This window comes from Capra hircus, chromosome 10 (assembly GCF_001704415.2).
Source record: "Capra hircus breed San Clemente chromosome 10, ASM170441v1, whole genome shotgun sequence".
Classification (NCBI taxonomy): Eukaryota; Metazoa; Chordata; class Mammalia; order Artiodactyla; family Bovidae; genus Capra; species Capra hircus.
This window is the reverse complement of record NC_030817.1, coordinates 96445127-96589305: the sequence shown is the minus strand read 5'-3', so window position 1 is coordinate 96589305 and position 144179 is coordinate 96445127. Positions and strand designations below refer to the sequence as shown.

General features: G+C 40.1%; 3 protein-coding genes and 1 non-coding gene across 5 annotated transcripts; 1 reads left to right on the top strand and 3 right to left on the bottom strand.

The window, feature by feature from the left end:
• On the bottom strand, window positions 26475–37745 carry CDO1 (cysteine dioxygenase type 1). Its single transcript, XM_005685043.3, has 5 exons — window positions 37333–37745; window positions 34583–34660; window positions 32895–33049; window positions 28021–28190; window positions 26475–27178 (listed from the first exon to the last, which is right to left on the bottom strand). The coding sequence occupies exons 1-5, from the start codon at window positions 37500–37502 to the stop codon at window positions 27149–27151; spliced, it is 603 nt and encodes a 200-aa protein (XP_005685100.1). The 5' UTR covers window positions 37503–37745; the 3' UTR covers window positions 26475–27148.
• On the bottom strand, window positions 46180–66521 carry ATG12 (autophagy related 12). The gene is made up of 4 exons (XM_005685044.3): window positions 66072–66521; window positions 56793–56929; window positions 48600–48662; window positions 46180–47950 (listed from the first exon to the last, which is right to left on the bottom strand). Exons 1-4 carry the CDS (start codon window positions 66232–66234, stop codon window positions 47891–47893), a joined length of 423 nt encoding a protein of 140 aa, XP_005685101.1. The 5' UTR covers window positions 66235–66521; the 3' UTR covers window positions 46180–47890.
• AP3S1 (adaptor related protein complex 3 sigma 1 subunit) lies at window positions 66470–138646 on the top strand. 2 transcript variants are annotated; one of them, XM_018053721.1, is made up of 6 exons: window positions 66470–66790; window positions 95865–95956; window positions 99302–99413; window positions 111009–111080; window positions 128658–128765; window positions 137930–138646. In XM_018053721.1, the coding sequence occupies exons 1-6, from the start codon at window positions 66722–66724 to the stop codon at window positions 138056–138058; spliced, it is 582 nt and encodes a 193-aa protein (XP_017909210.1). In that variant the 5' UTR covers window positions 66470–66721; the 3' UTR covers window positions 138059–138646. The 2 variants fall into 2 exon arrangements, with proteins under 2 accessions (XP_017909210.1, XP_017909211.1); XM_018053722.1 differs by lacking the exon at window positions 137930–138646 and adding an exon at window positions 131866–132137.
• TRNAW-CCA lies at window positions 127562–127633 on the bottom strand. Its single transcript has one exon. It is a non-coding gene; the product is annotated as a tRNA-Trp (tRNA).

Genomic DNA, 144179 nt, shown 5'->3' with positions numbered 1-144179 from the left:
CCTTATATATACATGTATCCATTCTCCCTAAACTCCCTTCCCATCCAGGCTGTCACATAACATTGATCACAGTTCTCTCTGCTATATAGTAAGACTTTTCTGGTTATCCATTTTTTTTTTTCCCTGTGCTATACAGCTAGTCCTTGTCATTTTTTTTTTTTTTTAATCTTTAATTCTTACATGCGTTCCCAAACATGAACCCCCCTCCCACCTCCCTCCCCATAATATCTCTCTGGGTCATCCCCATGCACCAGCTCCAAGCATGCTGTATCCTTCATCAGACATAGACTGGCGATTCAATTCTTACATGATAGTATACATGTTAGAATGTCATTCTCCCAAATCATCCCACCCTCTCCCTCCCTCTGAGTCCAAAAGTCCATTATACACATCTGTGTCTCTTTCCCTGTCTTGCATACAGGGTCGTCATTGCCATCTTCCTAAATTCCATATATATGTGTTAGTATACTGTATTGGTGTTTTTCTTTCTGGCTTACTTCACTCTGTATAATTGGCTCCAGTTTCATCCATCTCATCAGAACTGATTCAAATGTATTCTTTTTTACGGCTGAGTAATACTCCATTGTGTATATGTACCACAGCTTTCTTATCCATTCATCTGCTGATGGACATCTAGGTTGTTTCCATGTCCTAGCTATTATAAACAGTGCTGCGATGAACATTGGGGTACATGTGTCTCTTTCAATTCTGGTTTCCTCGGTGTGTATGCCCAGAAGTGGGATTGCTGGGTCATAAGGTAGTTCTATTTGCAATTTTTTAAGGAATCTCCACACTGTTCTCCATAGTGGCTGTACTAGTTTGCATTCCCACCAACAGTGTAGGAGGGTTCCCTTTTCTCCACACCCTCTCCAGCATTTATTGCTTGCAGATTTTTGGATCACATCCATTCTGACTGGTGTGAAGTGGTACCTCATTGTGGTTTTGATTTGCATTTCTCTAATAATGAGTGATGTTGAGCATCTTTTCATGTGTTTGTTAGCCATCCGTATGTCTTCTTTGGAGAAATGTCTATTTAGTTCTTTGGCCCATTTTTTGATTGGGTCGTTTATTTTTCTGGAATTGAGCTGCAGAAGTTGTTTGTATATTTTTGAGATTAGTTGTTTGTCAGTTGCTTCATTTGCTATTATTTTCTCCCATTCAGAAGGCTGTCTTTTCACCTTGCTTATATTTAAAGATACTCGGGTCAATAATGATAAATTTTTTTTAATTTTAGAAAGCAAATCTTTTTACTATTATGTAAAATGTTTAATGTTAGAATATTATAGTAAACAGGGTTGTCAGGCATCCTATATATATGGCACAAGCTCTGTATTTAATGATGGCCTACACCCTGTATAGACTTTGTTAGAACCCATTAAATGCCTTGTAGTCAGCTTTTTTTTTTTTTTGAGAAATTACAAATATTTATCAGTTAGAGCTATTTTTCTGTCACAATGATTGTTGCTTAAATCACTTAAATGGCAATCTTAGGCATTGCTATATAGAGGCATAGAAAACCATACCTCTATAAACAAACATCTGGGCAATCTCTTACTGTTGCTCCTACAGGTTTGGTTGAGGGGAGAGAAAAAGGGGAAACTGAGAATTAAAAATATTTACTTTTCTTATTCAAGAAAAGAGAACATTCTTCTTTGGCCAAACTGCCAAGCTGTGAACAAGTAATCACTGTTAATTCACGATCATTTGGTACCAGTTTATATGCTCTGAATATCAGCCAAATAGCTATTGCCTCACTCCCATAGCCCTACTTCTGGAAACTGGCCAGTCAACAGCCTCACTGCAAGCATCTAAAAGCAGGCAAATCAGTAACAGCCCTGGTTTCTGAAGGCCAGCCGATCGGTGACAAATCCCCAGTCCTGAAGGTCAGTGCTCTGTGCTAACCTGCGCTTGTCAGCAGTAGCCTCGCTCCTGGAGGCCACGGTCAGCTGACCGACCGCCACTTTCTTCCAGTGACCGTACCAGCGCAGCTGGAAGCCCTTCAGTCTCTGTACACTCTTGCTTCTGAAAGTTTTGGTCTCTGAATGTCAAGTTTCCCAAGACCTTATGTAAGGTCAGCTCTGGTTTTGCTCATGGAAACTGTCTTACAAGTGTAGCTCTCCCTTGCAGGCAAGCAGAACGATTATCTACTTTGCATCAGATATGGAGTTCAGTGTATTGCTGGTCAGCAACCTTGCAACCCTTTTCGTAGCTCCTTATGATTTCAGATTTGCGAGTGACCAATGGAATTGATGTGGTCATAAGATTATCAAGTTCAATTGTCTCAAGTTTTCCAGTGATTGATAATAACAAATCAATAATTTCTTAATTTGTGTATACTGGAAACTTCAAATGCCAAAACACAGAGTAATTTTCTGATGAATTTCCAAAATTCATGTGGACATGTATTAAATGAGAAAAAATTTCATTTGAAACCTTTGTTTAATACACAACAGTTTATTCAATATAAAAACTGTCAGGTATAAACCAGCATATAATAACAGCTGAGCATAAGAGATGTATGATTTCTTCATCTAGTACTAAAGAAAATGATAAAATATTAAAATTTTTTGATCAAGAGAAATTCACATGAAGATATAATAATCATAGCAGAAGTTATAATGGCCTTCACATTCTATACCATCAGCTGCATTTTAGCTTGAATGTTTACATGTACTGCTACCAGGAGGATTTTCTGATTCCAACACTGCCAGTACATACTCAAGGGCTGGGACAAAATCTATGGCCATAATAAAGTGTTACTGCATTTACTACCACAGGTTATCAGCAATCTAAATGTTTCCTCATCTTTTTGCAGCATAGCCACAAATAACCATAACCAGAACAATTTTTTTCCTGTTTCTCCTTTATGTGAAAAAGACTTGCTCCCAAGGTCATTGTGAATGAAATCTCTTCCAGATAAGACTTCGGAATTCTCCAGGCCAAAATACTCGAGTGGGTAGCCTTTCCCTTCTCCAGCTCCAGGGGATCTTCCCAATCCAGGGATTGAACCCAGGTCTCCCACATTGCAGGAGGATTCTTTGCCAGCTGAGCCACAAAGAAAGCCCAAGAATACTGGGATGAGTAACCTAGTTCTTCTCCAGGGGATCTTCCCAACCCAGGAATCAAACTGGGGTCTCCTGCATTGCAGGTGGATTCTTTACCAACTGGGCTAAAGGGGGATTTTAATCAAGACATGTGTTAAAACAAAGAACAAAAATTCTGGTTTAAATAAAGACTGAAGCCATCACCTTGAAAAAGTTTACTGAGTTCTGGGCAGGTTGAGAAAAATAAATAATATATCTATTCCTGGAAATATCCTGGTGAACTTTTTCAAGTGCAAGGGCAAACAGAAAATCTTACTTGCTTCCAGACAAAAGACAAAGTAACAACAGCAGCTGTGGAAGCCAGGAGATGATAGAATAATAACTACAGGGCATGGGAAGAAAGGAAGGCAGTTTCAAAAGCCAGCTCTCAGCTAAGATGCCATCCACCTGCCAGAGTAAAATGAAACCTGTTGGTGAATATAGGAAGATTTACATATCCCTTGTGTATCCTCAGCTGAGGAAAATGCTAAGAAAGACTGTTTCAAGCTAAAGGAAGCTCAAGAGAAGATTTAAGAGTGATGAGCAATGAACCTTGACATACATATTGTTATATTTTATTTATTTGTTTTGGCCTTGCCTTGCAGCATGCAGAATTTTAGTTCCCAAACCAGGGATTGAACCTGTGCCCCCTGCACAGGAAGGGCAGAGTCTTACCCACTGGACTGCTAGAAAAGTCTCATATTGTTATATTTTAAATAAATAGTGGCACAAAGTTTACAAATGTAAGTGGCAAATACAGAGTCTCAAAACTGAAGACATTGAAGACACATATGGCAAGTGAAAAATCTAAAAATGATTTAGAATTAAAATAGCAAAGGATCTCGGCCAATAGGAATTAGGCAAAAGGGCCAAGTAAGGGAATTATTTGCATCCTAAAGTTCTCCTTTAGTGAATGAGGAAGCAAAACCATGAGGATGAGTAGAAATGCAATGCAACTCTTTAGCATCTTGTTTTTATATAAAGTAGAATATATATAGAAAACTATATATTTTATGAGTAGGAGAAATTAGCAAACAACGTTCAGTGAAATGGAAACGTAAGTAAGAACTAAAATGAGGGCCATTTGCCAGGAGAATTTGGACAGAGTCTCAGTTTTATGCCCAAAGGCTCAGTTTCTTGGCTCTCAGCATATGAATGGCTCAGCCTGAAGCCAGGACGCTCATCTGGCCTCCAGCTCAAGAGTGTGAGAAAAACCTGCTGGCAAGGCAGAGCGGCAGGATACATGCAGCATGAACTTTGGAGGCAGCCAGAACTTGATCCCGTTCAGAAGTCTGTCACTATATAGCTTGTCCTTATCTGTAAAGGGAGGATAAAACCGCCCTTCACAAGGCTGTTGTGAAATGGGGTGAAGTTACATGTGGATACGCATGCAGTGCCTACTATAAGTAGCTACGCTGCAGTAGTGATTTTTACTTTTTATTATTGTTCTCATTTTTTGAAGGGATTAGCTCAGCCTGTGCAGATGCTCTGGAGGCCAGGGGCCAGCTGGACTCAGCTGGTTACAGACATCAGTTTCAACACCCTGACCCCCATTTTAGCTCTTTCTCGTGTGACTTTGCTTTGTAATTTCAAAACCACCCTCTCATGCTGAGACCCAGGACATTTTCCGGATTAAACCTACCGCCTGGAGGTAGACTGGACTGGCTTTTTGGACCTCTGTTAACTTGACTCTTTGAATTATTATCTTTAGATGATTTTGATCAGTTTCTTTAAATTTTGTGAAGCAAGGATAGGGTTGTTGTTTAGTCGCTAAATCGTGTCTGACTCTTCTGCAACCCTATGGACTATAGCCTGTCAGGTTCCTCTGTCCATGGGATTTCTCAGGCGAGAATACTGGAGTGGGTTGCCATTTCCTTCTCCAGGAAATATTCTTGACCCAGGGATCAAACCCATGTCGACTGAGCTGCCTGGCAAACCCAAGGATGGAGTAAAGGGAGTCAAAAGACATCATTTTGTAACCGTTCAGAATAGTCTATGCAGATATAAAAATATCTGAAAATTTTAAAGTAGAAGAGTTCTATATTTCCAACCATCTTGGATTTTGAAGTTAAAAATAAAAAAACACAAAGTTGGATTTGACCTGCCCACACTAAAAGTAAAACCCACAAATTAGTGTCAAAATTTTTCCGTGTTAGGACCACTGGAAATTCCTGCCAATATTTGGTCTGGATAAAGAAAGAATGCGTCAGATTCAAAACTGGACTTAAAATATTGCAGATGGGGAAAAAAACTTGATGGTCTGGCAAACAAGGTATGAATTAACGCATGCAGAGAAGTTTGTATCTTGGAGAACTATAAATCATAGAAAGTTAAGTAGAGTTAGCTTTTCAGGCAGCCTTAAAAGTGCCTTTTATGACTTGCATAGGAATTTTTTTTCCGAAAGAAATTAGTTTGACAATTCTTTCCATCACCTGCCTAAGAATTAGACTCGGTTATATTTAGTGCAATAACCTATTTACCCAAGTAAATTAAGTGAATCTTATATGTGGAATTTTTTAAGTTGAACTCATAGAAACAGTGTAGAAAAGTGGTTGCCAAGGGCTGGGGGTGGGAGAAATAGAAAAAGGCTGGTAAAAGGATACAAACTTTCACTTGTAAGATGAATAATATCTGAGGATCTAATGCATAACATGGTGATTATCGCTAAGAACACTGGATTATACAACTGCAATTTGCTAGGAGAGTAGAACTGAGTTGTTCTTACCTCCATGCCACCTCCACCAAAAGAAAAGGCAAATAAGTGAGATGATGGATGTGTTAACTCAATGGTGGGAATTCTTTCACAGTGTTCAGATATATCAAATCATCACGTGCTACGTATTAAATATGTTATGATTTTACTTCCATAAAGTTGCAAAGTCATTGATAAAATGAAATGAAGTGAACCTACATGCTGAATTCTTGGTGATTCACACAGAATTGGCTGTCCCCGTAAAGCATCTTCACTGACTTCATTCATTTTCCTTCCTCTACCTCACTCATGTTTCTCTGCAGATTCTGCTGATGGCAGTACAAGTCAACTTGATAAGAGAATTAATATAAAGCAGATCAGCTCTAATTCTGTCTCCGTATGAAAATACCCAAAATTAAACAATTAAACAATTTTATCTTTACAGGATATATTTCTTCCTGACTTGTCTATGGTAAATATGAATTATTTCTCCTCCCTGGAGCCTGGTGGAGATGTCAAGGTCATCTTTGATTCCTTCTCCGTCCAGCCAGTCCATGGAGGATTCAGTCTGGCCAACAGCTCCTCTCTTCCTTAGCTTCTGTCTTTTCAAACGTCAACTCCTAGTCCAGATCTCCGTGTCAAGACTCCTGCGGAGGCCTCTAAAATGACCTCCCTGTCTTTACTTCTCTCCTTCCCCAGCCCGACTCACACCAAAAACTGGGTAAACCATCCTAAAACCTAGTTCTGATGACGCGACTCTTTTGTTTGGCTCACTCTCCATTGCTTTCTCCCATGACTGAACATGCTCTAACTGGGGGTTGCCTCCCTTGTTTGCAGCCAGTCCCGGGGGATTTCTGCTGGGGTGATATCATTCTGTCCTTGAACAGAGAGAAGGAACTCAGAGGAAGCATGTTATCTCATCTTGCGACGACGTGATGTCTCTCCGAGTGGAACTGTGCCTTTTGAGTGTTCTGAGTGCCCTCTGGACAGTCTCTGTCACTGTCCGCATGACTTGTAGACAGCTTATCAGGGGCATCACTGTGAAGGGGGCAACATGGAGGGAAGCAGTGACTCTGAAAAGCAGGAGTGGGCGGGGCACTGTCCTTCTCTGGTGATCAGGCTTGGTGACCCTTGAGTTGACCCCGGTAAGCACCGGCTGTCACAATGCCAGTGTCGCCTACTTCCACCTCCAGCTCTTACTACAGCGTGCTTCCCGGGAGTGAATCCTGTCTCCCCACGCTAATAAAGCTAGCCACCACCGAAGGAACATGAGATGGGACAAATAATTCCACGAGGAAGGGTTTGTGCTAGGTATTTCAGCCAGGATTTTCTGGTATCACAGACACTAGAGATTAAGGGAATCTTTAAAGATCTCTTTAAATCCTGCAGATAAAAACAAATTCAAAATCAGTAGCGAGGTCTCTCCTCTGGTGAAACAAAACTATTATTGGAATTTCAAGTTATAAAGTAAAAATTCAAAACCTAGCTGGTTTGGTTGCTGAAGGAGTTGGGGGTTGAGGGGTGGTGGCTTAATCCCAGACTATTAGTCTATCCTTTATCCTTCATTAAATCTTTGGGTCTGGGGAAAAAACCCAAGTATTCCAGGGTTTAATGGAACTCAGCATTTAAAAATTCTTCTAACTGAAAGATGAAGAAACCAGGGCCCAAAGAAGTTAAAAGCCCAGTACAAGCTGGTAACAGAACAAGGTCAGAAGCCCGTATCTCTTGATTGAGTATTCTTTCTAATCCTCCTAGCACAGGGCTGTGACAGGAAAACAAAGTCAAATGAGAAACAGACTAAACTTCAGAAGAGCTATTAAGAAATAGTTTCGGTGTATCAACCTAGAGGGTGGGCTAGGGAGGCAGGGGAGGGAGGCTCCAGAGGGAGGGGACCTATGCATACCTATGGCTGCTTCGCATTGACACTTGACAGAAAACAACACAATTCTGTAAAGCAATTATCCTTCAGTTAAAAAAAGAAATAGTTTAGGCATATGCGTCATAGCTGAAGACAGTCGCAACAGTGGTAACAAGACTGGTGTTTCTTCAAGTGTGCTCTGTAGACATTGTGCATCAGAATGCTCTGGGTTTCTGGGGAAAGCTGTTACGTGTAGATTTCTGTGTAAATCAGTACAGCCTCTGTCGAGAAAGGTATGGAAGTTCCTTTAAAAACGTCAAAGTAGAGCAATCTACAATATATGTGATGCAGCAATCTCACTCCTGGGCATATATCCAGAAAAGAGGGAACTCTAACTTGAAAAGATGCATACACCCCAGTGTTGATTGCAGCACTATTTACTATAGCCACAATATAGAATTTTGAGCATTACTTTACTAGCGTATGAAATGAATGCAATTGTGCAGTAGTTTGAGCATTCTTTGGCATTGCCTTTCTTTGAGATTGGAATGAAAACTGACCTTGTCCAGTCCTATGGCCACTGCTGAGTTTTCCAAATTTGCTGGCATATTGAGTGCAGCACTTTCACAGCATCATCTTTGAGGATTTGAAACAGCTCAACTGGAATTCCATCACCTTCACTAGCTCTGTTTGTAGTGATGCTTCCTAAGGCCCACTTGACTTCACATTCCAGGATGTCTGGCTCTAGATGAGTGATCACACCATTGTGATTATCTTGGTCGTGAAGATCTTTTTTGTACAGTTCTCCTGTGTATTCTTGCCACCTCTTCTTAATGTCTTCTGCTTCTGTTAGGTCCATACCATTTCTGTCCTTTATCGAGCCCATCTTTGCATGAAATGTTCCCTTGGTATCTCTAATTTTCTTGAAGAGATCTCTAGTCTTTCCCCTTCTGTTGTTTTCCTCTATTTCTTTGCACTGATCGCTGAGGAAGGCTTTCTTATCTCTCCTTGCTATTCTTTGGAACTCTGCATTCAGATGTTTATATCTTTCCTTTCCTCCTTTGCTTTTCGTTTCTCTTCTTTTCATAGCTATTTGTAAGGCCTCCCCAGACAGCCATTTTGCCTTTATGCATTTCTTTTCCACAGGGATGGTCTTGATCCCTGTTTCCTGTACAATGTCACAAACCTCCGTCCATAGTTCATCAGGCACTCTATCAGATCTAGTCCCTTAAATCTATTTCTCACTTCCACTGAAGCCAGGCTTCAGCGGTACGTGAACCGTGAACTTACAGATGTTCAAACTGACTTTAGAAAAGGCAGAGGAACCAGAGATCAAATTGCCAACATCTGCTGGATCATCAAAAAAGCAAGAGAGTTCCAGAAAAACATCTATTTCTGTTTTATTAACTATGCCAAAGCCTTTGACTGTGTGGATCACAATAAACTGTGGAAAATTCTTCAAGAGATGGGAATACCAGACCACCTGACCTGCCTCTTGAGAAACCTATATGCAGGTCAGGAAGCAACAGTTAGAACTGGACATGGAACAACAGACTGGTTCCAAATAGGAAAAGGAGTACATCAAGGCTGTATATTGTCGCCCTGCTTGTTTAACTTATATGCAGAGTACATCATGAGAAACGCTGGGCTGGAAGAAGCACAAGCTGGAATCAAGATTGCTGGGAGAAATGTCAATAACCTCAGATATGCAGATGACACCACCCTTATGGCAGAAAGTGAAGAAAAACTAAAAAGCCTTTTGATGAAAGAGAAAGAGGAGAGTGGAAAAAGTTGGCTTAAAGCTCAACATTCAGAAAACTAAGATCATGGCATCTGGTCCATCACTTCATGGGAAATAGATGGGGAAACAGTGGAAACAGTGTCAGACTTTATTTTTTTGGGCTCCAAAATCACTGCAGATGGTGATTGCAGCCATGAAATTAAAAGACGCTTACTCCTTGGAAGAAAAGTTATGACCAACCTAGATAGCATATTGAAAAGCAGAGACATTACTTTGCCAACAAGGGTCCGTCTAGTCAATGCTATGGTTTTTCCTGCGGTCATGTATGGATGTGAGAGTTGGACTGTGAAGAAAGCCGAGCACTGAAGAATTGATGCGTTTGAACTGTGGTGTTCGAGAAGACTCTTGAGAGTCCCTTGGACTGCAAGGAGATCCAACCAGTCCATTCTGAGGGATTTCTTTGGAAGGACTGATGCTAAAGCTGAAACTCCAGTACTTTGGCCACCTCACGCGAACAGTTGACTCATTGGAAAAGACTCTGATGCTGGGAGGGATTGGGGGCAGGAGGAGAAGGGGACGACCGAGGATGAGATGGCAGGATGGCATCACAGACTCGATGGACCTGAGTCTGAGTGAACTCCGGGAGTTGGTGATGGACAGGGAGGCCTGGCGTGCGGTGATTCATGGGGTCACAAAGAGTCGGACACGACTGAGCGACTGAACTGAACTGAACTGAACTGAATGATATCGAAGCAACCTGAGTGTCCATAGACAGATGAATGGATAAAGGTGATGTATATATATTTTCATATGTATGTACACACACACACACAAGGAATATTACTCTGTCATAAGAAAGAATGCAATTTTGCCATTTGCAGCAGCACAGATGAACTCGGAGGGTATTATACTAAGTGAACTAAGTCAGACAGAGAAAAACAAATACTATATCATATCATTACATGGGGAAATCTGAAAAATACAGCTGACTAGTGAATATAACACAGAAATAGACTCACACATATAGAAAACAATGATTACCAGTGGGGAGAGGGAAGGGGAGGAAGAAGATAGGGGGTAGGGGATTAAGAGGTAAGAACAGCTATGTATAAAATAAATAAGCCATAAGGATATACTGTACAGCACAGGGAATATAGCCCACATTTTATAAATGTGATTGGAGTATGACCTTTAAAATCTGTGAATCACTGTCTGCACCTGAAACTCATATAACAGTGTCCATCACCTGTGCGGCTGCGCTGGGTTCTCAGTTGTGTCTGACTCTTTGCAAACCCATGGACTGTAGCCCGCCAGGCTCCTCTGTCCATGGGGATTCTCCAGGCAAGAATACTGGAGTGGGGAGCTTATCCCTTCTCCAGGGGATCTTCCCCATCCAGGAATCGAACCGGGGTCTCCTGCATTACGGATGGATTCTTTACCAGCAGAGCCACCAGGGAAGGCCCACAGCACTTATTCCTCAATTTTTAAAGCTTACTTTGAGATCATACATGGAGGCAGCCCTAAAAGACCACAGTTAGACACCAAGAGCGCGATAATTCCCACCCCGCTGCAGTTCCATGCCAGCACACTAGGCTGGCACCCGCCCCTCACTTATCTGAAGTGGTTTTCGGGAGCAAGAAAAGGAAGAACTAGGGGAGAGAGAAATGGAGCAACAGCCTCTGTCACCAAAGCTGAGGACATGCAAGGCGACAAAACTTTGCTTCAAAGGCTCAGAGAAGGGCAGTTGGGAAACGCACTAAGATTCAGAATCAAGAACAACACAATCATCCTGAATCATGTCCACAGTGCTAGAATTATTGGAAAAATCAGGAGACTTCATTATAATGTCATACGATTTCTAGTTCCGGTATCATGAATCTTTTAGCATTCCAGAAACATCCAAGGATTATACCGCAGAAAAGAAACAGCAAAATGTGATCTTTAACTTTTTCTTCATTTAATATCGATTTTCATGGCTTATATTTGCTTTTGACCAAACATGGAATGGTTTATGTGCTGAGGTGGACCTTACTCCTTTTGTGCGGTGACATCAATCAATATCTCATAGCATAATTTCCCCAAGTGTGATTTACATCCACTGATGCATGTGCAATTATTTAAAATGGCACACTGACCAACAACTTTTAATAGTTGATTAAAACAGTACTTATTTTCATGTATAGCAGAAAAATGTATAATTAGTTAATCAAATCCCCAGTTTCATGAGAATTTTTGCTTAGGACAAGGTTAAAACAGAAAAAAGTTGAAGAAACATAATAAATCTTTAATAATAATGCGGTGGGAGGTATGACATTCCTGTTTCCTGGCGGAAGTCGCTCAGCAGCACTAACACTGTGCATGCCTTTTCCAGGCCCTCATTCTGTTTGAAGGAGGAGGGAGTCGGGATTAGCGGTTGGGAGAAGCAGCTGAGCATGCGCACTTAGCTCCATCCGCCGCGTTACAGACTGGCCCCCACTTCTCTGCTCCTGGGGAAAGGTGGGCGAAGGGAAGGGAGTTAGGGAGGAGGCCTGAAGTTTTCCAGCTGGGCCAGCGCCTGGATGAGTGACTAAACCTAATCTAGGAGTGAGATATTAGCAAACGCACTTGGCTACAGCCCTGAAGCCTCAGGCACAGGATAGGATCAGTAACAAAGTTGATATTTTCGGCTCTATAAATCTGACTCCCAAGTATATCTCTAAACTTGTTCACACTCAGGCCTCCCCAAACTCCCACAGTGTGTGCAGCTGTGAAAGGAATCTCAGAAATATGAGTATAAATTCCATGAAGACAGCGATCATGATTCATTTGATATCTGTATCTCTAATCTCCCACCACACTCCGTTTATTCTGGGTAACAAATTACCCGCCTAATATAATGGTGCAAAGCATCTATTTGTTATGCTCATAACTTTGAGGGTTATGAATTCAAACAGGGCCGAGAGGAGATGGTTTTTCTCTGCACTGTGATATCTGGGATCCTCTGAAAGCTCATTTACTCACATGGCTGGCAGTTTAGGCTGGATGTTGGCTGAAGACCTCATTCGCTGTTCTCATGGGCCTCTCCATGTGATCTTTCTGCATGAGCTGGTTTGGGCTTCTTGAAGCATTGTGGCTGGGTTCCAAGAGTAAGCATGCTGAGAGAGAGTTGAGAGAGTGAGATTAAGAACAGGTAGAAAATGATAGTCTAGTCTTTGACACCAGGCAACATTAATACTTCTGCCACATTCTATTCACTGAACCAGGTTTGGGGAGAGGAAACAGGTAGTGTCTGGAAGAGCGTGTGGGCCCAGAGGTACTGTTGGAACCATTTTAGAAAATATAAGCTGCCACACAGAGACGCAGGGTGCAAGAGAAGTTGTCTCCTTCTTACTAAATTTGCACAGTTGCTGTTGTAAGAATATGCCACAGTTAGGTCATTGCTTATGATATGTGGGTCTACACAGCCATCCCTCTGAATTGTTCATCAACTCTGAAGAAGTTCTGTTTTTTTAACACATAAATAAGGAAGGGGTTGGGGTGGGCACTGTGGATGACTAGGATGAGAAAGAGAATAAACCTTTCAGAACACCACTGCCCTGTGGTAGAGAATATGATGGTATTTGGCCTGTGGGAACAAGCTGGAATGTAGAAAAGAAAAATTCAGAGATGTCAGTGAGATTGCACTTGCATGATTGTGAAGTTATTGTAGGATTTGTATCTTCATACTCAAAAACTGCACTGCGTGCAATGCTGATTCTAATAAAGTATTTTTGGCTGATATTTTATTATGAATAATTACAAATACATAATCTAAAATAATTTTTAATTATTTATCTGTCATTTGTAATTAATTAGAATTCAATATTTGCTTACAGATATTCTTTGAGGTAAAAATTTTAATGTATTTATTTTAGTATGAGTTAATTTATCTGGCACTGAAATATTAATAGCACCATATTCAAGAAATTTGAGCTTTATATCCTTGCTCAGGCCAAAGTGTTGAAGAGGGAGCAGCATTCCTAGGGACCAAGCTGGGTGGCAGCAGCAGAAGCTGGAACGGAAGCATCTCACAGAAAGGCAAGACTTGAGGGCACAGAAGACCTTACTTGGCCTGCTGCCCTGCCTCTCCTGGGATGCTGCCCATGCATTAGGTCCAAAATAAACCTCTCACCAGTCTGCAGCTGTAACCTTAGATCACCACATTCTGTAACATGTATTCATGATGAGGCTTCCAGACCCTACTAGCACGATATTGGACCCTAACTCTTGCAAAATGACACCTGGGTATTTCTGAGAACGTGCAAGATGCTTTCTTGTGTGTGTGCAATGAATTGCTTTTATTTCTCTTTGCTGCCTCACCAACTGATGCTGCCGATGATTCTTGAAGTTTACTGAGCTCTGGGCCCATTGCTGCACCCCCAGCTGTGGCCTCAGGGAGAGGCTGCCAGAGACTCTTTGCAGATCCAACCCAAATCTTCCTTCGATCTCTCATGGCACAGCAAAAGCTAAGTCGAAATGGATAAGACATGACTGAGGGCTTGGGCACAGGGAAATGGACTGCGAGCAGCACAGAGCCTCATAGCCCTGAGGGATGTGGTTTCCTGAGCCCTCAGGCTCAGATCTGCCCTGAGGTCCCCTGAAGAGCTGCCTCCCGCCTCTACCTGGAAGGAACAGACTTGCCCTCCTACAAAAATCCCCAGACTCGTGCCACACTTTACATTGTTTGACTGGGGAAAAGGAATTTTTCACCCCCTTTTAGTCTGAGGTCTCTTTCTTTCAGCCAAAATTTACCTCTCCCCAAAATGACTGAGGAAAAACAGACACTCCCTTCAGGAAAAGCCTGCCCCACCCTGTTCTCACCCCTGTCTCCAGATATGACCCGGCCCTCTGGCTTCAGCTGGATACCCACAACAGCAAACAGTCCCACCGAAATACCTTGCCAAAGTCTGGTGCCGTCCATCTGGAGAGGAATGCCTGCAGAGTGACTCCCAGCCAGTCCAGTCCTTTCCACCATCCCCCGCAGAGGGCAGTGACCACGACCGTGTGGCTGTCCTGTTTCTCCTGTAGGTCTCTGCAGGGAGTTTCTGGCAGGCTCAGCCAGACCGCACATGTTATAGAGACCAAAGACCCATTTACTCCAGAGTAACAGCAAAGTCCGTCTAGTCAAGGCTATGGTTTTTCCACTGGTCATGCATGGATGTGAGAGTTGGACTGTGAAGAAAGCAGAGCACTGAAGAATTGACGCTTTTGAACTGTGGTGTTGGGGAAGACTCTTGAGAGTCCCTTGGACTGCAAGGAGATCCAACCAGTCCATCCTAAAGAAGATCGGTCCTGGGTGTCCATTGGAAGGACTGATGCTAAAGCTGAAACTCCAGTACTTTGGCCACCTCATGCGAAGAGCTGACTCATTGAAAAAGACTCTGATGCTGGGAGGGATTAGGGGCAAGAGAAGGGGATGACAGAGGATGAGATGGCTGGATGGCACCACCAACTCGATGGACATGAGTTTGCATGAACTCAGGGAGTTGGTGATGGACAGGGAAGCCTGGCGTGCTGCGATTCATGGGGTCACAAAGAGTCAGACACGACTGAGCGACTGAACTGAACTGAACAGCAAAGTCTGGGCTTCCCACGGGGCTCAGTGGTAAAGAACACACATGCCAATACAGGAGACACAGGAGCTGTGGGTTGGATCCCTGGGTCGGGAAGATCCCCTGGAGGAGGAAATGGCAACCCACTCCAGCGTTCTTGCCTGGAATATCCCATGGACAGAGGAGCCTGGTGGGCTGAGGTCCACAGGGTCACAAAGAGTCGGACGCAACTGAGCACACACACATTACAAAGTCTGCAGAGACACAAAACTAATTTATATGACACCCAGCACGTTTAGCTTTTTTATTTCAACACTTGCAGAGAGATAAATGATAACACCAGTTTTCCCAAAAGCAAAGGTGTGTGTGGGGGAGTGCTCCTTGAATACTTGATTGTATTTATGTTACTAAAGGACTGTCTGAAAAATACTTTCCAAGAACAAAAAGTTAGTATTTCAGAAAAGAAAATTTGGGAAATTCTAATAATTTTTATGTCATAGTTTCCCCCAATTTTCTGTTGTCCTCAAAGTTTCTGGTATTGTTCCTCAAATACCAGGATATTTCATGACATTTATTTATCTTCTTCCTGACAATGGCTTGAAGGCTTCCCATAATTCACACATTTATAGTTGATAGCTAACTCTTCTGACGGTATTTCAGAAAAGAAAATTTGGGAAATTCTAATAATTTTCATGTCATAGTTTCCCCCACTTTTCCATTGTCCTCAAAGTTTCTGGTATTGTTCCTCAAATATCTTCTTCCTGACAAAGGCATGAAGGCTTCCCATAATTCACACGTTTATAGTTGATAGCTGACTTCTGTATTTGTTGACGATGATGGGCATTTTGAACCTCTGATAAGTGCCTGTCACCAGGGACCAAGAATGACTACTATATAAACTGCCATAACAAGGAAGTGCATATTTTCAGGTGGCAAGAGTATTTAAGGAGATAAAACTAAGTGCATCTCTCAGCTCCGTAGTCTGCAGAGGCTCACCTGATCCCTGTGAAACAGGGTGGAAGTGGGCAGGGCACGACCCTTTCAGAATAACAGAGTCCTTGTGGATACAGTGTAAACTGGTTATTAGGCTGGTGCAACAGTCATCACGGTTTTGCATTGTTGAAATTTGCCATTTGATATTGGAATACATCCTTAAATAAATGTGGTTATACATCATTTTAACGCACATTTCTCACTTTAGTTTTTTTGCTGATGACATTACTTGCTGCTGATTTGATATTAGATAGTGTTGGACAAAAAGCAAATTCGATTGTTTTCTTGTTCAAGTTCAAAATGGGTTGTAAAGCAGCGATGACAATTCACAACATCAATAACGCATTTGGCCTAGGAACTGCTAACGACCATACAGTGCAGTGGTGGTTTAACAAGTTTTGCAAAGGAGACGAGAGCCTTGAAGATGAGGAGCATAGTGTCTGGCCAATGGAAGATGACAATGAGCAGCTGAGAGCGTCATCGAAGCTGATCCTCTTACATGAAAAACTGCCAAAACCCCAAAGTCAAGCGTTTGAGGGTTGTTCAGCACTTGAAGCAAATTGTAGAGGTGAAAAAGCTCGATATGTGGGTGCCTCGTGAGCTGACTGAAAATTTTAAAAGTTGTTTTAAAGTGCCATTTTTCTCTTACTCTAACAACAACAACCATTTCTCCATCGGATTGTGATGTGTGACGAAAAGTGGGTGTAATGTGACAACCAGTGACAATTAGCTCAGTAACTGGGCCAGGAAGAAGCTCCAGAGCACTTCCCAAAGCCAAAGCTGCACCAAAAAATGGTCTTGGCCACTGTCTAGTGGTTTTCTGCTGGTCTGATCCACTATAGTTTTCTGAATCCCAGTGAAACCATTATATCTGAGAAGTATGCTCAGCAAATCAATGAGATACACCAAAAACTGCAATGCCTGTAGCTGGCACTGGTCAGCAGAAAGGGCCCAACTCTTCTCCCCGACAATGCCTGACCAGCGCTTCAAAAGTTGAATGAATTGGGCTACGAAGTTTCGCCTCATCTGTCATACTCACTTGCTCTCTTGCTAACCGACTACCACTTCTTCAAGCATCTCAAGAAGTTTTTGGAGGGAAAACAACCAGCAGGAGGCAGAAAATGCTTTCTAAAAGTTTGTCGAATTCTGAAGCACACATTTTTATGCTTCAGGAATAAGCCAACTTGTTTCTCGTTGGCAAAAATGTGCTGATTGCAATGGTTCCTATTTTGATTAATAAAGATGTGTTTGACCCTAAGTTATAATGATTTAAAATTCATGGTCTGAGACCGCAATTACGTTTGTTCCAACCTAATACAACCTACTAGACCCAAGATGGCAGAAGATGTGATTCCCTGCAGACCCTGAGCCTCACTGTATGCTCATTGTAATACCTTAGCATATGATGAAGGGCACGCCCAGCAGCGCCACGACAGTTCTGAGGCTGACCATTACCAAGGACTGTATGCTCAGTCATGTCCGACTCTTTGCGACCCCTTGGACTGTAGCCTGCCAGGCTCCTCTGTCCATGGAATCTTCCAGGCAAGAATACTGGAGTGGGTTGCCATTTCCTTCTCCAGGGGATCTTCCTGACCCAGGGATCAAACCTGGGTCTCCTGCGTCTCCTGCATAGGCAGGCAGGTTCTTTACCACTAGCGCCAGCTGGGAAGCCATAAAGGCCAAAAAGTGGGCGGCAGCCGAATTCCTGGAAAACCCTGTTCCTTCCCTGAAATAGTTGGAATAAGGATCCCACTCATTAGCCTAGGAAATCACCCAGCCAATTAAAACCAGCCACCCAATATCTCAGAGTCTCATCTCCTGAAGTGGCTCACACTCTTCCTGAGGAGTTTGTTTCTCTCTTGACAGCTGTCACTTTCTTGGACGACCCCATGCCCTGGGGTTGCTCTCATCTTTTGAGACGAACCACATTTTGTTCATGGAATGTGCGTGTGTCCTAAGTTGCTTCTGTCGTGTCTGACTCTGTGTGACCCTATGGACTGTAACCTGCAAGGCTCCTCTGTCCATGGGATTCTCCAGGCAAAAATACTAGAATGGGTTGCCATGCCCTTCTGCAGGGGGTCTTCCCAACCCAGGGATCGAACCTGCATCTCTTGCATTGGCAGGACTGTTCTTCACCACTAGCGCCTCCCGGGAAGCCCTTATGGGATGTGTGTATCTCTAAATGGGCTTCCCCGGTTGCTCAGCAGTAAAAGAATCCACCCGCCAGTGCAGGAGATGGGTTCAATCCCTGGGTCAGGAAGATCCCCTGGAGAAGGAAATGGCAACCCACTCCAGTATTCTTGGGGCTTCTCAGGTGGTGCAGAGGTAAAGAATCCACCCGCCAGTGCAGGAGATGGGTTCAATCCCTGGGTCAGGAAGATCCGCTGGAAGAGGGCATGGCAACCCACTCCAGTATTCTTGCCTGGAAAATCCTGCGGACAGAGGGAGCCTGGCAGTCCACGGTGTTACAAAGAGTTGGACATGACAGCAAGTAAACAACAGCAATCTCTCCAGATAAATCGATCACTCTCGGTTCTTATACAATTCCTGCTCTTTTTGCTCATGATGTGGGCCCTTCCTGAGTTAGAAACCCAGGTGTTTATAGCAGATTCTTGCCCCAGGGTCCAGTGCACTGCAAGTCTATGAATCTGAACCCATCTTGAAAGAAAATCCTTTTGACTCAGCATTCAGGTCACAGCAGCCAGGCTCTTATCCAACACTGGAAGCTCTATTACTTTATTTTTCTGTGAATCAAATTAATTCCAACTCTTGGCCAATATTGTGCCAGGCTGGTGAGAAGCCACTCTTAGGTTTTGACTAGAAGCGATTCCTTCCCCCTCTCAGAATTACACAAGAATTCAGGAAGCTTATGTGCTGCTGAGAAAGTAGATACTTCTAGGTTTCAGTTTATCTTTGTCGACACTGATAAGCTCATTGCTTAAGTTTGTATAGTGCCTGGAGAGAGCCTGCTTTGTGCTCCTCAGACTCCAGCCTTTCTAAGTGCACCATAAATCCACTCTAAAAAACTTCCAGGGGATAAGGAACAAGTCTTTCTAAAAGAAATCATGTCCTTTTCCATGCAGCTACCACCCACAATCCCCGTCATACCCAACTCCTGAATACTCAGCATAATCTCTTCATCAATTTAGGCTTTTGGGGGAAAAAAAATCCAGGAGAAGTTGTCTGAAGTCACTTCTTTATCCCCTGAAGCAAGAGAATTCAAAGGCAGGCACAATCAGAGAAAAAAAAAAAAAAAAAGAAACTCAATGGCCTATATTCTTTCTCACTTCTGTACAATAGCAAAACAAGACACAAATTATATTCTGTAAAAAAGAAAAAAGTGTCTTGCTCCAGCTTAATGCAACAAGAATTAGCTGGGCCCAGTGAAGGGAACTCTGTCTAACTGACTGCACAGCACCTTGAAAGTCTGCTATCTGGTGGCAGGAAGGACACAAATGAATTCCTATAACCTAGAGCACAGTGCAGTAATGCTATGTTGAGGAAAAAATTATCAGTCAACCTAAGGAAGAAATGGCAAATTTTATTTGTGCCATATATGAAGATTATAACCTGGAAACATCTCAGAAAGCTCAGAGAACTGTTCCATCCGTTGGAAGTCAAGACACAGTCAGATAAGTTTTTCTGAGACAGAGGGCTATACTTAAATGATGTGTTATTGAGTTTATACAATCCAGAGCTAAGCTTCATTGAGGCCCCTTACAAAATCAAGAAGAAATGTTATCTTTACAGCTGTCTTGCTGATGCTAGGAGAATGTGGCTCTTTGAGCAGATATTTCTGCCGGTAGGGGAGGTTTGGCTGATGAACAGTTCAGATATGCGATGTACAGTAGTGGGGAGAGAGGAGAGCAAAGGGTAGAGAGCATTTTTCCCATTTAAATGTTTCTTGTCTTGCTATAAAGTGTGAATTTTGTTTTACAGCTACAAGAAAATGAAAATGACATTCTGTGGAAGCCCAGAAAGAGATTCTCTCTCACTGCAGCGCTTCTGGGCCTTCTCTGGTGGCTCCGCGGTAAAGAACCCGCCTTGCAGTGCTGGAGCCCAGGGAGCCGCAGGAGATTCAGGTTCAGTCCCTGGCTGGGGAAGATCCCCTGGAGCAGGGGTGTGGCAGCCCACTCCAGTGTTCCTGCCTGGAGAATCCCAGGGACAGAGGAGCCTGGTGGGCTACAGTCCATGGGGTCACACAGAGTCAGACACGGCCTAAGAGACTTAGCACGGCATGAATGCGCCTGGTACTTCTGAAAGAACTGGTACTTGAGCTGGGCCTGAGACAGGAGCTGCTGCTCCCTCAGAAGGCAGGGTACTGAGACAGACGCATTTTAGGCAGGAGACAAGAGAACAAAGTCAGCAAGGCAGGAAAGTGATGTTTGACCAGAGTGCAGGGGAGCCTAAGATTTGAATGAAACATCTGGGGAGGGGAAGGGGGAGCTCGAGGAGGGAGCGGGAAGAGAGACCTGAGATGTGGGCGCAGGGAAGCTGGAGCGCTGTCCTAACAGACTTACGCACCCATGTAGATAGATGTAGGAATGGGCTTTCCGCGTAGCTCAGTTGGTAAAGAGTCTGCCTGCGATACAGGAGACCTGGGTTCGATCCCTGGGTTGGGAAGACCCCCTGAAGGAGGAAACTTCAACCCACTCCAGTATTGTTGCCTGGAGAATCCCATGGACAGAGGAGCCTGACGGGCTACAGTCCATGGGGTCACGAGAGTTGGACACGACTTAGCAACTAAAGAGAGAAGAGAGATTTAGGAATGAACATAAAGAGAGATTTGAGGAACTCTCAAAGGCAATGCCAAGACTGCAGCTCCTCATGAGGCTGGGGAAGGGGTGACGGGGTGGTGCTACTGCTGGGAGACACAACTCCTCACAAGCCCTGAGGAGAAATGCCTGATCCTGCCTCCTAGCGACTTTTTCTGTTCACTTGAGTGCATGACATTTTTGACAATGCTCGTTTTCAGCTTTAAGATTTAGCGAGATTCCGCTGCTGCTGCTGCTAAGTCGCTTCAGTCGTGTCCAACTCTGTGTGACCCCAGAGACGGCAGCCCACCAGGCTCCCCCGTCCTTGGGATTCTCCAGGCAAGAACACTGGAGTGGGTTGCCATTTCCTTCTCCAATGCATGAAAGTGAAAAGTGAAAGTGAAGTTGCTCAGTCATGTCCGACTCTTAGCGACCCCATGGACTGCAGCCTACCAGGCTCCTCCGTCCATGGGATTTTCCAGGCAAGAGTACTGGAGTGGGGTGCCATTGCCTTCTCCGCGGAGATTCTGGGACAGTGAAAAAAGTCCACTTGCCTCCTATCACATAAGGCTGCAATTCTGGTGGGAAAAGGTTATTCATGGGTTAGAACTGATGGAGAATACTCATATATTGGAGCTTTCTTTGGGCCCACAGTCAGGAGTCTACCTGTTAATTCCTGTCTTTGGAGTGATGGGGTGTTTTATAAATTTCCTTAGTAAGTGAAAGAACACAGCTAGCACTGAACTGTTGGAATTGCTGTTAGTAGCAGTGTAGTAGTGTCAGTCGCTCAGTCGTGTCGACTCTGCGACTCCATGGACTGTAGCCTGCCAGGCTCCTCTGTCCACGGGATTCTCCAAGCAAGAATACTGGAGTGGGCAGTCATTTCCTCCCCCAGGGGATCTTCCCAACCTGGGGATCGAACCCACGTCTCTTACATCTCCTGCATTGGCAGGCAGGTTCTTTCCCACTAGCACCACCTGGGAAGCCCTAAATCAGTGTTACCAGGGATAAAAAGGTGGTGGTGGTTTAGCTGCCATGATCCTTCCTCCCTTCCTTCCTTCAAAAAGTATCTGTTGACCTCCCAAGTAGTAAAAATCTGTTGATTTTGTCTGCCTAGCCTCTAGTCTCCCCTTCTGACTCCCCTGGGTGACCTTATGCCCCACACTAACCCATTTGATTCGGTGGAACTGGCTCCATCCGACTCCAGAGGCAACCAGATGATTCGAGCCAGGGCTGAGTTTATACGCAGCTGCTCATAGTGAACAGGTTGGAGATGGGTATACGATGCAATCAGAGCCCACATGGCTAACTTCCTAAACTTCTATAGAAAGATTATAAATAAATACCTTATTTTGCCAAAACTGAATTGAAATTGTGAGCCTGGTGTTACTGGGAATCATCTTATACAAGGGTTAGACTCCAGAGTCAGGACATGCTAGAGCAAGGTAAGAGTCCTAAAAAGTTGTTTCAGCCCTTTGGCCCACCTTTGCCTAAGAGCCTGCTGGATTTGACAGCTTTATGACCTCATTCTGCTCAAGTCAGCTGGGTCACATGTTGTCACTGGCAATTGAATGAGTCCTAATGAAGACAACCTGGAATACTGGTCTGGTGTCACAGGGCATGACTATGGACAGTCCCGGTGATGATAACCGCACTCTATCGAGTAAGGAGGAGTGAAGCACAGCTCACTCCCAAACTTTATTATGACAGGATAATTAATTCAGATCCACTTACACGGAAAGATTGTCCCTTTCCCTGGGTCATGAAGATCCCCTGGAGAAGGGAATGGCTACCCACTCCAGTATTCTTCTTGCTTGGAGAATTCCATGAACAGAGGAGCCTGATGGGCTACAGTCCGTGGGGTCACAAAGAGTCGGACACAACTGAGTGACTAACAGTTTCACTTTTTCACTTTTCACTGTCCCTTTCAGCCTGAGCACCTTCTGAGTTTTGTGTTTTTTTTTTTTTTTTTTTTTTTTTAAGCTATGAAGTCGAGAACCAGTTGACAGATAGGAAAGCCACGAAATCACCATTGCATATTAACTTTCTGTTCCTGCTTAATAGTTTTGCTCTTCTGCCAAAGGTTCAACGTGTCCTGGGCAGAGCCAACGTCTATTTTGTTTTTTCCATTACCTAGCCGTGTGTCCTTGGGTAAACTATTTTATCTACGTCTCCTTATATGTCCCCATCTTTGACATGGGGAGGGGAGAAACAATATCTCTGTCTCAATTTAAAGGATTTCTCCAAAGTGACATTTTTCTATGTATGCAAGAATCCAGGAACAATGAAAGGATTAAAATGTATATCTAAATAGTCCAGGCAAAACTTGTCTTTATTTTGAATTGACTGAATAGGTTCAGATATAGTGGTATGCTCTCAAATATTGAACAGACTCTCTTAAGATAGAGAACTACCTACTCTGACTTGTAGTAATGACAGATTGACACAGCGTAAATATTCCCGTTATTAATTTTAATCTATCAGTCAGCTTGTGAAATTTCTCCGTATCATCTCCCATGGGGCTGTGTGAAGGTTCACAAAGCTGCTCTGGGCAGTGGTTAACCCTAACTTCACCTGCCTCAGCTTCTTCATTTATCGAAAGATTTGTTTGGCAGTCTTTTCATCTTCGTAATTTCATGTTAGCATTATTTTATATTTATCGGTCAGATGAACCCTGCATAAATTCGTTAAAATCATCCTTTCATTTGTGAAAAGGTGTATGGCAGTGATCTGTTGTTGCAATGATACTTTTTCTTCTTATGACATGCCCAGGAGGGCCCTTGGAATGGAAGGCTAATCCATCTTTTCAGTTGCAGTAAGTGACTTTCTAGTTCTATATTTTCACCCCTCATGTGCGAGGAATTTTTTGGTTGCATTTTTAGGTAAATATACATCCCACTGTGTCATATGATATACAGAAATAAATATGTCAAGCAGATGGCCATCTCCTTGAGGTTGTATAAGGATGTCCCCTCAGGCTACTGAGGCTTAAATGAGTGCTCAAAATCACATTCAGGTCTCAGTCTCTGAGGTCCTTTACATCTCTTTGTGAATTACTCAAGAAGGATGTTTTCAAAAGCACCTAAAGCCATCACATCTTCACGCATTCATCAAGGTGCGTGAGTGACCGAAGCAAACAAAAGTCAACCACCAGGAATGTGTCAGCTCTCCCATCTGCGTGGGCAGAAGCCTAAATTGATCATCAGTTTTCTCACAAAAGCACAGGTTTTCCTGCTCGTGATAAGAAAGCTCCCTGAGTGTCAAGCTTCAGACAGTTGGAGGCTTAACGTGAATACCCTCGACCAGTGAATATGTGGAAGTGGCTGAATTGCACCGTAATGACGTCAGGTTCTGCACTTGAGGGGGCCTCTCCGTTAGGGTGGCTTGCCATGACTTTCCACTGTTACCTCATTTCTTGGGGCTGAGTTACTGGGATTGTTTTGTAATGAAGACATGTCCACCGATATTTGTGAAATGACATCACATACATGGTTACTCATTGCAGAACTGTTTGTGATGGTAAAAGGTTACAAATCACCTCAAAGTCCACGAGCAGAGGGCCGGTGGAGTAAACCATGGTACATTCACACAGTGTAATACCATATGGGCAACCATCAGTAGAAAGTGAGGGAACTGCTTGTATCTGGATATGGAAAAGTCTCCTTGTAAATGCTCCATACGGACTTCAGAATGCTGCCCTGTGTCTAAATAATGGGGAAAAGTAAATGAGGAAGCCCGGGAGCGTGGCAATATGGGCGAGGTTACATTGAGAGAGGAAAACTGAAAGCCTGAGGACGGGGTGAAAAAGATACTTTCCACCACATGCCTTTCCTATCATTTGCATTCTCTGTGACAGGAAGTCTTACCTATTCCAACACACACAGACTTTTCTTCCACATACGCTCTTTCACTATTTTAACTATACATAAATTTTCAGTCCAGTGATACCAAATACATTCACAACGCTCTGTCGGCACCACCACCATCTATACCCAAGTCGTTTTCATTACCCCCACCAGAAACTCTGGACCCATTAAACAGTAACTCCCATTGCCTGCCACCCTCCCCCACCCCTTAGCCTCTGGTTACCTCTAGGCTACCTTTTCTGTCTACGTAAGTTGGCCTTTTCTAGGTAGTTCGTATAAGCGGAATCAGCATTGTTTGTCCTTCCGTGTCTAACTTATTTCACTCTCCCACGCGCACTTTAAAGAAAACACCTACAAACTAGGTAACTGAAGTTGTGAAAGACTGCAGTCTTTCATGTCTTTAGAGAGAACTGACCTTGTGAGCTGCACGTACGTGCCTCAGATAAGGTAGCATCAACCTCGGGTGATTCCTAAAAACCTCCCTAAACTTTAACAGGTTAACTAGTAACCCAGCTTGCTCAGAAAAAGAAGTGAAATAGCCACCATTTGCCACGAGCCTTGGGAAAGCTCTTAACTGGGGCTTCTAAGGGCCTTCACAGGGTCTAGGAATCTTTTCCGAAATTGTAAGCAAATCTGTTGTGTGCTGGCCTTTCTGGAGACTTCTTTAGCGTTTGAGATTTCAAAGTGGTAGGAGTCAAAAAAAAAACCAAACTAAGCACCACTACTAAATGTAATGATATCCCTTCGCACGAAACACAGGTAAAAGCCCTTCATTCGTCAACCAGTTCGTCCAAGTACATGATCAATGAACCCACACCGAAAGATAAGCCTCTGACATGGGCCTTGCACGTGATGCCAGGAAGCTTCTGACTTCTGACCAACAGAGCTGTAGGAAAACAAGTTTGTGGTAGTGTTATAGCAGCAGAATGAAATCAACACAGTATCTAATTGCTAAGGAAATTTTCTGGAATTCAGCTTGTTAGTACATCTTAACAACTTACAATAGCACCAAGTATGTTTTAAATGCTCAGTCCCATCTGACTCTGTGGCCCCATGGACTGCAGCCCACCAGGCTCCTCTGCGCATGGTATTTTCAGGCAAGAATACTGCAGTGGGGTGCCATTTCCTCCTCCAGGGAATCTTCCCAACCCAGGGATCGAACCAGTAACCCTTGCATTGGCAGGTGAATTCTTTACCACTAGCACCAACTAGAAACTCAGTAAACATTGATATCCTTCTCAAAAGTGAGAGGAAGCAAAGGTATAAAGATGTAAATAATTCTATGAGATTCCACAATCAATGGCTTAACCAGAAGTATCTTCAAAGGAGTTTACTTTCTAATTCAGTCACCAGAGATAACAAAACCCAAGATTATGACAGCTGTTCCTAAGAAAATTCCCTAAAGTGGGGGCAGCCGACTCCAAGGCATGAGTGGGCTTTGCAGGAAACACACAGAGAGGATCAGGCAAAATGGGGATTGCCACAGATCGGGGAGGGGGCCCCATCCAAGGGGCAGATCCCAGCCAGCTAACTGCTACCAGTGAAGATGCAGCACAGGTCCAGTCTTGCCAGATACTTCAAAGTCCATTCCTCCTTCCGTGAAACCCCCAGTTTTTAACTGTTGTAATCCAATTCATATATAAACACATACAGACCCCACAGACAATTTTCAGGCACAACTGATCATGTCTATGGGCTGCCCTAGGGCCAGAGACCCTTGGGTTGCTATCTCTAGCCAGTTGGTGAACACATATAAAAACCCCCAAAGGTAAGTTCCTCTTGAATGCGGTTTTTGGTCTTCTTATATCCTTATATCATAAAAGCATCTTCTGCAGTGCTTTTGGTAATCTACCTAAATCTAAGAAGCCATGAATTATACAAAAGTCTGATCACGCTAAAGAGAAAGACAACTTTGAATTATGTTCAAACCCAACTTTATTAAAATTATTTGGCAATTGTGGCAGCAGTACAACGTCTCCAACCCCTGGATACTCAGACATTGAGTTCATAGTTTTAGTTTGTTGTGGGTTTGGGTACATGTACTTTTTGAAATCTTCATTTAATTACCAAATGGCAAAGTGCCTTAAGTTTCTCTATCTACTAACCTATTATTTATAGAACAGGAATTTGTAAAATAAGATTGAAAAAATAAAATGCACAGATTCAAAAAGTTCTCAAATATTAAGAACATACAAAGTATATTGAAGACATCTACATTTAGCCTTCCAAGTAACAAGGCGGGTGGTTTGATATCTTGCTTTTATTTATTGCTGATTACAATCCAGAGACCAAAGTGTTTCTAAAAACTATAAAAACCATCATTGACATTCCTAGTATGGTTCTGATGGGTTTAGCAGTGGAGCTTGATTTGACCTTTAAAATCATAAGCCTTTTTATCTTTAGTGGTATTTTTCTTCTCTAGTAGCTCGGGGCACTATTTGCTTACTTAATGCCTTATAATTAGCATCTGCCTTATGGTAGATCTAATATTGGCCTTGTAAAGTGTATTACTGGACAGGCAAGTGGTAGCAGACCTTCCTGGCCAAGGTGGAACTTCGCTGGACCTTAAACCTCAGAGGGCCTGGTGCCCCTTAGTTGTTCTCCAGTGATCCTGAAGTTGTCTGCAAGAAAGAAAGAAGCAGGGTAAGATCTTTACAGGAGACATTTCTGCTTCTCTAGCAGTGTTTGAAAATTCAGTATATGGCAATGGGGCTTCTGCTGTTTTGTTCCTGCGATAAGAGTTATTTATCTCCTGGGGATTGGAATGCAGGAAATAAAGCAGGGCAATCAGTTGAGAAAATTCTGCCCTGGCTTCTCGCAAAGGCTGTACTTTCTTACGATGGATAAGTATATTCAGTCTTTTCATGCACCGTGCATTTCTGGGCATTCCCATGACTCACTAAAGACCACTTGCCTACATGGCCCATTGGCTTCAGAGGTGGGAGACTGCCATAACATGTTTCCGCGGGTTGCCAACATACTCAGAGACAAAGCGACTTGGGAACCAGAACAGGCAAGTTTCCTCATTCACGTTACCAGAACAGGGTCTCAACTGTGCAAAGGTTAGCTATGCAAGTTATTTATGCTGTCTCAGCAGATCAGACCACAAATATTAAGTCATGGCAGCGGCAGATTTATCAATATAGTTCTCACTCTTATTTCCCTAATGAAGATAAGATATTTTCTTTAGTAATAAGTATAAATTCTGAAATCTTTCAATAACCAATTCTTTGCATCTAATTTAAGCTTTTCCTTTTTAATAAATGGAAGTATAGTCTCTGAAATTAAAGAAAATAAGAGAATATATAGAGGGCCTTTTCCCCAAGTTAAGGCTCATCTCATCCTTCAACTTAAGAATACTTAAGATATTCAAATAATACCTAGAACAAAAAAAAGCAATGTATCCATGTAATGCTGTCAACCTACAAAGCATTTAAACATAGGAGAGAGAAATCATACTTACAAATGGAGTCTTGATTCCAAATTTGCTATGGAATGTCATGGTGACTTTGTTTTTATGTCCTGTTCTTTGATCAAAGGCGTGGCATGTGTCAAAAGGCGGACTATACAAGTGAAGGCTCACAGCAGGCTCTGTATGGCTAATATTCTCTACTCGATGTAAGCCAATGGAATCTAAACAGTATCCAAGAGGGATGGAGAGATGAAGGGGCTTAGATGAGAGACTTAAGTAAAAATTTTGCTAATCACCCAAGACCTTAAATCAACTAATACATATGGAATTATTAAAAATTAGTTATGACTGAACTTCCAGTTAAAGAATAAACGACACTCTGCTTTTTCCTGAAGACACTCTTTCTTGAAGTGGAAGAATCAAAAAGGCATCAACATATAAAGATAAAAGGAAAAGAAAAAACTTCTTTATTAAAGTAAAAAAAACCACAACTCTAAAAAAAAATTGAAAGTACAGAAGCAGATGGATGGCTTTGCAGAGAAAGCTAAATCCTCAGTTATGCTTGGACATGGCCAAGAAATAACCTGATTTATATCCTGAAACTGACAAATAGCCCAGAAACTGGCAGCACAGACACTTCCTGAAATGAAGGTAAAGACGAGCTTCAGACATAAGAACTAGTTGAAGTCTATCTTTTTAGCCTCAAACCCTTTTCATCATGTTTCCCTCCCCTCCCCTCTAAGCCTGGTGGAAGTCTGAGATCTACTTATTCTCTAGAAAGAGTACAGCAGATGAACTCAGGACTGGGGGATACTCAGTGAAAAACTGGTCACTAAAGTGGAAATTCACACACTGAGTGGTACGATCTCCACTTTCTTCACAAAATTGCCAAAATGCTGCCAAATGGTAGTTCCTTCTCTTGTCTCCAGACAAGAGGTGGGAAATAGTTTCTCTGAGAATCTGATCAGCTCAAAAAAAAGTCCTGAAGATACGGCCCTTGGTTGTTCCTCAAGGAAAAGCTTTACGAGGTGATCCAGTTCACAAATACCATCCATGTGTGAAAGCTTCCAATTAACTTTTGTGTCCCTGGTTTTTAAATGTTAGCACACGGTCAAGGCCACCAGACATGCGAGCAGAGCCTCTAGTATAATAGAAAAAAGGCAACATGAAAGACACGACTCACGAGAAGGCTTAAAAAAACAAAACCAAAACCATCAATATCCTCATAGAAATAAGAGAAAGGGAGTTCCCTGGTGGCCCAGGGGTTAGGACTCAGCACTTTCACTGTGATCAGCGGAGTTCAACCCCTGGTCGAACTCAGATCCTGTAAGCCACCTGGTGTGGCCAGAGAGAGACAGAGATAAGGGGAGGATACCATTTGAAGGGCTAGAGAGTAAAAAGAGCTTTCATAGATATAAAGAGAAGAAATAAAAATATGAATAGAAGCGCTAGAAGAAAAACCTGTAAGACTCAAGGAGCAAAGGGCCAAAGATAGAACATAGGGAAGATTAAAAAAAAAAACCCCAAAACACCAGAGGACTAGTTCAGAAGGTTTAATATCTGATCCACAGTGATTTCAGAAACAGAAACTCAACAGCAGCAAAATCAAAGAAACAACTTGAGAATATTATTTTGAAGAACACGAGTTCCTAGATCATAAGGACCTCCTGAGCTCCCAGCATAATCAGTGTCATGAAACAAAGTGCATCAGAAGACCCCCAGAGAGAAGGCCTCAAGGGTTCCCAGAAAGAAAGAATGGGATTCATAGAAACATTCAAGAATCAGAAAGGAACCAGGCTTTCAACAAGAAGGATGGAAACTAGAAGCAAGGGATTACCTTTATAGTTCTGAGAAAAAGCGGCTGCCAGGTCATGATTTCATAAGGGTCGGACAGAGATTTTTAGATATAAGAGGTCTCAAAAATGTATCTGCCATGCACCTCTTCTCACAGGGCCGTTGGAAGACACGTGCTACCAAAACAAGCACGTGAACCCAAGAGAAAGCAGGCGTGACCTCAGGGAACGAGGGGATAGGCGCCCGGAGAGAGGAAAGGGAAAGCCTGGGGGGTGAGGGGATCTGGGGGGCCCTGGCCTGGGGGAGGTGTCTGCAAGAAGACCGAAATAAACAAAACGAAGTATTTGTATAACTATGTGGATACAGAAATTTATATAGTAGAGAGACAGTTGGAAGGTGATTCGAGGAAGGAGTTCAGCGTTAGTGAAGTCAGTTGTCGTTCAGTTGCCAAGTCATGTCTGAGTCTTTGTGACCCCGTGAGCTACAGCACACCAGGCTTCTCTGTCCCCCACTGTCTCCTGGAGTTTGCTCAAGTTCATGTCCATTGAGTCGGTGATGCTATCCGACCATCTCACCCTCCGCCGCCCTCTTCTCCTTAGGGCACTTAATTTGGCCTTACACCTTATCATCTAGCTCCAGGAGCTTGCAGGACAAGAGCAACATAGCCCAGAAACAGAAGACTTTGGTCCTACTCCCAGTTAGACTGACTACCTTTGAACAACTCAGAACTTCCAGGATCTTCCTCATTTAAAAAAATGGGGCTTAGCTCTCAGGTAGGCAAACCCTTCCATTTTATAGCCTAAGCTTTTATAATACACTGGCTTAATTTTGAACAAAAGTTAAACATTCTGAAGAACAGACTGTCTTTCCCCTCCGATTGCAAGTGCATAAACCACCCAGTGCAAGCAGAGATCCCACAAAAACAGCGCACCCATTCTTTAGAAGCCCCAGATGCTCATATCTGATCCCTGATGTGATTCCAGCATTATTATTATTATTAGTCTTTCCCTCCTTTCCTTTTTGCCAATGATATACCCTCTGTCACACTAATACCGGACCGTTCTTGGTGAAACTTATGGATGCTAGCTTGTTCGAGGCAATGTCTACCTTCTGCCTATTAAGACAGGTAACTTGATTTCCTTGCCCCATTTTCCCTCTTCTTCACCCTGTGATGCATACTGCTTGATCAAGACATTCCCAGTAAAATTCTGCTGACCAAAGAAAGCTCTTGCTTGAAGCTTGTCTTGGAGGCTAAGACCCTGATCTGGCTTTACTCTACTCCTCCTATCCAAGTCCATTCTTCTTCCCTTCCAGCTGGACCATCCCCGCATAGTTTTCATTCTTTGCAATGGTTCTGCCTTCACTCACGCTCCTTCCTATACTTGAAACATCTTTCCTCTGCTCACTATCCATATCTAGCATTCCCCCTGCATGTAAAAATCAAAGGTTAAAAGTTTGTGGCTTTACTACTACTACAGAAATATTTAGCTTAGCTTATCCAGTATTTTGCTGGTTAGCAAAATTTCCCATAAAAATCAGAATTTCCCAGGACCTCTCTGATGGTCCACTGGTAAAGATGGTGAGCTTCCAGTACACAGGACATGGGTTCAATCCCTGGGCAGGGCAGTCCAGCATGCCATGAGGTGCAGCAAAAAAAAATCAGAATGCCCCACTTCTATGGAAAAAGTCAGGATGATCTCACTGGCGCTGTAGTCACGTTGCCCCTTTAGACAGGACCACTTGTACACCAGTTCCCACAGTCTCCTGCATTGAAGACCCTTGAAAAAAATCTTAAGTGTTCTCCAAGACCTAATGTAGCTTCACAATGACTCTGTGAGTCTAGCGGAAAGTAATTATTCTGAAAGGCTCGGGCTCTATTGTGAAGAGTACTAGTAATCTTGTTCTCGGGAGTCTCGCGTGCCTGCTATTTATGTGTGTGTTGAATCGCTTCAGTCGTGTCTGACTCTGTGCAACCCTATGCGCTGTAGCCCACCAGGCTCCTCTGTCCATGTGATTCTCCAGGCAAGAATCACTCCTCCAGGGGATCTTCTTGACCCAGGGACTGAACCCACAGCTCTTACGTCTCCTGCATTGGCAGGCAGTTTCTCTAGTGCCACTTGGGAAGTTCACCTCAAATAAGAGTTTCCTGCCACTTGAGGAACTAACTCCCTTGTGTTGTGTGAATGGGGGAAAAGTTCCTACACAATCTGACCTTTGTAAGTGACTTGCATTCTTAAACTAATGAACAAAATTAAGCTATGTACCAAGCAATACTTAACTTTAAGACCTAAGAAGAAAGAACCTGCTTTGCCAGAAAAACCTCTGTAATACTTTATTTTAGATAAGTGGGATAGCATCCCAACTAAGAGTGTGGGCTTTGGCATCAAATTCTTTGGGTTAAAATCCTGAGTGACCTTAATCTTCCTATGTGTTGGCAATTTCATTTGTAAATGGGAATAAAAAAGTTATCTCACAGAAGCTTTGAGGAGCTTTTTGCAGTTACTAAGCCCTTTAGGAACACAGATGTTAATCATTGCCTCTACTGAAGAGCATTCAGCTCTCCCATATTACATTCAGGAGAAAGAATGAATTGTCAGAGATCTAGAAATCATTGCTAAATAATGTGCTTCATAAAGTTTCTCCTGAGAATACTCTTTGGAAGTAAGCTGTATGCACTTTAGGAAAACAGGGACTAGCCAGCATTCTTAATCACTTCCAGAACATTTCTTTCCATTTTCTAACCAAAGACTAATACTTCCAACTTGGCCTCTCATCTTTATTAGAAGACTCTCCTTATGTAAATTCCTATTTGATTCTAACTGTCCTAAAACTTGGTAGGTAAATGACTCTTCATTGGATGTTAGCCTGCATGCATATGTTTTTAATAAGAGATTCCCATCCTCACATGGGGATGGTTTGGTTACTCAGTCATGTCCAACTCTTTGTAACCATCCACATGCAAAGCTTTAAGAAAAGAAAGCAAAACCCACTGCTTCTAGGTTACTTCCTAAGCAGATGAGATCATGCCTCCAGGATCTACGCTCTACTGCACAAATGTAAGAGAGCAATATTTCAGATGGGTGTGCAAGGTTTTCCCTTGCACATTGTTAGAAAAATGTATTGGATGTTACCGTTGATGTAGGCACACTGGTTTTCCCTCAAGATTCTTTCAGACTTCTTGATCATCTCATTGGATTTCTTGTCAGGCCAGGCAAACAATGTCTCCTTTAGATTTCCCTGCAGCATCTTCAGAAAGCAGTGCGAGTCGGTGTGATCGTGGATACTGCTATATTTACACAAAACAACAACTGAACTCAGCAGATGAACTCAGACCTATGAGTCTGTCCAGAGTTCACAGCTCCAACTGTCAGTAGGGCATCTCCCAGGCCAATATGCATTTCAGCTGGATTTTTAAATGTCATCAGTTTATAATTCAACATTGTTCAGGGCAAAGTAATACAACACTACATTTCCTGTGTTGATGCATATAAGGGGTATAGTTTTGATCCATAACCCTACTGAAGAACAGTTCACTTTTTAAAACCCTGTTGTAAAACTACTTTGATAACAGAAACACAAAACCAGTAACCATTTATCTTTTCCACGATACAGCTTTTAATAACTCAATTAAGCTGGGTTAGAACTTGATTTAAAAACTACATTAGAGAAATTTTAGAAAAGATAATAACGATAATAACTGTAATAACTGCATCACATTGAGAAGGTTGAAGGTCATGTGACAGTGTTTTCCCCCTCAGGCTTTTCTCTCTTTCCTCTGGAGGACAAAAGAATGAACGTGTGTGTTACCCACTGAAAATTACACTGTAAAGTATATAAAATGTTAACATTTTATAGATTTCAGAGTATCCTACCTGTGATTGCTTCCCAATATTGATGGGAGAATAAAAAAGCAAATTGGATTTGGGGAAAGAGTTTATTCCTGTAAATAGTATTTAAGTTTATTAAGTAGTATTAGCTATAGGGTTGATTAAAAGGTATGAATTTATATACACTACAGCATTTATTTCGTATGTTGAATCCTGTTAACCCATATATGTACCACAAGAACTTGCTTCCTAAGTCACAGAGCATCACCCTACTCCTAATATATAATCTGCTTTCAAAAAATTTTGAGAGGATGAAACCAACTTCATTCTAGACAGATAAGCAAATGCACTCTATAAACCTAACTTTCCAAAATCTTATAAATTCATGTTTCCTTTCTTGTACCAAAAATGGGTCTGGATTATTGTTTGTTTTACCATTTTCAAAAGACTGAGGAGGACCTGCTTAAAGAGGTAATTATCCTTGACTGGTAGTAAGACTTGCAAATGCATAAGCTGAGGGAAAATTACAGAACCAAGAATTGGTATTAGTCTAAGTTACCTCATTTCTATATAAAGAAAAGAAACAATCAGCTTGAAGTAGAAAGAAATTTTCCAAATTGTTTTTCTAGTTTCACATCTGGATGCTTTGGTCTTTGGCCCGACAATTGTTTACACACCTCAAAGCACCACAAAGGTCAAGTTTTAGCATAATTCCATAGAAAGTTTAACTCCAGAGAACACAGAGGTTCAAATTAAGCTGGTTACTTCCCACCACCTCCTTTGATTTACCACTCATTTGAGGGGCAGGTCTCTGATACATGGTATATGCTAAACCTCATGCTAATTCCCATGAGGAGTTTTGCTGGGGTCAGGGAGCACTGCGAGCAATCTGGGATGCAGTAGTGCTCACAGACACGCGGCCCCTCCGCTCGGCACTTTTCATATGCTGGACTAAGCACTGTAATCGATATCCAGACGAGCAGTTGTCTTACCTGCCGTGTCCTTCACCCCAGCATAGAACCATGAGATTAAATTTTCCATTTCCTTGATCCACAAGATTTCGAGTATACCTAAAAAGAACATTTAGGAAGTTGGAATTTGTTTAATGAGACAAGCACTGGGAGAAAAATGCCATACAGCATCATTAATTTACAAATGCTAATGTTTTTACCTCTCAGCAACTTTAAATCTGGTTGTCTAGTTAGAGACTGAGCACAAATGAAAGCAAATATTTTTCTATGGCTCATTTTAGACAGTTTTGTATTTTGAATCACTTTTCACAGCTGCTCAGTTTCAATCAGTGGCATGAAAAAGGTAACAAAAAAAAATCAAATTCCTTGATTTTTCATGTGACAGCCTCAAACCGATAAAAACAAAAATAAAAGTGTCTCACAGAAAGCATTTTCAAAGTACATTACTGCTCTAAGCAAGAATGCTGCTATTGTCTTTCTTCCTCCTCCCTGTAGCTACACCAGAATTTGAGAACCAAGGTTTTATTAAATAGCTGTTCTAGAATTCTCCTTAGTTCTACTACAGCCAAGACACAAAGGACAGGCACATTCAAAAGCGTCATAATGAAAAATCCTCCACTGAGGGACCTAAGTACCAGGACAAAAGTCACTAAACTTGTGAAGTAAAATAATACCCTAAACCTTTTACAGTGAAGAGAAATTAGCAATTGGCCTCCAAAAATCTCAGATCAAAACAACCCCACCCACACCACCCCACCTCAAAAAATCAACTTTAAAGTTTCTGTTGGTCTAGCGGGTTCTCTTGACGCCATCTAATTAACAAAGTTAGGTAATTAAGACATTTATTTAAACTCATTTTTAAGGAAAGGAATCTTTATCCCATTTTGTTTGTTCACACGTTCATCTGCTCACTGTGCCCCACACGCCCCCTCCTCCCCTCGGCTAGCCGCCAGGTGCTGGCAGAGCAGGATCCCTGAGATTGATTAGTGGATTCGAGGACAGTTATCCTTACTTTGCAGCCCTTTATGATCTGCCAGGGGCCGTGCGCATGGCCCTTGACCCTGGGAAACGGTTTCTGTGCTAGTGATCCTATTCTCCTTCCCCCAGTCCTAGGGTCCTCCTCTTGCTGGCGCTTCTTCCAGAGAATTTACTGCCAGCACTTACTCTGTGTTGCTTCTTCTGCACTGGCCTTGGGATGGCCAGAGATCAGACTCCTTCACTGTACTGGGACACTTGATACATGCACAAAATATGGCATTGATTTCTGTTCTCCCATCTCCCTCCCTCCTCCAGCTGCAGTACTGCACCCATTATCTTACTGAGGGGTGCTTCAGAAACCTGTGGAATAGGTCAATCCAAAGGTATCAAGTGGTTTCGAGCTTGTCGATCAAGGTAAATTCAAGGCCTTGGAAATGCCCTTGTTCTACAGATTAAAAGCTCTTACAAGCTACCCTGGTTAACTGATTTCACTTGGTCAATAATAAATCTAGGTAGAAGAAAACTATGATGGCACCTTATGTCTGTAAGAAGTTTAGTAGTGGTTTAGAGTGTAGGCTCAGGAACAAGAATGCTAATTTGAATCCTGGACATTAGTTCTTATGCAGGTAATCAACCCTCTCATTACCTCCTCCTCCTCCCCTGTAAAACAGGGATAAGAATGGCACCTATGTCACAGAACCGTTGTGAGGTAATAAGTTAGCTCATGAGTCAAGTTATCGGAAGAGTACCAGAGCCCTCCCCGCCCTCAACACAACCAACCATTATGACCCAAGCGCTGGCTACCCTTCGGAAAAAGCAATCTTCACTCTTCCGGGTGATTAAATTTTACTTCTCTCCCCAGAGGATTGGTGGTGCTTCACGTTTCAATTTTACTCAATCTCCAAGCCAGGGCTGCAATGAGCAGCCACCCGGTTCATCTCACTCTAGCACAGCTGAGGAGCGGCGGAGGGGGGCGGGGGAGGGGTCTTCAATTTACATTCCAGACTCTCAGATCTAAAGGATAAGAAACAGCATATTGCTTGGGGGCTGGAAGAGAAGCACTCATTTGAGAACCAAACAGTGGTTTTAAATAAACCTGCAGTCGGGGGAGACACACTGCTTCGGGAGAGGGATCAGCATAGACTGAAAACTAGCTGACAACCCCAGGTCGTTATTTTATATTAGCAAAAATGCTTGCCGGCGGACGCCTGGTTGCAGGCGATCGAGGGAGAAGTGGTGAGAATTAATGTCGCTTAATTGCGTCTGCCACAGTCACCCCTTTCTCCGGACCGCTGTTGGACCTTCTCCTAGGAGCACCCCGGGTTAGTCCAGCCAGTCCGAGCCTGAGGGCGTCCAGCCCCCTGGGGCTCCCCGCATCTTCTCCGCGGGCTAGGCGAGCGAAGGCTCCAGAGCGGGGTGGGGGGCGGGTGGAGGGCTACTGCTCTGGACGCCAAGGTTGGGAGGAGTGGCTGTTCGGAAGCCGAGGGGTTGATCAACGAGAAGAGAACAGAAAACTTGCAGCGGTGTCCTCCCCTCCGGGAGCCTGTCGCAGTCTCGGGCCGGTGGGACCCACCTTCGGCCCAAAGCGCCGAGCGCAGGCCCCAGGGCTCGCGGGCATGGAGGCGCGGCGCTGGGGTGCGGGAGCCGGCTGGGAGCACCGCGAGGGTGGGCGCGGCGGGAGCCGGGCCGCCCGCGCTCTCCGGCGGTCGAACCCCCTCCTCCCGCGCCGTTCGCCGTTGGGCCGGGAGGCCGGCGCCGCGGAGCCTCGGAGACCCGGGCGAGAACGCGCTCACCTGTACTGGTCGAACTTGGCGTACACTGCCCACTCGGCGGGGTTGCTCTCGTAGGCTTCCAAGACGGCCTGCACCTCCTCCACGTTGATCTCCTCGCCGGCGAAGAGCTGGTGCAGGACGCGGATCAGATCAGCCAGGGTGCGGGGCTTCAGCACCTCGGTCCGCTCCATCCCCGAGTAACTGGCGGCACGCGTCTCGCTGCCGGGCTGCGAAGAAGGAGGAGCTGAGCGAGCCGAGGAGCCGGAGGCGAGAGTTCCTAGGCGCTAGCTAGACAGTTACGCGCGACACAAAGCCCCCGAGTGCACGAGGGCCACGGCGTGAAGAAGCCCGTGCCAAGATACCCGCCCTGGCGGGTCTGGGTACGCGCTGCGCACACAAATCGGGACCAAACCTCGTAGGTTCAGCCTCCCAGGGCCCTTTTAAAGCTCTCGGAATCGGCGGGAATGTACCAACGTCCCTCGGAGGGTGGGGAGAAGCGGGAAGCGACCTGAGAAGGGGGCTTAAAGCGGCGAGAACGTGTGCGGGTAAGGCCCACGCGGACGACCCAGGCTCTCTCGGCACCCTCGCCCTGGCGGAACGCTGTCCTCGCGGATCGCAGCGCTTGCGGTGGGCTTCGCGCAGTCTCTGCACAACCCCCCGGAGCAAGGCGCCTTTTGGCGGCGCATCCAAACCCTTCTCCCCCGCCCAGCTCCCTGAGGCTCCGCTCTGCAGCCTCGGTTCAAAACGCTTGGACGTCGACAGAAGGGGTCTGGAGAAGGGGAGGGCGATTGGGAGGAAGAAACGGGAAAGAAAGGGGATTTTCTTCTAAATGGAGCCGAGGGATTGTGAACACTTCGCAAAGGCTGAGGATGGATTGCACACCTAAGGCTGGAGAGCTACTGTTCTGCCGATTGAAACCATCGATAATGTGCTTCAAGGCTAGGTGAAAATAAATCAAAATCTTCTTTAAAAAAATTTGAATGTGTTGTACTTTAAATTACAGTTTGACAAGGGAGGCTTGTGTCTAGAGCAACCTAGTGAAACAATAGAAGGCCGGGTATCCCTCTGATTTTTAAAATAAAACAGTTCCTTAATTATTCAATGCAAAGACCTGATGTTTCCAGTAATGGGTCAAAGAAATTTAAAGCGTTCTAGTTACTTCAGTATCTCAATTTTAGGCTTGTGCTTGAAGGATAATACCACTGGCACTTGTTGGTACCAGTAATACACACAAGAAAATGCATTTCTATGTTCTGCATAGCACACAGCAAGCTTTGAGATGAACACAAATTAGGTATGAATGAAAATAAAAGTGAAGGACAGAAAAAAGTCAAGTAGAGAATCCTTCTTTCTTACTATAGATAGATTAGGGTTTATTAAAAGTCTAGACTTCTGGAAGACTGGTTTGTTTTTCCTAGATTTTGCTCCAAGGTATTTATATGTATATACATATATATGACAGAGAAGGCAATGGCACCCCACTCCAGTACTCTTGCCTGGAAAATCCCATGGGCAGAGGAGCCTGGAAGGCCCCCATCCATGGGGTCGCTGAGTCGGACAGACTGAGAGACTTCACTTTCACTTTTCACTCTCACGCATTGGAGAAGGAAATGGCAACCCACTCCAGTGTTCTTGCCTGGAGAATCCCAGGGAGGAGGGAGCTTGGTGGGCTGCGGTCTATGGGGATGCACAGAATCAGACATGGCTGAAGTGACTCAGCAGTAGCACATATGTACGAATATCTGTATATATTGTATACATGTTAGTACTCCAGAAGCCAACCTTTTGTGGTGTGTGTTGCAGAGGTGGTTAAAGAATTATAGGACAAAAAGTATTAAAAATGTGTACCCTTTTAGTCATTTGCTCAAAATTTTTTATTCTTATGTTTCCTGTTGTTGTTCAGTTGCTAAGTCCTACTCTTTGCAACCCCACGAAATGCGGCACACCAGGCTTTCCTGTCCCTCACTATCTTCCAGAGTTTGCTCAAACTCATGTCCATTGAACTGATGATGCCATCCAACCATCTCATCCTCTGTTGCCCCCTTCTCTTGCTCTCAATCCTTCCCAGCATCAGGGTCTTTTCCAATCAGTCAGTTCTTCACATCAGGTGGCCAAAGTATTGGAGCTTCAGCTTCAGCATCAGTCCTTCCAATGAATATGCAGGGTTGATTTCCTTTAGGATTGACTGGTTGGATCTCCTTGCAGTCCAGGGGACTCTCAAGAGTCTTCTCTAACACCACAGTTCTAAAGCATCAATTCTTTGGCACTCAGCCTTCTTTATGGTCCAACTTTCACATCCTTGCACAACTACTGGAAAACACACAGCTGACTATACAGACCTTTGCTGGCAAAGTGATGTCTCTTCCAAGGAGCATGCGTCTTTTAATTTCGTGGTAGCAGTCATTGTCTGCAGTGATTTGGGAGCCCAAGAAAGTAAAATCTGTCACTGTTTCCACTTTTCCCCCTTCTATTTGCCGTGAAGTGATGGGATCAGATGCCATAATCTTAGATTTTGAATGTTTAGTTTTAAGTCAGGTTTTTCGCTTTCCTCTTTCACCCTCATCAAAAGGCTCTTTACTTGCTCTTCGCTTTCTGCCATTAGAGTGGTATCATCCACATATCTGAGGTTGTTGATATTTCTCCTGGCAACCTTGATTCCAGCTTGTGCTTCATCCAGCCCAGCCTTTCACGTGATATACTCTGTATATACGTTAAATAAGCATGGTGACAATATACAGCCTTGACATACTCCTTTCCCAATTTTGAACCAGTCAGTTGTTCCATGTCATTCTGTTGCTTCTTGACTTGTATGCAGGTTTCTTGGGAGACAGGTAAGGTGGTCTGGTATTCCCATCTCCTTTAAGAATTTTCCACTTTTTGTTGTGACTTACACAGTCAAAAGCTTTAGCATAGTCAAAGAAGCAGAAATAGATTTTTTTTAAAAAATTATTCCCTTGCTTTTCCTTTGATACAACAGATGTTGGCAATTTGACCTCTGGTTCTTCTGCCTTTTCTAAATCCAGCTTGTACATCTGGAAGTTCTTGGTTCACGTACTGTTGAAGCCTACCTTGAAGGATTTTGAGGATTACCTTGCTAGCATGTGAAATGAGCACAACTGTATGGTAGTTTGAACATTCTTTGGCATTGCCTTTCCTTGGGATTGGAATGAAAATTGACCTTTTCCAGTCCTGTGGCTATTACTGAACTTCCTGTTGAGTCTCTTCATTACTGAATACCTCTTTTCAGCCATTTTAATTCACAAATATTGGGAATGAAAAACAAAAATCAAATACAAGCTTAACTTCCCTGCATTTCATAGTGGATTACACTTCCCTTAATTTTTCAGACAGTATTTTCTTTTTCTAGCTCCTCTTGACATTCAGAGACCTCAAAGATATATATATATATATATATATATATATGTATGTATGTATGTATGTATGTATGTATGTATACTCATGGCATCTGGTCCCATCACTTCATGGGAAATAGATGGGGAAACAGTAGAAACAGTGTCAGACTTTATTTTTGGGGGCTCCAAAATCACTGCAGATGGTGACTGCAGCCATGAAATTAAAAGACACTTACTCCTTGGAAGAAAAGTTATGACCAACCTAGATAGTATATTCAAAAGCAGAGATATTACTTTGCCAACTAAGGTCCATCTAGTCAAGGCTATGGTTTTTCCTGTGGTCATGTATGGATGTGAGAGTTGGACTGTGCAGAAGGCTGAGTGCCGAAGATTTGATGCTTTTGAGCTGTGGGGTTGGAGAAGACACTTAAGAGTCCCTTGGACTACAAGGAGATCCAACCAGTCCATTCTGAAGGAGACCAACCCTGGGATTTCTTTGGAAGGAATGATGCTAAAGCTGAAACTCCAGTACTTCGGACACCTCATGCGAAGAGTTGATTCATTGGAAAAGACTCTGATGCTGGGAGGGATTGGGGGCAGGAGGAGAAGGGGACGATGGAGGATGAGATGGCTGGATGGCATCACTGACTCGATGGACGTGAGTCTGAGCGAACTGCGGGAGATGGTGATGAACAGGGAGGCCTGGCATGCTGCAATTCATGGGGTCACAGAGTCAGGACATGACTGAGCGACTGGATTGAACTGAACTGAACTGAACTGATACACATAACATGTATATATAAAATATTATATGTATCTCTAATCAAAGATCTATCTATATAATATAGCTATATCCACACATTCATATTCATTGCCTCTCTAAACTCTCCCCCTAAAATCACGATTGATCCCCTCTATGTGGATGTCTCCTACATCTCCCTAATCGCACACACTGAGAGCAATCTCTAACGCCTTTTAGTACCACAAATGAAATATACGATATTTAAAACACCTTTCAAACATGCTTTTCATTTCCTGGAGGTTCTATTTCCACAATGAGGCTATCAAAGTTCAAGAACCTCATCCACCACTGCCTACTCTTCTCAACTTCATTCTCAATTCAGTTCAGTTCAGTTGCGTCCAACTCTTTCTTTTACAGCATCAGGGTCTTTTCCCATGAGTCAGTTCTGTGCATCAGGTGGCCAAAGTATTGGAGTTTCGGCTTCAGCGTCAGTCCTTTCAATGAGTATTCAGGACTGATTTCCTTTAGGATTCACTGGTTTGATCTCATTGCGTCGTTCTCAAGCCTTTTCAAGCAACAGATAACTTTTTAAAATCTCCAGAATATCTTTTAGGGTTTCCCACCTTTCTATTTCTATTGCTACTCCGCTTGTTCAAGCCTCTGCTATAATTTTGGGTGGATTATTGTGCTGGCCTTTCCCACTGTGGATCCTTTATTATACACACTAACTGTCCTTCAAACTCCAGACTGATTATGTCTCCTGGTCAGAAACTTTCAGTGACTCTACACACTAGGTGTATCAGTCTGACACTTAAAATTCTCCAAGTTTTGGTTCTACAGTACCTTTTCCATCTGTCACCTTTACTCTTCTCGTTTACCAGATGTCTTCCAGCCAGATCGTATTAGTTAGTATGTCTGGTGGTTACCAAATCCATTCTGCTTAAGCTTTTCCTTCTGCCCAGATACTAGAAAGACATTTTAATATGTCCAAATCCTACCTTAAGGTCTTGGCTCAAACGCTTTCTTCTCATGTCTCCTCTTGAACAACTAGAGCAATAATCAGTATCTTTCTTATGGTACTTACCGCCTTGGAGCAGGTATCTGTAGTTACTTATATGGATTATTTTGACAATGAGAACCTTTGGGATACACTTCACTTACATGTTATTTTTGTATCCTCTCCTCTGTGCCTAGCACACAGTGCTTTGAATATGCATGAATGGTGACCTCAGTAAAAGCATACCGGTAATGGATTAGAGGAACAACTGGTGGTTTTTTCTTTAAGGATCCTTGCGGCTGTACATTCAAATGCAGTAGACTTGTTTCTTTGCAGGCTTTTAATTTGTTTGCAAAGAACACCCATATTCTTCCACAAAGAACTGCACATTGTAATGGTAGTATCCCTCATGCCCCCTACCCCAAGTGACTGCCAGCACAGGCTCTATGGACATGAGCAGAATACCTAGACTCAGAGGTGGTAGTTCTACTGGACTGTGCATGGCCCAGGGCAATGATCATCATGTTTAAGGAAGATTTAAGGTCATGTAAGAAAGACATTGACATGTGGTAGATATCCAGAGACAGGAGCTAGAGTTATTCGAGGTTTACAATATTGACCTATCTATCCATTCAACACATATTTAAAAGCATATACTATACACCAGGTACGGCTTATAAAACTTAAGACTGCCCTCAGAAGACTTATGTTCTAAGGTTCATGGGGGTAGCTACAGCAACTACTACTACATACAGTATACATGGAGAAATGGACACATGGTACTATATACAACACACAATGGAGAAAAATTCAGCAGGGGAAAGAAGATAAAGAGAGTGGTGAGGAGGTGTCATTTTAGAGGGAGCTCAGGGGAACACTTCCTTGATGAAGTGATAACTGAGCAGGAACTGAAGGATGTTAGTGAGAAATGTGGTTGTCTGGGGGAAGTTTCCAGGTGGAGGACATGGTAAGCAGAAAGCCTTGGCATGGAAGCAAGCCCAGTGTGTGAATAACACAGATGAACACGGATGTGGGTGGCAAGCTGTAGAAATGGGGACTTTAGATCACTTAGGGCTTTTACTCAGAAACGGGAAGCCACTTGGGGATTTTGGCTACAGAGCAGATGAAGGGAAGCCAATTAGCTGGCTATTTTATTTCACATGAAAGGTCATGGTGGCCTTGGCTAGAGTCAGAGAAGAGATGAAAGATGGCTGAATTCTGAACGTGTTTTTGGTAAAGTTGCCAAGATGTGCCGACAGCCTGGAAGTGGGTTGTTAGAGAGGAATTAGTAATTTAGTTAAAGAATCGGAAGGAATGGATTTGCCTTGATTAGAGGACTGGGCAGAATTGAGGTGGGAAAGGGGAAAAGATATACTTCGTACATAGTACAATTGGGAAGAGACAGTTTTAACAGGTAGGGAGGAAGGCAGTAGGGAAGAGTTCTGTAAAGAATAGACTCAGCTCAAAATGGATAGGGTGTCACTGTAAATAACCAATGAGTTTCAGGTATATCTGCTTCGTATGAGAACATATTGGGAACCATGGGAGCTGATTTGTAAGGATTCCTCTAACTCAAGATTCTAATCATATTCATATACATACCTGTTTTATCTTTCCTTCATCAATCTCACAGAAGAAAGCAAAGGGAATTCTCTGGCAGGCCAGTGGTTAGGACTTGGCCCTCTCACTGCTGACAGCCCAGTTTCAATTCCTAGTCAGGGAACTTAGACCCCACAAGCTGAGTGGCATGACCAAAAATTAAAAAAAAAAAAAAAAAAAAAAAGGTAAATCTAATATTTGGTATCAAGTATCTATTATTTTAAAAAATCAATTTAAAATTTCAAGAATTATTTAAATTCATACCTGACAATCTACCTCCGTATTAGAAAGTTCCAGAATAGGGATCTTATGCTTTATTCCAATGCTAAGGGCATAGTAGGCACTCTATAGGTGAATAAATGAAATAAACAAATGAAAATTTATAACTCAAGACTTTTGATAGATTGCCAAAATGTCCCCTAAATATGCAGTACTAATTCATATTCCATTCGCCAAGAGTATGATAGGGCTTATTTCCCCCCAGTGTTGTCAATATTGGTAACTGTTTTTAACTACTGATAATACAAGAGGTGATAATCAGCATCTCATAGATTTTACTTGTACTTTTTATAACTAGTGATGTCCAGTACTTTTCATGCTCCATTAGCCATCAATATTTTTATTCTTGTGAACTGCCTTTTAATGTATTTTGCCCATTTTTCAATGGTCTTATCAACTGAAATGAGCTCTTCAATTATTGGACATCAAAACTGTCATGTTGCATTTTTATCTTCTGCCGTAAAAATTAAAAACAAATTACTTTACTTGTTGCTTTAAGTTAAATCATTTTGCAAACCACACTTAATTTCATAAACTCAATATATGATGAATTACTGATTAAGTGTAAGGCAATGTACTAAGTATTACATAGTGGGTACCAAATAAAAGCCCCCCAAAATCCCATTTTTAGGGATATTACAATGATCAAAGGGTGCTCAACATGCTTATAAGGTAGTAAGTGCAGTAACGGCTGTAAGCGTGGTAGTTTGCTGTGTTCTTATTTGAGTATCTCCTCCTTCTGAGATTCAGGTAATCTTTAAGAAAGATAAAAAATGAATTAGGCAGAGAGGTCAGATTTGAAGGGACTGAAGGGCAGGGAACCGAGAACAAACACAATGCCTGTTCAGGAAATAGCGAATAATCTAGTGCAGGCTAAACAATTTTGAAGGAAGAGTTATTTGTGAAACTAAATCTGCTGTACTGTTTTCTGAATACTTTCCTTCCATTATGTGGTCTGTAGCTGAATTCCCTTATGCCTTACTAAGGCATACTGCACTAAGTATATTTATAATCCTTGGAAAATGAAGCAGAAGCTGCACAGGTGGTGGTTTTCATTATTATACCCCTGAATACTGCACTTTCCCAGTGTGGGGTTACTCACAACTAAACCGGCTGTGTAATCTAAAGCAAGTGTAATCTAATGCTATGTGATCTAAGCTGGGTCTGCATTTCTCCTTGAGTTTCCTAATCTTATCAGAGTAGATAATATTAAAGGTCCCTTCAGGGCTAAAACTCTGCACACCACCCCCCCCATATCCAAAACACTGGTTATTCCAGAAACTATTCCATCTTATTTTGATTCCAGATAGATAGACACTCTTAAGCTTACCTTACACCCTAAATATGGAGAACTCACTGTGAAGTCCTTGGCATAGGCAGCTTCAAAGATAAAGCAGAGTATTATAACACTGTGTTGTGTGTGTGCTCAGCTGTTTAGCTGTGTTCGAACCTGTGTAACTCCCACTGTAGCCCAGTAGGCTCCGCGGTCCATGGGACTCTCCAGGGGATCTTTCTGAACCAGGGAACGAACCCGAGTCTCAGCACCTCCTGCACTGGCGGGATTCTTAAGAATATGGGAAGCCCCATATTCTAACATTACATACACTGTAATCTCTGTAGAGTAAGATAAAGCATGACATTACTGACACTGATTTTCTCCTAAATATGGAAAAATTAAAATATAACCTGAGGGTTCAGGTCCCCCCCCAACACCCTAAGCTCATGTCAATCAAGAGTTCAAACATCTGCAAAAATATTTTTGTGAATTGCATTCTAGGTTCTAGTAAGCAAATAACTCAGGGGATCTAGGCTTCCAAGTAAGAGTTGCAAATATAGTTTGAAAAACTTGTAAAGTCCTATTTTTAAAGGTTGTGAGGGAAGAAAACAAAGTATACATATTTAGCTAACCTCAGATTTAATAAATTAATCACTTATTCAGATCAAAAAATAAGTTGATGACACAATTCAAACTCAAGTAGTTTTAAGTAAGTAAACAGTCCATCATTTTGAAACCTTAGCAGCAAACATAATAAACACACAGGTTAAACACATTCTTGCCATCTGTTAAATATAAATGCATATAGATAAATGTATTTACACCCTTCAGTGAACTGTAAGAGCACGAAACTAGACAACAGACCTTCACCATACTCAACTTATTTGATCTGAAAATAATATACTCTCCAACTTTCAACACATACACTGATTTCTTAATTCACCTTACAAAATAAATTTACACAATTCAACCTGTATTATTTCAGGGCTAAATACTAGTTGCATTAATTTATTAAACAGGGACATCATTTGTAAGGGGGCTTAGAAATTTGTTCTCAACTGGAAAATGAGAACTGAACATGATTTCATCACCTTAAACTGAATTGTTCCTTGGCATTCCCTAACGATAATGTATGGCGGATCATTAACCATAAAGTACATTCTGGGACTCAAAGGACTTTGTCTTTGACAAAATCATATCATTCTCATTATCTTTGAAAATGAACACTTAGATTTCTTGTACACACCTTAGATCCTGTTTGAACATTCCATTCAATTTATTAGAATGTTTTATAAAAATGCTGCATCACAAATATAATACAGAATGAAGAAAAAGTTAAATCTTATTAAAGCAATTATCAGTTTAACAGCATCAGTAAAAAAAAGTTTTATTCATGGCATAAAATCTAGCTATTTTCCAATTATTCTTTGAGCATTTTCAAGTTGGAAAATACATTATAAAAAACTGAGAGATGCTTCCAAGCTTACTCACTGTTTTTGACACTATAGAAATAAAAGAGAGATTAATACCACAGTTATAACCACTGGGACTCAAGAATCATTAAATGATAGGACTGAAAGCATTCAATGACTCATTTGTCTAGAATTTGTAAAATTACTTCAGTTTCCCAATAGAACAAACCAAAACCACGACTCTTTTCTAAAGCAGTTTTCCAGTGTGTCAACACCTCTGCTCTCTTGGCTAGATGGTTGCTAGAAATTAGCAGGAATAGCTATTATCTTCTGGTGAAGATGTAGAACCAGGCTGCTTAACTCTTCCTGGCAGCTGGGTTGCCCTCTACTGACGGACTAAGGTAATAAAGCCAGCAGGTCAATGCAAATCTGTTTCACAAGGTAACAGTTGACAGAAATGAAAATGAGAAAAGGCCTATCACTGCCACAAACAAATTGGACTCCCCTGAATATGCCCCTAAAGAATCTTTTAGTAAATTGACTTTTAGAGTGGAGGGGAAAAAAAAATCAGTAGAGTGCTAATTCTTCAAGTAAACAATTTCAGTTATTTTGAGAAGTAGTACAAAAGCAGCTTTATATCATCTTAGTCTCCTTTTCAATACCTTGAAGATACCTCTGAAGGAATAACTGTAGTAATCGGTATATACTAATGTCAATCTTTTATGATGATTTTTGTATTAATACAAATCACATTTTTGTAAGTCCATCTAATCTGTGGATATTTTAAATCAACATGGGTCACAGTAGATACATGCTGAACAGATCACAACCACAAGTCTCTTGCCACAAGATGAAAACTTTTCAGAGCAGTTTCCTTTGTGAAGATTCCTTTTAGGTTAGCAAGATCTTTTCCACTGTAGTTCATCCCCATGCTTGAGATTTGCAGTAATGCAGGACCAGTTTACCATCACTGCCAAAACACTACAAAAAGAAAAAAAAATGCAATGAAAATTGAGCTCAATTTCTGTTATCTTTAGATGAAACCAAGAAAGAATTGTTATGTGATAGTATCATAAATATCCTTGTACATGTACCTATAAAGGCTATTTCCTTCAACAGTTACAAGCTGCTGTTGGACGAATGCTAGTAATCATAAACGTCAAAGACGCTAAATAAAATAATTCTTACACAGTCTCCTTTTCAGTTTCCTGGAGGGAGATCTGGGTCACTGATTATACGAAGGGAGATCTGGAGGATACTCCCTGCAGGTAAACAAGGGGATCTCTCTTTCTGGTCACATTTCAGCCATCTTCTATCCATATTACTCATTCCTTACTTTTTCAATCACTGCGTCATTTATTGAGACACAACTATGTTCTAGGGGTTAAGAGACACAACAAAGTAATCTCTTTTTCTTGATAGACAATTATGAACTTGTTGTTTAGTCACTAAGTCATGTCAGAATTTTGTGACCCCCCTGTAGCCCACCAAGCTCCTCTGTCCATGGGATTTTCCAGGCAAGCATACTGGAGTGGGTTGCCATTTCCTTCTCTTAAATGATGTGAATTAATGATCACACTATACACAGATGAGCATATTCCATGAAGACAATAAAGCAGGAATGTTTTACCTCATAGAGGGTCCCAACTTCCTGGTCTGGGGAGGGGGCAAAGGACTGATTCACGTAAATAAACTGCAAGAAAGAAGAACATTTATGGTGATTCATTTTTAAAGTTATTCAGATTAATCTGCATGTTTCTGGTTCCCAGCCAGCTACCTCAAATTCTTTGTCTTCAAAAGTGAACAGTGTCCCTAAACTCCTTCTTTCTAATTCTCATAAATTAGTAATTAATAAGATCTTTCGGAACAGTATTTTTTCCCCTTGGAGGAGTAACAGAGTTTTTGTTTTCAGCTTTTTACAACTAAGAAACTTTTGTTTTCACCAATAGCTTTTACTTATTCAAGAAATTACATTTGTAAAAAATACCAATACTCTCATTTATTCATAATTAAAGAGAAAGTTTCTCTTAACAAAGTTTTACACACACAGCCCCAAATCAAAACATGCAATTGTGTGCTGTGCGCTCAGCTGTGTCCGATTCTTTGGGACCCTATGGACTGTAGCTGCCAGGTTCCCCTGACCGTGCAATTTTGCACGCAAGAATACTGGAGTGAGTTGCCATTTTCTACTCCAAAGGATCTTCCCGACCCAGGGCTCGAACCTGTGTATTTTGTCTCCTGTACTGGTAGGCGGATTCTTAACCACTGCATCACCTAAAGTCACTTGCGGCCAAATGACACAGGAAAAAAATGTAACAAAATTGAAACTTAATATCCTTTCAATCTTGTTGTTCCTTAAAGGATTCACTGTTATATGTTGCAGTCTAGTCGGTTTCTACTAAAACATTTTAGTATTTAAATTCCTGAAGATACTGAAGCAAAAGATCATAGTGTCTAAGTGACTTTTCATAATTTCCTTTTTAGAAAACAAAACACTGAAGGTTAACACAATTCTCCTTTGTCTATATTAAATTCTAAGGCTACAATTTCCTGGGTTTCGCATATGAGCATATTCTATGAAGAAATATGAAAGAAATATGCTCATAGTATATGGCTTTAGAGAAAATTTGTGGTTTCAGTTTTATTGGGAAACAGAAATAATTTTACAAATTCCATACAAATGAGTCATCTAACTCTTTTCAATCCTATCATTTAATGATAGCTTCAGTCCCAGTGGTTTTAACTGTGGTATTCATCTTTTAGTCCTTAAATATATATATATGTATATACACACACACATACACAAATAGTTGGTTACTAGATACTATTTGGGATACCAGCTAGAAGAATAAATATCACATACATTTCTCCTTCAAACAATACAGAGTGGTAACAGTACTTCTTAAGTAAGGAAGAGAGGGCTTCCTGGGTAGCTCAGCTGGTTAAGATCTGCCTGCAATGAGACCCCAGCTTGATTTCTGGGTCAGGAATTTCCCTGGAAAAGGGATAGGCTACCCACTCCGGTATTCTTGGGCTTCCCTCGTGGCTCAAAAGGTAAAGAATCCAAGCACAATGGGTTTGACCTCTTGGTTGGGAATATCCCCTGGAGGAGGGCATGGCAACCCACTCCAGCGTTCTTGCCTGGAGAATCCCCATGGACATAGGAACCTGGCGGGCTACAGTCCTGGCAAAGAGTCAGACTCGACTGAGTGACAAAGTACAAGAAAGAGGAGGGGTTCTACTGAGATCCAGGTTTGAATTCTGGCTCTAAATCCAAGTAACTTTTTTCAAATTGTGTACTTGTTTGTAAATACGAAACTAACAGGACCTATACTTCTTGAAGCTGCTAGGAACAAAAAAATGAGATCGTACACATCAAGTATAAACTCTTGGTAGATGTATTCAACAGACTAGTAATTACACTTATTTAACTATTTAAAATAATTCATTCTTAAATATCAATTCACTATTAAGGCTGAGTAAAGTTCTAACGTAATTTCAGAAATCAGTGTGTATTTTAACATAAATTTCCTATGATCGAGACATAATAATTTGTGTTTAGTTCCTGGCAGTTCAACTATGAGTGAACACAGATTTTATTACTTTTTGGTACACTTTAAATTAGGAAAAGGACTCTGGGTGACAATTTAGTTTATTTCAGTTTATTTCAGTAGACAAACTCTTGAGTGTCTATTATGTGCTAGGAAATGCCCAAGGTGTGGAACAAAAGTGAGGATTAACATGATTCCTACCTTCCATAAGCAAACATTCTCAGATAAGAATATATACTTGGGAAAGATGCAACTGAGAAGGTGTGTGGCATTAGTTTAGCCTAGCCATTTGGTTAGGAAAGACTTTCTCGAAGAAAAAAGTTGAGGACCAAATTTGGACTTAACTAGGTAGAGAGAGTAATAATTAGGACTCTGTAGGCAAAAGCAACAAAAGATGTCGTGAGTGGCGAAGGGACAATACAGCAGATACAGTAGAGAACTGTAAGAAACCTACGTAACTCTGTAGCAGGAGTTAGCAACTGAAAGTGACTTTAATATAAAAAGCAATTAAACCAGTTTATATAGGTGATACATGGAGGTAAAATTTTCAAAATGCAATCTTTAACTAAATGCTAGAATGTGGGAGGATAAAATTTTAAAGACTAATGATTTAAATCATGTCTCTTTAGTTGTTTTGGTTATAACCTCTCCATTAGATTATGTAGGAAGAGTTCATGGAACGGCATACTCTTGAGTTCTTGCACACTGCTAATAGTCGCTGCCTTAAAAGCCAGTTTTGCATTAACAGTATATAAAATCCATTATCTCAACACTTTCTTTGTATCTCTGCTAGCCAAATTTGGAGGTAACCTAATATCCTAAGCCATGACCTTTTCCCCCTAGATGTCCAAAGGATTTTTATTTCACATCTAGTCATCTTACTAGAATGTGTCTTGGTGATGGTTGCACTGGGTTGGTATTCTCAGGATCTTGGTAAGTTTTTCCAATATGTAGTTTCAAATCTTTTTAGAAGAAGTTTCTCTTGAATTATAGTTCTAAGTATTTGTCTTGCTCTTTTGCTTTGGTTTTCTTCTTCAGGGACTCCTGTTATCTGTATGTTTACTCTCCTTTGTTCGTACTCAGTATTCACTGTCTTCTCATTCTGTTCTTCCCTGTGGTGCACAGAGCTCTCTGGTTCTGGTGCACACGCTCGGTAGTTGCATCACACAGCCATAGCTGCTCCATGGCAGGTAGGACCCTAGGTCCCCAGCCAGGGATCTGAACCACGTTCCCTGCATTGCAAGGCAGATTCTTAACTGCTGGACCACCCGGGAAGTCCCTCAAATTCTTTCAACATTTCATTCCACCTCTCCCCAAGACACATCGCAGAGCCTGAGCAACCCAACACTCCAGGCTGAAGTTGTTTTTTTAAGTTAAAAAAAAAACTTTTTTAATACAATTCTTAAGGGTTACTTTCTATTTAGTTATTACAAAATACAGGCTATGTGCCCCGTGTTGTACAATACATCCTTCATCCTATCTTGCACCCAACAGTCTTACATCCCACTTCTCCAGCCCTATATTGTACGCTACTCCCAACACTGGAAACCACTAGTTCGTTCTCTGTATTTGTTAAGTCTCCTTCTTGTTTGCTATATTCACTGTTTTTAAAAGGTTTCCATGAACAGGTGATATTATACAGTATTTGTCGTTCTCTGACTTATTTCACTCAGCATAATTCTTTTCAAGTCCATCCATGTTGCTGCAAATGGCAAATTTTCTTTCTTTCTAATGGCTCAGTAGCACTCTATTCAGGTATCTGTAAAGCTTCCTCAGACAATTTTGCCTTCTTTCTTTTTCTTTGGGATGGTTTTGTTTGCTGCCTATATGCAGGTCAGGAAGCAACAGTTAGAACTGGACAAGGAACAACAGGCTGGTTCCAAATAGGAAAAGGAGTACATCAAGGCTGTATATTGTCACCCTGCTTATTTAACTTCTATACAAAGGACATCATGAGAAACGCTGGGCTGGAAGAAACACAAGCTGGAAACAAGACTGCTGGGAGAAATATCAATAACCTGAGATATGCAGATGACACCAGCCTTATGGCAGAAAGTGAAGAGGAACTAAAAAGCCTCTTGATGACAGTGAAAGAGGAGAGTGAAAAAGTTGGCTTAAAGCTCAACATTCAGAAAACGAAGATCATGGCATCCGGTCCCATCACTTCATGGCAAATAGATGGGGAAACAATGGATAGTGTCAGACTTTATTTTGGGGGGCTCCAAAATCACTGCAGATGGTGACTGCAGCCATGAAATTAAAAGATGCTTATTCCTTGGAAAGAAAGTTATAAACAACCTGGATAGCATATTCAAAAGCAGAGACATTACTTTGCCAACAAAGGTCCGTTTAGTCAAGGCTATGGTTTTTCCAGTGGTCATGTATGGATGTGAGAGTTGGACTGTGAAGAAGGCTGAGTGCCGAAGAATTGATGCTTTTGAACTGTGGTGTTGGAGAAGACTCTTGAGAGTCCCTTGGACTGCAAGGAGATCCAACCAGTCCATTCTAAAGGAGATCAGTCCTGGGTGTTCATTGGAAGGACTGATGTTGAAGCTGAAACTCCAATACTTTGGCCACCTCATGCGAAGAGTTGACTCATTGGAAAAGACTGATGCTGGGAGGGATTTGGGGTAGGAGGAGAAGGGGGCGACAGAGGATGAGATGGCTGGATGGCATCACCGACTCGGTGGACATGAGTTTGAATGAACTCCGGGAGTTGGTGATGGACAGGAATGCCTGGCATGCTGCGATTTATGGGGTCGCAAAGAGTTGGACATGACTAACTGAACTGAATACAATATTATGGACCTCCATCCATAGTTCTTCAGGCATTATTTACTAGATCTAATCCCTTGAATCTATTCATCATTTCCACTGTATATTCACAGGGGATTTAAGTCATACCTGGCTGGCATACTGGTTTTCCCTGCTTCCTTTAGGTTAAGCCTGAATTTTGCTAGGAGAAGCTGATGATCTGAGCTACAGTCACTTCAGGTCTTCTTTTTGCTGACTGTATACACCTTTTCCATGTTTGGCAAGGACTGATGCTAAAGCTCCAATACTTTGGCCACCTGTTATGAACAGCTGACTCATCAGGCCCTGATGCTGGTAAAGAGTGAAGGCAGAAGAGGACAACAGAGGGTGAGATGGTTGGATGGCATCACTGATGCAATGGACATAAACTTGGGAAAACTCAGGGAGACGGTGAAGGACAGAGAAGCCTGGCGTGTTGCAGTCCATGGGGTTGTGAAGAGCTGGACACAACTTGGCGACTGAACAAGTATTCCACTGTGCTGTGCGTGTGTGTACACATCTTCTATATACTTATCTATTGATAGGTTGCTTGCGTATCTTGGCAGCGCATCTGCTAGTAAGACACAGATCCTGTAGTTGTTGGGAATTTCTACCAACTTGAATCTTAGGGTTCACAAGGATACCGTCCTCTGAGTCTTAAGTATACTGACTATGGGGATTTGGTTTTACTTTCTAGTTGACTGTTTTAGTGGGAATTCATGCCTTCTGACACTACTGCTATCTTCCCAGAATCCCCAGTATTACTTTTTCTTTCGACATTTATTTTGCTAAAATAATGTAGGGTCCAGATGGTGACTGCAGCCATGAAATTAAAAGACATTTACTCCTTCGAAAAAAAGCTATGACAAACCTAGACAGCATATTAAAAAAGCAAGACATCACTTTGCCAACAAAGGTCCATATAGTCAAAGCTATAGTTTTTCCAGTAGTCATGAATGGATGTGAGAGTTGGACCATAAAGAAGGCTGAGAGCCAAAAGATTAGATGCTTTCAAATTGTGGTGTTGGAGAAGATGCTTGAGAGTCTCTTGGACTGCAAGGAGATCCAACCAGTCCACCCTAAAGGAAATCAACCCTGAATATTCACTGGAACGACTGATACTGAAGCTGAAGCTCCAATATTTTGGCCACTTGATGTGAACAGCTGACTTACTGGAAAAGATCCTGATGCTGGGAAAGACTGAGGGCAGCAAAACGGGGCAACAGAGGATGAGATGGTTGGATGGTGCCACTGACTCAGTGAATATGAGTTTGAGCAAACCCCAAGAGATAGTGAGGGACAGGGAAGCCTGGCGTCCTGCAAGTCCATGGGGTCGCAAATAGTAAGAGACAACAGCACCTGAACGACAGCAGCAGCTCCGTGAAGCTAGAAGATGTTAGTTCTAGTTTAACCTAGACAAGTGATACAAAGATGACTTTTATGCTTTCTATTGCCTAACAGGGAAGAGATAGTCATACTCACTACGGAAGCTTAAAACTGGACCTTATGAAACTGCTGGGTTTTTTTTTGGTCCAAACGATTCACAGATGAAAATTTTACATGGTTCAACCAAACACATGTTGATATCAACCAAGTCCTTTCAGATTACTGAATATAGGCAATACAAAATGCGACCAAGTCCTTTCGGATTGCTGAATATAGGCAATACAAACTGTCAAAATTCTAACATTAACATAGAACAAATCACTGTTTCGTCTTTTCTTCTATCTACAAATTTCTAAAAGTAATGCCTGAATTACTTGGCTCTCCTCTAGTTACCGCCAACTCTTCATGCTCTACCCTTAGTAATCTCTTAAGTGTAGGTCCTTATCCCCCTAACTATTCCATTTAGACTTGGCCTCTAGGCAAGGTCCTGTGTTCCTCAGGTTTTAGCTACCATACGCAAGCGGATGACACTATAATCTTCTTGCCTATCTCTGAAATTTAATCAAATTCTTTATGGCACTCTTTAGAAAACATGATTTTCTCATTCCAAGTAATCACAAATGGAGATGTTCACCTGTAAAACTCAAAAATCTCCAACACTTTCCCCTTGCAACTTCCTTTGGAGGAATCCCTGGCTTTATGCTATCCTTATCTCAAGTAACTTGTAGTGATCAACCTATCTTGCACTTAACTTTTGTACTCATGACATGACACTTCCGTGAAAACCAATTACCACCAAAATCTTAGATCAGAGTAGTTTCTTCTTCTACATTGACCAAAAAGAGATAAATTCCAACAAACCTCACTTAATAATCACTTCATTCATTTTACCAGTTCTCATTCCTGTGTTCACAGCAACTATATCCTTTCCCAATCCATATACATAATTGTATTCAAAAAAGTAAATGATTCAATTATCTATCCACCTATACATTATGTGTTAACACGGACCAAGATTGTGATCTGAAAATAAAGGCATTTTATTGTGACAAAAAGTCAAATCCATGTAGACTTTAAGTTTCTGTGGTCAAATACCAAATTCAAAACCAGTGGCATTTAGAATTTTAATCCTAACAATCTGGCATGAAATGCTTAACATGTACCACAGCATGAAATGAATACAGCTGACCCTTAGAAACAAGGGGGTTGGGATGCCAACCCTCTGAGCAGTCAGAAACCTAGGTATAGAAGGCAGATTCAACCAACTGTTGGTTGTGCAGTGGTACACTATGTATTGTGGATTTCTGCAGTTCAAACTCATGTTGTTCAAGGGCCGTGTATAAGCAGATATCTGCAGTTCAAACTCATGAAGGAAGGAGTGTGCATCGCTTAGTTCTTCCACAGCGCATGGCAAAGGAACACTGCTTACCTTGAGAAGAACGGGAAGAATGCAATATTGACACCAGAACAAAGAGAACTCCAGAACTTTATGTACCAATATTCTAGGATAGATCTTTCTGCATGGGCATTCAGTGAGTTTTTGAGGAAAACCAATACAGTAGGCTAAAAAAATTCATTTCATTTCTGGGTTCACCAGAGAATCCTTCAATAAAGCACAGAAATTCCACTAACAAAAGAAATAAAAGGACATTACTGAGGTAACATATGTGGCTCCATATGTATTTCTATACAAAAGTTATTTATTGTCACCTAGGAACTATAGTTCCCCCTCTGAATCCATGGGCTCTGAATGCTCCCTCAGATTCACCCAATTGTGATGAAAAAACACTTGGAGAAAAAAATTCCAGAAAGTTCCAAAAAGCCAATCTTTAATTTGTTAGGTACTGGTAACTATTTACATAGTATAAGGTAGCATAAGGGATCTACAAGTGATTTAAAGTAAATGGGAGAACATGTGCAGATTATACACAAATATGCCATTTTATATAAGGAACCTGAGCATCTACAGAAGATGGTCCTGGATTCAATTCCACGCCCCCCCCCCACCGCCCCCCACCGCCCCCCGCCCCGGATACTGAGAGATGCATGCTCTGTGAATTTCTGTAGGGAAATGACCACCATTGGTTTCATACCAACTGTTCCGAAGCCACAAGTTTAAGGAACTTTTTGATGAAGTCAATGAGTCCTTGGATGGTTCGGGTTCGCTCCACAGCCCATTTCTTTGTTTTCATTATAGGAGTGTCTCCCACAGCCTTTAGCAGAATGTCAACTGTAAAGGAAAAAAAACAACAACAACAGTTGACCCTGGTCAAAACAGAACTCAGGGCATCAATGTCCATACAGTCGAAAATCCACCTATAACTTATGCATCCACGGATTCAACCTACAATGGATTATCTGTTATTCTGGTAGCTATTTATTGAAAATAATCTATGTATAAGTAGACTTGCTGCTCAGTTGCCAAGTCGTCTGACTTTTTGCAAGTCCATGGACCCACTAGACTCCTCTGTCCATGGGATTTTCCAGGCAAGGATACTAGAGCGGGTTGCCATTTCCTCAACCAGAGATCTTTCCGACCCAGGGATTGAACCAGCATCTCCTGCATCAGCAGGCAGAGTCTTTACCACTGAGCCACACGTGAAGATATAAACAGACCTGCTTAGTTCAAACTCATGCTGTTCAATGGTCAACTATACTGACCAATATGCTGACACGCCTAAAGAGGATGTGATACAAAAGGCGTTAGAAAGCTTAAACCTTCAATCAATACACAGTTTATGTCCTCATGATCCTGGAGGCATGCCTGAGATTAAAAATACAAGATATGAACAGATTCATTTAGAAGAATTTCACTTTCATTGAAACATTTATTTTTAATTACAAAAAGGTAAATCTAAATTTCCAAAAAGATATTTAGAGGGAATTGGTTAAATAAAAGCTATGATAGAAGTTATATACTAAAGATAAAGAACACACACTCTGAGCTCCCTGAGTTCAAAGTCTTGGCTCTGCCACTTGCCAGGTATGTATACATGTATTTAGGTAAGCCCTTTAATCTCTCCATACTACAGTTTCTCCACTTGTAAAATGAGGATAACAGCAGAAACCTGGTAAGATTGTTATAAAGATTAAATGATTATGTATAGAGTGTTTATTTACAGCAGTATCATATAACTCACTCATTAAACCATAAGATAATTAAGCTGCCATTAAGGATAAGTATTATAAAAGCATACTTCATAGTATGAAAAAGTTATCAAAAAGTATTACATATAAAACAGCATAATTACATATAAAACTGAATATGATTTCAATTTCATTAAAACCATCACAGGCACATATTCATGTTATTCTCCAAAATAGTATTTCCTAGTAGGAGTATTATAGGTGATTATTACCTGATATTACTTGTGCTTTTTGTAATTACCAAGTTTTCTACAATAAACTTTTTAATGAAGGAAAACAATACAAATTATTAAAAAGAAAATATATCAACTAGGGCCAAAAAGGTTTCAGAGAAATCAAATGTTTCAGTAATTCAAAATAGAAAGATGCAACTAGAAAGACTATGAATTTGTCTCCAGAAGTTACTTCATTTAACAAAAAAATCAGAAGTTTTTTTTAACAATGAGGTGGAAGAATGGATTAGTTCTGACAAAATAGTGGAAATCACTGCTGCCAAACAGAAAAAAGAATGAAAAGAAATGAGGATAGTTTAAGAGACTTCTGGGACAACATTAAAGGTGTAATAGTCACATTATACCCTGGAAGGGGAAGAGAGAAAGAGCCTGAGAAAATATCTGAAGAGATATTAGCTGAAAATTTCCCTAAACTAGAGAAGCAAACGGTCACCAAAGTCTAGGAAATGAAGAAAGCTCCATACAGGATTACTTCACAGAGAAATATACAACAACATATTGTAATCAAAATGACGAAAACTGAAGATAAACAGAAAATACTTGTATGTATAAAACATACAAGGGAACTTCCATAAAACTACTAGCTGATTTTTTAACAAAAACTCTTCAGGTCAGAAGGGAGTGGCATTATATACTTAAAGTGATGACAGAAAAACTTACAACCAAGAACACACTACCCAGCAAGGCTCTCATTCAGATATGATGAGGAAATAAAAAGCTGGAAGAACTCAGTACCACCAGCTACAAAAAATGCTAAAGAAACTTTTATAGGTGGAAAAGAAAAGGCCTCAACTAGAAATAAGAAAATTATGACATAGACAAGCTCACTGGTAAAGGCAAACATGCAATAAAGGCAGGAAATCATTTGTACACAAAGCTAGCAGGGAAATTTAAAGACAAAAATAGTAAAATCATCTGTATCCATAATAGGCAGTTTAAACGATACACAAAACAGTAACTATGAAAACAGGAAAGTATAACTGCAAAGTATCTAAAATGCATTTAAAATGAAGAGATCAGCAACTTAAAACAAGTACCTATACATATAGGCTCCTACATAAACACCTCAAGATAACGGCAAAACAGAAATCTATTAACAGACATTCATACCAAAAAAGAGGAATCCAAACTTAACTCTAAAGATACTCATCAAATCACAAGAGAATGAACGAAGGCAAACAAAAAGACCTACAACGATGAACCCAAAATAATTAATAAAATGGCAATCACTTCAGGTCAGTCGCTCAGTCGTGTCCAACTCTGCGACCCCATGAATCGCAGCATGCCAGGCCTCCCTGTCCATCACCAACTCCCAGAGTTCACTCACTCTCCTTGCAGTCCAAGGGACTCTCAAGAGTCTTCTCCAACACCACAGTTCAAAAGCATCAATTCTTTGGCTCTCAGCTTTCTTCACAGTCCAACTCTCACATCCATACATGACCACTGGAAAAACCATACCCCTGACTAGACAGACCTTTGTTGGCAAAGTAATGTCTCTGCTTTTCAATATGCTATCTAGGTTGGGCATAACTTTCCTTCCAAGCAGTAAGCGTCTTTTAATTTCATGGCAATAGGAACACAGATATCAATAATTACTTTAAGAGAAAATAGACTAAATGCTCCAACCAAACAAGACTGGCTAAACAGATACAAAAACAAAATCTGTACAGTTGCCAGGGAAACCCTTCAGATCTAAACATACATATAGACCGAAAGTGTGGGGAATGGAAAAAGGTATTCCACACAAATGGAAATCAAATGAAAGCCACAGTTGCAACAGTTGTATCAGACAATATACACTAAAGACTGTTACAAGAGACAAAGAAAGACACTACAAAATAATCAAAGGATCACTCCAAGAAGATATAACATAACAATTGTAAATATATATGCACCCAACAGAGAAACACCTCAACATATAAGGGAAATGTTAACAGATATAAAAGGAGTAAATGACAGTAACACAACAATAACTGGCAACTTTTAACACCCCACTTACATTAAGGGACAGATTATCCAGACAGAAAAATCAATAAGGAAATATAGGTCTTAAATGACACATTAAACTGGATTGACTCAACTGATATTTATAGAGCGTTCCATCCAAAAGCACCAGAATACACATTCTTCTCAAATTCACGGGGAACATTCTTTAGGATAGATCACATGCTGTGCCACAAAGCCAGCTTTGGTAAACTGAAGAAAATTGAATTCATATCAAGCATCGTTTCTGACCACAACAATACAAGGCTAGAAATCAACTACTGGAAAAAAACTGCAAAAAACGCAAACACATGGAAGCTAAACAATCAATGCATCACTGAGGAAATCAAAGAGGAAATAAAAAATACCTAGAGACAAATGAAAACGAACAATGATCCAAAACCTATGAAACACAGCAAAAGCAGTTCTAAAAGGAAAGTTGACAGTGATACAGATTTACTTTGGGAACAAGAAAAATCTCAAACAACCTTACCTTAGATCTAAAGCAACTGGAGAAAGAATAACAAACAAAATCCAAAGTTAGTAGGAAGAAAGAAAAAATAAAGACCAGAGCAGAAGTCAATGAAATAAAGACAAAGATCAAGTAAACTGAAAGCTGGTTCTTTGAAAAGATAAACAAACTTGATAAACCTTTAGTCAGACTCATCAAGAAAAAAAGGAAGAGGGCCCAAATCAATAAAATCAGAAACGAAAAAAAGTTACAATAGACACCACAGAAATACAAAGGATCATAAGAGACTACTCTGAGCAACTATATGCCAACAAAATGGCCAACTGAGAAGAAATGGAAAAATTTTAAGAAAGGTACAATCTTCCAAGACTGAACCAGGAAGAAATAGAAAATATGAACAGATCAATCAATTACCAGTACTAAAACTGAATCAGGAATTCGAAAACTGCCAATAAACTAAAGTCCAGGACCAGACGGCTTCACAGGTGAATTCTACCAAATATTTACAAGATTTAATGCTTATTCTTCTGAAACTATTCCCAAAAATCACAGGGGAAAGAACACTTACTAACTTGTTCTATGAGGTCACCCTGTTGGAAAACCAGAAAAAGGTATCACAAAAACAGAAAATTACAGGCCAGTATCACTGGTAAACAGGGCTTCCCTTGTAGCTCAGTTGGTAAAGAATTTGCCTGCAGTGCAGGAGACCCGGGTTTGATCCCTGGGTTGGGACGATCCCCTGGAGAAGGAAATGGCAACCCACTCCAGTATCCCTGCCTGGAAAATCTCATGGCCAGAGGAACCTGGTGGACTGCAGTCCATGGGGTCGTAAAGAGTTGGGCACGATTGAGCGACTAACACACATCACTGGTGAACACAGATGCAAAAATCCTCAACAAAATACTAGCAAATTAATTCCAACAATACATTAAAAGGACCATACACCATGATCAAGTGGGTTTTACCCCAGGGGTATAATGAGTTTTCAGCATCTGCAAATCAATCAGTGATACTAAGCTAATAAAGCTCATCAATGAATTCCCTTAAATTGCTGGATACAAAATTAGTGTACAGTAACCTGCTGTATTTCCACAGACTAACAACAAGATATCAGAAAGAGAAATTAGGGAAACAATCTCACTTACCATCGAATGAAAAACAATCAAATAGCTAGGAATTAATCTAAATAAGGAGGCAAAAATCTTGTATTCCAAAAACTGTAAGACACTGATGAAAGAAACCAAAGACAACACAAAAGAACGATAATGATCCACTGTGTTCTTGGACTGGATGAATCAGGATAGTTAAAATGACTACACCACCCAAGACAATCTGAAGTGAAGTGAAGCCGCTCTGTCGTATCCGACTCTTTGCTACCCCATGGACTGTAGCCTACCAGGCTCCATCCCTGGGATTTTCCAGGCAAGAATACTGGAGTGGGTTGCCACTTCCTTCTCCAGGGGATCTTCCCGACCCAGGGATCGAACCCAGGTCTCCTGCATTGCAGGCAGACGCTTTGCCCTCTGAGCCACCAGGGAAGCCCAAGACAATCTACAGACTCAATTTAATTCCTATCAAATCACCAATGGCATTTTTCACAGAACTAAAACAAGTACTTTAACAACCTTGAGAAAGAACAGAGCTGGAGGAATCGCACTCCTTGCCTTTAGACTATACTACAATGCTTCAGTCATCAAAACAATATAGTACTGACACAAAAACAGACACACAGATCCATAAAACAGGAGAGAAGGCCGAGAAATGAAACCACACACTTACGGTCAAGTAATCTACTACAAAGGAGGTGCCTTAAGAACCAAAAATAGTTACCATAAAACTCTGCAATCCCACTCTTGGGCATGTATCTGGAGAAAACCATAACACACCCAAATGTTCATAGCAGCACTATTAAAATAGCCAAGGTATGGAAGAAACCTAAGTATTCATCAACAGATAAATGGGAAAAAAGATGTGGAGTATCACTCAGCCAAAAAATAGAACAAAATAATGCCACTTGCAGTAACATGGACAGATCTAGAGATCATATTCAGTCAGACAGAGAAAGATAATTATCATATGATACAACTTATATGTGGAATTTAAAAAAATGATACAAATGAACTTATTTACAAAATAGAAACAGAGTCACAAACATAAAAAACAAATTTATAGTTACCAAAGGGGAGAGGTGAAAAAGGAAATGGCTACCCACTTCAGTGTTCTTGCCTAGAGAATCCCAGGGACAGAGCAGCAAAGGGGAGAGGAATATATTAGGAGTTTGGGATTAATATATACTGCTGCTGCTGCTAAGTCGCTTCAGTCGTGTCTGACTCTGGCAACCCCATAGACGGCAACCTACCAGGCTCCCCTGTCCCTGGGATTCTCCAGGCAAGAACACTGGAGTGGGTTACCATTTCCTTCTCCAATGTATGAAAGTGAAAAGTGAAAGTGAAGTCACTCAGTCCTGTCCGACCCTCAGCGACCCCATGGACTGCAGCCCACCAGGCTCCTCCGTCCATGGGATTTTCCAGGCAAGAGTACTGGAGTACTAGATATAAAACAGGTGAACAGGACTATACTCGATTATCTTGCGATAATGTACAATGGAAAAAAATATGACAAAGAATCTATACATATATGTATAGCTGGACTGGGGCTTCCCAGGTGGTGTAGAAGTAAAGAATCCACATGGCAATGCAGGAGATAAGAGACCTGTGTTGGATCTGTGGGTCAGAAAGATCTCCTGGAGTAGGAAATAGCAACCCACTTCAGTATTCTCACCTGGAAAATCCCATGGACAGAGAAGCCTGGTGGCCTACAGTCTATAGGGTTACAGAGTTGGACATGATTGAGCAATACACACACATGTAACTGAATCACTTTGCTGGACACTTAAAACTAACACAACACTGTAAATTAACTATGCGCATGCTTGCTAGGCTGATTCAGTCGTGTCTGACTCTCTGCAACCCTACACACTGTAGCCCTCCAGCCTCCTCTGTCCATGGGATTCTCCAGGCAAGAGTACTGGCACGGGTTGCCAAGCCCTCCTCCAGGGTATCTTCCTGACCCAGGGATCAAACTCGAGTCTCTTAAGTCTCCTGCATTGGCAGGCAGGTTCTTTACCCAGAGCACCACCTGAGAAGCCCAAATTAACTATACTTCAATTTTAAAAAAATTAAAAATTAAATCAAAAGAAAGACTGAAAGCAGAAGTGTTCTGCTGCCCCCTAAAATCAACTCTATTCTATTACATCCTTCTTGTCCCATTCCTAAGTATTAAAAAATTGGGTCACTATCAGGTTACTGAGATCAATTAATTCAAGTTTATCCCTGGAATGAAGCCATCTGGAACCCATAATGCACTGTTTATCTTTCTACTAAAGTTTATCTTCCTTCTTCCACTTAGTAATTCTAATCTCAGTTATCCCAGGAAAAAAGATGAACTGGGAGATAACTAAGGGGATTTCCATTAACTGATCTTCCACAGCCTGGTCCCTGTTCCCTAAATTCCCTGGGGCTATCAATCAGTCAACTGCAACTGCTCATTCCAAGAATGTGAAGCAGACAATAGTAAGCTGTATTACTGAAGAAGGCAAGGGCAAGAAGCTACAGAGGAAAAATATTTATAATTAAAGCTATACATTTAAAAAAATTATAAAAGGTAATTTGCTTATAGTTCTCAACCATAGCTACACATAAGACTCAACTGGGAGAACATTTACAAGGATACAGATGCCTACATCAATTAAATCAGTCTTCTGGAAGTAGGGCCTTGGCACTGGTAGTTCAAAAGCTCCCTTAGGTGATCCTAAAGGGCCGCAAGAACTAACAACCTGGGTCTGCTTCAATAAGCTCTAGATTAAACCAAATGTGGAATATATGACATATTTAAGCTTTTTTCTATCAAAAAGGTCCTCAAAAAAGGATGACAATTTCAGGGTAGAAATTCAATAGCTAGAAGGTAAATGTGACATCAGAGACGCTAACTCAAATATTCACAGGAGCCAGAAGATGAAAATTTGATTTTAAAAGGATGGTTAAAAATCATAAATTGAGCAGACCCAAGAAAACAGACCACATCTAGGTTGTGAGCAGTTAACTTTTTAGCCACAGTTCTCACAGCTATCTCCAAGGTCAAGTACGTAGTAAACTGCTGACTGAGACTGCTAGATATTAAGACAAACCCTTTCAAAGTCTGTTTTGGCTTACAGTAAATTGGAAGGGGAAAAAAGGGAACACCACAACTATATATAAAACAGATAACCAATAGGGACCTACTGTATAGCACAAGGCATGCTACTCAATACTCTGTAATCACCAACACGGGAAATGAATCTTAAAGAGTAGATATATGTATAACTGACTCACTTCACTGTACAGCTGAAACTAACAGGACGACTCCAAAAAAATAAGAGGATCTGTAAAACTCAAGGGATTCATCTAGGACGATTTTAGTGGTTATCTACAGAAATAATTACAGGGTTTTGTTCCTCTACTGGTGCATCAGATGGAAATGACAGAAGAGACTTCCCTCAAATGTAGAGTCAGTCTGACTTAAAAGAGGGACAATGCTGGGACAGACAATTATACTCCACAAGCAGCAGAAAATGAAGCTGGATGAAAGGACTAGAGATCAGTAAGCACAAAATGCCATACCTATACTTTAAGACTCGGGACAGAAAATGATTTCCTGCTTTTCTCATAGGCATCTCTACACAGAGCGCTCCACTTAGGAATTGCTGCATTTTACAAAGGAATTTCTGAATTTCACAATGGCGAACTAATTCTCAAGCAATAAAGGGTTGAGGACAGCCAGTTCAAGCAATGAAATTCGTTACAAAGATTCCAAAATGGTGTTGCTTTTTTTTTTTAAGGCGATGCTAATGTTTTTGGTTTTCCCTTAGCAGTGTTCAAAACCCGTTTTTTGGTCCAAGATGAGCTCACACGATTTGGTATAAAAACACCGGTGACCTAGTTGGAAGGTGTGGATTCTACTTCAGATCTGCTACAGACTATCCTTACCACCTAGATGGTTGGATGGCATCACCGACTCAACGGACATGAGTTTGAGCAGACTCCGGGAGATGGTGAAGGTCAGGGAAGCCTGCAGTCCCATGGGGTCGCACAGAGTCCGAAACGACTAAGCGACTGAACAACAATCCGTATCAGCTAAAGTCACTATTCAAATAATTAGATCTCGCATTAAGCACTTGGAGCTACCAAGATCCCACAATGCTCCCACCTTCACAGAGCTCGCAGTGTGGCTATTTCAAAGATTAGAGTACACGGTTTTAAAACCCAGCGCCACATCGCTAGGTAAAACACAGCTAAAACACAGCGCCTCTGGGGATAGCTTTTCTTTCGAGGCACTCAACTCAAACGTCTTGAAAAGTATACTTCCTTTCTCCTGACTGGTCAAGAACCTCGTCTGGAACCGGCCCTACGCTACTTTTGCTTCTTATTAGCCACCATCCGTTTTCGAACACAACCTCAACCTCCCGCCTCTGCCCAGAGAGACAGTGCTCTGAAAATTACTTTTTTTCTTGGTGTCACCGACAGGTTCCTCTGTTCCCGGAGAGACTGCAGCAGAAGAAGGGGGCTCCGGAGTGGCTGTTTCTGGGGAGACCTCGGCAGGCACTTCAGCTTCGGGAGCAGCTGAGGGAGGGAGCAGCAGCGCAGACTCTTGCTCCTCAGCCATCTTGCTTCGAGGGAAGGGAGGGCGGAAGCGGTGGCTCAGCGAGTGCAGTGGGTGGGCCTTGCGCCAAGGCGCATCTCGAGAGGCTCCGGGGTCGGGGCGGGGGAGAACCCAACCCAACCCTGACTCGGAATCGCAGGTTGGTCCTCTGCGTCGACTCTGTTGTGGTCCCCAAACCGCTGACAGAGCAACTATTTCGCTCTAGCAAGCTTCCGGAAAAGGTCTCTGAGAGAAGTCTCCGTCAGCCGCCGAGTGCGCAGGCGCCCCTAAGCGCCGCGCCCCGGCCCTGGAGCTGTTTCCGCTTCCCCCCGTGCCGACCTCTCCCAAGCCCCGCCCCGTGCAAGCCCCGCCCCGAATCTCGGGGGCGCGCGCGCGCGCGTGTGCGGGAGGGGGCGGGTGGGGAAGGACAGCCGGCGAGATCCCGAGGCGAGGCTCGCGCGCCCGCCCCCGCCCTGGCCCCCAGTTCCCACCCGGTCCGCCCGGCTCAGCCATGATCAAGGCGATCCTCATCTTTAACAACCACGGGAAGCCGCGGCTCTCCAAGTTCTACCAGCCCTACGTGAGTGCCCGCCGCCGCCGATCGGGGCGAAGGGGGAGTCGTTGGCGGCCGGCAGCGCCCTCCCGGCGACCCCCTCGGGCGCGCCGCGGCCCTTCTGGCGCCCCGGCCGCCGCGCGCTCCGGGCTGTCAGCCTCTGGGTGGGTGTGCCAGGTGTCCACCTCCCGCCGCGCTCCCTTCCTCCGACGTGGCTCTTCTCAGGCGGCTCCTCCGCTTGTCTGTGGGCTGGGTGGCTTCCCGGCTGTGCGGGCGAGGCCCTGGAGACTTCCTGGTGCGGGGCCGAAGCGGGTCCGGCGGCTGCACCCCACCTGCGCGCTCGAGCCCACCCGGGTTTGCAGCCCGCTCCTGTTAGCAGCCGGGGGAGACGGCGCGGAGCCGGCTGGTCTGGCAGCCCCACCTCCCCGACTCCCAGCCTTTCCTGCCTGACTTCTTTCTCTTCTCCTGTGTGGACAGATGGGCTAGTGTTGTTTTTTTTTTTTCCGGTGTAATCCTCTTGTCGCGCAGGAACTTTGGCTTCCTGCGTTTGGAGAGACCTGCACGCTCTGTAGTCGCTCCCGTAGGTTGCCATACGTGATCGAGTGCTCAGTGTGACTTTCCGGTGTCTCCTTTTTAACGACAAAGATGAGTGAGGACCTAACGTTTCTCTGTGGCTTTTCCCCTAGCGGCTGTATTTTATTTACTCCTGCAATAGCTGGCGAGGATTGTTGTTTGATCAAGTAGAACGGTGATGCTATACCTGAAAGTGACCATTTCAGCGACTGGTTTGTCATTTTTCTACCTAAGGGAGTTTGCCCTAATTTATAGTTTTTCTTCTGCTTATAAAGAATAATAATATTTGTTAAACCGTTTCAGAAGTGTAAATACTGTGGGAAAACGCAGGTTTTACGTCAGTAATTTACAAGTAATTTATCGCTGTGTGATGGAGGGTTCTAGACCAGTGTGCCTATCTGAGGGCAAAATTTACCACTGTGGAAACACAAAATTAGGCTCTCAGTGATCGGATTAATGTGGACATATAACTTTTGTTTATTGTTGCATTATTTATTGTTGTGTATAACTTTGTATTGGACATTTTCTTTAGAGCCAGAAAATGAACTTTCAATTAAATATTGAAACTGTACCACGGCTAACACTTTTATGCAGATAAATCCCAGATGGAAGTCATTCCTGCCTTTAAAAATTAAATGTGACAGTTTCACTTTGCCTGAAATGATAATGCAGTCTGTGTAGAGGTGTTAGTTGAAGTGAGAAATCTTGAGCTCATTTCTCTTATCCATAAGTAATTTTGCTTTTGCTGGCGATAAATAGAAAACAATATTTTGTACTACTCCTGTTCCGTTTTAGTGTAGTATAATTTCGATCCTAATACGTTTAAGAATTCTACATCATTCTTTAATCCAGGATAAAATTCTAGTTGATTTTTCTGAATGGAAAAAAAAATCCTTGATTTTACATAATTACCCATCTGCCTTAAATACATTGCTGTGCTAGCCTTTCCTGAAGGTATCTTTCTTTGAGCCATTTTGCCCTGCCGTCCATCTGCAGTGTAGAAACAGTATGTTCCAGTTGTAAAACAGAATTTTAACATGTGTTTCTCCATATCTCCACTTAATAATTAAGCACTATTCAAAGTAGAAGGTTTTGTGGCTAATCCATAATATCAGTGTAACCACTCCTGTAGTGTATACTTAAACTATGTGCAGAAAAATGTGTCAAATTTGAAATGCAGAAATATCTCTTTTCTCTCGTCCAGTGCTGGCCACAGAAATACCTTTCACCTTTACTCAGTAGGTGGCACTAAGGTTAACGTGGAACAGTGGCAGCTCTGGTGTCATTTTGTTGTTCAGCCATGAAGAAATGTCCAACTCTTTGCCACCCTGTGAACTGCAGCACTCCAGGTTTTCCTGTCCGTCACTATCTCACGGAATTTGCTCAAACTCATGTCTATTGCTAAGTGACTGGTGTGGCTGGGAGTAGGTTGCTAAGAGATGCGAAAGAAGAATCTAGTGGTCACTGAACATGAGCAAGTGGGGGATGCCAGGAGATGTTATTACTCTTTCATAAATCGAGTTTTGCCAGCTGTTTGTTTATTTTTGTCATTCAGGAATAATTTGAGATTATTTATATATTTGCTTGCCTATTTGAAGGCAGGAATCCTTTTCATTCAATCAGTTCATTTACTCAGTTTTTATACCATCAGTCAGTTTGTCAACAAATATTGATTTCATGCCTACCATGTGCAGGCAGTGTTTTAAAATTTGGAGGTGAACAAACAGATAACATGCTTTCTCAGCTGGGACATAGACAGAGCTAATAAGTAGGATATATACCATGCCGGATAGTAATAGGTGCTGTGGGGAAAATAAAGCAGGGAGGGGTGATAGGGAAGGGAAAGGTGACACTTTGGAATAGTCAGGTAAGTTTCCACTGAGATGGTGATCCTTGAGCAAAGACTTGAAAGAGGTGAGAAGGCAGCATTGCAATTATCTGGGGGAAATTCTTTCCAGGCAAAGGGAGCAGTAGCTGCAAAGGCCCTCAGGAGGGAATGGAAGAACCTGTCCTGTTGGAAGAACATCAGGACTGGCATGGCAAGAACAGACTGCCTGCGGAAGGAGGAAGCAAGGCTGGCATGTATGGGGGCAACAGAGTTTATTCTGTTCTCACTGCTTGCAGTGTCCTTCCCTACCATTGCCGGATGTCCAGATTCCGAGTGTAACTCATCACTTAAGCATCCACCGAAGCCTTTTTGTCTTGCTTCAAGATTCCTCTTGGTTCTTAGGATTTTGTTTTTATTTTATGATGGTATACTATTCTGTTTCAGATCGCATAATTCCTTGGGGCATCCTATACATTCCTTAACGGAAGGTATCAGCTTTTAAACATATTTGTGTTACCCTCAGCAATCAACGTTAAACCTTAAATATAAAGAACTCTGTATTTCTTTGCTAAACACATTCATCAGAGTTTCCTAGCTTGAGATGGAGTGTGTTTAGAAATGATTTCCCACGGTTCCTTCCAACTCTTGAAATTTAGTCTTTTCATTAACTGAAAGTTTTAAGAATCCATGTGTTTAGGACGAAAGTAATGAAACAGCTGTTACTGCAACTGTTTTGGTTTTTAGTTGAAAGAAGGCTTTAAGAAGTATATATCCAATAACATTGACAGTTTTGAGTTTAATTTATTGAGGGATATCTAGGGGTGTGGTTTGGGTACCATTCCTGTACTCTGATTAGATGCTGCGGTTTGAGTCCAGCAATAATGATTTGACACTGAAGAGTTTGAAAACTGTTTAACCATGCCAACCAGTTTCCCTTGCTGCATTGGATTTCCATTTCTCATTTATTCTCCCTTATGATACAACAGTTTGTATTTACCCTTTAATAGTACAGATGTCCAGTTCTTGCTGTAATAAATGTTTAGATTTGATTGTGCCTCCAACCTGCTGTTCAATGTATGGGACATATGAAGTCACCCTCGGTTTTCTAAACTGATGTTTTTGGTTCATTCTGCTAGAGTCAGACATGTAAGATTTCAAGAGTGGACTCAGAATTCATTCACTTTTGTTCTTCCCTCCTGTATTCTTGAGCTGGGCTTCCCAGATGTCGCTAGTGATAAAGAGCCTACCTGCCAGAAAAGGAGACGTAAGAGATGCGGGTTCTGTCCCTGGGTCAGGAAGATCCCCTGGAGGAGGGCATGGCAACCCACTCCAGTATTCTTGCCTAGAGAATTCCATGGACAGAGGAACCTGGCAGGCTACAGTCCATAGGGTTGCAAAGAGTCAGACCGACTAAAGCAACTTAGCATGCAAGCACATCCTTGAACTTGACTGCAGAAATTCAAATGTTTTTCTTGCTTTACTTCTTTAATTGACATTTAGCCACAGCGACTTGGCAACAGTAAACTTCAGTGTTTTAATATTTGCCTGGCAATATTTGTATATTACTATAAATCACTAAAAGAGATTTATATTTCATAAGCCAGATATCTATTTTATATAGCCATCAACAAGGAAAAAAAACCCTTGGGTTATGATTCTCACGTTATTAATGCACCATGGCATATCCTTTGGTGAATATCTGTAATAAAATAAAAGTGTTTTCCTTTTATATGAATTACTGTAACTGTGTCTACAGATCTAAGCAACTGTGCGTGTGTAAGGGTGCACGCAGAGTGCAAACAGGAGAGTTTTCAGGCTATTACATACGTGAGTTGTCTCAACATTCTTATAAACTATAGCTGATTATTAAGTGGTTTTCCAACCAAATGCAAGCCCTAGATAGAATGCTCATGTTGGTCTTTCCTTTTTTTGAATTCGTTTACATAAAAAATAAAAAGTATAAGTATATATAACTATTTTTCTTTCAAAAATTTCTTTGAGGAAGATGCATTGGTGTTGACTGATGTCTTTTTTTGCAGCTATTAAGACATTGTGGCCAGTGGGATAGGTAAACTTATTTTTATGATTGAGATGTCAACAATTCTGAGTTTAAATTTAGGTGTTGACGCATATTAACACATAGTATTTGACTGTTTTGTTAACAAGATAATTCAAAATTGTTTTATTTCCTTCTACATGAGTTAGGACACTTTTGGCTATACAAATTGCGTTTTATGTAACTCGACTCCAATTTGCTTTAAAAGGAACTTTGTTAGGATATAGAATAGGAAATGCAGACTAATAGACAAACTCCAAAATTATTTGATTCAGCAAATCAATTACTTCACTATAAATCCAGTTTCTTTCTCTTTCTCTGCCCTGCACTTCACAAAGTTGATATCCAAAGGTTGATTTCCTCCTTGAAATCAGTTTTAATTAATAAAATCAACACGGAGAGAGTGATCTGTTCCTATAATCCTAGACTATGTCTTTCCCTTCAGTCTGGGTGATTTTACCTGTTCTGGTTAGAGTAATTGGGATCCACCCTTACAGCTCGGGCTTCCCTTGTGGCTCAGCTGGGTAAGGAATCCGCCCGCAATGCGGGAGACCTGGATTCGATCCCTGGGTTGGGAAGGTCCCCGGAGAAGGGAAAGACTACCCACTCCAGTATTCTGGCCTGGAGAATTTTATGGAGTGTATAGTCCATGTGGTTGCAAAGAGTCAGACACGACTGAGCGACTTTCACACTTTAACTTGTAGCTGAGGATGAGAGTGGAAATATGAAGAAAATTGGTATTCTGTTGGAAAGGTGGAAGAGAGGAGTGGATATGGGTAGGCAAAAAAGTATCCACTATTCCCTCTTCGTTAGCTCACGTTGTTTCTTTTGAATAGATATTTTCTTCTTCTCTGTAATTTTATTTATTTTTTCTTTAAGATTTATTTTATTTTTTGGTTTCAGGGTCTTCATTGCCATAGCAGGCTTTCTCTAGTTGCGGCGAGCGGGAGCTTCCCTTTGCTGCAGTGTGCTGGCTGCTCACTGCAGTGGCGTCGCCTGCTGAGGAGCGCAGGCTCCAGGTGCAGGGCCTTTCTTTAGTGGCCGCAGCGCGTGGGCTCAGCAGCGGTGGCTCACGGGCTCTAGAGTGCGGCCCAGTCGTCGTGGCGCATGGGCTTAGTTGCTGTGCAGCATCTGGGAGCTTCCTGGACTAGGGGGCAAACCCGTGTTCCTTGCATTGCAAAGCAGATTCGGAACCACTGGACCACCAGGGAAGCCCCATTCTCGGTAATTTTAGATTGAGGATGTTACTCTCAAGACTAGTTCTTGATACTATGTGGTTCTGAACACATGACACAAAAAATCTTACTTATTACTCAGTTCAAGGTACTCCTTATACCAGTGGAATATTGAAAAATTCAACTTCTAATATAATCACAATTTTTGTAGGTAGTATGCTTAAAGACTTGCTCTTTTAAAAATTAAGATTAATAAACCTATTGCCAATTGTGTTGAAAGGAAGAAATAAAATGTTCACCATCACAGTGATTTTGGGTTTGGGGGAAAAGGTTATAAATAGGAAAATGTTATAGTCCACTCCTCTGCCTTTCAGGACAGAAAAAGGCCTTGTATTGGGTGGCAGTATTATATTTCTTTAGTTAAGCTGATTGCTAAATTATTTATTAATTTTTAAATAAATTTATTGTGATTACATGAAAAATATGTAAGTATTAAGATCACTAAGGTCATCCTTGATTTCACCACCCATGGATAACTGTTGCTATTTAATGTACTTCTTCTCTATGTCTTCTTAAATTTTTTCTCTAGAATATCGCAACGAAGAGTATATCCCTTTTAAACACTAATAGCACAAAGAACGCATTGAAGCTGTCATTGGATTTATAGAACACTTGTGGCTTTAAGATAACCAAATATTTTAATGTCTTGCTGTTAATGTCATGTCACTAAGTCATGTCCACCTCTTTGCAACCCCATGGAGTGCAGTGTACCAGGCTTCCTTGTCCTTCACCATCTCCCAATGTTTGCTCAAATTCATGTTCACTGAGTTGGTGATGCTATCCAATCATCTCATGTCTAGCTGTTTGGTTATTAAATATTTAAAAATGCATAATGTATACTAATTGCATTTTAATAACTTGCGTGTATTTTTTTTCTCCATATGTATCTCCCTCCCTCCCCCCATAGAATTGAACTTATGTAAGTAACCTGAGTGTATCAGGGTCCTTTCCTTTTTTTGATTCTGAAGGGAAATCTTTGCTAATTTTTGTGATAAAGTCAAAGGATTCCTTCTTTAGCACTTGAAATTGTCTTTGTACTTTAGGGTTACTGATTTCTTCACTGCTGCTGGTGCTAAGCCAAGGCAGTTCTGGCCCTGTCAGCCTTCCTCTCACCAACTCATCTGAACTGCAATACTGATATACAGCTTTCTTTTCTAAAGGGTCAGGAAACTCTCAAGCTATGTAGGAGGAGTAAAGGCCAACATTCTAGCTATCAGGTGTTAAATTCTGGCTCAGTCCTTTGAAAGTAGTTCAGTTCAGTCACTCAGTCGTGTCTGACTCTTTGCGACCCCATGAATCGCAGCACGCCAGGCCTCCCTGTTCATCACCATCTCGTGGAGTTCGCTCAGACTCATGTCCATCAAGTCTGTGATGCCATCCAGCCATCTCATCCTCTGTCGTCCCCTTCTCCTCCTGCCCCCAATTCCTCCCAGCATCAGAGTTTTTTCCAATGAGTCAACTCTTCTCATGAGGTGGCCAAAGTACTGGAGTTTCAGCTTTAGCATCATTCCTTCCAAAGAAATCCCAGGGTTGATCTCCTTCAGAATGGACTGGTTGGATCTCCTTGCAGTCCAAGGGACCCTCAAGAGTCTTCTCCAACACCACAGTTCAAACGCATCAATTCTTCGGTGCTCAGCCTTCTTCACAGTCCAACTCTCACATCCATACATGACCACAGGAAAAACCATAGCCTTGACTAGACGGACCTTAGTCGGCAAAGTAATGTCTCTGCTTTTCAATATGCTGTCTAGGTTGGTCATAACTTTTCTTCCAAGGAGTAAGCATCTTTTAATTTCATGGCTGCAGTCACCATCTGCAGTGATTTTGGAGCCCAAAAATATAAAGTCTGACACTGTTTCCACTGTTTCCCCATCTATTTCCCATGAAGTAATGGGACCAGATGCCATGATCTTCGTTTTCTGAATGTTGAGCTTTAGGCCAACTTTTTCGCTCTCCTCTTTCACTTTCATCAAGAGGCTCTTTAGTTCTTCTTCACTTTCTGCCGTAAGGGTGGTGTCATCTGCATATCTGAGGTTATTGATATTTCTCCCAGTTATCTTGATTCCAGCTTGTGTTTCTTCCAGTCCAGTGTTTCTCATGATGTACTCTGCATATAAGTTAAATAAGCAGGGTGACAATATGCAGCCTTGACGTTCTCCTTTTCCTATTTGGAACCAGTCTGTTGTTCCATGTCCAGTTCTAACTGTTGCTTCTTGACCTGCATACAGATTTCTCAAGAGGCAGGTCAGGTGGTCTGGTATTCCCATCTCTTTCAGAATTTTCCACAGTTTATTGTGATCCACACAGTCAAAGGCTTTGGCATAGTCAATAAAGCAGAAATAGATGTTTTTCTGGAACTCTCTTGCCTTTTCCATAATCCAGCGGATGTTGGCAATTTGATGTCTGGTTCCTCTGCCTTTTCTAAAACCAGCTTGAACATCAGGGAGTTCACAGTTCACATATTGCTGAAGCCTGGCTTGGAGAATTTTGAGCATTACTTTACTAGCGTGTGAGATGAGTGCAATTGTGCGGTAGATTGAGCATTCTTTGGCATTGCCTTTATTTGGAATTGAAGTGAAAACTGACCTTTTCCAGTCCTGTAGCCACTGCTGAGTTTTCCAAATTTGTTGTCATATTGAGTGCAGCACTTTCACAGCATCATCTTTCAGGATTTGAAACAGCTCAGTTGAAATTCCATCACCTCCACTAGCTTTGTGCGTAGTGATGCTTTCTAAGGCCCACTTGACTTCACATTCCAAAATGTCTGGTTCTAGATTAGTGATCACATCATCATGACTATCTGGGTCGTGAAGATCTTTTTTGTACAGTTCTTCTGTGTATTCTTGCCACCTCTTCTTAATATCTTCTGCTTCTGTTAGGTCCAGACCATTTCTGTCCTTTATTGAGCCCATCTTTGCATGAAATGTTCCCTTGGTATCTCTTAAGTTTCTTGAAGAGATCTCTAGTCTTTCCCATTCTGTTGTTTTCCTCTATTTCTTTGCATTGATCGCTGAAGAAGGCTTTCTTATCTCTTCTTGCTACTCTTTGGAACTCTGCATTTAGATAAAGAGTGTCCTTTTTGGATACTCTCTGACCTGTCCATTGCACTCTCCTTTCTCTCCTCCCCTGCCCATATTCCTTCAACACATATTTATTTGTTGTTTTGTATGCCCCTGTTCTAAGCTCTGATAATATTGTAATGAGTAAGACTGACAGCCTTCCTGCCCTGTGGGTTTATTAATACTTTCCAGTGACAAGAAATAAACAATAAATGAATAATGTCAAATTGTGATTAGTTTATGAAAAAAAATGAAACCGTGTAGGCAGATAAAGAATGATGGGGAGAAGCTATCTTACATAAAATCATCAAGGAAAGACTCTTTGCAAACCTGACGTTGGAGAAGAACCGAATGAAGTGAGGGAGTGTTTGAGAAAAACTGAGGAAAGAACATTCAGGCAGAAAGAGGTGTAGGATCCCTCAGACGGGTCCGCAGTTGGTGTGGAGAAATAGCGAGAAGGCAAGCGGAGTGATCGCAGGGAAGAGTGACCGGAGATGAAGTCAGAGAGAAAGAGAGGGACTCATGCCTGTGTCAGGCCGCGCCTTCTCTTCTTCAGGCCTTTCAGTCAGGTGACATCATCCCTGTCATGCTCTCCACAGGAAGTGGCGTTTCTCCTTGAATCCCACTTGTGTTTCGCATGGTTGAACACTGCCTCTCGCCTCTGCAGGAGAGGCAGTGATGCTCTCCTCTGCTCAATTATTTTCTCTTCTACCTGGTTTGGAGAGGTAGGAGAGCTCGCCCAGCAAATGAAGGTAAAAGTGAGCGCTCAATTCTGTGCAGCCTCTGTGTTAATGAGACCAGTGATCAAGCTGGTTTCGTTTCCTAAGTAACCTGTGAAGTAACACAGCTCAGGAAGAAAAGCTTTTATCTTTCTCAGACATCTCACAGCCTTAATTATAGATGAGCAAAGTTCATGTGATGCCTACTAGACCAGCTCTGTTATCGTGCCAGGAAGCATGTACATCTTTTCTGCTTTGCTTGGAGCCTCCAATGCAGGAATCCATAGTGGTCAGTCGCTGTTCTCTTTGTTAGCCAGGAGGAAAGGGCTCTTGATCAGTGTGTCAGACCCACTATATTGTTTTGATGACTGTGTGCTAGGCAATTAAGTGGGAAAGATTGCCAGTTCATCCCACCACACATGTATTCTGCCATTACCTGTCACTGATAATTCTTAGTGTGATTGTTATAAAATGATGTTTATGGTGATAAATCGTTTGTAACAGGTTTACCATTTTAAGTATATAGCTCTGTGGCATTAAGTAAAGTGTTGTGTAACCATCACTGGCATCCATCTGGAGAACTTCATCTTCCCCACTTGAAACTTTGTACCCTGGTAAACACTTAACCCCCCATGGTCCCCTTCCTCCTGGAAAGCCACTGGCAACCACCGTTCTACTTTCTGTCTCAATGAATTTGGTTAGGAATCTCATGAAAGAGAAATCACGCGATGTTTGTCCTTTCGTGACTGGCGTCTTTCACTTAGCAGGCGCGTGCTATGCATGCATGCTAAGGCGCTTCAGTCGTGTCTGACTCTTTGTGACCCCATGGACTGCAGCCCACCAGGCTCCTTTGTCCATGGGATTCTCCAGGCAAGAGTACTGGAATTGGATGCCATGCCCTCCTCCATGGGATCTTCCTGACCCAGGGACTGAACCTGTGTGTCTTACTTTCCTGCGCTGGCAGGTGGGCTCTTCACCTCTAGTGCCCCCTGGGAAGCCCTTCACGTGGCATGGCGTCTTCAAAGATTTACCGGTGCTGCTGCGTGTGTCAACTTTTTCCTCTTTTTCAAGGCTGAATAACATGTATACATGCACGTGCCATGCATTATTTGTCCATTTGTCTGTTAATGGATGCTTGAGTTCCACTTTTTGACTATTGTGAATAACGCTGCTGTGAACCTGGGTGTTAGGTTACACTTCCCTGTTAACTAGTGACGTTGAGCGTCATTGCGTGTGTTTACTGATCGTTTGTGTATCTTCTTTGGAGAAATATCTAAGTACTTTGCCCATTTTATAATCAGGCTATTTGGTTTCTTTGTTGTTGAGTTGCTTCTTATCAGATACATGATTTGCAGATATTTTCTCCCAATCAGTGGGTTGCTTATTCACCCGAGGAGTGGTATCCCTTTTCAAAGGATAGTGTCTTTTGATGCACAAAATTTTTGATTTTGGTGAGGTCCATCTTTTTTTTTTCTCCTGTGCTTTTGGTATCATATCCAGAAAATGATTTTTTAATGACTATATAATAGTTTATTGTATAATATATCATAATTTATTTAACCAGTCTTCTGCTGTGGACTTTTATTTTGAATACGGTTTTTTAAAGTGAATATTGGGTAAGAAAATACTTTCAAAACCTGATGCATAATAAAAACTCAGTACCTGTTACCTAAATTAATAATAACTTTCATTGCTACTTTTATTATTACTACTTCTTGTTACTTCCTATCCTTGGTTGGAAAGTTATATAGCTAAGGGACTATAGAACAGTCCAGAGATTGTTCTTGGATGTTCTTTCTATTTCCTCAAAATGAATCATCTCTTTGTAGATCTTGTTTTGGAGTGAACTTCCTTCTTATTACAAAATGCAAAGTTCTACAAGATTCTTCCAGAAGAGTTTCATTGGGAGGTATTTTAAACAGAAAGCTAAAAAAAAAACTTGCCCTGGCTTTTTTTTTTTTTTTTTAATTTTAAAGAATTAACTAACCTTTAAAAAAATCTTTAAGGTATAATTTATAATTCACATACTATAAAATTTACCCATTTAAAATATATAATTCAGTGATTAAAAAATTTTTTTTATTCATGGCTGTATTAATGCAACTATCAGCATAATGTATATTTAGAACATTTTTATCAAACCAAATGAAACCTCATACCCATTAACAGTCAATCCCTAATCTCTACTCCTCCCAGCCTTTGGCAACTACTAATCTGTTTTCTGTGTATTTAGATTTGCCTATTCTAGACATCTCATATCAATGAAATATGTAGTCTCTGGTGGCTGGCGTCTTTTCACTTAGCACATTTTCAGGATTCACCCGTGTAGTGGCACGCGTCAGTACTGCGTCTTTATGGCCAAATAATATTCCATTGTGTAGACATACCACATTTGTTTGTCCCTTTATCAGCTGATGGATGTTTGAACTGTTTCTACTTTTTGACTACTGTGAATAGTGTTGCTCTGAACATTCATGTACAAATTTTTTATGTGGACATATATTTTCGTATCTTTTGGTTGTGTATCTAGGAGCGGAATGGTAACTATGTTTATTAATTGTTTAAAGAACTGCCAGATCGTTCTCCAGATTGTCTATTCCAATTTAAATACCCATCAGCAATGTATGAAGGCTCCAATTTCTTCATATCTTCATTAACTCTTATTTTATTACATGTCTTTTTGATTCTAGTTAATGTGGTGGATGTCAGATGGTATCTCATTGTGATTTTCATTTATATTTTCCTAATGACAGTGTCAATGAGCATTTTTTCATGTGCTTATTGGCCATTTGTATACCTTTGGAGAAAAAGTCTGTTCAAATCCTTAATCCCTTTTTAAGTTGGGTTATATGTCTTGGTTATTGAGTTTGTAAGAGTTCTTGATGTACTCTGGATGCAGACACCTTGCAGACACATGAGTTGCACATCTTTGTTGTTGCTTCCACTTGCCTGCCAGTGTCATCTGCAGCACAGAGGTTTGTGATTTTTAAAGTCTGTATTTATTTGGCCACATCAGCTCTTTGTTGCGGTGCACAGCCTTTGTTACCCTGTGACGTGTGAGAACTTAGTTCCCTGACCAGGGATCGAACCCGCATCCCCTGCCCTGGAAGGCAGATTCTTAACCAGTGGACCACAGGGGAAGTCCGTAAAGGTTTCTTATTTTGATTTTGTCCAATTTATCCTTTCCCCCACCCCTTTGCCTGTGGTTTTTTGTTTTTTGGTTTTTTTTGGCATATCTAAGAAAACTTTGTCTAATCCAAGATCATATAGGTTATATTTCCTTTCAGGAGTTTTGTAGTTTTCTTACATTTAGGTCTGTGATCTTTTTTTGAGTTAGCTCTGCGTATGGTGTGGGGTAAAGCTTAATGTCATTTTTTGCAGGTAGCTATCCAGTTTTCCTCTCACCATTTGTGGAAAAGACTATTCTTTTCCCATTGAATTGTCTAGGTACCTTACTCCAACTTTCCTCCCCAAATTTTACTTTGGTTTTTAGTTCTCAGACCTGTCAGCTTCCACCACGGTTCAGGCTCTCTCTCTAAATATTTCAGACTCAGTCTATCACCTTCTCAGCTGTTTGTTATTTAAATTAAATAATAGGGTTTTTGCCACTGAAAGTGGCAAACTTCTTAGTGTGATAGATGTTAATTTTAGAGTGTTGATAATAGCTTTCACATATTGAGTACTTTCTTGTGCTAAGCATTATTAATAGATTTTTATATGTTGTAGGGGGAAACACCATTGAATTCAAAGAAATTTAATAAACTGGGCAAGTGCTAGTATAATTTCTGTTGCAGGTGCTGTCTTCTCTCCTTGTTGGTTGGGATTTAGGGGTAGCCCAATGGTGACTGCTTGTTCTTTATACACTCAGGCTAAAAGTGAAGCCTACTCATATATACCAAGTTTCCAGGCAGACTTCCAACTTGGGCGAGATCTGGCAAAAAAAACCCACACTAACTGAATTTTTTCTGTTGAGGGCTTCTCTTTTTCATGTTTTCTAAATGTTGGAGTGCTCTGTGGCTTAGTTTGCAAACTTCTGTTCCCTTTAGGAAAAAGACAGTCTTTCTCTCCCTTCTGCATCTTAATGCAAAGTAAACTAGTTATTATTCCTCATATACGCTGCTCACTTTGGTCATGCTTTGGTCCGTGCTTTGGCCCAAACTTTTCCTTCTGCCTCCAATATCATGTAGCATCACATTCCTCCTCCTCTGCATTCCTGAATTCTGTCTGTTCTGTAAGTCCATCCCTAGATATATGTCACTTTTCTTTGAAGATAATCTTGCTGCTGAAAATCATGTGTTCCCCTTGGCTTCTTACAGTATTGAATATATTTTTTGTGTTGTTCTTATATCAGAGGTTACCCCCTTTTATCATAAAGATGTCTATTTCTTTTTTGAACAATAAAACAGGCAAAATATAGAATATGAAATAAAAATACTAAGTAGATATATTCATTTTATTTCTTGTTTTAAGCTCTTTTGGAAAAGAAACTTTCTTTTTGTGTTGGTGATTGTTGATATTCTGATGTTCAGTGGAGTAAATGAATGCACCTTAAGAAAAAATTTATTTGTGGGAGGCAGGGAAGCGGATAATGGTATATTTACTGTCTGATTAGAGGAAAGTTTGGGTTTTAAAGTCCCCTTTTGTTTAGGATATATGTTTAGAATCAAGGAAGGAACATAGAAAAAGGTAAGGTTTTATTAGTGGGCTACTGGAGGATTTTTAAAATTTAGTTTTCAGTGTGGATTAAGAAGTATTAAAAATAATAAGCATTGTTGCCTTTATGTAATTCTACTTGTCTTTAGACTGATGTAATCCAGGAGATGTGACTGACTGAAATGTGTGTGTATCTTCTGACTTCTGTTATGAGACTGTAGCGTTAGGAAATATGATCAGCCTGAAGCAACCTCCAGGCTTCTTTATGAAAGCTGTTAAATTAACCTGATTTTTAAAGAATGGGAAATTTTCTTTTGTCAGTAGAGACTTGATTTGTTTAATCTTAACTTAGACTTCGGTTGCTTGAATAAAATTTCAGGGCTTCTTTCTAGTATTGATTTTCTTAGTTGAGTATTGCTTGGTATTTTAAGAAAGATGATTCCAAGTAGTGTTCTTGAAGTTTGTATGAGAGATTCTTTTCACTGTTAAAACAGTGAAACGTAATTAAAGTTTAACATATTTAGCCTGTTATTTGTTTATAAACAATAATGTAATGCAAAAAGATAACTTTTCTTAAAACTCCTATAAGACCTTTATACTATCATTAGAATTCTAGAGCTATTTAATGGATGATGACAACACCTCGAAATGAATATTCTAAAGTAAGTCAATGTTAATCCATGCTTATTATGTGCCAGCTGTTGTTTTTTAGAGCATTATGTGTATTAATTCAATCCTCACAATAACTCTGTGAGGTAAATATTATTATTCTTGCTACCAGAGGAAAACTCAGGCAGATAAAGCAATTTGCTCAAAGTTGCACAGTTAATAAAGACCATATTCAGGAATAAACCCAGGTAGTCTGGTTGCAGAATCCATACTCTCTTCCCTCCCTTCTTTATTTTTAGCATGCTTATCAAAGTTGTATACATAAACATAGGGTATAGAATGTAACTGGATTCCCCACTGGCTCAGCAGTAAAGAATCTGCCTGCAGTGCAGGAGATGGGAATTCCATCCCTGGGCCAGGAAGACTCTTTGGAGGAGGAAATGGCAACCTATTCCATTATTCTTGCTGGGAAAATCCCATGGACAGAGGACCCTAACAGGGTCGTAAAGAGTCCTAAAGAGTCGGATATGACTAACCGACTGAACACACACACATAAAGAACTATTATATAGTTCTATAGAATTTATTATGAAAAATAACATGCTCTTATTCCCCCCCTCCTGTAGGTACATACATTTATCTGATAACTTGGTGTTTATTACATGTTTATTAAATAACATGGTGGTTTTGTTGCCTGTAGGCAATGGGCATTTTTCACTTGTAGGCGTGATCTGTTGACTTCTGCTATTGAAAATGATTATTTAGCTCTTTTTCCACCCCTCCCACTCAACATCTGTATCCTTCCAATCCTTTTATAGTTATTTCATAATTTTGGTTGGATCAGTATTTGATGTTTACATTAGTTTCTTTTGTGAACACCATCCTCATCTGAACCATATTATAAATGGCTTAGTTTTTCCTGACATTCCCTTTTCCTTGAAGATGCAGTCGCCTTTTCCTTTGATCTAATCTTTTGTTTACTTACCCCTAATTCATGTCTCTGTCCGTTGTCTCAGTTATATACATTTTCTATCAGTTTCTTATTCTGGAAGAACTCTCTCCTGGAGAGATTGATTCCAGATGGCAGAGTGGAAGGACATGCGCTCATCTCTTCGTGTAAGAGCACCAGAATACAGCCAGCTGCTGAACAGCTATCCGCAGGGGGACTCTGGAACTCACCAAAAAGAAAAAAAGGGGGACTCCTTCCTGAAATCCTTTATGGCAGTCATGTTAGAGTCTGTGTTATTGTAGGTATTCCTTTATCCTGTTCGTGTGCTGGGTCTCCTCTTGCTTGGTTTTTTTGGTTTATTACCTTACCATGGTGGAACATATCTCCCAGTAACTTCTTGAGAAAGAAAGATCATGGGAGATATTAATAAATTTATTTGAGACTTTGCAAGTCTGAAGAGGCTGTAACTTTACATTGACCGCCTATAGAATTCTTGCTGGAAATAACCTTTCCTCAGAATTTTGATGGCATTGCTCTATTACCTTTTAGTTTCCAGTATCGTTATCAAAACGCCTGATGAAATTCTAATTATCTATTCTTTGTGTATTGACCTCTTTTTACTCTCCAGAAAATATGTAGACTCCTGTTTGTCTGCAGTTTCGTAAGTTTCGCAGACCCTTGCTATGAATCTGTTTTCACTAGTTGTGCTGGGTTCTTGATGGGCCCTTTAATTCTGGAAATTCTTGTTTTCTCTCCTTGAAAAATTTCTCAGTTCTTTTTTTCGAGTCTCCTTTTATTCAGCATTCCTCTGGATTGTTGTTCTACTTCTGCTATTCTTTCTCACCTATTTCTCTGCCCTTTGGTCCAATTTTTTGAATAGTTTTCTCACTTTATTTTCCAGTCTTTCCCCTGAATTTTAAAATTTCTCCTCATATTTTTAGTTTACATGAACTCTTTCTAAACAATTTTACTGTTACTGTTTTATGTTATGCTGTTCCTGTTCACAGTTGAATTATCTTTTCTTACCTCACTAGTATTAATGACATATACTTTCTTCTCTCTTCTTGGTTTATTTCCTTTTGGTTGCTCTTCACCTCTAGTTTTGTCCTTAGCTTTTATTTAGAGCTTTCATCAGGTGTCCACTAATCTTTGGTTGACTTCTTTGTAAAAGTGGGATACGAAAAGCTAACTGGAGACTCTGACTCCCTGTTGCTGTTGTTCAGTCGCTCAGTCATGTCCGACTCTTTGTGACCCCAGGACTGCAGCACACCAGGCTTCCCTGTCCTTCACCATCTCCCGGAGTTTGCTCAAACTCATGTCCACTGAGTCAGTGATGACAGCCAGCCATCTCATCCTCTGTCATCCCCTTCTCCTCCTGCCTTCAGTCTTTCCCAGCATCAGGGGCTTTTCCAATGACTTAGCTCTTTGCATCAGGCAGACAAAGTATTGGAGCTTCAGCTTCAGCATCAGTCCTTCCAGTGAATATTCAGGACTGATTTCCTTTAGGATTAACTGGTTGGATCTCCTTGTAGTCCAAGAGACTCTCAAGAGTCTTCTCCAGCACCATAGTTTGAAGGCATTGGTTCTTTGGCACCCCTTTTTCATTGTTGAGCTCTCACATCCATACATGACTACTGAATCCATGGATAGAGGTTGTCTATATGAGCTTTACTTGAGATGGTCAGGCTAGGCAGTTTCACTAGTGTAACAATAGAAACAGCTATAACAGCAGTCTCCCCAAGTCTTTGTGCTTAATACAATGAAGATTTATCTTTCACTCACATTAAGTCTAGTATTAATGTTCCTGATCAGCTAGAACCTTCCTTGTGGGCATTTATTTGTCATTCTTGAGATGGTGTCAAAGGAACTTCTACATCTAGTTACCATGGAAGATAGGATAGGAATTTTTGTGACTGAGAATTTTATTGACATACAGTTGATTTACAGTGTAATGCCAATTTCTGCTATACAGCAAAGAGACTCAGTAATACACATACATTCTTTCTTACAAACATTCTCTTCCCTTATTGTTCATCACGAGACACTGAGTATGGTTCCCTGTGCTACACAGTAGGAGTTTGCTGTTCATCCATCCTGCATGGAGGCCTTTGCCTCTGCTAATCCCAAACTCCCAGTAGTTCTCCCCACTGTATCCTTTCCCCTTGGCAAGCGCAAGTCTGCTCTCTATATCTGTCAGTATGTTTCTGATTTGTAGAGAGGTTTGTTTGCGCCAAATTTTAAATTCCACATATAAGTGGTATCAGATGCTATTTGTCATTCTCTTTCTGACTTCACTTACTGTGATAATCTTTGTGAAGTGAAAGTGGCTCAGTTGTGTCTGACTCTTTTGTGACCCCATGGACTATACAGTCCTTGGAATTCTCCAGGCCAGAATACCAGAATGGGTAGCCTTATCCTTCTCCAGGGGATCTTCCCAACCCAGGGATCAAACCCAGGTCTCCTGCATTGGAACTGAGCTATCAGCCCCATGATAATTTTCAGTCACATCTGTGTTTCATTCATTTTTATGGCTGAGTAGTATTCTATTGTATATATGCACCACATTTTTATCCATTCATCTGTTTGTGTCCTAGCTATTGTAAATAGTGCTGCAAATAGGAAAAGGAGTACGTCAAGGTTGTATATTGTCACCCTGCTTATTTAACTTATATGCAGAGTACATCATGAGAAACGCTGGGCTGGATGAAGCACAGGCTGAAATTAAGATTGCCGGGAGAAATATCAATAACCTCAGATATGCAGATGACACCACCCTTATGGCAGAAAGTGAAGAGGAACTAAAAAGCCCCTTGATGAGAGTGAAAGAGGAGAGTGAAAAAGTTGGCTTAAAGCTCAACATTCGGAAAATGAAGATCATGGCATCCGGTCCCATCACTTCATGGGAAATAGATGGGCAAACAATGTCAGTGTCTGGGCTCCAAAATCACTGCAGATGGTGATTGCAGCCATGAAATTAAAAGATGCTTACTCCTTGGAAGGAAAGTTATGACCAATCTAGATAGTATATTGAAAAACAGAGATATTTGCCAACAAAGGTCCATCTTGTCAAGGCTATAGTTTTTCCAGTGGTCATGTATGGATGTGAGAGTTGGACTGTGAAGAAAGCTGAGTGCCAAAGAATTGATGCTTTTGAACTGTGGTGTTGGAGAAGACTCTTGAGAGTCCCTTGGACTGCAAGGAGATCCAACCAGTCCATCCTAAGGAAATCAGTCCTGAATATTCATTGGAAGGACTGATGCTGAAGCTGAAACTCCAATACTTTGGTCACCTCATGCGAAGAGTTGACTCATTGGAAAAGACCCTGATGCTGGGAGGGATTGAGGGCAGGAGGAGAAGGGGACAACAGAGGATGAGATGGCTGGATGGCATCATGGACTTGATGGACATGAGTTTGAGTGAACTCCGGGAGTTGGTGATGGACAGGGAGGCCTGGCGTGCTGTGATTCATGGGCTTGCAAACAGTTGGACACAACTGAGCAACTGAACTGACCTGATGAACATAAGGATGCATGTATCTTTTCAAATTATAGTTTTGTCTGGGTATATACCAGGAGTGAGATTGCTGGATCGTATGGTAATTCTGTTTTTCGTTTTCTGAGGAACCTCCCATAAGTTGACTGCACCAACTTACATTCCTATCAACAGTGTAGGAAGATTCCCTTTTCTCCATACCCTCTCCAGCATTTTTTATTTGTAGACTTTTTAATGGTAGCCGTTCTCACCAGTGTGAAATGATACCTCTTTGAAGTTTTGATTTGCATTTAAGGAAGACATAGAGATGGCCAGTGTTTTTTTGTAACCACTGGCTTAGCTGGGAGGAAAGAGCCCTATTTTGTAGTATCTGCTGCATGGTATAAGTGCTCCGTTATGGTCAGCTTCATGCTCTCAGCATGGTGTAGTGACATCGTGTGACGGCATGCAGAATGTGGAAGAGATATGCACAGCTGACTTTCAGTTGTGCCACCTCTGGCATGGCATTCTGGGAGCTGACCGAAGTAAAGAACTAGGAATTTCAGCATCTGGCTTGTTGACATTTTCTTTATCCTCCTGTTTTCGGTATGGCAGGTATTTACTTTTATTGCTGCCCTAAGAAATGACCACAAACTTAGTGACTTAAAAATAACACAGATTTACAGGCACACCTCATGTTATTGCCCTTTGTTTTATCACACTTTAACCCAGATTTTGCATTTTTTACAGATTGAAGGTTTGTGGCAACCCTACCTCGAGCAAGGCTGTTTGCACCAGTTTTTCTAACAGCATTTGCTCACTTGTGTCTTTGTGTCACATTTTGGTGATTCTTGCAATATTTCAAATATTTTCATTATTATTTTCTTTGTTATAATGGTCTGTGAGGGATCATTGATGTCACGGTTGTAAATTTTTAGGGGTGCCGCAAACCACAGGCATATACGAGAGCGAACCAAATGTGTATGTTCTGACTGCCCCACTGACCAGCCAGTCCCCTTCTCTCCCCCACTTCCTGGGCCTCCCCGTTTCCTGAGATACAACAGCTTTGAAATTCGAGCAGTTAATGACCTGATAGTAGTCTGTAAGTTGTTCCAATGAAAGGAGGAGTCCCACATCTCTCACTTTAAATCAAAAGCAAGATGTGGTTAGGCTTAGTGAGGAAGGCATGTTGAAAGCTAAGGTGGGCTAAAAGCTTGGTCTCTTGCACCAAACAGATAGCCAAGCTGTGAGCGCAAAGGAAATGTTCTTGAAGGAAATTAACAGTACTATTGCAGTCAGCACACGAATGATGAGAAAGTGAAGTAGCCTAACTGCTGATGTGGAGAAAGTTTCTGTGGTCTGGACAGAAGGTGAAACTAGCCACAGCATTCCCTTAAGCCAAAGCCTAATCCAGAGCATGACTAATTCTTCAGCTCTGTGAAGGCTGACAGAGGTGAGGATGCTGCAGAAGATAAGTTTGAAACTGGCAGAGGTTCATTCATGATGTTTAAGGAAAGAAACCTTAGTAACATGAAAGTGCAAGGTGAAACAGCAAGTGCCGATATAGAAACTGCACTGAGTGATTCGGAAGACTCAAGATGATGAATGAAGGTGACTGTACTAAACAACAGATTTTCCATGTAGACAGAACATCCTTCTGTTGGAAGAAGAAGCCATCCAGGATGGGCCTGACATCAGTGATTCAAAGACTAGGCTGACTCTTGTTAAGGGCTAGTGCAGCTGGTGACTTTCATCTGAAGCTGTTGCTCATTTTCCGTTCCCAGGGCCCTTAAGAATTATGCTAATGTTATGCTAAAATTGTGCTACTCTGCTTGTGCTCTGTAAATGGAACGACATAGCCAGATGACAGCGCATCTATTTACAACATGGTTTACTGAATTTATTTTAAGCCCACTGTTAAGACCTCCTGCTCATAGAAAAAAAAAAAGATTCCTTTCAAAATATTATTGCTCATTGACAATGCAGGTGGTCACCCAAAGCTGTGGTGAAGATGTACAAGATTCATGTCATTTTCATGCTTGCTAATACAGTATACAGGCCACAGATCAAGAACTCATTTTGACTTTCAAGTCTTCTACTTTAAAAAAGATATTTTGTAAGGCTATAGCGGTCACAGACAGTGATTCCTCTGATGGATGTGGGCAGTCAATTGGAAACCTTTAGGGAAGGGTACTCCTTGGAAGAAAAGTTATGACCAACCTAGATAGTATATTCAAATGCAGAGACATTACTTTGCCAACAAAGGTCCGTCTAGTCAAGGCTATGGTTTTTCCAGTGGTCATGTATGGATGTGAGAGTTGGACTGTGAAGAAGGCTGAGCGCCGAAGAACTGATGCCTTTGAACTGTGGTGTTGGAGAAGACTCTTGAGAGTCCCTTGGACTGCAAGGAGATCCAACCAGTCCATCCTAAAGGAGATCAGCCCTGGGATTTCTTTGGAAGGAATGATGCTAAAGCTGAAGCTCCAGTACTTTGGCCACCTCATGCGAAGAGTTGACTCATTGGAAAAGACTCTGATGCTGAGAGGGATTGGGGCCAGGAGAAGAAGGGGATGACAGAGGATGAGATGGCTGGATGGCATCACTGACTCGATGGACGTGAGTCTGAGTGAACTCTGGGAGATGGTGATGGACAGGGAGGCCTGGCGTGCTGCGGTTCATGGGGTCGCAAAGAGTCAGACACAACTGAGCGACTGAACTGAACTCACCATTCTAAATGCTATTAAGAGCATTTATGATTCATGAGAAGAGGTGATAATATCAACATTCACAGGAGTTAGAAGAAGTTGATTCCAACCTTTGTGAATGACTTGCAGGGGAGGGATTCAAGACTCCAGTGGAGGAAGTAATTGCATATGTGGTAGATATAGCAAGAGAACTAGAATTAGGAGCAGAGCCTGAGGATGTGGACGCAGAGTTCCAAAGAATAGCAAGAGAGATAAGAAAGTCTTCCTAAGTGAACAGTGCAAAGAAATAGGGGAAAACAATAGAATGGGAAAGACTAGAGATCTCTTCAAGAAAATTAAGAGATACCAAGGGAACATTTCATACAAAGAGGGAAACAATAAAGGACAGAAATAGTATGGACTTAACAGAAGCAGAACTCTTGCCTAGAGAATCCCATGGACGGAGGAGCCTGGTAGGCTACAGTCGGACACGACTGAGCGACTTCATTTTCACTTTTTACTTTCATGCATTGGAGAAGGAAATGGCAACCCACTCCAGTGTTCTTGCCTGGAGAATCCCGGGGACAGAGGAGCTTGGTGGGCTGCGTCTATAGGGTCGCACGGAGTTGGACATGACTGAGCGACTTCACTTTCACTTTTCACTTCCATGCATTGGAGAAGGAAATGGCAACCCACTCCAGTGTTCTTGCCTGGAGAATCCCGGGGACAGAGGAGCCTGGTGGGCTGCGTCTATAGGGTCGCACAGAGTTGGACACGACTGAAGCGACTTAGCAGCAGCAGCAGCAACATAAGCAGAGCTATTAAGAAGTGGCAAGATTACACAGAACTATACAAAAAAGATCTTGACGACTTGGATTACCATGATGGTGTGATCACTTACCTAGAGCCTGACATCCTGGAATGTGAAGTTGAGAGGGCCTTAGGCAGCATCACTGTGAACAAAGCTAGTGGAGGTGATAGAATTCCAGCTAAGCTGTTTCAAATCCTGAAAGATGATGCTGTTAAAGTGCTGCACTCAGTATCCCAGCAAATTGGGAAAACTCAACAGTGAACACAAGACTGGAAAAGGTCAGTTTTCATTCCAGTGCCAAAGAATGTTCAAACTACCACACAATTGCACTCATTTCCCACTCTAGCAAAGTAGTGTTCAAAATCCTCCAAGCTAGGCTTCAACAGTACTGGAACCAAGAACTTCCAGATGTACCAACTGGATTTAGAAAAGTCAGAGGAACCAGAGATCAAATTGCCAATATTTGTTGGATCATGGAAAAAGCAAGAGAATTCCAGAAAAACATCTACTTCCACTTCATTGACTGCACTAAAGCCTTTGACTGTGTGGATCACAACAAACTGTGGACAGTTCTTAAAGAGATGGGTATACCAGACCACCTGACCTGCCTCTTAAGAAATCTGTATGCAGGTCAAGAAGCAACAGTTAGAACTGGACATGGAACAACAGACTGTTTCCAAATTGGGAAAGGAGTATGTCAAGGCTGCATATTGTCACCCTGCTTATATAACTCATATGCAGAGTACATATGCAAAATGCTGGGCTGGTTGAAGCACAAGCTGGAATCAAGATTGCCAGGAGAAATATCAACAACCCCAGATAGGCAGATGACACCACCCTTATGGCGGAAAGCAAAGAGGAAATATTTTTACTTCTTGATGAAGGTGAAAGAGGAGAATGAAAATGCTGGCTTAAAACTCAGCATTCAAAAAATGAAGATCATGACATCTGGTCCCATCACTTCATGGCTATTAGATGGGAAAACAATGACAGACTTTATTTTCTTGGGCTCCAAAATCACTGGGGACAGTGACTGCAGCCATGAAATTTGAAAGATGCTTGCCCCTTTGAAGAAAAGCTGTGACAAACCTAAACAGTATTAAAAGCAGAGACATTGCTTTACCAACAAAGGTCTGTGTAGTCAAAGCTATGATTTTTACAGTAGTCATGTATGGATATGAGAGTTGGACGTAAAGAAGGCTGACCACCAAAGAATTGATGCTTTAGAATTGTGGTGTTGGAGAAGACTCTTGAGAGTCCTTTGGACTGCAGGGAGATCAATCCTAAATAAATCAATCCTGAATATTCATTGGAAGGACTGATGCTGAAGCTGAAACTCCAGTACTTTGGCCACCTGATGTGACGAGCCGACTCATTGGAAAAGACCCTGATGCTGGGAAAGATTGAAGACAGGAGGAGAAGGGCATAACAGAGGACTAGATGGTTGGATGGCATCACTGACTCAATGGACATGAGTTTGGGCAAGCTTTGGGAGATGGTGAAGGACGGGGAAGCCTGGCATGCTGCAGTCCATGGGATTGCAAAGAGTTGGACAGGACTGAGCGACTGAACAGCAACAATATGATAAAACTTGAACAGATGAGGAGTTGCTTCATAATGATGAGCAAAGAAATGGTATTTTGAGTCAGAATCTACTCCTGATGGGGATGCTGTAAAGAGTGTTGTTAGGACAACAAAGGACTTAGAATAATTCATAAATTTAGTCGATAAAGCAGTTGTAGGCTTTGAGAGGACTGGCTCCAGTTTTGAAAGAAATTTTCCTGTGGGTAAAATACTGTCAAGCAGCACTGCATGATTCCTCCGTTATGAAAGGAAGAGTCCATCGATGTGGCAAACTGCATAGTTGTTTCATATTAACAAATTGCTGTAGTCAGCCCAACCTTCAGCAACCACCGCCCTGATCAGTCATCAGCCACTGAGGCAAGACCTTCCACCAGTGAAAAGATTATGATTCAGGGAAAGCTCAGATGATGGTTAACATTTTTTAGCAATAAAGTTTTCTTTAATTAAGGTATGTACTTTTTTTATACATAATCCTGTTGAATCTTAGTTGCCCACATTATAGAATAAACATAACTTTTTTATGAACTGGGCAACCAAAAGTTTTGTGTTACTCCTTTTATCGCTGAACTGTGGTCTGGACGCAAACCTTCAGTATTTCCACGGTATGCCTTTATATGCACATTTATTTTCTTTATGCATGGACACTCAGGTGCCTTCCATATATTGGTTATTGTGTATAATGTTCAGATGAACATGAGAATGCTTTTATCTTCTCACATTAGTATTTTCATTTTCTTCAGATAAAAACTTGGACGTGAAATTGCTGGATCATGTGGTGGTTCTGTTTTTACTTGTTTGAGGGACCTCCATACTGGTTTTCACAGCAGCTGCAGCGATTTACAGTCTCATCGACCGTGCACCGTGGTTCCCTGCTCTCCACGTGCCCACCCACACTTGAGCATCTTTGTTATAGTCATTCTGACAAGTGTGCAGTGGTACTTCATTGTGGTTTCACTTTGTATTTCCCTGATGATTACTGATACTGAGCATCTTTTTATGTACCTTGTGGCCATCTGTATGTCTTCTTTGGAAAAGTCTATTTAGATCTTCTGTCCTAAGGTTTAAAATTAGGATTGTTTGGATTTTTTTTTTTTTTTTTTACTATTCAGTTGTATGGAGTCTTTATATCTTTGAATATTAACCTCTAATCAGATATATGGCTTGCAGACATTTTCTTCCATTCAGTGGGTTACCTATTCTGTTGATGGTTTTCGTTGCTATAGAGAAACTTTTTAGTTTGTTGTATTCCAAGTCTTATTTTTACCAAGTTATTTTTCTGTTGGAATTTTTATCTTTTTCTTGCTGGCATTTAAGTATTTTTTGTGTGCTAGATACTATTTCTTTTGTCAGTTTTATGTATTGTAGAAATGTTTGTCATGTTTGTAGCTCTCTTAATTCTTTTTGTGATGTCACTTCAGCATTAAAAATGCCTACTGTTGATGTGATCAAATTTGCAAACCTTTTCCTTTATAGTTACCATTTCCTTTATAGTTATCATCTGTGTCTTGTTTAAAAGTCCAACACTATTACAATGTTATAAAGATATTCTTCTGTATTATATTTTTAGATTTTTGTAGTTTCATCGTTGACATTTTTTTTTTAACTTAAAACTTTTTATTTTGTATTGGGGTATAGCCAATTAACAATGTTGTGGTAGTTTCAGGTGAACAGCGAAGGGACTCAGCCATACCTATACATGTATCTACTCCTTTGAAACCCCCCTTCCATCTATACTGGCATATAACATTGAGCAGAGTTCCATGGGCTATACAATAGGTCCTTGTTGGTATCCATTTTAAATACAGCAGTGTGTGCATGACCTTCCCAAACTCCCTAATTATCCCTTCTCCCTGCCTTCCTTCCCTTCAACCTTAATTTCATCTTCTAAGTTTGTAAGTCTCTTTCTGTTTTGTAAGTAAGTTCATTGGTATCGTTTCTTATAGATTCCACATATCAGGGATGTCATATAATGGTTTTGCCCTCTGTCTGACTTCACTCATATCACACTCGAGGTCCATGCATGCTGCTGCAAGGGGCATTTCATTCTTTTTTGGCTGAGTAACATTCCATTGTGTATCTGTACCACATCTTGTTCATCCATCCCTCTGTGGATGAACTTTTAGGTTGCACTGACATTTATTTTTAATCAACCTGGGACCGATATTTGAGTATAACATGAGAGCTAGAAGTTCATTATATTAGAACAAAACCAAAAATTTTCATCCTGGGACCATTTATGAAAATGCCCTTCCATCCCTGCTAATCTGCACGCGTATTATGTTTAAAATTAAATTATTATACTTATGTGTGGGTGTGCTTCTGGCTCCATCAGTCATTTTCCCTATTTCTGCACCAATATGTTATCTTAATTACTGTGGCTTTATAATAATTCTCACCTGGTCAGCAGGTCCTCTTTTATTCTGCTTGAGTGTCTGGTTATTCTAGCCCTCTGTTCTCATCTATAAATCATATTTTGAGTCATAATCAGGTTTTCAAGTTTATCTCCCACACCCATGTTGAAATTTTGATTAGAATTAACCTTAAGTCAAACTCCAGTACTTTGGCCACCTCATGTGAAGAGTTGACTTACTGGAAAAGACTCTGATGCTGGGAGGGATTGGGGGCAGGAGGAGAAGGAGACGACCGAGGATGAGATGGCTGGATGGCATCACTGACTCGATGGACGAGAGTCTGAGTGAACTCCGGGAGATGGTGATGGACAGGGAGGCCTGGCTTGCTGCGATTCATGGGGTTGCACAGAGTCGGACATGACTGAGCGACTGAACTGAACTGAACTGAAGTCTTTGGAGCATTTTGGGGAGTTTGAGCATCTGTATAATATTGGATCATTCAGTCTATAAACATTATACATATTTTCATTTACTTAGATATTCTTTACCTTTTTCCAGTAAAGTTTTACATTTTTTCTTGCAATTTTTTTGTTTCCTTTAATGCATGGTTTTTGATGGTATCTTTTTAAAATTGCATTTTGCAACTCATTCTTGCAGAAGTTTAGAATGGCAGTAGGATTTTTATGTAATGTCTTGGTGTTCTTATTTTAACTGTTTATTGATTGTATCACTTCTGTGTAAATGATGTTAGATTTTCTGTGTGGAAAATCTTTTTGTATATGAATGACAGTTGTGTTTCTTCCTATGAAAATAGGCCTTTGAAATCTGTTATCATGTCCGTGATTTTCTTTATAGTTTTATTTTTATCACCCCCAAATTTTTGTCAGACACAATGTTTAGTTTTCCATGTGTTTGAATTTTATACTAATGGAGTGATTACATATTATTCTGGTACTTGCTTTTCTTCCCTACTGTAGACTGAATTGTGTACCCCCTGCATTTACTTGTTGAAGCCCAAACCCTCAATTTGATTTGGGGTTAGGACTTTGGAACTTGATTAGGTTTAGATGAGATGATGACCATGGGGCCCTCATGATGTGATTAGTGCCCTTTCCAGAAGAGATACCAGAGAGCCTGTTCTTGCTGTTTCTCCCCATAAGGACATGTAAGAATGCAATGAGCAGGTGGTTGTCTTCAAGCCAAAAAGATGCCACTCACCAGAAACCAGCTATCCTGCCACCTCAGTCTTGAACCTCTAGCTTCCAGAATTGTGAGAAAATACGTTTCTGTTAGTTAAGTCATCCGTTTGTGGTATTTTTTTTATTTTAATGGCAGCTTGAGCTCTGGTAACTCCTTTTTCCCACATTAATTTTTTGAGAATCGTTCATATTGGTGGGTATAATTTACTTAATTTTCACTTCTTACAGGACTCCACTGTATAAGCATACTGTAGCTTACGTGACTGGTGAACATTTGGGCTACTTCCAGCTTTTTTGCTGTGATTGTTGGTGCTGCCTTTGTGAGCATTCTTGTGTCTTTCTTGGTATACAGGTTAAGACTTTGTTATGTGTATGTAGTTGTCAGTATTCTGCTGTTTTTGAGCTTCAGGAACAGGGGTTTCATATGGGTTAGCATTGTGCCTAGGAGTAGAGTGCTGAATTGTAAAACTTCTTGCCCGAGTGATTTTACCATTTACCTTTCCACTGGTACCACGAGAATTTCTGTGGCTCCATATCTTTGTCAACATTAGATATTGTCATACTTGTATATTTTTGCTCATACGGTACGTATCGAGTTATTTCATTGTTACTTTAATTTGTATTTCACTTCATAACTAATGAGGTTTAGCATCTTTTCATTTGTTTATGGACCATCATATATTCTTTCCTGGGAAATTTCTTGTTCATGATTTTGCCCAATTTTATATTGCAGTGTTTGAGAAGCTGATTCTTTTTTTTACTGGCATATGAACTGCTTGATGAATTTAGTAAATATTTGTTGAGTCAATTCTTGGTTTTAAGCTGTGCTTACATAAAGATAAGTAAGCTGGATAAACTCTTACCTCAGTTTGCACTTAAACTTACTTAATTGAGAGCACCAAACTTCTGTTCTTTCTTTTAAATATAGATTAGCTCCATGAATTGTTTATAACACTATCTCTTTGTTTCAGTTTACCCATTTGTACAATGTACTTTGACTAGTTGATATCTAGTTTCCCTTTTACCAGTGTCTACAATTCATGTGTCTTATATTTTTCTTGTTAGTTTTTAAAGCTGAAAAGTAAATTTTATTACACTGGAAAATATTGAGTGCTGCTTTTTTGTTATGCTTTGGCTTTTTTTTTTTTAAATTTTGAAATGTTGGGGTTTGTTTCTATTAAGATATAATAGGTTAGTTCTCCAAGGACTATTCTCTTAGATGAATTGCCCAGACAGATTACTGTCTTTTATTTTCAAATTTTTATAAAACTGTTAAACCTAAAGATTGGACTCTAACATATATGAATTATTCTTTCTCAGAGTGAAGATACACAACAGCAAATCATCAGGGAGACATTCCATTTGGTATCTAAGAGAGATGAAAATGTTTGTAATTTCCTAGAAGGAGGATTGTAAGTAAAACATTTCATGGACATTTCTAATCTTTGACTGTATGAGTAGAGTATCACTGTTTAATTGTTTTATTGTAAAATTTCCTAATTTGATCAATTGGATCGGGAAATTAATTGCCTCTTATATTAGCTATAAATCTAACTTAAATAATTTTTAAGATACTTAATCTTTTTCTTTTAAAATTTTTATAAAGGCATTTTATATAAAGGTAATATGTTCATATGGCAAAAATTCAAACAAATATAAAACGTAAACCAAGTCTCCCTCCTCCAACTTTAGTCCTTCTTCCCAGTTTCTTGTGTATCCTTCTAGAAAATTAGTTTTGCACTAACATACAAGAATGTAAGGCTTCCCCAGTAGTTCAGCTGGTAGAGAATCCACCTTCAATGCAGGAGACCCCGGCTGAATTCCTGGGAAGATCTCCTGGAGAAGGGATAGGCTACCCACTCCAGTATTCTTCGGCTTCCCTGGTGGCTCAGATGGTAAAGAATCCATCTGCAATGTGAGTGACCTGGGTTCAATCTCTGGGCTGGGAAGATCCCCTGGAGGAGGGAATGGCAACCCACTCCAGTATTCTTGCTTGGAAAATCCCATGGACAGAGGAGCCTGACAGGCTACAATCCATGGGGTCACAAAGAGTTGGACACTACTGAGCGACTAAACACAGCACATAAAAATAGAACATACTTATGGGCTCACACATGTGTTTTGCTTATCATGTTGCTTGTTTGTGCTTACATTTTTAAAAGCTTTGCATATAAACCCATTTAGAGCAATCTTATTCTTTTTAATGACTGCAGAGTACTCCTTAGGGTGAATGAACCTGCTTTCGTAAAAATTTAGATAGCATCTTTTATTTTATATTATGAACAATTCTGAAGTCTACTTTTCAGATATTATATATGTATGTGTCTAGATAAAATAAGTTTAAATTCAGATAACAGACTTTTCTGTTTTTAAAATGAATAAATAAAATTGCATATAATTAGTTTGCCAGCTGTTATAAATTTAAATTAATGGGTGTCATGAAAACAGTTTGTTCTCAAATGGTTTCATAGATGTTCCCTTCCATGCTTATATCTTTAATTTCTTACCAGGATATTTCCTCACTGACAATTCAAAAAACTCAACTTTAACTGAACTTCACTGTGAACAATTAGAAATTAGTCAGAGAAACCTACACTTTTCTGTATTTTTAAGGTAGATGATGTATATTATAAAGAATAGTTTTCATAATAGAGAATTCATTCATACCTGACCATAAATTGCTTTTTGTCATGTAGAAAGTTTCTTGCATTTCTTAAAAGGTTATATCATGTTGCACTTAAATTTGCAAATACACATATGATTTATAAATTTTGCTGTTAACTCAAGGCCTACAATTCCATAGCTGATAGATGTACCTGCTTTCTGTTTTTGTATTTTAATTGTACTTCACTTATGTTGCTTAAACTTCTGTAGTTGACTTGTGTTTGCCAGTACCATCATTTCCCTCTCTTCCAGTCTCCTGACCTTCTAATCTCGTAGGAAGTTTATCAACCAGCACAGTGTACTGCCTGTGGTGCATGTGCAAGAAATTGATTGATCTAGCCAGGGCACTGTTTGATCCAGAAAGTATGGCTTGAATTTGTGATTATTCTTTTCAGCCTTATAAAAAGTAGAAAGCAAGTACTGCATCCGAAATGGGGTGCACATCTGATTTAATACTAGTGTTGTTGCTGACAAGCTGCTTTTCCTGGTTAGGTCACTAAAATTCTTTGTACCTCAGTTTTCTCCTCTTATGTTAAATGAGATATTTGGACTAAGGATTTCTAGCATTCTGTGCTTTTTATATTGTGTGTTACATTCTATACGAGAATTTGAATCAGTATTGTACTATATAGCTTAAAGATGAAATTATAATAAAGTGTGTTTATATTAATATTTTTTCTTTCAAAAATTTTAATTGCCATTTTAAAACTTATAGTTTTAAAATATTCAGTCTTCTTTTACAGCAGAGCCAGACAGAAATGTAAGATAAATGACAACACTGCAGATTCAGGAAGAGGCCTGCTCTCTGTGCTCTCTTTGTCCCTTTCAAGGGTCAGGTGCAAGGACAGTGCATAGTAAATACACAGGGAACCTTTGAAGTGCTTGTACATATTTTTACATTGCATATCTTGTCTAGATAGTAGGAGTTTTCATTCTTGTCCGAGATAATTTTCATTTTTGGTATTAAAGGATGTAAAATAATAAATGAGTGTATACTTAAGGAAGTTGTTCCTGCAAACTTGTGAATTTAGTATTACTTTTACTGAGTAAGAAATAGGGACTTCCCTGGAGGTCCATGTGCAGCGGGCATGGGTTTGATCCCTAGTTGGGGAACTGAGACCCCACAAGCCTCAAAGTGAGCCCAAAGGAAAGAAATAGTTGTTATTTTCCTGGGTCATCTTTGAATGTTCAGTTAGTTCTCATTGTGTTTAGCTTTGATTTTTGTAAACTTAACTATGGAATAGCTAAACTATATGTAGAAAAATGTGTTTATAATGATTACATATTTTTAAAATGCTGAAACTCCAATCCATAAAAAAAACTATTTGGCAAAAGATTTGAGTATCTCTTAGCTCAGTTTTCTTGTGCTTCTACTCCAAAACAAAATGTGCTTTTGGAGAAGAACTTGATAGTAAGTCTATCCAAAACTGAAGAAGAAATGTCCTTCTTTTTTTTTTCTCCTAGTTGATAATCAGTCTCAAGCTATGTAACTTACTGTGACCTATGGGATTAAATCTAGTAAGCACTTAAAAATGCCCTATGGACTCATTTCTGCCTACTTCTGTGGCCTAATCATGTATATCTTTCATTGATTGAAGCTTTCTTTTTCTTTCTTGAACATAGATATTTCATTCTTGATGAATTTGCTTTTTTATTAGTTTACCTGTATCTGAAATGTTCATCTCGAAATTTTTCTTGTCATTAAATGTCAGCCGAAACATCAACTCTTTTAACTCCCAATCGAAAGTAGCAAATCTGTCGGTGTGGCATTGTCCTGTTTTGATTCTCTAAGTAGTTCCTTCCACCTACGTAGTTCACTTTTTCTTATTTGTCCATTGCTTCTCACCCACGCTCAGTGCCTGACACATAGCAAGTGCTCAGTAAATAATTGAGTGAATGAACTAAGGTGAAGCACTGGCATCTTTTACTTGACTTCTCTGAAGATAACAGCCCCCTAGTTCACTTGAATGCGGTGTCATTGTTACCTTTCATTTTTTAGAAAGTTTAAAAAAAATTATCAGTTTGCTTGAGTTAACGAAAATGTTTTCCAGTTTGTTTCTATAACATTCCAATTGTTTTGTTTTGCCATTTAGATTAATCGGAGGATCTGACAACAAACTGATTTATAGACATTATGCAACATTATATTTTGTCTTCTGTGTGGATTCTTCAGAAAGTGAACTTGGCATTTTAGATCTAATTCAAGTAAGTTAACCCTTGCCTCTTCCTGTCTTAAACAACAACTTTGGCATTTTTGTTTTATAAAACTTCTATGTTCTTAAATTTTCTATAGTGATGTTTTGTCTGATAAGAAACAAAGTATCCCATAGTAGATGCTGAGTGGGTTAGAGAGGGGTGAGGGATGTAGAAACACACAGACTGGTTTAATCTGGTGGGAACTGACGACAGCTAACGTCTCTGTGCCCGTTTTCCTGTTCACGTAAGTCACCAGAGGAAGCCCTTTACCACATGTATCCAGATCTAACCCAAACCTGCCCCTTCCTGTCTCCTGCAAGTCTCCCTTAATGTCCCTGTAAACTCAAGGTCAGTTATCAGCAAGTTCCTTCAGCCTCTTCTGTTAATATTGCCTTCATCTTTTTGCTGTCAGTTAAATCTGGCTTCCCTGATGATAATACCTGCCACCTTCTTCTTAAACAGTAGTTTTCTCTCCTCCTTTCTTCACTTCATTGACCCTGAAGGGTGTTCTCTTTGCTTTTCATTACTTTTTCTAGACTTTTTTCTCTTCTGAAACGTTTCCAAACTTTATCTCATGTTCTCAAACTGTACCACTTTCTACCCATGCAGTAACCTCTCACTCCCACTCCCTATTCATGGGACACTTTGTCAAAAACTTTCAGTGGTCTGAGATTTTACTCTGCCTGCAAGCAAAAACTACCACGGTTTCATGGATGCTAACAAAAGACGGAGGGCGGGGAGTGGTGTTTCTGGTGTAGAAACAAAGGACTTCGTTACTGACAGCAAAAGCAGTAGCCAGAGTGACAGCATTTGCTTTCACTGGTTACTCAAGTCCCACTTCCTCAAGTGTGACTCAGTAAGGTGTCTTTTCATAACAGACACCAGGCATGTCTGCCCATGTCCTAGAGGAAGAGAACCTCTTCCAAGCAAAGGAAACGTATCCTTTGCTTCGGAGGGAAACGCTGTCTATTTTCCAAGGCTGTTGGCTATACAAGTTTGCTTGGAAAGTTAATCCACAATAAAGGTAGTTAGTATCTCTGTTCAGATGTTGTAGAGGAATGGAAGACCCATGGAGAATTGTCTCCAACAGATACTAGTTCTTAGTTCCATGACATTCACTCTGGTACTACTTGTATTATAATTCTTGGGTATTTCCACATTCATGTGGGTAATTCATTCAGTACCCTGGTATCTTCAAACTGAAATTCCTCTTCTCCAATGAATTTTGCCCATTATCCCACTTCACTACTCACTTCTAGACCGTGTGTTTATCCAGACTTTCCCTCACAGTTTCCACTCTCTGCTACCGTCTCTTATCTTTTCATATCACAGTTTCTATTACTCCAACGGTTCTTTGAGCCTGTTGGGACCCTCAGTTCTTTTCTTTGTTTCTTTTTTTAGGATAAAAATATTTATTGACAGTTTTCTAGCTATAGTTATATATTCTAAACTATTCAATGTTTATTAATAAATAAATGGCAATTTTAGAAAAATAGATATTTCTAGGATCCTGTATTCTCTTCCTGTGTTTTTTGTCTTTTCAGTGGATCTTTGGGATCTTCTGTCTTTTAAATCTATGTTTTTCTCACTTTCCCTGATCTTCCTGATATCTTACTTTCCTTGGCCAGCTTGAATTCCATGGTCAATCCTGATACTCACAGGCTTGCATATACTCAGCTTTTTGCCTATACCCAAACATCTGAGTAAAAAAAGGTAACCATACATGCTGGCCTCACTTTTAATTCATGGTCCCAAACCTTAGGGAGTCCTTAATGCCACCCAGTAATCATATTATATTTCCCCGGTCATTTCACTCTCCCACACTCCTAGACAATGGCTGATACATTCTCCTCCTTTCTCAAACCTCTAGCACTTCTCCAGCATACAGCTTCCCTAGTTTGTTAGGCAGAAGGGAACCAGAAGGGAACTTCCACAGACTCTGTATCTGCTTCCCTGCACTCTGTCCTTTCTGTAAGAGAAGAGTGAACTTTGTTCCTAGCTAAGGCCAGCTCCCCCACTTATATACTCGTCTACTTCCTCCTCATTGCTCTAGCATTTTTCTTCTCTTCTAGATTATTCCCACTAGTCTATAATGTGTCAATATGTTCTTCCATCTTAAAAATCCTGTCCCTCCTTCCTTCTCTAGCCACTGCCTTATTTCTTTCCCTCTCCTTACAGCAAAACACTTTAAAAATATTTTCTATATGCAGTGTCTTAAATTTTCCTTCTCTCATTCTTTCTTGAATATGTTCCAATCAGGTTTTCCAGCTCCGCTATTGCTAAATCTAAAGGTGCTTCTCAGCCTTCCATTACTCGGTCAAGATTATTTAGCACTCTCTTCTTCATGAAATATCTTCCTCACTTGGCTTCTAGGACACCTTGCTTGTCTGGTTTGCATCCTCCTACTCTTAGTTGCTTCATTTTAGTTTCTTGATCTCTCTCATATCTTCTTTGGCAAAAACTCTGGTGAGTATACAGAATCCACTTAGTACCCTCTGCACTGCCTCCACAGGGTCCATGCCGCCATCAGCTCTTGCTTGGGTTATTTCAGTAGCTTTCTGACTGGTCTTCCTGCTCCCACCGTCTTCTCCCTTTTGTGTTTCTTAGTGGAACAGCCAGGGTGATACTGTTCAGCATGTTGTGTTTTACACTTCCGTACTGAATTCTCCAGTGGCTTCCCCTCTCACGCACAGTAAAAGCCAAATTCCTTACAAATGACCCGTGAGTCTCATAATCCGACTCTCCTCCCCACGCCTTATTGCTTACCTCCATTTTCTGGTGCTTTCCCCTTTGCTTCACCCACCCTGGCCTCCGTGTTCCTCAGATACACCAGGCATGCTTTTACTCACAACCTTTGTGCTTGCTGATCTTCCTACCTGTATTGTTCGCCCTTCATTGATTACTATTTTGATATTATTGCTGATCTTAATGGATATGACTGCATGGTTATTACTGCTCGGATGGGAATTAAAAACCAAATATCCTTTGTCATATCTGAAATCCATCATGTATTTATGAAAAGTGGAAACTGTGTCTTGTGTTTTGCAAGAATTTTTAGCCATGACTATTTGAAATGTTGGTGGTATGTCTTGATCCTAAATAAAATACAGAGAAAAGAATTTCAGGAGAATTGTGTTACCTTTCCATTTCTAATGTAGATGAGCTGTTTTTATAAGAAGATCCTATTGAGTTATTACATGTTGATCTATTATGTCACAAAAAACTTTCTGTAATTTGCCTTACAGAGATGGGTTCTATCAACTCCCTTGAACGTGTTGGCAGTTCTGTAGTCACTGTCTTGCCTCTGTGGTTACTACATATCTTTAAAGAAGAGGGAGTGCCGAGCATGCGCAAGTTAGTCATTAAACAAAAATTGGTTGAGTGAACAGAATGGAAGGGAGTAGCTTATTGTTTCTGCTTCTGTCTCATGAAACAAACAGCTTTTCAGAGCTTATTTAGAACTGATTTTCTGGCGTTGTTCATCCTCTAGTTTTGAGAAAGGCAAGTGTAATACAAGTAAAAGTGGAGAATTATATAAATCAAGAGAGTTTAGATCAAAACCTCTTGGTTTTATATTTTTGTTAGAGAATGGGTCAAGAAAACTTAATCAACATCAGTATGTGATGACTAAATACATGTTTCATTGTGGTTTTTTGAATGTTAAAAACAGTACAATTCAAATGATCATTGGGCACTTTTATTAGTACTTTTGTACAAAGATTTTGTGTTTCTAAGGTACCAGTGTGTTGTGTCAGATTTGACTTTTTATCTTATGTAAGATCTGAAAGAAGGACTTGTTAATACCTTCCATGTGAGATTTATACGAGCATGCCACCAAGCTGAATAATCAGCTTTTATTTTCTTTTAATTCTTTGTTAGTCAGGGGGAAAAGGTGGCCTTTTTTTCTTTCTTGTGTGTGCTATTTTAGTGTGATACGGACTGCAGTATAATCCAGTTTCAGAGTTGTAAGCTAGCCTTTTTGAAGTCCTTTCTGTTGTAGCATATCTTCATTGGAAGTGTTGAAATATTTACACAGAGTGAGAATAGGACTTCATTAAATATTCATGTTGGTTGTTTGCGTTATTTATAAGCAGAGTGTCCTCAATTAATTTAGCATGCCCCGCTGATAACCGCTGATAATGGAGGCATAAAAGTTTACTCAGTAATTCCAAATTTTGTAACCGCTTTCTGCTACACGATGTCGCATGTAGTAGTTATGCAGTGTCAGTCTTGTTCAGTTATAGTTAGGAAGAAGTGGAGAATAAACTGCTAAACTTTTCTCTAAATTTAGAAAGATATGTTTTGACCTTAGTGTTATAATATGTATATAAACTAGAGTTCTTATATATATAGCATCTGTCAGTTCTGTAGTACTGACTCTTACACTGACTTTTGTGAAGTTATTTTACTTATTGCTATTAATGCTAACTTAATATGATAGTGAGCCAGTCATTTAATGCTTACAGACCTTGGGTTTTTTTCAGTTGTAAAGTATGCCTATTTCAGTGTACTACCTATCGACTTCATGAGTTGTTAGAAATACCAGTCAATTAAAGCACGCTGCTGCTGCTGCTGCTGCTGCTGCTGCTGGTAAGTCGCTTCAGTCGTGTCCGACTCTGTGTGACCCTCTGTGTGACCCCGTGGACTGCAGCCTACCAGGCTCCTCCGTCCATGGGATTTTCCAGGCAAGAGTACTAGTGATTAAAACCATTCAGGCCCTGCTTGTACTTTGGGCAAGTTATTTAACCTCTGGGGCTTCCCTGGTGGCTCAGAGGTTAAAGCTTCTGCCTGCAGTGTGGGAGACCTGGGTTCAGTCCCTGGGTTGGGAAGATTCCCTGGAGAAGGAAATGGCAACCCACTCCAGTATTCTTGCCTGGAGAATCCCATGGGCGGAGAAGCCTGGTGGGCTACAGTCCATGGGGTCACAAAGAGTAGGACACGACTTCACTTTCACTTTCAACCCTGATTTTGCTTGTCTGCAAAATGGGGGTAATAATAATAACAATAGCTCATAGAATAGGTGAAAGCGTTAAAAAATATATAGTGTATGTGAAGCCTGTTGCTAAATGACTGGCATATAGCAGTCAATTTTTTTAGCTGACATTATCGTTAAAGCACGTATTTATGAGGATAATGTATAAAGTATTATTCACTAATACACAGACTGAATTGGGTAAAGCAGTCTTATTTGTCTTTTTCATTTTTACGAGAATTTGGGCTTCTTTTTATCCTATATGGTCTTAGATGAAATCTTAGGAGGAATTCTGCTTTGTGATAGAGTTATGTGGTAGGGATAGGCATAATTGAAGAAACTTATACGCCAAGAACACTCAGCTGAAGATTCTCTGGTCTTTGCACTATCGGGTAGGAAGCTGTGCTGATATAGACACCGCTACGCATGGAACAGTGTGCCAGCGGAGGGCTCACACCTTCCACCACATCATTTTTCTCTTATTACAAAGGTCAGCTTCATTGGAAGCATCCTAGTCCACACTACTGCTGCTGCTGCTAAGTCGCTTCAGTCGTGTCCGACTCTGTGCGACCCCATAGACGGAAGCCCACCAGGCTCCCCCGTCCCTGGGATTCTCCAGGCAAGAACCCTGGAGTGGGTTGCCATTTCCTTCTCCATCGGGTGGCATATACATTACTTAAGCTTTGAGCTGTACATGTGGAGGTGCCGCCTGTTTTTAAGAATTGTCTGGGAAACCTAACTGACCAGCTCTTGAGAACTGTGGGAAGTTGCAGCTTCCCTGTTGGGGACTGAGAAGGATAAACCCCTGGTTTCAGAGAGATGAATTCTGGTGCAATTCCTCCTGCTGGAGGAAGAGGGAACTGTGGTGCAATTTGTTTCTTTTCTGGGTGTTCCACAGTGATCCAGGCACACCCAGGATCATTTTAGGAAAATTCCATTTTAGGCATTCCACAGTGATCCAGGCACACCCAGGATCATTTTAGGAAAATTCTAGTTGTTCCACCAGACTGTGTTACCAGAGTATTAGAAATTTAAGACTTGTTTTTTTATGTATGTAGGAAACCAAAAAGTAGTTCTGTAAACAATTTGAATCAACACTGATAGGGTGATTCAGCATTCCTAAAATCTTTTTCCTATCTTATTTTCATTGTTGAAATATTGAAATTACTTCAATATAATAATTGAAGTAATGCACTTTTCAGTTATTTCCATTGCTGCTTCTTCATGATAAATCCAGGTGTCAAATTTGTTGATGCTCCCTAGTCTATGGAGAAGGAAATGGCAACCCGCTCCAGTACCCTTGCCTGGAAAAGCCCTTGGACAGAGGAGCGTGATAGGCTACAGTCCATGGGGTCGCAAAGAGCTGATCCCTTTCCCTTTCCCTATTCTAATTTACACGTCTAATTGACCTCTCAGCAGTCCCCTTGGGAGGCATTACAGTGTCAGGTTGGTGTTTGGAGTTTGATGGTATGGACTTAAGTATTGGTTATGTCATCTAACAGTTTTGTAACTTTGAGTAAATTACTTAGTCTTATCCATCTCAAATTTTCTTGTCTGTAAATGCTAATATCCATACCTGCCTTGCCAGCGTTGTGATAAGAATTAGAGATAGTGTATATAAAGTAGTCAGCCCAGGGCCCAGAATGTAGCAGACACATTGTTATTACTTTGTAGTGGTGAAGAACTCGAGTATGTAAAGTCAGAATTTTAGAGCTAGAAGTTAAAATTTTTTTTTTCCCCTTCACAGTAGGATTGAGAGAGAAAAACTCAGCTTATGTTAATATTTTTCCTTGAAATAATGTGAATTCTTTATTTGTCAGCACAGAATAGTAGATTTCAGGGGGGATTGGATATACAGGAGAAGAGTACCTTTCCAACTTGGTTTTTCAAAAATTATTTTCTTTAAAATTGAAAAAAAAATTGTTTTCAGGTTGAGATTATTTTAGACTTAAAAGAGTGATAAATATTAATACAATACAAAGAATTTTCAATACCATATCTTCAACCAGATTCTTCAAATTTAACATGTTCCATAACTTCAAGTAGGTAATTAAAATCAAGAAATTTACACTTACAGAATACTGTTATCTGCAGAGTGCATGCAGAATTTCCCAGCTGTGCCATTAACGTGACTTTTCTCGTTGGGTGCACAGGTGAGGTCGTGCACTGTGCTCCTTCTCCTGTCCTCCAGGCCTCCTTCGCTCTGTTAGCTCATAATAGTTCTTCACCGTTGTATGCCGTTCATCTCATGCCTTTTGTGCCTTGATCCTTTGAAGAGTGCTAGCCAGTTATTTCACAGAGGATTCCTCAGTTTGGATTTGATGTTTCTTAATGGTTGAATTTGGGTTATATGTTTTTGAATATCACAAGTAATGTTATGTCCTTCTCAAATGCATCATATCAGGATATGCATGATGTCATTTTGTCCCGTTACTTGTGATAAAGTGCCTGCCAGGTTTACCTACTGAAACTTCTCTTGCTCCTTTGTACTTAGGATTATCTTATGGAGAATAATTTTGATAGTATATACATAATATTTTTTTGAATCATAATTTGGTCATTACTTTTTAGCATCTTTTCATGATTCCTGCCTGAATTATTGTGGTGTTTGCCAAATGGTGATTTTTTTTCATGATTTTTCTATTTATTTGTTGATATTCTGTAAGGGAAAGCTACGATTTTTATTCATTTTATTTTAAGTCAGTGCTCAAAATACCAATTGTAGGGACTTCCCTGGTGGTCCAGTGGTTAAGAATTTGCCTTCCAATGCAGGGGTTACCGATTTGATACTGTACTATTGCCTGGAAAATCCCATGAACAGGGGAGCCTGGTAGGCTACAGTCCATGGGGTCGCAAAGAGTCAGACACAATTGAGCAATTTCATTTCACTTCACTTCAGGGAACTGAAAAGATCCCAAATACTGTGAGACAGCTAGGCCCATGGGCCACAACTAAGTCCTGACACAGCCGCATAAGTAAATACGTAAATACATATTTTTAAAAATACCAGTTGTGTCCGACTCTTTGCGACCCCATGGGCTGTAGCCTGCCAGCTTCCTCTGTCCACGGGACTCTCCAGGGCAGGAATACTGCAGTGGGCTGCCATTTCCTCCTCCAGCAGATCTTCCCAACCCAGGATCAAACCTGCGTTTTGTATCCTCCATTTCCTGCATTGCAGGTGGATTCTTTACCACTGTGTGCTATTACCATCATTAGCCTTTAAATTTTTTTCATTTTTATTTTAAAAAATAGAAATTAATCACACAGTAAGAATCACTGAGTTCTTTAAGAATTCTTAAAGAATCATTATGACATGAATACAGAAAACAGCCCTTTCATCAACTCAGTTTTTTCATATTGAAGTCAAGAATTTAATTTGTTTCAATTAACTGCTACATGGTAAATGCACAATAAATGTCTCATTTTTACTGATAGAAAACATATCTGTAATCATTGGCACGTTAGTGTCTAGGTCAGGTTTAATGGAAGTCCACTCCAGAATCCAATCATATGCTGACTCAAGTGCTATTTACGTACTTTAAACGTCACGCTTTCTATAGTCTGGATCTTATGTGCAACTGTTTTCATAGTTGTTCCTCAAAGGTAATTGGTCAGATTTTAAGTTCAGTCTGTCTTCCCTCGCTTTGTTAGTACATTTTTATTGATGTTTTTTGATTCTTTATTTGTGCTAAGCCAATGTTTCTCTAGAACATCTTGCTGCTGACTAAACAAAATTATTATTTTTTTGATCTCGGCCTATTTTTAAACTTATGCCTTCTATTCTTGGGTTTAAGGCATTTCTTGTCTTATAACATGTCAGTTTAACACTCATGTACTTTATTTAATATTATAGATTAGAAACAGTAGGATTGGTTGCTCCTGAAATTTAGCAGAAGTCTGTAAGCCCAGAAATGCTTTATATTTTTATCTAGATAGTTTAAAGAAGGGCCTGCCAAATCAGTGATATTGCTTAGGGAAATTTTCATGATATTTATTTTATCTAGTGCACATTTTTATTTCTGCATCTATGTATCATATTTTAATCCTTGCTAACATATATTGAATACTTCTTTTGGCGAGGTACTGTTCTAAGCCCTTTATACTTATTCTTTTAATTATTAAAACAACTCTGTGGCATAGGTACCATTATTATGCCCAAATGAGGCTTGGAGTTAAATAACTGGCCCTAGTTTTCATTGTTAGAGGCTAAGCTGTAATTTTAGTAGCCTACTAAGTACTCTTAGGTACTAAGCTTGTGATAGATTCCTGTGACCCAGGCATTATTGTTATTGTTCAGTTACCTAGTCGTGTCCCACTCTGCGACCCCATGGACTGCAGCACACCAGGCCTCTCTGTCCCTCACCATATTCCTAAATTTGCCCAAGTTCATGTCCACAGCATCAGTGATGCCATCCAGCCGTCTCATCCTCTGACACCCTCTTCGCCTTCTGCCCTCAATCTTTCCTAGCATCAGAGACTTTTCCAATGAGTCAACAGTTTGCATCAGATGACCAAATTACTGGAGCTTCAGCTTTAGCATCAGTCCTTCCAATGAATATTCAGTGTTGATTTCCCTTAAGATTGACTGGTTTGATCTCCTTGCTGTCCATGGGATTCTCAGGAGTCTTCTCCGGAACCATAGTTTGAAAGCATCATTTCTTTGACGCTCCTTCGTCTTTACCGTCCAGCTGTTACAATTGTTTGTGATCACTGGGAAAACCATAGCCTTGACTATACAGACCTTTGTCTGCAGAGTAACGTCTCTGCTTTCAGGACACTGTCTAGGTTTGTCATAGCTTTCCTGCCAAGAAGCAGATATGTTCTGATTTCATGGCTGCAGTCAACATCTGCTGTGATTTTAGAGCCCAAGAAATACAGACCCAGGCATATAACTTTGTAATTAAAGAGAGAGGAGACCCAAGGAAGTTTTGTTGTTAGAAGGGCACTGGTAAGGGAGACTCAGTTTACTATTACGTGAATGTGGCATTTTTTCTGAATATCTTTATGTTTATATTTATTTTTAGAAAGCTATATAAGTATTAAAATGCAGGAAAACCTAAAAAATTATTCTTAGTAAATTAAAAGTAATTTTTCTCCCACAAGCCTTTGAATTTCTAAGGCCAGAGATTAATGAGTAGCTACTTAGAAGATAACAGTTACCTTGAAATCGACTTTTAAACTTTTATCATTAAAAATGAAATACAAGAGGGTGCCATTTACCATGCCACTTCTGGTTTTTTACTTTTTATCTTTCTGTTTGTGAAATACAATGCAGCAACAACTGTATTATTTTTTGATTGTTCCCAAAGCCCATTAATTTGTTTTTTTATTAATTTCTTAATTACAGTTTGTAGATTATTAGTTTTGTATTGACCTTATCCATGTAACAGATTGGTAGTGTGTATCTGCCTTGGGGCTTTCGATTCTAATTATAAGTAATTCTTGCTAACTTGAAAGCGAAGAGTTTTTTGAAGCAGGTTTTTAAGTTTTCAACTAAACTTAGCATTTGAACACCTCAAATCTTAAAAATTCTTTTCCTAAGTTAAGAGCATGTAGTTGTAATGATATTTTGCTGCAAGGCACTTTTAAAAAAAGCATTTACATTTTTCATAGGTGGTATTACTCTGGTTTAAATATTGACAACTTTTTCCCTAACTTCCAAAGTTTTGGCAACCACATAATTTCCTTTCTTTTATATCAGTGTTTATTAGCAGAATTAGAATTTTCTATTTTTGTTTTAACTTGTAATCATCATATATGTTAAACAACCAGATAAATAGTAGTGGCTTTGGCTAGCAGATGTGTTTTGGGCACTCTGTTAGGGGTCAGTCACATAGGCAGGTGATACTTCTGTGACTGAACTACTTAAGCTTCAGAACCTGAGAGAAAAAAATGTGTTCATCGTAAATCACATTGTCAGCATAAACTGTCTGGTCACGCTGGTACAGTGTGGCCCAGGTTCTCAGGCATGCAGAAACACTCTTATCAGACAGAACCTTCCAAGGGCTCAGAGCTGGGTTCCCAGGAACTAGGCAGAGACTAGTCCGTAAGCAGTCCATTTTGGGGAATGGGGAGGGTTGAACAAACCAGGCTTAATGGGTTACCCTTTTCCCATACAAGGTCATACAAGGAATTCTAGCCAGAGTTTGAGTCCAGGTCAGTCTGATTCGAAAAGCCTGTGCTCTGTCCGTGAGTTTGAATTTTAATGATCTTTTATCCTGGTTTGCTAATTAAAAACTGCTGTCTCTGTTAGATGTGGTTGAGACTTGGACCGTGCCTGTCCAGCTTGACAGACGCTTATGACAGGCTTTCTCTTTTCCTCATGTCAAGAAAGGCAGCCTGATTTGAGTATTTGTCAGTAGTTTTATAAGTAATGGTGCTAACAATTTCTGGTTCTTAATAATTTTCAGAGAAGTTTATTTTGGTTATTACCATATTGAAAATTAGTTTAGAAGAGTAGTCTATAATTATTCCTTTTGTACTTAATACAGTTTTCAATTTAAAAAAGAGAAATGTGATAGTGGAGTTAGACATTTTAGTTCTCAGTTACAAATTGTCTGCCTTGTAGGTAATAGATTTGAATGAACTTGTATAGTTCTCAAAAGCTTTTAACCTTTTTTTCTTTTCTTTAGGTATTTGTGGAAACATTAGACAAGTGTTTTGAAAACGTCTGTGAACTGGATTTAATTTTCCATGTAGACAAGGTACAGCTTCTATGTTATCAAATTTTCTAAGCTTTTTATCTTAGAAAAATTTTAATTTGTATTTGTCAAAGTAAAAATAAATTTAGTGAATAATGCTATTTCTAATCCTTTATTCAGTTCGTTAGTTGTGTTTACTATGAGCCAGGTACTATGTTTAGTGAAGAAGCTTCAGACCCCGACCTAGAGGAATTCACATCTAGAGGATGAGATGGGAATGGAGGAAATTACATTTAAACTGGATTTTTTTTAATATATAAAAAAAGGTTAAAGGGTTCATAGATATTTCACAGACAGAAAAGGAGAGGATGACTCTACAGGCAGAGATATAAAATACATGCGTTTTGTGAGGGGAAGATTTGATATTGATCATGAAACCTAATTTTAAAGTACCTTTACAGCCATGGATTTGGGACTTCATTCTGAACCAATTTAATTTCTTAAAACAAGTGTTTTTTGGCATTGTTGTTGCTTTGTTTGTTCATTTTTGAGGGGGACAAAACAAAATAATTTTGTGCTTTAAGGATGGTGGATTGGTAGGTGGGAGAGTAAAGACAAGGAAATAAATTAGAAGTGTACTGCAGTAGTCCAGGAAGAAATGAACTAAGGCAGAGGAGTTGAGATGAAAGAAGGTAAAATTGATAGGACTTGATGGTCTATTGAAAGGAGGTGAGAACAAGGAAGAATTACTGAATTCTGTAGCCTGAATGACGGAATTCTTCAGTGTTACTGGCTCTTGGGGATAGGGAATTTATGAGAGATTCCACTTCTACTATACATGGATTTTTTTCTCTGTTAAGTTGATAAAATGTAACATTGTTTTGAATGGCTAAATCATTGAATAAAATTGTTGGGAAATAATATGAAAATTTTAACAAAAAATTGTGATTTTTAAAAGTCAGCTTCATTGAAATGTAATTCACATACATAAAATTCAGCAGCTTTAAGCATACATTTTACTAAGTTTTGGCAAATGCATTTAGTTATGTATACTACCACAATCAAAACATAACAAAAAGAATGCATTTTATTATTTGTGAACATCAGAAGAATACATTTACCATTAGCCAGTCCTTTAGGTCACATTTCTCATCTACTAAGTGATGTAATTTCATATATTGACTCATTTTGCACAAAGAACTTAACCTTGACATTTTTAAGAGAATTCTTTTTGGTTTTCTATTGCTTTTTTCTATTATCTATCTTATGCTGTTTGCACTTACAAAGACACCTGTTATTTTTAGGCCTTAGGGTTCACAATATTCTAAAGTATGTTTTGGTTCATGGTTAAAATGTTTAACAGAGAAGGCAATGGCACCCCACTCCAGTACTCTTGCCTGGAAAATCCCATGGATGGAGGAGCCTGGTAGGCTGCAGTCCATGGGGTCGCTAAGAGTCTGACACAACTGAGCGACTTCACTTTCACTTTTCACTTTCATGCATTGCAGAAGGAAATGGCAACCCACTCCAGTGTTCTTGCCTGGAGAATCCCAGGGACGGGGGAGCCTGGTGGGCTGCCGTCTATGGGGTCGCACAGAGTCGGACACGACTGAAGCGACTTAGCAGTAGCAGTAGTAAAATGTTTAAAGTTCTATCTTTAAAATGACTGCTCAAAGATCATTGGCTTATATGTTACATGTAGCAATTTTTTGAGAAAATCAGGGATTCTATTGTAAAATGTTGCAGTAAGAGTAAAGTTGTTGCGTTTGTAATAGAAAAATTTTCCATAATAGAAAAATTTTCCTTAATAGAAAAATTAAATTCAACATATATATATACCTTCCATACATGACACATGGTGTTTTTATAACTTCTATTTTACATTAATATACATTCATTTTAGAAAAATCAGAAAAAACAAAGAAGAAAATAAATAGAAGCCATCTCAATTTCAGAGATTGTCTAGTATTAAAAGATAAATTGAGGCACATTAAACATTTTAAGTTTATTTGCATAAAAATGGATTCAGATTGGTCAACACCAAACCGGAAGTGGTTATGAGCACTCCACTGATGCAAGCTAAATGAAAGACGTTTATAGAGAAGAAGCAGAAGCAAAGCAAGGGAATTATCTGATGAAAGTGAAAAAGTGAAAGTTGCTTGAAAGTAAAAGTGAGTGGCTATTGGGTGAAAGTGAAAGTTGCTCAGTTGTATCCAACTCTTTGTGACCCCATGGACTATGTGGAATTCTCCAGGCCAGAATACTGGAGTGGGTAGCCTTTGCCTTCTCCAGTGGGTCTTTCCAACCCAGGGATCGAACCCAGGTCTCCCGCATTGCAGGCAGGTTCTTTACCAACTGGGCTATCAGGGAAGCCCTGGCTGTTGCTTAAGCAGTTACATTATTTGGGAAAGCCAGGTTGGCTGTGTATGTTGGTTGTTCTTAGGTTTTGATTTCTTAACCTTGAGGCATTTCAGGCTTAGGTTTTACTTTGCTCATGCAGACTGTTACTGTATTAGAACTACCTTGGTCTAATCACCTCCTTGTTTAATTGACACTAGTGTTAGCATTTTAGAGTATGTGTATTTCTAGATTTGGGGGTACAATTAAGTACACAAGCAAATACGTCTTTATAGGGTCATACATATAGTATACATAGCCTGTTCATATCACACAACCATATATCACTGTTTTGGAACCTGCCAAAATTAGCAGTGCCTCTTCTTTATGGCCTCAAATCTTGTTTTAATTTTTCTTCAATGCAATGAGAAAAAAGCTTCAGTTTAACAGAAGTTACAGTCCAGTCAAATAGACATTTCTTGTCCCTGTTATTTGTTGATGTTCAGCTGCTAAGTCATGTCCAACTCTTTGCAGCCCCATGAACTACAGCACTCCAGGCTCCTCTGTCCTCCACTGTCTCCCGAAATTTGCCCAGACTCATGTCCATTTAATCAGTGATGCCATCCAACCATCTCATCCTCTACTGCCCCCTTCTCCTTTTGTTTACAGGCTTTCCCAGCATCAGGGTCTTTTTCTGTCCCTATACTCTCTATCTAAAACAGTGCTCATCTTTTTTTTTACCCCTTCTGTGAAAACAGGCTTGTTTTCAGCTTCCAAGCAACCCTGGACCTTCTAGCAGTCAGGGATCTCCTAAATATCTTAGCTCATTTCTTCTTAGGGGCAAATACAGTGTTCTGCACAATTCTCTGAGTGCTGTTAGACCACACTTTGGTAAAGGAAAGAAGGAAGTTGTAAAGAATGCCCGTTCTGTTATCAGTCAAGATGGATTAGTTTATGCTACAGTGACAAATACCAGATTATTTCTAATTTATGCAGTATGCTATCTCTCTGGGATCCATGGTAACAAAGCTGATAGTATCTGGAAAATCATCAGTTTTTATGTTAGAGAGAAATGAGTTTTCATGGGTAAATTTATCTGCCTTTTTGCCAGTGTTTTACCACTAGAAACTAACTTTCTAATCTCCAATGCAATAATTTCCATGTGGCCTACTAACCAACCCCTAAGCCATTGTCTTTTCCTTTATTGTGATTGTTGTTGAGCTTCTCATTACCAGCCTTTACGTAACAGTTTCTTTATCAGTCACATAAGCTAATATTTGTAGTCACCCTGAAGAATGGAACAGTACCCCCAACCCAAAATTTATTTGGGTGTAGAGACTGAAGATACCACATGTACACCAAGAAGATCTGATATGAGACGGCTTATCAGTCACATAATCGTGTTTAGGGGGAGAACAAGAACAGTGACTATCGTGGGGTTTCATGTGGTTGGGACTGGAATGAGGGTTTCCACATGTAGCTCAGGTCTTGCATAGTTTGAATTTCCTGGCAGTGTAAAGGAAGGAGAACATGGACTTTCTTACCAGTTCTGCCAGAAGTGGGCAGGAGAGGAAGGGAGATCAGTGGGGCTTGTAAACTGTCAGCAGGCAGACATCAAAAATAGAGACAAACTCTTCATTACAGTGCAGATACGTTACAGTCATAAGATCTAAAATATGAGTAACTTGGTTTATTTCTTACTTACATGGCCATTGTGGGTTTACTGGGAAGGTCTGCTTATTTGCTCAATTGTGTTACCTGCCCATTTCTTGCACACCCCGGCTCTAATTGAGCAGCCCCAGGTTGTTGATACTACTGCAACACACCATCAAATCCCAGGGCAAAGATGATAGAGCTAAAGATTTATAAAGAGCTTGGTTTGGAGCATGTATGACTTTGACAATGACAGCTATAATGTGCTCTATTTTTCCCTGCTTCTTCCCCCATCCCCCCAAAAAAAGATCAGAGTAAGGGATATCTAATTGGAGGCCTCAGTATCTTTCCTACCCTTCGGGCCAAGAGAATGAAGAATTAAGAGCTGAGGTGGTTTCCTCTAGCCCACTGTCACTTAGGGAGTTTGATAGCCAGTCCTTAAACCACAGGACATAGGGTAAGAGTCTCCTTTACCTTCCACCAACGGAAGAAATGAACCTTTAAGAGATCTCAGCAACCACACCTAAGTACCAGTGAGTAAGCAGAGAAAAAAATGTATATATAGAAGTACTATGTTATAAAAAACATAGGAAATTAACATATGATGCAATTTTATTAACTAAAATACAGATTTTGCTCAAATCTTATACTGATGTCCATTGCTTGTTTTCTTTTTAAAAAAGCCATCTCAACAAGAGAAATGAAAAATAGGCTGAACAATCAGTACGTATGCTCCATGAGAAAGCATATGTAACTACTAGAGGAGTTGGTGGAATTTCTGGGAAAGGAAAAAAATGTCAAAGTTAAAATTTTCAGGGGATAAATTTAAACAGACACATCTGAGTAAATAGAAAGGTAGAACACATTGTCCATATTGTAGCATAAAAAGTCAAGAAAGACTGAAAATGTTATTTGTGGTTAATGTTATATGTTCATGGTTAAAAGTTATATGTGGTTAATATTAACTGCATACTATAGAACCAGTTGCTTCCTCAGCAGAGACTTTCTTCAGGTTCATGACATTATCAGGTGAAAGTTTTGATTTATATAGGACTTTGATATGTCAGCTATCCTCCTGAAGAATAATTACACAAAAATTTAATGTATTTTTAGATTTAATAAAGTTCTAATAAATATATTTTGAGAGATAAAAAGAATGAAAATGGAAAGATAGGTCAAGGAAAATGGAACAAGAAATGTCTAATATAGAAGAGAGAAAGACTGAGGCATATTCAGCAATTTTAAAAATATTTATTGTTATTAGTATATTATAGTATATTAAAGTATGTTGCCAAATCAAATCTCTTATGATTATACAATGGAAGTAAGAAATAGATTTAAGGGACTAGATCTGATAGAGTGCCTGATGAACTATGGACCGAGCTTCGTGATACTGTACAGGAGACAGGGATCAAGACCATCTCCAAGAAAAAGAAATGTAAAAAAGCAAAATGGCTGTCTGAGGAGGCCTTACAAATAGCTGTGAAAAGAAGAGAAGCAAAAAAGCAAAGGAGAAAAGGAAGATATACCCATTTAAATGCCTAGTTCCAAAGAATAGCAAGGAGAGATTAGAAAGCCTTCCTCAGTGATCAGTGCAAAGAAATAAAGGAAAACAATAGAATAGGAAAGACTAGAGATCTCTTCAAGAAAATTAGAGATACCAAGAGAACATTTCATGCAAAGATGGGATCAATAAAAGACAGAAATGGACCTAACAGAAGCAGAAGATATTAAGAGGTAGCAAGAATACACAGAAGGACTGTACAAAAAAGATCTTCATGACCGAGATAATCATGATGGTATGATCACTCACCTAGAGCCAGACATCCTGGAATGTGAAGTCAAGTGGGTCTTAGGAATCATCACTACAAACAAAGCTAGTGGAGATGATGGAATTTCAGTTGAGCTATTTAAAATCCTAAAAGATGATGCTGTGAAAATGCTGTACTCAATATGTCAGCAAATTTGAAAATTCAGCAGTGGTTACAGGACTGGAAAAGGTCAGTTTTAATTCCATGCAAAAGAATGCTCAAACTACTGCACAATTGCACTCCATCTCACAGGCTAGTAAAGTAATGCTCAAAATTCTGCAAGCCAGGCTTCAACAATATGTGAACCATGAACTTCCAGATGTTCAAGCTGATTTTAGAAAAGGCAGAGGAACCAGAGATCAAATTGCCAACATTTGCTGGATCATCAAAAAAACAAAAGAGTTCCAGAAAAACATCTATTTCTGCTTTATTGACTATGCCAAAGCCTTTGATTGTGTGGATCACAATAAACTGGAAAATTCTTCAAGAGATGGGAATACCAGACCACCTGCCCTGCCTCTTGAGAAATCTGTATGCAGGTCAGGAAGCAACAGTTAGAACAGGACATGAAACAACAGACTGATTCCAAATAGGAAAAGGAGTACATTAAGGCTGTATATTGTCACCCTGCTTATTTAACTCATATGCAGAGTACATCATGAAAAACGCTGGGCTGGAAGAAGCACAAGCTGGACTCAAGATTGCTGGGAGAAATATCAATAAACTCAGATATGCAGATGATACCACACTTATGGCAGAAAGTGGAGAAGAACTAAAGAGCCTCTTGATGAAAGTGAAAGAGGAGAGTGAAAAAGTTGGCTTAAAGCTCAACACTCAGAAAACGAAGATCATGGCATCCGGTCCCATCACTTCATGGGAAATAGATGGGGAAACAGTGGAAACAGTGCCAGACTTTATTTTTTGGGCTCCAAAATCACTGCAGATGGTGACTGCAGCCATGAAATTAAAAGACGCTTACTCCTTGGAAGAAAAGTTATGACCAACCTAGACAGCATATTAAAAAGCAGAGACATTGCTTTGCCAACAAAGGTCCATCTAGTCAAGACTATGGTTTTTCCTGTGGTCATGTATGGATGTGAGGCTGTAAAGAAAGCTGAGCACAGAAGAACTGATGCTCTTGAACTGTGGTGTTGAAGAAGACTCTCGAGAGTCCCTTGGACTGCAAGGAGATCCAACCAGTCCATCCTAAAGGAAATCAGTCCTGGGTGTTCATTGGAAGGACTGATGTTGAAGCTGCTACTCCAATATCTTGGCCACCTGATGCGAAGAGCTGACTCATTTGAAAAGACCCTGGTGTTGGGAAAGATTGAAGGCAGGAGGAGAAGGGGATGACAGAGGATGAGATGGTTAGATGGCATCACCAGCTCAATGGATATGAGTTTGGGTAAACTTCGGGAGATGGTGATGGACAGGGAGGCCTGGCATGCTGCAGTTCATGGGGTCGCAAAGAGTGGGACGCGACTGAGCAACTGAACTAAAAGTATGTTGTATGCTTTCCCTTTCCATTTTGTCTTGAAAATGTTATGAAAATTTTGATGGACTAGCAAAATACACTCTTAATTCCTTTCAAAATCATTTTCAGAGTTGTCATAGTTTAGACTTTTCTTTCATGATGTAATATTAAAGGAGAGAGAAGTTCATGTGGAGATTGTGCTCTGGAGCAGCAGAACCTGCTCAGTTGCATCAATCTCAATGGTAAACACACACCTGTAGAACCAGGTACTTCCTTAGCAAACAAGCAAGTACTTTCTTCAGGCTAATGGCATTACCGAGTGAAAGCTTTGATTTGTATAACACTTTGACATGTCAGCTAACCTGTTGGAAAATTATTATACAAAAATTTAACATTTTTAGATTTAAGGAAGTTCTGATAAGTACGTTTTGAGAAGATATATTTCTGAAGGTAAGCTCTTTAAACTCAGAGACATCCATTTTCTTAAAATTTTTCATTATAGCTTTTTTATTTATAAATGCTTGTGAAGCTAAAGCATGATAAGAAAATATTATATTTCATTGATTCTAAAATGCTGATTTTCTTTCACCTATTTAACATTTTTGAGATCAGTTCAGTTCAGTCACTCAGCTGTGTCCGATTTTTGCAGCCCCATGGACTGCGGCACTCCAGGCTTCCCTGTCCATCACCAACTCCCGAAGCTTGCTCAAACTGATGTCCATTGAGTCCATGATGCCATCCATCTCATCTTCTGGCATCCCCTTCTCCTCCTGCCTTCAGTCTTTCCCAGCATCAGAGTCTTTTCTAATGAGTCAGTTATTTCCATCAGGTGTCCAAAGTATTGGAGCTTCAGTTTCAGCATCAGTCCTTCCAATGAATATTCAGGACTGATTTCCTTTAGGATTGATTAGTTTGATAGCCTTGCTGTCCAAGGGATGCTCAGGAATCTCCTCTAGCACCATAGTTCAAAAGCATCAATTCTTCGGCACTCAGCTTTCTTCACAGTCCAACTCTCACATCCACACATGACTACTGGAAAAACCATAGGTTTGACTAGACGGACTTTTGTCAGTTAAGTAATGTCTCTGCTTTTTAGTATGCTCTCAAGGTTGGTCATAGCTTTTCTTCCAAGGAGCAAGTGTCTTTTAATTTAGATCAGTATATATTTACAGTTCTATAGCTTGTCATAATTTAATTGGCAGCATTTTTCCTTTTCAGTGGTTCATAATAATGGTTTTAGTGATCAAATGTAAAGCTAGTGGAGGTGATGGGATTCCAGTTGAGCTATTCCCAAATCCTAAAAGAAGATGTTGTGAAAGTGCTGCACTCAATATGCCAGCAAATCTGGAAAACTCAGCAGTGGCCACAGGACTAGAAAAGGTCAGTTTTCATTCCAATCCCAAAGAAAGACAATACCAAAGAATGTTCAAACGACTGCACAGTTGCACTAGTCTTGCACACTAGCAAAGTAATGCTCAAAATTCTCCAAGCCAGGTTCAGCAGTACATGAACCATGAACTTACAGATATTCAACATGGATTTTAAAAAGGCAGAGGAACCAGAGATCAAATTGCCAATATCCGCTGGATCATCAAAAAAACAAGAGTTCCAGAAAAACATCTCTTTTTGATTTGTTGACTACGCCAAAGTTTTGACTGTGTGGATCACAACAAACTGGAAAATTCTGAAAGAGATGGGAATACCAGGCCACCTGACCTGTCTCCTGAGAAATATGTATGCAGGTCAAGAAGCAACAGTTAGAACAGGACGTGGAACAACAGACTGATTCCAAATCAGGAAAGGAGTATATTGTCACCCTGCTTATTTAATTTAAATGCAGAGTACATCATATGAAATGCCAGGCTGGGTGAAGCACAAGCTGGAATCAAGATTGCCAGGAGAAGTATCAGAAAGCTCAGATATGCAGATGACACCACCCTTATGGCAGAAAGTGAAGAAGAGCTAAAGAGCCTCTTGGTGAAAGTGAAAGAGGAGAGTGAAAGCATTGCCTTAAAACTCAACATTCAGAAAACTAAGATCATGGCATCCGGTCCCATCACTTCATGGCAAATAGATGAGGAAACAGTGGCAACAGTGACAGGCTTTATTTTCGGGGGCTCCAAGTCACTGCAGATGGTGATTGCAGCCATGAAATTAAAACACATATGCTCCTAGAAAGAAAAGCTATGACCAACCTAGATAGCATACTAAAAAGCAGAGACATTACGAACAAAGGTCCATCTAGTCAAAGCTATGGTTTTTCCAGTAGTCACGTATGGATATGAGAGTTGAACTCTAAAGGAAGCTGAGCGCCGAAGAATTGATGCTTTGAACTGTGGTGTTGCAGAAGACTTTTGAGAGTCCCTTGGACTGCAAGGAGATAAAACCAGTCAATCCTAAAGGAAATCAATCCTAAGTGTTCATTGGAAGGACTGATGCTGAAGCTGATACTCCAACACTTTGGCCACCTGATGCAAAGAACTGACGCATTGAAAAAGACCCTGATGCTGGGAAAGATTGAAGGAGGGAGTAGAAAGGGATGACAGAGGATGAGATGGTTGGATGGAATCACTGACGCGATGGGCCTTAGTTTGGGTGGACTCCAGGAGTTGGTGATGGACAGGGAAGCCTGGCATGCTGCGGTCCATGGGGTTGAAAGAGTCGGACATGACTGAGTGATTGAACTGAGCTGAGCTGTACTCAAATAATATGTCATTTCGTCATGATTGGCTTTTCTGTCCTAAGGAAAATCATTTCTTAACAGCACTATAGTTTTCAGAGTAGACTTGTAACTCTGCTCTGCCTCCTCTTCACCCCTTTTCAAAACTCCTGCTCTTTTTGCAGGAGGAGAAGAGGAAGGTGTTCTTTGTAAAACGGATTTTACAGAATATTTATGGAGTCCTTCACACTCTGCAGGATTATGTGGAAACGCTCTCCTTACCCCAGTCCTCAAGTAGCTCACACTTGTTTTAGGAGGACGTGTGATATCTGTGTGCCTCTGTCTTTTTCTCACAGGTACACAGGCAGCCATTAACATTGCAGTGTTACTCCTATGTTTTATTATTTTACAATTAAAATAATAATACTTACCTCCTTTAGAAACAAGTCAGATAACGCTGAAGGCTGTATGATTAAACATGAAAGCTCTTCTTCCCTCATCCCCCTCGGTGCACCAACTCACCCCTGCCGCACGGTGCTCCTAGAAGTCAGTCCTCGTAATAGTGCAGCTTGGGAGGCCTCTGGACTTTGTATGTATTTTCAAGGATATGCGTAGTTCTCTTGGTTCAGTGAATGATTATGTTTTTATTTCACATAATGTTCTATGCCTTGCTTTTGTCTTCATCTCCTGTAGATCCTTCCATATCAATATATATGTATCAGCTTCATTCTTAAGTGAAAAATTGTATATGCCATGTTTTACTTGACTACCCCTGTAGTAAGATATTAGTATAGGCAAATGAAAAGACGTTTGGTGCCAAGGACCTCATTTCTAGCATAAATTACAGCATAGTAGCTTTTATGTTTTGAAAGCAAGTGACAGTCCATAGAAAGGACTCTGTAATTTTACCTCCTTCCATTTCTTTGGTTTTACATGCTTGTTTCTACCTGGTTGACTTGTAACTGTTAAAAAGTGAAATGTGTTTGATTTAATCTTCATTTACTCTCCAATGATTATATAGGCTTTACTCAACCAAGATGCTGCTGTCTGTAGCACTGTATATAAATATCTAATAAGTGTGGTTTATTGATGGGGTAAACTGTTAGGTATAAAAAGAATGCCATGTTTTTTTTTAACTTTTTAATTTTAATATAATTGAGATAAATGATTTTGAAGGAAAAAAAGTGTCATATTGTCATCTAATTCCTATTAGATGCGCTTATTAGAGGCCAACAGTGGACATTATAATGCTGTATAAATAATAATAAAATAATACAGAGACCGCTTAAACTTTTATGTTACAGTAGTTTTAAGCAGAAGTCTCATGTTCTTCATTGACCCATAGAAAGAGTTATTGCTCAACAGTGTAGAAGATGGCATGCTTGTCTTCTCTTATCACTCACAAATATTCAGCACCTTTGAGTTACCTCTTAAATTACTTAAATACATACATGTCTGTTGCCTTTAAAAGTGTTCCTCTGAACTCTTTTTGGAAGCTTTTTTTCTTCTTTAGCAATATATACTGTGTTAAAAGTTTTCAAAACGAATGAACAAAAACTATAGAAGAAAGTAATTCTCCTTTCTTCCTCAGTCCCCCAGTCCCATTTCTTAGGTAACTACTATCTATTAAAAAATATTTGTAACACATTGTACACCTATTGGGATGGCTAAAGTCCAGAGCATCGATAACATCAAATTCTGGTAAGGATGTGGAGTGACAGGAATTCTCATTCATTTCCAGTGGGAATGCAAAATGGTAGTCACTGTGGACAACAGTTTGGCAATTTCTTTTTAAAAAAGTAATCATACTGTTATCATGCAGTCCAGCAACTGCGCTCCTTGGTGTTTGCCCAAAAGAGTTGAAAACTTGTGTCCATACAATGGCATGCGCATGGAGATTAAAGCAGCTCTTTTCACAGTTGCCAAAACTTGAAAGTGACCGAGATGTCCTTCAGTGGTGAATGGAAAAACAAGCTGTGTTATATTCAATCAGTGGAATTTTATTCAGTGCTAAAAACAAATTATCAAACTATGAAAAGACACTGGTGAACCTTAACATACATATTGCTAAGTATAGGAAACCAATCAGAGAAGGCTATGAACTGCGTGATTCCAAAGGGCTTTAGCTGTTCCAATAGGTGTGCAATGTGTTACAGATATTTTTTAATAGGTAGTAGTTACCTAAGGAATAGGGCTGGGGGGCTGAGGAAGAAAGAGTGCCATTCCAAAGGTATGGCATTATGGAAAAGGCAAAGCTATGCAAATACTGAAAGATAAGTGGTTGTCAGCGTTGGGGAAGGAGGGGAAGGGATGAATACATGGACCATAGCGGGCATTTGGGGTACTCTCTGGGACACAGCAGTGATGGCTGTGCATCATAGAATGTACACAGCAGAAGAGAGCTCTGAGAGCGACCATGACGTCGGGTGATCTTGTCTCAGTGCAGGTTCATTGCCTTTAACAAAGTTGCCACTCTCAGCAGGCAGTGTGTGTCAGAGGCCAGGGCTGCTTGTGTGGGGTAGTCTCTGCACCTTCCTCTTAATTTTGTTGTGAACCTAAAACAGCTCTTAAAAGATAAAGTCGTATTTTAAAAATTATTTATGTGCCTTTCCAGAATTTTTCTGGATATATCCAAGTGTGTGAATGTGTGTAACTTTTTTAGTGTACCTCAGTGGGACTACATGGTAGATACTGTTCTGCCCACTCATTTGTTCATTTAATAACTTACCTATATCCTGAGGAATCTGTATATTCCTCTCATTGTTGGATGTGTGATAATTAATATGGTAGATTCACCATTCTAATTTTATATTTTTGTTTGCTCTTACCAACAGTTTCACTGATCATTTTTGTACATGTATCTGGCTTTATTACTTTATTAACTGACAGGCTCGTTTTCTCTTGCCTGTAACTTTCAATTCAATTTTTATTTTCTTGTAGAACTATGAGAATAGTGTGTACAATGTAATCTCATTTGTGTACATTAGATATGCACACACATATAACAAGTATGTGGGTCAGTTTTCTGGAAGGATATATAAGATACAAGTAACTGTGATTATCTTGGGATAGAGGGACCTAATAACAGAAGCAGAGGGTGGTAGAGACTATTTTTATATATGTTTCTGTTTTTCTTATATGGTGAATTTTTTAAAAAAGTAAAAATGAAATTTAAAAGTTATGGTCTGTGTCCAGAAGAAGCAGTGTGGTTGGGTAGATAGGGCATTTTTTTTTTTAAAGCAAAAATATATCATTAATGTGGTATTTGCCACTTTTTAAATACTTAAAAAAAAATCATAAAAGACAGTGAAAACTTATTGAACTTTTAGGTGAACATCAAAGCAGTTTAGTAGATGAGTTGTATTATAAGCATATTGTTACCCTTTTATTTCCATAAAAATCTGTTTTTAGTAAGATTTATAAAACAAAGTACTGAAATATGTCATCCACATGAGTTAGGGCTAGGCTGAAAGCAGAGCTTATCCTCTTTCGCTTACTAAGTCTGCCAAAATTCTTCTCAATTCTTGGAACATGAATTTTTCTGTCACTGGACATGTTCACCTTCTAAATTTCCTCTCCTCATGTGCCATACCTCACTTTGGACATCCGGCGTGCTCAGTCCACGGGGGTTACAAAGAATCGGACACGACTTAGCAACTGAGCAACAGCAACCTGGGTAGTATTGGAGTAGCCTCCCAGTTGATAGTTCTCTTTCTCAAACTGTTCATCTCCTTGGATTTCTACATAACTTATGGTACCTCCTCACTGAGAATACGTCTTTAGGCATTTATTGTCTTTATAATGACTGAGATTATGGTTAGGAATTTAGCTCGTATTTTCTGTCTCTTCAGGATCTAAATTTGCTTTCATAAGGATGTTTTTAACTCTGAGAACGAATTTGCATACCTTCTTAGAATTTGTTGCTCACAACTCACACTGGTAGGCTGCTAATATTTCGACGCCTCTACGCTTGGCAGACATTTCAGTGCCACTGAGATCTACAGCCCTGTCAGTCTAGTGCTTGTTCTGAGATGCTTCAAAAGGCAATAGAACGGTGTGTAGGGGTGTGTGTAGGGGTGAAGCCACAAGAAAGCCTGAGCAAAACGGCGCTGGTGGGACTGCTACACACCTATCAGCGTTATAGGCCATGCTATCTCATGAGCATTTGCTTTACAAAGAAGAGAGGAATTTCTACTGCTAAAGAGAAGTTTTAATGAATCTCTTTCCTCTCAGTTCAGTTCAGTCGCTAAGTCCTGTCCAGTTCTTTGCAACCCCAGGGACTGCAGCGTGCCAGGCTTCCCCGTCCATCACCAACTCCCGGAGCCTACTCAAACTCACGTCCATCACATCAGTGATGCCATCCAACTACCACTGTCATCCCCATCTCCTCCTGCCTTCAATCTTTCCCATCATCGGGATCTTTTCCAGTGAGTCTGTTCTTGGCATCAGGTGGCCAAAGGGTTGGAGTTTCAGTTTCAGCATCAGTCCTTCCAATGAATATTCAGGAACTGATTTTCTTTAGGATTGATTGGTTTGATCTCCTTTCAGTCCAAGGGACCCCCAAGAGTCTTCTCCAACACCACAGTTCAAAAGCATCAGTTCTTTGGTGCTCAGCTTTCTTTAGAGTCCAACTCTCACATCCATCCATGACTACAGGAAAAACCATAGCTTTGACTAGACAGACTTTTGTTGGTAGAGTAATGTCTCTGCTTTTTAATATGCTGTCTAGGTCATAGCTTTACTTCCAAGGAGCAAGTGTCTTTTAATTTCATGGCTGCACTCACTATCTGCAGTGATTTTGGAGCCCAAGAAAATAAAAGTCTGTCACTGTTTGTTTTTTCCCCATCTATTTTCCATGAAGTGATGAGACCAGATGCCATGATCTTCATTTTTTGAATGTTGAGTTTTAAGCCAGCTTTTTCATTCTTCTCTTTCACTTTCATTAAGAAGCTTTTTAGTTCCTCTTCACTTTCTGCCATAAGGGTGGTGTCATCTGCATATCTGAGGTTATTGATACTTCTCCCTGCCATGACTTTTCTTTCTGAACACTTTTTACACATACAGTTCTTAATAGCTATTATAAGGTAATTTTATCACCTGGTTACCTTCTTGACCTTTAACTAGATTTTCATAGATTAAGACTAAAGAATAACTTGCTGTACTTATTATGAATAAATTATTTCATTTATTATTGTTAACAGAAGAAAACAAAGTATTGGACTTGGATCAATCAGATTTAGATTTGAGTCATTAATTTGCTATGTGTTAGCTTATGTATCTTGAGTAAGCTGGTTTATTCTCTCAGTGTAACAGGTTAATGTGAGAATTAAATCAGATGCTATAAATCCAGCAGCATCAAAACAGAGTTTTAATAAATTTTATCTAGTAACGGAAAGGATATTAGTCAAAGTGATGATATTTAGTACTATTTTTTAAAGCTTCTGTAGTTTCTGGTTTTATTTTGTTTGTTAAGGAAGAATAATTTCTAGAATTTTTCAGAATTGGAGTATGAAGTGTCCAAGTTTCCAAAATGAAACATTAGTAAATAATGATAAGATATTTTAAAAATCATGAATATATTTGCATGAAATCCTAAAAGAATGAAAATTGAATAGCTTAATTCTGTATTTAACTTTTTAAAAGCTTTTGTTTAAAAAAAAAAAAACCTGTAAGGTACTGTGCTACAGTACCTTTCATGAATTTGTTTAATCCTTATGACAACTCTGTGAGGTACCTAAGTAGTTCTGCCTCTGTTTCACAGATAACAATCAGAGAGGTCAGGTAACTACTGAAGGGAGTACAGCTAATAAGCTGTAGAGTCAGCATTTACACCCATCTAATTCCACAGTCTCCATTCTTCATGCTGCCACATCATTTTAAAAATGCGTATTACAGCACAGTATACTGCTCTTTGACACCCACTTCAGCTCTGAATTGGTGATTTTTGAGTCAGTAAATTCCTTTTGATAAAACACCTGGGTTATAGTTTTTCTCCCCAATGGAAAATGATATTTTTGTCATTGTAATGTTTTTGATCATGAAAAATCTGAGTAATTAGTATGTAGAGAGAGCTTTGGGGTAAAAGTATTATTAAAAGTGAAAGTCGCTCAGTCTTTCCAACTCTTTGTGACCCCATGGACTGTATATTCTCCTAGGCAGAATACTGAAGTGGGTAGCCTGTTGCTTCTCCAAGGGATCTTCCCAACCCAGAGATCAAACCCAGGTCTCCTGCATTGCAGGAGAATTCTTTACCAGTTAAACTACAAGGGAAGCCCAAGAATACTGGAGTGGGTAGCTTATCCCTTCTCCAGCAGATTTTCCTGACCCAGGAATCGAACCAGGGTCTCCTGCGTTGCAGGTGGATTCTTTATCAACTGAGCCCAAAAGTATTATTAAAGTACCTATAATATAAAGAAAGCACCACTTCCTATAATATAACAAAAGCGCCACTTCCCAGGTGGCGCTATGCTATGCTAGAATGAAAAGTAAGTGAAGTCGCCCAGTCATGTCAGACTCTTTGTGACCCCGTGGACCTACCAGGCTCCTCCATCCGTGGGATTTTCCAGGCAGGAGTACTGGAGTGGGTTGCCATTTCCTTCTCCAGGGGATCTTCCCGACCCAGGGATCGAACCTGGGTCTTCCGCATTGGAGGCAGACGCTTTAACCTCTGAGCCACCAGGGAAGCAAAACCCGGGTCTTTTGCATAGCAAGCAGATTCTTTACCATCTGAGCCACCAGGAGCTCAAAAAGGCCTTGTTGCCTCCCATCGGGAATCAAATCCCAGTCTCCCATATGACAGGCGGAAATGCTCTGCACTCTACTGACAAGGATGCTAAGTCATTTCAGTCTTGTCCAACTCTGTGCACCCCTTTGGACTGTAGCGCGCCAGGCTCCTCTGTCCCTGGGCTTCTCCAGGCAAGGATACTGGAGTGGGTTATCATGCCCTCCTCCAGGGGATCTTCCCAATACGGGGACCCACCCTGCGTCACTTGCATCTCCTGCGTCGGCAGGCAGGCTCTTCATCACTGACGCCAGAGAGCCTGCCTGCCAGTGCAGGGGCGGGAGGGGCAGCAGTTTGACGCCTGGATCTGGAAGGCCCCCTGGAGAAAGAAATGGCACTCCACTCCAGCGTTCTTGCCTGGGAAATTCCATGGACAGAGGAGCCTGGCGCGCTGCAGTCCATGAGGTTGCAAAGAGTCAGACATGGCTGAGCAAATGAGCACAATATGAAAAAAATAATTACTGCATTTTAAATCCAGAGCTAGCAGTAAAGCCACATAGCCTTATTAAGTACCTTGAGCATAAAACAGCTTAATAATTATTGATGAAGAATCTGGATAAAAGGCCCTAATAGGTCATTGTTTTAGCTTTAATTTTGATACTATAATCATGGTAGCTAATGTTTATAGATTATTCATTTTGGGGGTGCTTCCAAGGTGGTTGACCTCACTTAATCTTCTCAACCCTCTAGGAAGGAGATATTATTATTATCATCCCTGTTTTACAGCTCATTAAACTAAGATTTAAAGAGGTTTGTATAATTACCTAAGGCTTCACAGCAGTGACATAAGTGTATTATGAACTCTCACTCCAAATTATTTTCATTTTACAGCTCATAAAACAAGACACAGCAGTATTTGAAAGAAAAATTACTGGAATCACGAAACATAGTTTTCCTTATGGATGTGTATTATATTTTCCTTTAGGTTCACAATATTCTTGCAGAAATGGTGATGGGGGGAATGGTATTGGAGACCAACATGAATGAGATTGTTACACAAATTGATGCACAAAATAAACTGGAGAAGTCTGAGGTAAGAATGGAAAGTGCTCTAGTTAATGAAGGGAGAAAGCATGATCATAAATTATGCATGGTTTGCGGCTTTCACCGTCTGTCCTTCAGTATCACCCTTTAGTACAGCTGGTAGGCTTATTCGGTTTTGAAAATAAATGGAATATACACATTTTAGTATGTTAAATGTTCTGTGACCACTATCCACCAAATAGTTTTGTGTATTCTTTTAGCCGCAGTCATAATTGCTTTGAGTAATAAATAAAATTCCCAATTCTTATTGCTTAAAAAAGAAGTTATTTACTTGAATAGTGGAATCAGTATTTGTTACATTATTAGTCATTAATTATCCAAGAAATCTTAAGAACTGGTTTTCAAAGATACATGAATTTAATGTTTTATAAAACTATTTCTGAAAAAGGAAGGGAGAGAAAATGGAACTCTCATAAGGAAGTAATATCAATAATAGGTGCTTAGTAGGCCTGAATGCACATTGGAAAAAAAGACATTCAGCACTCTAATCTTTTATTTCTGGATCCTTGTCAAAGGTCACGGACACGTTAGCTAAATCATATATACTTCATACAGTGGCCCATGTGTTCATGGCTTTTGTAGGATTCTAGAAGAGCAAGATTTGGTGATAAACAGCTGACTTTGTGCAGTTAGGCTGAGTGAATGAGGACCAACCAGCACTTTAGCCTTGTGTAAAACTCTACTTTATAATTGCATGCTTCTTCCCTCAATAACAAGGCTGAATATCAATAACAAAGCTGAATATAACAGGTGCTGAAGCTGAACCACTCATGTGGGCATTATTTTAGTGGTTTCTTATTGCTGTAGAAGAAATTTAGAAAGATGAATAGTCTTGATACCTCATTTAACACTATACATGTTTGAGGATACCCTTAAACATGAGGATATTTATAGTCATAACTCAGAGTAGGAAACTAATTTTATTTATAATTATTAGTACAGGTGTTCGGATAATCTAAAGTAAATATTACTATAAAAGCAGAGAGATATTAAAAATATGCTAGTATTGATTTACAACAGGTGAGTTGTGAAGAATTTTTATCTTGTTGGCTCTTTCAAGGATCAGCATAACAAAATGCTGTGCTCATTGTAATTAAATGAAATACAAGATGGTGGATAAATCTGAAATCTGAGGGTTAGAAACAGTTGAAGTTTTGTATAAAAGCCTTTTCCAGTGTTCTATTTTAAATTAAAATAAGGCCTACATTCCTCCTTACCTCAGTCTGTTATCCTTCTTGGTTTCCCAAAGGAAGGGCTTGAAATGGGGAAGAACTTAAAATTATGACTCTTTTAAGTAATTGTATAAGTTTAAGTTTTTTAAATACTGGTTTTTGAAAAGGAAAAACAAACTAGATTAATAGAGAAAATTTCATTTTAGGACAAGGAAAAGGGCTCAGAATATTTAGAATATTTATTTAGAGTTGGCTTGCAATGAATTTTTCAATATGGCAAAAGATTTACTATAAGCTCTAAGCTATAGTTTTTAAGGGCTTAAAATGATAATTTATGTAATCTGTTAAACTTTGCTTTGCAAAACTGTATGGATATAGATTTTAAATGCTAAGACACAGACAGTGATACAGTCCCTTAATAATTAGTCCAAAATGAGTGGATATGTGGTAATTGATAAATTCTGTATAATCATCTGTAAAAACATATCAACCTCTTGTCTGGAATTTTCACCTTTCCGGGTATTTAATTCCTTTCCTTTGGTGGTGCCCTTCACCCCTCTTCCTCCTTAGTTTGCTATCTGTAATATTGATAGAAGTCGTGGGAGACCTATTATTATTCCATAATGGATATTTGCTTTTTGATTGTCCAATAAAACTTTGTTAATAAGCCAATTTTTCTTATCTATAAAGAGCAGTAAAATACAGAATTGATGTTTTCAGTGGAAATAGTTATAAGAATATTACAACTTTTAAAATGTCCTTTCACCGAAACAGTGCTATTTAAACTGGTTTTGGATCCTAGGGAATGAATACTTCCGTTTTTCACCCACTGATCATTTTTTAACATGTTTAATCAATTGTTGTCTGTTGCCAAATTAGTTTTCTTTTTCTTCTTTACAGAGAAATATGTTTTAAATCTTATGGGATAAACTAACGTTATGTGTTTATCAGGCATTTCCCTATATGTGATGTCTGCTAATATTTTACTCACAAGATAGAATTCTGAGTCATAGTGAAGCCATAATTTAGTTCTGATCACATTTTAAGAAATTGTGTTGAAGCAACATTGACTCTGTAATTTTCCAGTAATTATCATATATGTTAAATGTGTTTGGAAGGCTGCCAGCTTTATTCCAGACACAGGGAAATGTTAAAGATTTTCATAAGGGTTTCATTTCCATATTATTTAAGTTGGTTATATCTACCTAATATATGACTGCAGAATAATCCAAAATTATTTGTGAGCAAACTGTAAGCTTTTATTAATCTTACTCTTACAAAATTTTAGTTAAAATGTATTATGTAAGCAAAAATTTCCAAAGAAAATCTTAAAGTTCAGAAAACCATGATTGATGAAAAGACTTATTTATCATATTCTTAAAATTAAGTATTGTTTAGAATGTCATGTCTTTTAAAAAGCCTGGATGTAGTTACGGTACAGCTTTTAAAATATAACATGGGTGTTTCAAGGTCCCTTTAACTTTGTCAGAAATAAAAAGTTTTCATTATTTTAAAAGTAGTGTATTTCCAGTAACAGTCAAAAGTGAGCCAGTTTAATTCCCATTACCTAGACAAGTAGATGCAAAGATGACTCAGATCTTTTAAAAGATGAGAATCAAAGATAATGCTCTGAATAGATTTTCCTCTATCCTGCTTTAATAGATAAGTGGTTTACTATAAGGTTGGGATCTTGGGAAAGGAGGGTTTAAGCTGGGAGGTTGTTGGGACTTGGGAAGAGGCACTCAGGATCTGCCTAGGTGTGGAGGTGGAGGGGTGGGGCTGGGGAAGATATGTATTTCATGTGATTTTCAAGATGAATAAAGTGGGTCTGAATTTAGTCACTACTTTTTAAAAGTCAGTCCTCTTTTTTCCGAACATCCTGATCTTTCTAGCTCTTTCCATTCTTCTCTCTTACAGACCTTTATCTTTCAATCTCCCAGACAGGACAGGTAGACAAGGTATTGCTGACTTTGAGAAAAATGTACTTTAACAAAGGGAAAGCAAAATGATGTCAAAGGCAATTAATTATTTAGGCCAGACTCAAAAATTCTTTGTGTTAATGAGCCCATATAGTCCCTGTAGCTATTTTCCATTCTCGTTTCTCCCTGTAGTTGCTCATCTTTTATTGGACTTAGTGTATTTTATTAGTATATCATTGATGTCATCTTTGTTCTGTTTTGTCTGCCTGCATTGTGAAGGAAAGTTTAAATTTTTTGTTCTTTTTTCAAAAACATTGTCATTTAACTGACTAATTACATTTCTAGAAATGACAATTTACTTTGTGCATATAAATTAGTTTATTTTGAGCACCATATGGCAGAACCGATCTTAATTTAACTCTCACGGATACTTTTCCCTCATCTTTCTAAATTAGGATTCTATTAATAACATAAAATTGCCTGCTGGGTTTTAGAAGCTCTGAATTTAAAAACCAAAAGCTGAACCTTTAGAGATTTGGATACAAAGTGGGAACCCACAAAGGCTTAGAATAGTGACTGTTAAATAGTCCCTTTCCTCCCACTTAATGGTTTTCAGTTCCAAAGTCTTAACAGAATTGCTTTTACAGTTTTGACTGACAGATGAATATTGAAAGTGGCCGGCAAAATAAGATCAGAAATTTTCTAAAATTGAATTAAATGCTCTAAAACATGGAATTAAATATATTGACCAAACTAAATTGGATTTCTACTATAGCAAGCTTCTGATATCTAAATATACCATAATATGACTCAATAAGATATTGTAAACCTTGAAAATTTTTGCAAAGCATATTGGCAAAAATTGAAAATGTTTTAAATAGACTCATAGCCCTACAAAACTAAATTTTCTCTGCTATTTCCTGTGAATTTTTCACACCACAAGTTACCTGTGTGAATTACTATTAATAATTTCCATGTAGAGATGATAATGAACAACTTTTTGTACAGAGCCATTTCAGGAAAAATGAAAATGTTTACATACCTCCATTTAAATTTTCAAATGAAAATACTTTCTTGAGTCTCATGCAGGGAAAAATATATAAACTTAGGTTAGGTTAGCCACTTTAGTAATTAGAAAAATGCCACTGAGAATTTGGCACCATTTTTTAGACACTAGATTATTAGTTTCTGGATATGTTTAGAAAGCAGCACCTTACAGGTGGTTTTATAATTTCTTATCCTGAGTTTGTGGGCCTTGTATCATGAAGCTGGGGACACACTTTTGAACCCCAGATCTGTATTACTGTATCCCAGGAACAGAAAATATATAATCGGTCTCATTTATTCCATTGATCTCAAATCACTGCCAGTTTCTACATTCCAGTCTTTAATTTGTGTTAAATTGTTTTTTCTAGCATCAGTAATTTGGGTCTTTTAACATCTATCACTAAAACTACTGATTTGCCTTTTTTTTTTAATAAAGTATCTATTTTCAAAGAATAGAGAACAAGAAAAGTGGCCCTCAGATATAGATGTTGGAAAGTCAGCTTGTGAGTTGGTTCTGCCCCTCTGCCTTGACATGCCCAGTTACTCTCCTCTTCAGAATTATGGTGAAGACCCTGGAGGTCACATGTAATGGTCAAAACTATTTATATTAAATCCATAAATGATATCAGCCTGCTATATTTATTTCACACAGGTAAATCCTATGCTAGAGATTAAAACTAGAATTTAAGATTACATAAAATTACTAGACCTGAAAGGTTTACAATTTTTAAATATTCTCATTTTGATAAAAATTTTCATAAAGTGCCATTGTTCTTGTTCACTAGAGGACACTGTCAGCAGCATTTCTAATCTGTTTATAATTGCAGTTTTAAAACACTGCCTTTAAAGCAAAGAGCGAGCCTGTCCCCAGTTTAAAAGTTATTCTGCCTTAAAATCAGAAATTAAAATATTGACATTTTCCATTCTGCTCAAAACATGCTTTCAAAATCTGCTATTATTTTGTTAATGATTTTGAGTCTGAAACCATTTAATACTGTGTTTATTAATGTTGGTGTTCTTTCACTTTGCTGTTAGGTCAAAATTATGAATTGTGCATATAGCAACTTCCAGCAGGATGGGCGGGTAAAGGTTTTAGTATGTAAATATCATTCCACTACCATCTTATTATGGTCTATTTCAAGCTTGAAAAAATATTTTAAGATGGTAGAATATTTAATGTGTTAGATGAAGGAAACATCTAGGTTATTTCCTTTTCCCTTGGAGGAAGCTAATTGCTTATTGCATGAGGAAAAGGGAGCCTTCAGAGTCTTTGAATGAAGTATACTTTATGATGCTGCTTTTTTCAGTTTTGCTTGCACACATTTTGTTTATTTTTGGGTCTGGCAATTAAAAAAAAATCAAAAACGAATCATATCCATCCATTACTATCTTTGTGATTCAAGTGCTTGAAATTTCTGAGAGTATGTCTGTATAAGTCTTCTATCTGTTTGGCCTCATTTTGGTATACTTGCAGACTTCATTTTGTTTTCTTTCTCTTAATTCTGTTAATTTATTTAATCTCATGGGAGAGAAAACATGACCATTCTTTTATATACTGTACTTCATTCTTCCATCCGATTCACACCCTTAACTGCTTTGGATTCATGTATTTGTTTTTGTTAGTGAAGTTGCTGCAGTTTACCTGCCATGGTGGTGCTCGAGTATAACAGCTTAGATGGAAACAAGTTATTTCTCCAGTAGGGTTTCATTCTTTTTATTTCTGCTTTATGTCAACTGTGTAATCTTAAATCTATAAGAACTGTGTTGTACTGTCAGAAGCATCTTATTTTGACATTTTTAACTGTACATACTACTAACAAGACAGGTAAACTTAATTTCTGTAAATTTCAGTGTTAAAAAATTGTGTCAGTAAATGTTATCTTGTTTTGAGTATATCTAAAAAAGCTCAACTCAGATGAAAATTCCTTTATACCTTTTTGTTGGCAAACTTAATGGCAAATTACCTCTTTTACATTTTATTCTTTAATAAAAATGTTTCAGACTTCACGTTCATGGAAGTCTGAAACTGAAATGAGTTTATAGCAGTTCTGTTGTTAACTATCTGAGTGACATGCAGTCTGTTATTTTTTAAAGTCTGAATTTTTGTACATTAACATTAACAGCTCATTTAAGCGTCTACTTACTGACCAACAGTCCTTCTCATGGTTTTCTTTCCATTTTATATTCTACAGAATCTGACTTCTTAAAATGTTAGTTTAATTAAAACTTAATTGAAGTCCACATTCCAATTTTTAACTTTTCTATCATTTAAATTTGTGACATACTACACAGAAGTATTGAACATGCTTGAGAAATAATTTGCTTCTCTAAATTCATTTGCGTGTTCTGAGTAGTTACCACCCTTTGCATGTCTATGGCTCGCTGCTTATGTTTAGAGGAATTGTAGTTTGTTGACTTAGAAACTTTTTGGTTTTACATAATATGAATTTGGCACATATATGCTATTTAAATCAATTGCTATATTGACTTTATGTATTCTTATTAGCAGCCAACAGTCAACACCGTCTGTGGTCACAAAGAAACGACTTAATCTAATGAAATTTAACAGGATGCAATTTTATTCTCTAGTTTAGCTGCTTATGGTACAGGGTATTATGGGGAAAGAAAGCTTCTTGACAATGACATTTAATACTACAAAAATGTATTTTTCCTGCTTATAAATGTTAAGCATAGCATCTAGTAAAACAGATGGACACATACACACACGTGCACCCCTACCTTTTCTCTCTCTTTTTCTCAATAATAAAAATCCTCTAATAATCCATGCCTGTTAAAATGTTTAGAGTTAAATACTTTGTCAGTGCTTTGCTATAGCCTACTCATAACTGGCACCTGGTATATAAATTCCAGAGTAGAAATAGGAGCAAGTTGTGTATTTAATTAGAAAAATTATAAAATCTTTTTACCTGGAAAAATGATAACTATTTCCAGGTTGTCTGTAATTTTGTTAAATAATTTTTGTTCCCTCAGAAAACAACATACTTTCTAGTAAAAGGAAGAAAGCCTACAACATGGTAAAGCTCTTTGAATTGGAGTCTTCTCTGATTCTAAACCATGCTAAATTTTGGTAGCTAAACACTGAACTTGAAAATATCCAGTTGGCACGTGTGCTAAGTCGCTTCAGTCGTGTCCGACTCTGCGACTCCGTGGCCTGCAGCCCGCCAGGCTCCTGTGTCCATGGGGCTCTCCAGGCAAGAATACCGGAGTGGGTTGCCGTGCCCTCCTCCAGGGGATCTGCCCAGCCCAGGGATCAAACCCAGGTCTCTTGTATTGGCAGACGGGTTCTTTACCACTAACACCACCTGGGAAGCCCAAATAATACTCATCTGTATCTCCAACATCTTTTGGGGGGCAGTTGGAGAGAAGTGGGGTATAACAAAAACTGCATTATTTCAGGTAGGTATAAATGTAGAGGTCAATCAAATTTTTAGTTATACATCAAAAACAACTAACCTCCATTAAATTATAAAAATTGAATTCTCCGGCCCTATTTAGTTTTTAATTGGGTATGGAGTTTTTCATCCATATCACCCTTATCATTGCCTGTGTGGACCATATATATTATTAATACTATTTTGCTGATTTTTCTATTATTTCCAATTCTGACTTGATAATCCATGGCTTTTATTTCATTGCTTAACAATGTTTGTATCCTTTATTCAGCTAATAGTTTACACTGGCCTATTTTGTATCAGTCAAGATTTTTCTCAGGTAACAGCTTTATTATTATTATTTTTTAATTAACAAAAGAGGTAGGATTACAGAAGAGAAAAAACAAACTAAATTACAAAAAGGGACATTAAAACTCATCTTTCTAATAACGTGGACACTGTCTCATATGTGAAATCTAAGCAAAGTGGAAGATTTGTTTTTGTTACTTAATTGCTTTTGTGCAAGATAATGTATGATACTGAATTCCCATATGTTTGTTGATTTTTTTATATAATGAATAAAAATTGATGAAATCTAATTAATATATAAATTAAACCTTAAAAACATAATGACGATTGATGTAGTTTTTTGAGAAAAGTGATGTAAATGCATTTTTCCTTATAATTTTAAGCATGTTTTCTCTCAAAATTTCTCTCAAATTTTTTCACAAATTATAAATTGTCCTTCTAAGATGAAAGCCAGATATTGTACACTAATGGCATAAGAAATTGTTAAATTCATGTATTCATATATATCCTACCTTTTGCATTTATGCTATTTCTTTCTCTAAATTTGTATATTATAAACTGAACGTATGTTGAATCTACTTTATATGACAAAATATTTTTAATCATTATATTTTTACTAATGCATTGAAGGGTTGGATTGATCCTCTTCTTACAGTTTCAGTTTTTGACAGAACCATTCTCTTTGGATTGAGGCTTCACTTTAAAAGCCTGATTTTGTTTTTTAATGTTCTGGAGCTTTCCTAGAAAAGTTTAGAAGAACCTCTACAGTTGTAAAAAATTATTTTAAAAAGCTTTATTGTATTGAAATGTTTTAAGGGTTTAGCCCTAAGAAACTAAACATGATTTATTACTTTCAATTTTTATTTCACAGCATGTACTAATAATAAATGACAGTTTAAAAACAAAAACCCAAAATCATCTATCACAGTTGTTGCAAGAGGTGTCTAATAAGGAAAGTAATGTAAAATATGCTTCATGTTTCTATCATAAGTCAGTTAAATCAAGATAAAGGTGAAGATCTAGCTATGCAATTTGAATATTTTGTGTGATGTTTCCATAGTACAAGTTAATTTGTATTTAAATCTTTACATTGTTATCATTGCATGTATTCACTGTATTTTTTAATGTGTTGACTGTTTTCTCTTTATAGATTAGTATTTCAAAGTAACCATTCCATACCAATTCAAACTACCATCTGGTCTCTAAGCTTGTTATATGAAAATCTTTTGCCATTGTCCTCCAGTTGTAGTGTTTTTTGATGAGCTACACCTGAGTTGTTCATTTTCTTTTTCTTCTATTTGCTTCTGTATACAGGCTGGCTTAGCAGGAGCTCCAGCCCGTGCTGTATCAGCTGTAAAGAATATGAACCTTCCTGAGATCCCAAGAAATATTAACATTGGTGACATCAGTATAAAAGTGCCAAACCTGCCCTCTTTTAAATAAAAAACTAAAAAGGCCACTCCCAGGTAAAATCCAGGGGGAAAGTCATCTAAGTTTACCATGCAGTTGTTTACCAAAAATAAAGGAGGAGAGTCTTAACTTTTACTCTTGGATTTAAGTCAAGGTACTGTATAGACGTTATGTAAGATCAGTATGGAAGTTCGATGTTGCTTTTCTTGCTCAGTGGTTTCCAAGAAATTAAGCAGTTCCAGTGTGATTTTTTCTTTATTTTCTAGACTGCGTTCCTGTGGCCACGTAAGGCTTGCCTGTATGTATTGACTATTACAGTATTTTGAAAAGTGTTCAGGACATTTCTTTAAATTGTGTACAACCCAAAACGTTGGTGTTTTGTATGGATCACAAGTGCAGCATTCCTTACTAATTTCTGTTATTTGTCACAATTGTTATTTAAAGAACGAAGTATGTATTGCATGAAAACATTATGACCTATTTCTCTTAGTTTAAATAAACTTCAAGGTAACCGGACTTATAAAGCACTGTTCTGTTTGCCTGGTATCTACTTTAGCAATAATTTTTTTTACGACCCTCTGACTCAACAAAATAAATAAAAGTATATTTTATCACTGTTAAGCAGCTGTTAATGTTGATTTATTTAATTTATGTTTTTAACATTCAGAAGCTCATTATTGTAAAATTAAATTATTTTACAAGTCAAGACCAGTGTATCACATAATTTGCCCATATATTCATATTTAGTCTTATCTTGTGATCCTTCAGTGAGGTTCCTCTTCCTGTTAGACTCAGGTTTTCCCTGTAGTTCCAGTCCTTTCTCCCCAAATGTTCTTTTTTGAAACATTTCCTTAGATCTGTGGCATGTGTGAATTTTACTCCAAGGTCTGGGGTATAAGAAAAGTCACTATTTTTTTTTTTAATAAAATTAATCTGACTCTAAGCCCCATCCAGGAAATCCAGTCTGTGATTATTGGGATTTCCGTCAGTTCAGAGGTGTATCAAAGTCCTTGAAGAAAGTTATGCAAAGCAGAACGTGCAGGGAAGTCCCTGCTCTTCAGTCATGTGACAAATGTTTCAGTCATTTGACAAATGTGCCAGGTTAGTCCCTGTCCTGATGGGGTACAGTACCACACGAGACCAGGTTAGTCCCTGTCCTGATGGGGTACAGCACCACACGAGACCAGGTTAGTCCCTGTCCTGGTGGGGTACAGCACCACACGAGACCAGGTTAGTCCCTGTCCTGGTGGGGTACAGCACCACACGAGACCAGGTCAGTCCCTGTCCTAGTGGGGCACAGCACCACACAAGACCAGGTCGGTCCCTGTCCTAGTGGGGCACAGCACCACACGAGAGTGCCTGGCAATGTGTATGTTTTCTCTTTCTCATTTTTCTGGGGGAGAGGTGTGAATTATGGAAAATTTTAAGTTTTTGTTTGGTTAGAATGTACCAAAATTAGGGAAACTTCCAGGCCGGATTATGCTTTAACCTAAATAGTGGAAAGGGTTTTATCTCTCACTGTATTCTAGTATGAGAAAGAAACCCAGTCATGTGCAAATGACAAAAATAAGCAAGTCATAGAAAACGAAATCTCAGTGATCACTTAGTATGTAAAGATGCTTAATCTCATTAGTAACCTAGGAATGCAAGTTTAAAGAACAATTAGATTTTACTTTCACCTGTCATGAGTTTTCCTGGTGGCTCAAACAGTGAAGAATCTGCCTGTGATTTAGGAGGCCTGAGTTTGATCCCTAGATCGGGAAGATCCCCTGGAGAAGGGAATGGCAACCCACTCCAGTACTCTTGCCTGGAGAATTCCATGAACAGAGGAGCCTGGCGGCTACAGTCCATGGGGTCGCAAAGAGTTGGACATTGCTGGGAGAAATATCAATAACCTCAGATATGCAGATGACACCACCCTTATGGCAGAAAGTGAAGAGGAACTAAAAAGCCTCTTGATGAAAGTGAAAGAGGAGAGTGAAAAAGTTGGCTTAAAGCTCAACATTCAGAAAACGAAGATCATGGCATCTGGTCCCATCACTTCATGGGAAATAGATGGGGAAACAGTAGAAACAGTGTCAGACTTTATGTTTTTGGGCTCCAAAATCACTGCAGATGGTGACTGCAGCCATGAAATTAAAAGACACTTATTCCTTGGAAGAAGAGTTACGACCAACCTAGATAGCATGTTGAAAAGCAGAGACATTACTTTGCCAACAAAAGTCCGTATAGTCAAGGCTATGGTTTTTCCAGTGGTCATGTATGGATGTGAGAGTTGGACTGTGAAGAAGGCTGAGCGCCGAAAAATTGATGTGTTTGAACTGTGGTGTTGGAGAAGACTCTTGAGAGTCCCTTGGACTGCAAGGAGATCCAACCAGTCCATTCTGAAGGAGATCAACCCTGGGATTTCTTTGGAAGGAATGATGCTAAAGCTGAAACTCCAGTACTTTGGCCACCTCATGTGAAGAGCTGACTCATTGGAAAAGACTCTGATGCTGGGAGGGATTGGGGCAGGAGGAGAAGGGGACTACCGAGGATGAGATGGCTGGATGGCATCACTGACTCAATGGACGTGAGTCTGAGTGAACTCTGGGGGTTGGTGATGGACAGGGAGGCCTGGCGTGCTGCGATTCATGGGGTCGCAAAGAGTCGGACACGACTGAGCGACTGAACTGAACTGAACTGAGCGACTAACGCTTTCACTTTCACTTCTTCTGTCATACTAGCAAAAATTAGGAGAGGTGACAATATCCAGTGCTGGAGAGAATGTGAGGAATGAAAACTGTCATATATTGCTGGTGGGAATGTAATTTACGGTAACTTAAAAAAAAATATGCCAAGTTCTGTGAAAATTTTTAAAACTTAAAAATACACATATCCTATATACCCTGTGCCTCACTTTGCAGATTTTCAAAGTGGAGCAGTTGGAGCACTGCTGAATATCTTTATATAGAAAGGTAATTATTTCATCGCCTTTTTAAAATAATTATATAATAAACTGGAAATATCTTCAGTGCCCACCAGTAAGGAAATGGTTGAATAAATAATGGTAACTGTCATACCAGTTTTAATAGCAAAAGGCTGGAGTGACCTAAATGTCCTTTGTAAGGAGACTGGTTGAGAAGTTGGGTTGCGTCCGCATTACGGTGTCTTGTGGAGTTATCACAATGAGATATCCCTCTGTAGTGCTAAACGCTGATAACATTGATTCCTAGAATATAATGTTAAGTGAGAAAAATCTAGATAAAAAGAAGGGTATCTGTATCGATGGCATGTGTGTTAGTTAGGGTTCTCTGGAACCAGTGGGATGTGAGTGTGTGTGTGTGATAGGTCCACACTGTATCAGTAGACTGAGGGAAGCATGTTGCTCTCCCTGATGTGAACAGGCCTTCCCCAGTCAGTTGAAAGCATGAGTAGAATGAAGAGGCTGCCTCTTAATTCCCCCTGCTTACTGCCTTCAGACTGGGACATTGGCTTTTTTCTGCCTTCAGAGTTGAAATAAAACAAGGGTTCATCCTGGGTCTCAATCTTGCCAGCTTTCAGACTGGAGCTCCACCTTAGGCTCTCTGGGTCTCCAGCTTATCAACTCACCCTGCAGACCTTGGGACTTACAATGAATGGGACTCATGTAGGCCTGTTCCTTATGATAAATATTTTTAAATGAGATCATCATGTTGGTGATCATTTCTAAATGAGAAAGCAAGGAAAAGAAGGCTGATGTCGTAGCTTGAAGGCAGTCCAACAGGAGCAATGAAAAGGATCAGCCTTTTAAGTTCTACTGATGCTTTCAACTGTTTGGGTGGGGCTCATTCACACAAGGGAGGGCAATATACTTCACTCAGTTTACTGATTTAAATGTTAATCTCAACCCAAAACACCCTCACAGAAATACCCAGAATGTTGGACCAAATGTCTGGGAAACCCCATGGCCCAATTAAGTTGACACATAAAATTAACCATCACAGTATGTTATCAGTTACCCAAGAAAAAGGGAGAGTGAGTGATGTGTGTGCAGTTTTAAATGAAAGGACACACACACACACACACACACACACACACACACACACACACAGTGAGAAGGAGAAACGGCAGAGGCCTGGGCTTCTTGAAGCGTATCTTGTTTTGAAACCATGTAAATGTTTTATGTAGTTAGTAATCAAACTTAAAATTTTAAACCCCTAAAAATTAAAGGCAAAGCAGATAAATTGAACTATGGGATGAGTTGGTGGCATGCGTGCATTGCTCAGTCACTAAGTCGTGTCCAACTCTGCAACTCCACGGACTGTAGCCCACCAGGCTCCTCTGTCCATGGAATTTCCCAGGCAAGAATACCAGAGTGAGTTGCCGTTTCCTCCTCCAGGGGAGCTTCCTAACCCAGAGGTCAAAATGCCGTCTCCTGCATCTCCTGTGTCTCCTGCTTTGCAGAAAGATTCTTCACCACTAAACCACCTGTGAAGCCTGACCCCAAAGGGCAGCTTTTAAACTCTTAATACCACTAAAGACAAAAAGACCTGCCCTGCCTGCCTCCGAAATTAAATTGTTTTCTTTAACCCTGGTCTGAAGGAGATCAGCCCTGGGATTTCTTTGGAAGGAATGATGCTAAAGCTGAAACTCCAGTATTTTGGCCACCTCATGCAAAGAGTTGACTCATTGGAAAAGACTCTGATGCTAGGAGGGATTGGGGGCAGGAAGAGAAGGGGATGACAGAGGATGAGACGGCTGGATGGCATCACTGACTCAATGGACGTGAGTTTGAGTGAACTCCGGGAGTTGGTGATGGACAGGGAGGCCTGGCGTGCTGTGATTCATAGGGTTGCAAAGAGTCGGACACGACTGAGCGACTGAACTACCCGCCTCCAAAATTAAATTGTTCTCTTTAACCCTGGCATCTGTGATATTTTAGAATTCCGAGGGGTCTGTGCATGGGGACGATGAGGTAGAGCAGGGGAGAGAGTGCATCAGTGCCAGAAGCGGGCGCCTTGGCGTGCCTTCTGCAGGCCTGGAGCACACACTTCCTCAGCTGCTGGCCATGTTGGCGGCTGAGGGCACTCTGCTGCGTTGCTGAGGATTGCCACCAGCTGCAGGGAGCTACTTCACCTCAAGTCGTGACTCCTCACCAAGACATCCTCCAACCAAGTTATAAAAACGCAGCCCACGTGGCTAAGGCAGGACAGCCCCAGCTCCAGTGCTGCCCATGGGATCAGCTCCAGCCTTTGTCGGGACTGCACTGCCATTTAACTCTTCCCTCTGGCTCATCCTACTTCCTTGAGACTTCAGGCTTTGATCCCAGTGATTGACTTGCATGCAAATCTCTATGTCAGTCTGGTTTTCAGCAAATTATAGCCTAGAATGATCTGAGGAAGCACATTCTAAAATGAGATTTTGAAACTTGACTGCCTCCTGACAGGCTAGCATTAAAAGACCTGTTACTGACAGCAAGTGGAGCGTGGTTCACCAGTAGTATGCCACAGCAGCGTAATTGTTGCAGCTGGCACTGATGGTGAACTTGGAATGCCCTGGTAGGGACAGGGTCTCAGGCCTTTGAGAAATGCATGAGAGCTAATAATTATGAAGAGTATAGAATTGGATGACTGTTATTCCAGGCCATCAATCCATTAGAGAAATGCTGAGTGTGATTAAGTACTAATTAAAGGCTATATGTTGAGAGCAGGTTCAAAATTGGGAAAGAAGTATGTCAAGGCTGTATATTGTCACCCCACTTATTTAACTCATATGCAGAGTACGTCATGTGAAACGCTGAGCTGGATGAAGCACAAGCTGGAATCAAGATTGCAGGGAGGAATACCAATAACCTAAGAGATGCAGATGACACCACCCTTAAACAAAGAGGAAGTAAAGAGCCTCTTGATGAAGGGGAAGGAGGAGAGTGACAAAGCTGCCTTAAAACTCAGTTTTCAAAAACACGAAGATCATGGCCTCCAGCCCCATCCCTTCATGGCAAATAGATGGGGAAACAATGGAAACAGTGACAGATTTTATTTTCTTGTGCTCCAGAATCACTGCAGACGGTGACTGCAGTCATGAAATTAAAAGACGCTTGCTCCTTGGAAGAAAAGCAATGACAAACCTATACAGTGTATTAAAAAGCAGAGACGTTGCTTTTGCTGACAAAGATCTATATAGTCAACGCTAT

Excerpts from the sequence above, each read along its gene's own strand:
- CDO1 (XM_005685043.3), bottom strand. The coding sequence starts at position 37,502 with ATGGAGCGGACCGAGGTGCTGAAGCCCCGCACCCTGGCTGATCTGATC. Across the intron at positions 28,191-32,894 it reads CCAGTGTGCCTACATCAACG|ATTCCATTGGCTTACATCGA; the intron begins GTAACATCCAAT and ends GATACTGTTTAG. Across the intron at positions 27,179-28,020 it reads TTGGAATCAAGACTCCATTT|ACAACTTCAGGATCACTGGA; the intron begins GTAAGTATGATT and ends TCTTTCTTGCAG.
- AP3S1 (XM_018053721.1), top strand. The coding sequence starts at position 66,722 with ATGATCAAGGCGATCCTCATCTTTAACAACCACGGGAAGCCGCGGCTC. Across the intron at positions 95,957-99,301 it reads AATTTCCTAGAAGGAGGATT|ATTAATCGGAGGATCTGACA; the intron begins GTAAGTAAAACA and ends TTTGCCATTTAG. Across the intron at positions 111,081-128,657 it reads TAATTTTCCATGTAGACAAG|GTTCACAATATTCTTGCAGA; the intron begins GTACAGCTTCTA and ends ATTTTCCTTTAG.
- ATG12 (XM_005685044.3), bottom strand. The coding sequence starts at position 66,234 with ATGGCTGAGGAGCAAGAGTCTGCGCTGCTGCTCCCTCCCTCAGCTGCT. Across the intron at positions 48,663-56,792 it reads TTGTGGCTTCGGAACAGTTG|TTTATTTACGTGAATCAGTC; the intron begins GTATGAAACCAA and ends TCTTTCTTGCAG. Across the intron at positions 47,951-48,599 it reads AAGTTGGGACCCTCTATGAG|TGTTTTGGCAGTGATGGTAA; the intron begins GTAAAACATTCC and ends TTCTTTTTGTAG.